Consider the following 144179-nt stretch of genomic DNA (forward strand, 5'->3'; position numbering starts at 1 on the left):
AAGTTGTCTGCAGGGCATGCCAAACAAAGTTAGCTGCAGGGTGACCTGGCCTCTCAAGCCCTCTGTCGTCTGGTTCTTTATCAACTATTTGCTTCAAGCCCAAACGCCCAAGCCCCCACTCAAGGCTGAACACTCAATCCCTTGCTCAAGGCGGAACACGCAACCCCCCTTGTGTGCCAACAGGGCAGCTTGCAGACCCAGAGACCCCATTAGATTGGGCTATAAAAACTCCCTCCTGCTGGGCCTCTCTATCTTGCTCTCTCTGTCTCTCTTGCTCTCTCTGTCTCTCTCTTTTCTCCTCTGTTGCACTGCTGCAATAAAGCTCTCTTGGTCGCTCTGAGTGTTGTGGTCACTTTCCTTTCACCTAGGATGTACAGATAACTGATAAGGGAAAAGGCCACCTCTTTCTCCTCACCCCTTGGCCTCTAACCTAGCAGCTAGGGTTCCTAACTCTCACATTTTAGGTTCAGCTCTGCCCTACTCAGTCCTTTTCTAGGCAGGGAGCCTCAGAAGGTCTTGATGTCATGAGTACTTAGGCACAGAATTCAGCCAGTCTTGTTACTACATGAACACATCAGCACTGTGACTTTTTTCACTCTAACCTACTTTGCTAGCATTTCTAGTGCTGTTTTCTACTCTCTAAGCCATCATTCCTGAAATTAATTTTTCTGACTTTTTCTCAGGATTTGGGCTTCCTGACCCTTGTAACCGACTCTCTCAGGAGCCAAATCTTACACCTACTGTTTGAAGCCGCAGCCCTTTCCATCCTTAAAATTTTCTTTGGTAAGATTCCACTAACTTTCTGTCTTACTCCTATTAACACAGTCATCTGAGATGTTGATAAGGGCGTATTTAAAAGAATTGATTTTTATTTGTCTTATGGGGTTCATCCTTATACCACAGTTGCCGGGTCTGTTCTTGCGACTAAAAGGCTCAGGGGTCACTCTAGTTAAACTGGGCTAACTGGGTTGCACGAAATAACCACACAAGAGACACAAATATCTTTTTCTTTGGGGTCGCTGTGATGGCCCCTCTGACCTTAAGGGAACGCAGAAAGAGAGAGAGCGCATGAGCACCACTGACCCCTTTTATTGAGGAGAAGCTATTCAAATGAGGCAAGGGGTCAGATTTCAGGGGGCTGAGTCTATCTTCATGATGTCCTCTGTCAGCAGGTTGACTGACATCTGGGTAGGCTACACCCAAGGGCACAGTAAGAAAAGGGGACACACTCAAGGCACTTCCATGGAAGATTCTATCCTAAACAGGGCAAGGGGTTACATTACAAAGGAACAGGTAGGTGAGCGTAGCTTCACCCATGGGGCTGTAGCAAGACACACCCATGCACAAGACACGGACCCTGGAACCCAAGAAGGGTGCCACATTTCTGTGACTGAGAGCCTCAGCACCCAGCCAGGGAGTGTAACTCAGTCACGTGTAAGTTGACCTCCCACACACAGTGAGGTCTCTGCCTCCTGGACTCATGTCTTCATGTATGTTGGTCAGTTTTTCCATTACTGTAACAAAATACTTGAGATAGTCAACTTATTAAAAAAAAAAAAGAAACTTATTGTTTGGACCCAAAATGTCCCCCAAGGATTTATGTGTTGAAGGTTTGGTCCCCAATGCAGCACTGTTCAGAGGAGGGGCTTTTGAGAAGTGATTGGATTGTGAGGGCTCTGACTTCATCAGTGAATTAATCCATGGATGTATTAGTAATTTGTTGATATTAGTGTGGGTGGTGAAGCTTTAGGAGGTGGAGCCCAGTTGGAGGAAATAGGTCACTGGGGACGTGCCCTAGAATGGCATTTCTTGTCCCTGGCCTCATTATCTGGCTCATTATCTTCTTCCTACCTGCCATGAAGTAAGCAGCTTTGATCTGCCACACTTTTCTGTCATGATGTTCTGCCTTAACTCAAACCCAAAGCCATAGAGCCAGCCAAATATGGACTGAAACCTCTGAAACCGTGAACCAAAATAAATCTTACCTCCTTTTAAGTTGTTCCAGCCAGGTATTTTGCTAATAGTGATAAGAAGTTGACTAACACAATTAATTTTGGCTCATGCTTTTGAAGATTTCAGTCTATGGTGGGTAGGCCCCATTCCTTCTGGGCCTGTGATGAGGCAGCACATGATGGTGGGAAACATGTGATGATGCAGCTGGCTCTCCTCGAGTGGGAAGTAAAAGAGAAAGAGGAAGGGGCTGGGGCCCACTATCCTCTCAAGGACACACTCCCAATGACAAAAAGACCTTCCAATAGGCCCTGCCTTCTCAAGTTTCTACCACCTTCCAATAATGCCAAGTTGGAGACCAAGCCTTTAACACATGGGTCTTTGGAGGACATTCCAGATCCAAACCATAACATCACGACTCAATTCCATTCAGCAGGATGTGTGATCCTCTTAATGCCGGGTATTGTAATGTACTAAGGATCGAACAGCGCACCACAGATCACCTCTGACATCAAGGAGCATCAATTCCATAGACAGGCAACATATAGTCAGCCTTAGTGCTTCTTTTCCCTCCAGTCCCCTATCTTACATCAGTGAGTCTTTCCAGATCTACTCAGCCTGTGTGTTCACATTCTCACCTGAATTTGAGCCACCTTGAACTTCTATGGGATTACTGGGAAATAAGCAAAATCTTTAACCACGGATAATGGCACCAACCAATTAGAACTGCATCCAGTCAACAGATGCTGGTTATAAAGAACCCAGACAACAGCTTAATACTTGCCAGGTGACCATCAGCCTTGCTCCTGGACATCAATAGTTGATTTACTTTGCAAGCCCCTTTCTAATCCGTCTTCCATACTCCAGTCAGAATAATCTTTTAAAATATAAATCAGATCAGGCTACTTCTCTGCTTCAAACATTTCAAAGGTTTTCTTCTCATCCACCGTAGATTAAAACCCCAAACCATGGCAACAAGACTTTGTGTGACTGACCCCTGGTCTTCTCTTTGATTCTCTATCCCTTTTTCATTGTGCTTCAGCTTACATAATGAGCCTCTTTCTGCCCCTGGGGCAAGCTCTGCGACACTGCATGATTAGCTTCTTCTAATTTTTTGCTACCCATCCTTTCTAGAGCAACCACAACACCCTCAAATCCTATCACAGTACTAATTACTACCTGAAAACATTGCATTTCTGAACTAATATGATTATAAACTGCACAGGGACATCTTGCCTTTCTGATTGACTCCAAGCACTTAGAACAATATTTGTTACTTACAGCAGATTAAACGGTCCTCAAAATTTTTTGTTTAACTTATATAAATAGACAATTACAATATGGTATTATAAGCACATAATAAAGAGGTGATGAGAAAACAGAGAAGTCCACCTAACTCAGTTTGGGGGAGCTCTACACACTTCAGAGAAAGGTATTTGAGTTAAGTGATGAACATTTATTGTCATGATCACCAATTTTTAAGTGGAATTGGTGCACCCAGAAGTGATATTAAGCAGTTTTTATTCATTTTTCTTATGTAATCATCACAACACTTCTATAAGAAATTACCATTTTAGATTGCAGATGAGAAAACTGAGATTTAAGAGAATAAATGTTGTCAGGACCTCCAAAGCCCAAGCACCACAGCAAAGCAGAGGTGGGGAAGGGTACTTCTAGGGAGAGGAAACCGCATGTACAGAAGTGTGAGGCCCGAAAGAGCAAAGTGCATTTGAGGAACTGTAAACAATTTCAGAATAGCATGTCCCTGATTGTACCACTATGATTAGAATTGCTCAATTCTTTGAGACTTCCTAGATTCTAATATTTTTGTTCCCAAATGTGGACCACAGTTACCCAATCTGGATTACAAAAGAATTTTTAGTCTTATCTATTTATATCATCAACATAACATGTTTGAATTGCTTTTTTAAAAATTGTCAATGGACCTTTATTTTATTTATTTATATGTGGTGCTGAGAATCAAATTCAGGGCCTCACACATGTTAGGCAAGTGCTCTACCACTGAGCTACAACCCCAGCTCCTGAACTGCTTTTTAATAGCACCCCCACCCTTGGATTCCTATTTATACTGGAGTATTTGGGAAGCTTCTAGCATGAAAGGATCAAGAGGAAAGCTCTGATCATGGAAGAGGGCCTTTCCACCCCTTCAACCTTACTCATCTTTACAGATAATTCTATAACAAAACACCTAAGGCTGTGTAACTTATGAAGTAGAGAGGTTTATTTGGTTCACAATTCTTGTGGCTGGAGGGTCCAAACACCATGGTGCTGTCATTCTGAAAAAGGATCCCTCTGGATGCATCACAATGTGGTAGAGAAGTGGAAAGGGAATCCACTTCATGCAGAAAGGGCCAATCATACGGGGTGGCCTTGTTTTATAACAACCTGCTCTCCCAAGAATCAATTTGCTCCATGAGACCAGCATTAATCCTTTCCATGGGTGATACCTCATGACCCAGTTACCTTGAATAGTCCTCACCGCTTAAAGATCCACCACCTTAACGTTACCGTGCTGGGGACCAAGCTTCTCACATATGAACCTCTGGTGGACAAACCATATATTCCAGCTATGACAATTATTTCTGCCCAAGAAAGTTTCAAGGAATGCTAGCTAGGAATTCCTCCTGCTTCTCCAGCTGAGGAAATAAACTGAGCTACATCTCTCTTTTTCATATTTAAAACTTATAAAATGTTTAAGACATGAAAAACATCATAAATGTAAATTATGAAGGATAGCAATAGAGAAATCTCTATAAATTGAATGCTTAATTCATATAAATAAAGTACCAATAGCTTTAATTGCCCTCATGTGCATCTGCCTTCCATACAACTCCATCACCTAACTCCCAACCCTCACCAAAAAAATCACTGCCATGATTTTGCTTTTCTTTATGGCTTCCCCCATATGTAAGGGTCTCTGACATATGGTTTGGAACTTTAATTTTATATAAATGGTATTGTATTGTTGCTATTCTTCGACAGCATGATTTTTCTAATCATATTTCTAAGATTCATTTATATTGATGCCTATGGCTTTAGTTTATTCCTTTTCATTGCTATGTAGCATTCCATTGAATGAATATATCACAGCATCTCTATGCCCTGTCGATGGGCATTTGTGTTTTTTCAAGTTTTTTTGCTACAACAAACAGAAGTGCTGTAAGGCGAAAGGGTATGACTCCCATTCTTGAGGCTTAGCAGTACAAATATGAGATAGGATTCCTTAGGGGGAATTTTTTTCCAATTAGAGATTTAGTATACCATGCATATTTCTCTAAACTTTCATTGTACCACAATTTAGGCTGAGCACAGATGTCTGTACTTGCCATGATCAAAGTTCAAGAAGAAAAGTAATTTCCAACTCCACCGGCTGCATACTTAGGAAAATTACACCATGATGAAACAATGGAAGCTTTGTGAACCCATCCCAAAGGAGCTTTGTTAAAAAGGGGAAGCTTCCAGAACTCATCAGCTGGAATCAGCTGACCTAATTCAGATTTGCTGAACCAGTTTTCTTCCTAGTTAACAAAAGGAGAGGAAAAGCCTTTGGGCCCATCCAGTTGTCTTCTCAGGACTATGAAGAAACTTGTACCATAGGAGAGGCTGAAGTTGCTGGGTCTACAGTATGACTCTTCAAGTTTACGAGATAATGCCAACTTGTTTTCACAAATTATGTGGAGATCTTGATTTTATTATATTACCTGGAGCTCTTTGTTTTAAATTCATATTCCTGGACCCCAAACAGAACTAGTGAATGAGAATCTCTAGGCATAGGACCCATACTCAGATTTAAGAAGCTTTGCAGGGTTTTCTTGTCATTTAGCTGAAATATGGAAAAATATCTTTTGTATAATAAGCAGAAAAAAACCCATTACACCTACATAATAATAATTAAGTGTAATTATATTAATAACTTGATTTTTAGTCATAAAATTATAGTCATATATACATACATGTCATTATTAAGTATATTTTTCAAGATTAAGTAAAATTTGTTGGGTTGGCTATAACTTTAAAATATTTAGAGTTTATTTATGTGAATTTCCACTTGTGCCCTTGTCTGAAGTCTGCAAATGCTAGGGGAGGCTGTGGCGGTGCTTGAGAGCCTGTGGCTGTTGACAAACGTGCTTTCACTATAAGGGAAAAGGCTGACAAAGAATGAAAGCCAATTCAGAGAAAAACAGAGCCAAGATATGAAAGATGATACCAAGAGCTAGTGATATCATTAGAGTCTCTGGGTCCTAAAGAGCTATTCATAAACTTTTAGTTCCTTGAATGAACAAATTCCCTCCTTTTTGCTCCGGTCAGTCTGAGTTTTTGCGTTTGCATCAATTGTTATTACTTTCTGAAATCCTCCTTTGGGGGTCCAGAACCTGTGAGCCTTTTGCAGGGAGAGTTAGCAGTGGGAGGGGACAAAGTGTCAATCAGGAGGAGAATGGCAAGGAGAAGCAACTGGTAAGTTCTAGACAAGGGAGGCATGAGTAAATTGTCAGTAAAGGAAATATTATGCCACTTGAGGAGTGGAATAATCACTTCTTGGTCTTATTCCTAAGATTAAGTGCCCTAGTGCTCTGTAGATAAACTTCAAAATTATTCATAAAATTGGCTAGAACGTGGATCTGCACTTTGAGGGGGTGGGAGAGGGAGAGGGAGGGGGAGGGAGGGAGAAGGGAGAGGGAGGGAGGGAGGGGGGAGAGAGAGAGAGAGAGAGAGAGAGAGAGAGAGAGAGAGAGAGAGATCATAAATTTTCATAGATCCTTAAAGGACAAAAAAACTCCCCAAATGGTTATGAAACACTTCCATATTAAATAGAGAACTGTTTTTGAAAAGATAGTGAAATAACAGAAATGTACTTTAGAAAAATTATAAAAACATTAATTAGAATAGTGCCTCTCAAATGATATGCCACGACCCACCTGCATCACAATCACCTGAGACTCTTGTTTTAAATTCACATTCTTGGGCCCCAAACAAGACTAATGAATAAGAATCTCTATGTATTGGACCCACATTGAGTTTTAAGAAGTTTTGCAGGGGTTTCTTATCAAAACTGCAGTTTAAAAACCTTAGAATTGTTGGATGGGTCAGAGGATGGAAAGTCTAAAGTCTAGGAAACAAAAAGACGACTACAAGAGGCTAATTGAAATAATCTGAGCTAATTACTGGCACACTCATAATCTGAATGTGATTTTTATATAACTATTGATAACTAGGTTGTTTACAGGGTCAAGGCTATTTCACGTGAAGTATTCAGGTCCCCCCAGGGACACCTGCCCTATTATATACAATAAAAGATGCTATAGAAAACACAATTTGGGGCTATGTCTGACTTTAGCTATAAACTACAGGTAATACATTTTGGGGTGAGGGATACTGGGAATGGAACCCATAGGCATTAAGCCACATACCCAGACCTTTTTAAAAATATGGACTTTGGGGGCTGGGGTTGTGGCTCAGTGGTAGAACGCTCGCCTAGCACATGCGAGGCCCTGGGTTCGATCATCAGCACCACATAAAAATAAATAAATAAAATAAAGGTATTGTGTCCAATTATAACTAAAAAAGTTTTTTAAAAATATTGATTTTTGAGACAGGGTCCTCGCTAAGTTGCTGAGGACCTTGCTAAGTTGCTGAGGCTGACCTGGAAACTTGCAGTTCTCCTGCCTCAGCCTCCCAAATCGCTGGGATTTCATGCGTGAGCCAGATATGGTATGGCCAGATAATTCTGTTTGTACCTTTGGAGGAGTTTTCATTCTAGGAAAAAGCTTGGGACAAATGAGAATATTTTGTTCTACTTACATCTAGAGGAGAAAAAGGACAAAAGGTATATTAGTTAAAGATATTTAACATACAGTTAATTAAATCTTGCTCTGATGAGCAAAAGAGTAAATAATGTCTCCTTCATCCCATTTTTCCCCAGACACCTATTTTTTTCCCCCTCTCCAGAGGCAAACACTGTTCTAATTTTCTCATGCATCCTTTTGGAAAGTCTATATACATATGAGCATATATAAATATTTATGCATACACAGATTTACAAGAATTCCTCATTTGGGTAGCTTGCTGGGAGTTATTGGAGGCCCAAGACTGCTGGATTTGGGATAATTTCTAGCGTCTTCTGAGTCTCTGATGAGCTTCCATGGTAGACAACAGTTCACAACTTTTGTCACTTTGATGCTGGAGTCGTTACGCATTTGTGTTACTCCATGGGTCTCTTGCAAACTTCATTTTATGTGACTTTCTTCTTTGCTGATTTTTCTTTGTATCCTTCTGGTATATTAAATCTTAGCTATAAATACAACTAAGTCCTGTGAGTTCATCTAGTGCATCACTAAATCTGAGGATGATCTTGGGGACTCCCAACATAGGTAGATCATGTGTTTCCTTCTGTATTACAGACGATATTCTCATGCCATGGGAACGACATGCTGGTTAAATGTCCTTGTGGGTTAAAAAGACGATCAGATTTAGAGAAATCATTTGTATGAAGAGCACTTTATTGGTTTTATCTATCAGTCTTAGCCCTTTACTAACATTATTCTGTACCTCATCAATAAAAAGATGTTTTTGTGCCTGGGTGTGTGGTGGTGCACATCTTTAATCCCAGATACTCAGGAGGCTGAGGCAGAATTGCAAGTTTGAGGCTAGCCTCAGCAATTTAAAGAGATCCTCTCAAAAGAAAATTTTTTAAAAGGGGCCAGGATATAGCTCAGTGGTAGAGTGTCTCTGGGTTCAATCTCCTGTATCAGAAAAGAAAGGAAAAAAATATTTTGTGTACTTTCATCGTGACTGTTTACCCTGAAGAGAAGGTGGCAACTGATATGTAACCTTCCAAGGCATTATAATTTCTTCTCCAACAATCTTATCTGGGCTAGAGCCATGTGATGCTCAAATTGTCATGCGATTTATCATCTTTTGGGGAGGATTTCAACTTTCCTACTTTATTTTTTTAATTAATTAATTAACTTCTTTTAATTAGGTATATATTACAGCAGAATGCATTTTGATTCATTGCACACAATGCCACACAACTTTCATTTCTCTGTGTTTCTCAAGCAGCCTTAAGAATTACTAATTTCTTCCTGTTTGTTCTACTCTTCCAATTTTCTTTTTTTCCCTGTACATTTCTCAATGTTACCAATTATTGATTTTTTTTCCACTTCTGCTATTTTCTTTCTTATTTCCTAAGCATTCTTATTTCCCCCATTGCATCCTGTTGTGGCTTCATCTTCTCCTGCCTTTCTTTGGATATTATGAATTTTTAAAATGTTCTCGCTGCAATTTTGGAGTTTTTATTTAAAAAAAATTTTTTTAAAGAGAGTGAGAGAGAGAGAGAGAGAGAGAGAGAGAGAGAGAGAGAATTTTTTTAATATTTATTTTTTTAGTTATCGGCGGATACAACATCTTTGTTTGTATGTGGTGCTGAGGATCGAACCCGGGCCGCACGAATGCCAGGCGAGCGCGCCACCTCTTGAGCCACATCCCCAGCCCCCCAAATTTTTTTAAATTCTAATTTGTTACATATGACAGCAGAATGCATTACAATTCATATTACACATACAGAGCATGATTTCTCATGTCTGTTTGTATGCAAAGTATATTCATACCATTCATGTCTTTATACATGTACTTAAGGTAATGATGTCCATCTCATTCCACCATCTTTTTTTATCCCCTTCCCCTCCCACCCTTTTGCCTATCTAGTTTGTCTAATCTTCCTATACTCCCCCTCCAACCTCATTATGAATCAGCCTCCTTATATCAGAGAAAACATTCGGTATCTGTTTTTTTGGGGGGGATTGGCTAACTTCACTTAGCATTATTTTCTTCAACGCCATCCATTTACCTGCAAATGACATGACTTTATTCTCTTTTATTGCTGAGTAATATTCCATTGTGTCTATACACCACATTTTCTTTCATCCATTCATCTACTGAAGGGCATCTAGGTTGGTTCACAGTTTTTAACTCTATTGGTAAAGTGCTTGCCTTGCATGCACAAGGTCCTGGATACAATCCCCAGTACCACCACCACCAAAAAAAAAAAAAAAAAAATCTCTCTGCAATTTCTATTTCCTCCATATTCCTTTTTCTGATTCTTAGGATTTTTCTATATTATTAGATTTTCTTGGTTGTGGACTATGATAAAGTAAAACATGAGTAAAAAGAGGAATCTTTGAATGGCCCTTGCTTTTGACTTTGAATTTCACTATAGGGTGATCTGGTGTATGATACCAACCTCATTGTTGGTATATTTGGTCAACCTCTTGGATTAGTCAGATTTTGGTCAGCATGGGGAGAGATACAGATGAGGGGTCTTTCAGTGGCACAAAGTTTTGCTTATTTACTCCCATTTTAGGTATAGCACTCAAACACTCACCAGGGAAGCTCCCCTCTCCAGAGAATTAAACCTCCCAACTTCAGTACAGGTGGGAGCAGGATAGATGACCAGGGACCTGAAACCGGAGAAAGGATCTGGCGATTTAATTCTTACCGAGAAAAAATTTAAACCCTCTAGCTTTATTTGCTCTGAATTGACTTATAAATCACTAATTTAGGAGGTCACATAGCTCGACAATACATTAGTTGTTTCCTGCTAGTCTTGTTGTAGGTAACACCTCTGACAGGTGAGTTGTGATGACAAGAGTTGCCTAGGTTACTTTTCAGGCACCTGAAGGCTTCTTTTGCTGAAAACAATAACTCTTCACTTGTGCCTATGGTTGTACCCTGCGTGACTAGAATCAGATGAAAAGGCTTGCCATCTGTTGTGGTTTGGATGTGAAGTGTTCCCCAAAAGATCATGTGTGAGGCAATACAAAATGGTCTGGAGGGAAACTGATTGGGCTGTAGCCTTAATCCAATCAGGAATCAATCCCTGATGGGATTAACTGAATGGTGGCTGGAGGCAGATGGAGTGTGGCTGGAGGAAATGGAGCATTGGGGGGTGTGGCTATAGAGTATATATGTTGTATCTGAAGAGTGGAGCCTCTTGGCTTTTTGATCATCATGTGAGTCATGCTCTTCTGCCATGATGTTCTGCCTCACTTTCAGGGCAGAGGAATGGAGTCAGCCTTTGATGAACTAAGACCGCTGAAACCAAGAACCCGCAAATAAACTTTTCCTCCTCTAAAATTGTTCTGGTAGGGTCATTTAGTTCCTGCAGGGAAATAGATGATAAAAGAGCATCTCTCTTTTCCTACGGTGTCTGTCTCCTTTATTGCCTTAACTTTTGAGTCAGATTCTACTCAGCTCTGCACATATACTTGTTTAATATTTGAGAAATGTTTTGTCCAAAACTATGAAATAGGGTTAACTTGACCTAGACTTGCCTTGTTTCCCCTGTTCCCAAGGGTAAAGACACCTACCAGCCACCATGACCGGAAACACCAGGCCATGAAAGGAGTGAAAATGGCCCTGATACCTGAAAGATCTCCACTTATTCCCAGAAAACATATATTCCTCTCCTTTGCTAGCCTATCCTTCTCATTATTCCTATCCTGTAAACTCCTCAAGCCCCTGGAGCTGAGAAGTCCATCTGCAAACCGCTGTCCCTTTTCTCCATTTGTAGCCATTGAATCTGGGTTCACTAACATAAATGCTTTTCAAGCAGCCTTCATCTATTTCTTTGCTTTCTCATACTAATGCTCTCCAGCTTCTGGCATTTTGTTGCTGTCATCTTGTGTCCTGGTGGGTCTGGGTTTTTCCTGAGTTTGAACAGGGAGGAAGTTGTAGTTCAGCCTCCACCCTAACTCAGCACTTACCCCAACCACTGCAATCTTTCTGGCCACTGCATCTATTTTGCTGCGTCATCAGCTTCAAAGACACCCTACTTCTCCATTTTGGGGTCTTTCTCTGTCCTTAGACTCCACAAGGAGTACCAAACAACCGCGACACGGATCCGCGTGCCTCTCGCTGGAAGGAGCCGCGGAGCGGGTATTTATCCGGCTCAGCCACCCGCGCGCTAGGCGTGCCTGCAGGACGCCGGCAGGCTGCGGGGACGTTCCCGGCCCCGCGCCAGCGCGCATTCATAGGGCCGCGGCAGGGCACCGTCCCAACGCCGATAGTCGAGCGCCGACCCCGCTCCGCGCCCGGCAGGCCGCGCTCCCCAGCTGGTATGTCGTGGCCCCAGCTCCGGCGCCCTCGCCTCCTCGCACGCGCGCCCCGCGGCGACCCGAGGCTTGCTCTGCTGCTTTTGTTGGCGCTGGCGCCGCTGCTTGCGGCGGGGACCCACTGCCCGTGCTCGGATCCCGAGCTCTGCAGCCCGATCCAACACCGCCCGGACTTTGAGGTCAGCGTCGCTTTTCTGCGCTTCCGGGTCTGGCCCTCAAAGCCCGGAGAGAAGTTAGAGTGGGACGGAGCCCTACCTAGAGGTGGTGGTGGTGCTGACACCTACTTTGACCACTCGCCGAAGGCTGTCCTATTTGCCGATTGCCTACAATTTATGGATGAGGAAACTTGGGCGCAGACAGGTTGAGGAACTGCTTCCAAGTCTCAAAGGCTAAGCGGCTGCCTGGGTGGGCAAGTGTTCAGATCCTCAGCTGGCCCACTCCTTTCATCATCCTGCTCTACTTCCTGGGGCAGCACCGGGGTGTATACACAAGGAGAGTAGGGTGATAGGGTGATCCATTACCCTGAGAAAGAGGATTTAGTATGAAGAATTTTAGCACTCCAACAGTACATTGGAAGGCAGGATGCTCTCCTCCTTACCTTTATTTTTTATACTTATTAGCCCTTTATAAAAGCACCCCCACACCACCAAGAAATTTATTTTATAGCACACCAGCCTATTTATTTTTTTGGTACTGGGGATTGAACCCAGGGGGGGGGGGGTTAACCATTGTGTCACATCCCCAAGCCTTTTAAATATTTTATTTAGAGACAGGGCCTAGCTGAGTTGCTTCAGGCCTCCCTAAATTGTTACCGCTGGCTTTGAGCTCATGATCCTCCTGCCTCAGCCTCCTCAGCTGCTGGGATTACAGTCCTGTGACACCCCGCCCGGCCAAATCTAACAGTTTATAAGGCTTCTGGCAAACACCCTTTCCGAAGCAATATGAAAACCATCCGGAGTTTGATGACTGGCAGGAATTGGAGGCAAGGAGATCAGAAAATTTAGTCCAAAGAATCCTTGTTTGTAGAAATAGAAACAATTCCTGTCTCTTAAATTAGTTTATTAATTTTGAGGCAGGGGCATTTAAATGCCAATTTTAAAAAGTACATATACATACTTTAGGAAAAGAAATAGAATTGGTGAAAGTATTTTGAAGAGCCTATCTAGTGTGGATACTTAACATCTTCCTGAAACAAAAATTTTAGACCAATTAAATAGCAAAGAACAATTCATGATTCTTGGTAGCACTCAAACCATAAAAAGCTCAGAGAGGTCCAAAGTGTAAGGCTGGCTATTATCTGCTGAATATGGAAACAAAGTAATTACTTGAGTGGCTCTGGGTAGGTATTTGTCTATATGGGTATGATCTGGTGGAAAGTCCCTGCTTAGAGGTTAGTAGGTTAACTGATTGGTTAAGTTTATTTCCTTTTACTGTTTACACTGGTTTGCACTTTGCTTAAGTGGGAATCCGAGGCACTGGAGCTGTTTCAGCTAAATGACGAGCCAATTAAGCGGTTTTTGTTTAACAGTCTGATTTTTTTTTTTTTTGTAGCTTAACAATATTTGGGGGCTGGGGATGTGGCTCAAGTGGTAGCGCGCTCGCCTGGCATGCGTGCGGCCCGGGTTCGATTCTCGGCACCGCGTACAAAGAAAGATGTTGTGTCCGCCGATAACTAAAAAATAAATATTAAAAAAATTCTCTCTCTCCCCCCTCTCTCACTCTCTCTTTAAAAAAAAAAAAAAAACAACAAACAAACAAAAAAACAATACTTGGGCCATGTAGTGTTTGTGGGTATTTTAAGAAATCAGTTTTATAAAGAAGCAAAATTATGTATTATTTGTATGTTCATAGTAAATGGATCCTTTATTGGCTTTTTTTTTTTTTTTTTTGTATTCAAGTAGGAAGTCTAGATTATGTGGCTTCCTCCCACAATTGATTATATATAAAAAATTATATGTAACTGGGGGGAGTTGAGGGCTGGGAATTAAATGCAAGGCCTGTGCATACTAAGCATTCACTCATAGCCTAAATCATACTCCTGTGGCTTTCCCATATTTTCCATTGGTTCATCCAATTATTAATTTTTTAAGAATTTCTATTATATCACAGGCTCTCAATAGTTTCTTTAAATATTTATTTTTTAGTTATAGGAGGACACAATATTTTTTTCTTTGTTTATGTGGTGCTGAGTATTGAACCCAGTGCCTCATGCATGCTAGGTGAGCACTTTACTTCTGAGCCACAACCCCAGCCCCTCAAGAGTTTTTCCCCCAATAGATTGAACTTACGTTAACTTATTTTTTCTCAATAGTTTTTTTAAAAAACAAATTCAGCCTTAACTATCAGAATTAAAATTGGGATGTTTTGATAGAAATGAGTCCAAAGACAATGAGCCATTCAGTTGCACACTTTGTAATTTTTATTATTTCATTGTGCTGTTGCTTAGCAGAAAAATGAGTTGTACAAAGATACTTCTGAAAAGTTAAAAAAAGGGGGGGGGGTTGAGAAAATTAAAAGATTTCTAACTTTTATAGTTGATGTTCCCCTGGGCCTCTCCCACATCCATTCTCACAATAGCTTCCATCATCAATCTCTTTTTAGAGCAAATCTTATGCCCCTCCTCTGCTTCAAACTAATGGATTCCCATCTATCCTAGGTTATAATCCAAAATTCTGTGGTATAAAAACTACATGATCTTGCCAAATATCCCAGTTGTGATTCCACATAAAGTGAAAGTTTCTGTGTTCTACATGATTATCTCACTTTCAGAGTCTCAAAATCCTTCTGAAGTGTAGGGACTTTGGATTTTTTGTTCCCTCATCTGAGAATGCTTTTTTTTTTTTTTTTTTTTTTTTTGTCCATTAGAACCTTCCTCCCTTGTCATTCCACAGATTTTAGTCCTCCCCATCTGGGAATTTCCCTGCCCCACCTGGCTAATGGGTCCCCTTTAATATAGTGTTATGACTGCGTGTATTTGTTTAAGGCCAGGAGTATTGTTGTAACTGATTAACTCCCAATGGACCTGGTATGTCTTGTTAACCACTATATCCCTAGTGCCTTGCAAAATACCACCCTCCCATTGTATTGAAATTCAGTAAATATTTTCTGAATCAGTTAGTACCTTGGGATAAAACAAACATGATTAGTAAAACTTAAGAGCTTCTACAATTAGATGGGAGGGAAATACTGGAGAAACACAGCATCAGCTCTTAGGATTGAACTGTAATAGTATTCTAAGAAGTCACCCTCATCAAAAAAATATAGTAACAAATGCAGTAACTATGGTTTCATCAGGAGCAGCCAGAAACCTGAGTATTATCAAACTCTTTTCCCTTGCCTTGCTCATTCCATTAGTCACAAAGCCCTGTTAATTAGCCACCTCTAATTCTCCCAGATCTGTTCAATTACCTCACTCATCTCAGTGCTCCATCCACATCATCTCTTGCATAGATTCATGCAAGAGCTTCTCTATTATGCCTCCAGCTTTGGCCCCTCTTTAATCCATTTCCCACTTCAGCTCAAGGGATTTTTCTAAAGTGAATACTTTCTCATTTTAAAAACTTACTATTCTCTTCCTTTTACTCACAATAAGTACCAACTTTTCCACATGACTTACAAATCTCTTCATAACTGAACCCCTACCTACCACACTCTGGTTCTTATATGTTCTCTTTCTAAACTCTAGGCATGGCCACACTAAATAGTTACCCAACCATTATGCTCTTTCTGCCTCCAGACCTTGTCACATGCACTATTTCTTCCTGGCCTGTCCTCCACTTTCCAGACCTGGCTAATTACTCTGCCACCAATTACACTGGGACTCTTTTTCATTCTTGGACCCTCAGTGCCTGATATAATGCTTGGTATACTGTGATATTTAATATTATTTTGGGTGGTTATCATTATATTCTTGATTTAAATGATGGTGCTTATTCCTGTTTTTCTGGCAGGTATTTGTATTTGATGTTGGAGGGAAAACTTGGAAATCTTATGACTGGTCACAGATTACAACTGTGGCAGTTTTTGGAAAATATGACTCAGAACTTATGTGCTATGCTCATTCAAAAGGAGCCAGAGTAGTTCTGAAAGGTATGTGTTTTGTGTGTGTTTTTTTTTAACCAGATATAAGTGTTTAGCCAGTTAGTAAATTTACCTATCATTTTTTATAGTTCTTACTAGGAAAAAAAAAAAAAAATATATATATATATATATATATATATATACATACATATATACATATATATGTATACCCGACTGAAAAAAAGGGGAGATATATTATATTTTATATATATATATATATATATATATATATATATATATATATATATATATATAATTTTTTCTTCAGTTGGGTACATACCTGTAATCCCAGCTACTTGGGAGACTGAGGCAGGAGGATCACAAGTTCAGGCCAGCCTCAGCAATTTAGTAAGACCCTACCTTAAAAAATAAAAAGGGGTAGAGATGTAGCTCTATGATAGGGTACCCCTGGGTTTAATTCATAGTATTTTAAAAAATTCCTTTTTTCTGTTTATCTATTTTTTTCAAACTTTAAAATTAATCTTACATACTACTAACTCCATTTCACAAATACAGATGTTTTTAAAGAATTAAATAAACTACTTCATGGTTTTGAGTAAAGCATGACTGCCAAATTAGCATGTTGACTTTTAGTTAGTAATATGCCAAAATTTCTGCTTCTAGTTTGGGATTTTATTTGTAATAGTTATTTTGGATATTAGCGAGCAATAGCTTTATGTCATTTTAGTACATGATTTCTCCATTTGGAAAACTTAGATTAGGGCTTAGTATTCCAAAATAATGAGATGTTTTAAAGAAACTTTGATTTCTTTGAAAATGGGTTTGTGAAATAAATAGCACTGAACTGTGAAACACACACACACACACACACACACACACACACACATATATACACAAAAGATGTCTATTTCTTTCACAGGAGATGTATCCATAAAGGATATCATTGATCCTACTTTCAGAACATCCTGGATAGCTCAAAAACTGGATTTGGCCAAAACACAATATATGGATGGAATTAATATAGATATAGAGCAAGAAGTTACTTGTTTATCACCTGAATATGATGCATTAACAGCATTAGTCAAAGAAACCACAAACTCTTTCCATCGTGAGATTGAGGGATCACAGGTAAACTTTCATTTATTTTTTGGAAACGCCATATTTTCCTCTAAAAATGAAGGTATGATTAATATAATGTTTATAGTGATGGAATGGGAAAGAATTTTGAATTTTGTCACCTATTTTCTAAAAAAATTTTTTTTTTTTTTTTTGGTACTAGGGATTGAATTTAGGGGCACTCGACCACTGAGCCACATCCCCAGCCCTATTTTGTATTTTATTTAGAGACAGGGTCTCACTGAGTTGCTTAGCACCTCACTTTTGCTGAGGCTAGCTTTGAACTTGCAATCCTCCTGTCTCCCAAGCCACTGGGATTACAGGCATATACCACCACACCCAGCATAGAAGTATTAATTTTATTATTTAAGGAATTTTACAGTACTAAGTGGTCTCTATTCAAACCAAAATACAACACTGGGATTACTCTACCTGCTTGCCTTGCAGTGGGGGTATGGATATTGGATAGGCAATGGGCAATAAGAATCAGGGAGGTTCTACCTGGCTTTAACCAGTGCAGAATAGAAACAGCTGGTGCCTAAGGGTTGAGGTAGTTCTGGGAAAATGTCTCCCTTGCTCCATAGTCTGATTTACTTGTGAAGTAGTCAAGGTACAATAAAACTCAAAGGACTTATTCCATAGAACTCATAGGAGCTATGACAATAGGCAGTATACTTCCCCATTTCCATAATGAGCATGATTAGAGCAGATCATAGCACAGGCATTTTGCCAGGCAATGTGTAGTAACAAGATAATGTGGCTCCAGATCACCGATTCTTAATCCTGGCCACATATCAACATAACCAGGGGTCTTAAAAAAGAATAAACACTTGGATGTGCATACACAATATATACTGGAGACTCACTCCCAAAACTTACTATTCAGAAGGTTTTGGGTAAGCCCAAAATCCATAATTTTAAAAAAAGTTTCATAGGTGATTATAATTAAGAACTACTAGGTTAGACAATGGAAGATTGTTTCCAGGATACCCTGTGAATACCAAAATCTGCAGATGCTCAAGTCCCATACATAAAATGGTATATTTGCATAAAACCCATGTACAAACTTCTGCATACTTTAAATCATCTCTACATTATTTATAATACCTAATACAATGTAAATGCTACATACATAGATTTTATTACTGTATTACTTAGGGAATGAGGACAAGAAAAAGTCTATACATGTATGTACAGACTTGTATATAATTAAAAAATATTTTTAATCTGTGCTTGGCAGAATCCACAGATGCAGAACTAATTCATGTATGTTTATTCCATGACAGAACATTGTAAATTCTATGTTCCTAAACTGGTCTCAAAATCAACTGTAAGTGCTTGTTTAAAATTTCCTGAGATTAGGTGTGCAGGGTGGTACACGCCTGTAATTCCAGCAACTTGGGAGACTGAGGGTAGGACGATCACAAGTATTAGGCCAGCCTCAGCAGTTAACGGAGACCTTAAACAACTTAGTGAGACTCTGTCTCAAAAAATAATAAATAGTAAATAGTAGTAAATTTCCTGAGATTGATTCAATAGTTCTTGTCTTGGGGAATTGCATTTTTACCAAGTGCCCTAGGTGATTCTGGTGTAGTTTGTCATCAAGAACTTGAGAATCACTGGAAAATAATAAATGATATGGGGACTGACAGCTCTATGATTTTATAAAAGTAGAATTTAGCTTTTCAGATGAGTACAATCAACAATATGCCCGGCATATAGGGCACTATACCTTTTGTTCCTCATAAGTTTTGGTCTCAGAAAAGTTTCCTTATTTCTCTAAATAGTTGTTACTAATAGGTTAGAATTGGTAACCACCTATTTGCCATTTCTGATTAAGCTGTAGTGAAAAGGCAAGATCAAAGAGGTTGAGCAAAGACTTTACATAGGAAAATCTATTTCCATGTTTAAGGGGTAAGTAAAACAATTTGGACTGCTATGTCAAGTTTATACTAGGTGAATTAGTTGGAGGTACAATTGAAAAGGTAGTCCATATTATGAAGATCAGAATATTAGACTGAAGAATGTGCATTTTATTCTGTATAGAAAAGGTTATATGGGTAGAAGTGTATTTGGGGAGATTATTCTATAATGGTATATAAAACTAGAAGAGAAGGAAGACTAAATAAGTACTATTACAATTATCTAGGAACTTGAAGTTTACATTTTGGATTGGGATGAGAGATCACTAACATTCTGCAAATATTCAATAAATATTTGTTGAGTTAATTAAGAACAAGGAAGGGCAGAACAACTGTGAGAGGCCACTCAAATAATATGATATTAGATTTGAGGTGTGAAGGAAGGAAAAGAGTCAGAAGATGGCTCAAAAGTTCTTAAACCAAGTGGTTGCGCATGCCTGTAATCCCAGTGGCTCAGGAGGCTGAGGCAGGAGGATCACGAGTTCAAAGTCAGCCTCAGCAAAAGTGAGGTGCTAAGCAACTCAGTTGAGACCCTGTCTCTAAATAAAATACAAAACAGGGCTGGGCATGTGGCTCAGTGCCTCTGAGTTCAATCTCCAGTATCTTCCACTGCCAAAAAAAAGGTTCTTAAACTGATGATAAGAAAAGAAAAGAAAAGAAAACAAGATCAAAATAGAATCTGGAATGGGAAATAAGTTTGGAGGAAAGATTGATGATTTAAGTTCACAATATCGTTGTCATGGAATGAAGAGCTAGAAATGCCTTTGAAGAGTTTTTATACCCTCATTTTTATAGGTGAGAAAACAAACTCAGATATCTTAAGTGACTTAGCAGTGGCAAAGACCAAGTTATAACACAGGACCAAGACTGTATAGAACCCAAGTCTTTTGATTTCTTGTCTAATATACTAATACTACTTCCTCAAAAATAGAAGGTTAATTGTAACAGGAAATTCAGGTGAATATACTTAGTATTCAGAAGATTTTTATCTGCTTAGAGGTAGTCATTTATTTTATCTGTTTTACTATCAGTTTTTATTTTGAAATAGGAGGTAGTAAAAAAGTAGGGTCCGATATGTACAAATTTCACTTCATAAGCTATTTTGTGGTAGAACTATTGGGGAAAGCTTATACTTGTAAAGCACAGCCTTCTTTAATGTGAATTAAAGCTTTGAGAAGACTTAGAGCTTTGAGAAAGTCTTGAAATGAGTTATGCCAAAGCATAAAAAATACCTAAAGTATTTCAATTTTTTAAGTTAATCAATAAGTGTTTACTGAATGTCTAATTAAGAAAAAACAACTTTTAGTGATAATATTGAACATTTATACACATTAACATAAAATTAATATTTGGTTAAAGTAATAAACAGATATTTTAAAGAGACATCCTTATTGAATGCTGGCTCACCATTCAAAATGAAAGATAATATATCACTCATTTTATTTTGAATATTTCCATAAAATAAGACCATTTAAATTCTTCATTCAACATTTTGAGTTGATTAATTTATACCTGTGTGACAAACCATTCACTAATTTCTAAATGTAATAATAATGGGTCTAACCTACCATATAAGGTAATTGTGACTCATGGGCTCAAATGCAGTTAGGCTATGCTAACAACTTTTGTATCTAAATTTTTTTAGTGTGCTTTTACTCCCTAATTGTTCAGTAGTCCTACCACACACTATTGCCATTAAACCTGCTTCTTTCAATCACTTGTATTAGCCCAGCTTCTGAAGACATTTGGATTTAAATCTCCTTATCTATACAGTGCACCAGTTCTGATCATTGTATATCCAAATACATGTCTAGACCAATCCAGTGTAGTAAAAAGGACATATTTTGTAGAACTCTTCTATTTCTATGAGTGTCAAATCCTATATTCATATATGATAAAAGCAGTTCTTTTTTCTTGGGTAGCATGAGACAGGAGAATAATTTAAAAAAACCATCTGGTGTAATGTGTATGTTTGATCATGGTACATAAAATGACATATGTGTTTTTCCACAGGTAACCTTTGATGTAGCTTGGTCTCCAAAAAGCATAGACAGAAGGTGTTATAATTACACTGGAATTGCAGATGCTTGTGACTTTCTGTTCGTGATGTCTTATGATGAACAAAGTCAGATCTGGTCAGAATGTATTGCAGCAGCCAATGCTCCCTATAATCAGACAGTAACCGGTAAGAATCCATGACATGGTCATTTATTAGTAACATTAATTCCAGAACTTTGTGCTTTATATACCTATATTTCAGAAATTCTTAGTTATTTATGTACCCTTTCTATTTGTAAAGCTTGCTTGAAACATATAAAGATCATTTAATCCAGAGAGATTAAGTCTTTATAAAACGTTTCAAAGTTTCGAAGTTTTCACTTAAGTCTTCTAAGAATTGTCCTAACCTTGTGAGATAGATATATTACCATTAACCCACCATTATAGATGAGATGAAAGGAGTTAGTTCTAATGGTCTCACAACTATTAAGAATTCTACAGTTGTGATTTAAAAGTCCAATAAGCTTGTCATGAAACCACATGAAGATTATCTAGAATATGACAGGATACTTTTGTTAAAATAATTGTTAAGTAATTTAACATCAAAGACAGTTATAATATGGGTACATACCATTTATAATTAATAGGATTGATTTATCTTATTATTATAATACATAAAAATTATATTCCTGAAAGAATTAAGAGTACTTCTGAACTGTTGTTCACATGATATTGTCTTTGAATTATCCTTTACAAAGTTGGATTGGTTTATATTCCATCAATCTGTAGAATAAAAGAAAGCTATCTTTTGTACTCAACTGAAATTGCTAGGATAGTTGGTATTGAGATTTAGTTGTTAATTTATAAGTAATTTTTTTTTTATTTTCATACAGAGGTCAAAATCTTAGAAGCCAGCCTGATTTTAATGTAATCTAATTTGAATAGAATAGTCTGATCATAAGCATATACTATTTAAATTTGAAAAATAACCACTTTTTCTGTTAAAATTACAAAGTAATCTGGAATTCTCAAACAATGTTTCATGGAAGAGATTAATTTTAATCACTATACTGCTCTTTTTCAAGTGTTTAGGAAATGAAACATATCCTACCCTTCTTTGGGATTTAAGGACAGAGTAAATAGTAAAGGCTCTGAAAAGCAATAAATTTATGTAGCTCAACATTCTAGACAGTCTGGAAGTATCTCTATAGCATCAGGCAAGAAAATGATTGATGTACTAGAATTTGTTCATTTTTTTTCTTTTTGCTTCCTACAAGTACAGATTATTTACTATAGAATAAGAAACGTTTCTTTACCCAGGCTATTGCTAGGATACTTAAAGGACATTGTAAACATGGAATGCTTGTGCTTTTTATAAGAAATTCTGAGCACATCACTGCCAGAAAGCTTAAGATTTATAGAAATTTTATGAAACTTTAGAATCTATAACATCAAACTTATCATATCTTAGCAGTGAACAGATAACATCAGCATATTTTCCTGTAGTGAATCATTCTTTCTGCAGTTAGATTTTGTGAAGTTTGCCTTCTTTGATTCAAAAAGAAATGGGTATAAAGCAAGATATGGATTTATAATTCTTAAGGGATTAATTTTATAATATTAGAGAAACACTATTAGTATTTTGCATAAATGTTTTTATGAACTTAGATTGTGGGTGGTTGCATGGCTTCTAAGAACATATTAATAGATATTTTTTCTCTCTCTCCTTGACTAGGGTATAGAGACTATATCAAGATGGGCATTAACCCTAAGAAACTTGTGATGGGTATTCCTTGGTATGGTTATGATTATACCTGCCTGAATCTTTCTGAGGTACGAACAAATCATTTGTTATTCATTTTTTCCAATTATATATTTAGAGCCTCTTTTGTTTCATTAAGAATATATTGAAAATATATTGAAAACTTAAAAATTTATTTTAAAGTATTTAATCACATGGAAGCTTCTGAATGTCATACATGTTCATCTCATAACGAAATTTCTTTAACTTTTATTCTGTATGGTCAGTTTTCTTTTTGTTGCATATGTTTTATTTATAATAAATAGCTTTGTTTGATAATCTATAACATGAATATTTTTTCATTTCTAGGATCATGTTTGTACCATTGCAAAAGTCCCTTTCCGGGGCGCTCCTTGTAGTGATGCTGCAGGACATCAGGTGCCCTATAAAAGGATCATGAAGCAAATAAATAGTTCTATTTCTGGAAGCCAATGGAATAAAGAACAGATGGCTCCTTATTATAACTACAAAGTAAGACTTTTTACAAGTTATGAACATTTGTTCTGTTAATTTTCACATAACTATATACATATTTCTAAATTCTTTAAGTTTGTAGATGGACACAATACCTTTAATTTATTTATTTATATGTGGTGCTGAGGATCAAACCCAGTGCCTCATATGTGCTAGGCAAGCTCTCTACCACTGAGTTGTAACCCCAGCCCCTCTGTATAACTATATATTTTTATAATTAGACATTTGGTGTAAGAATTTCCATCAGTTTTAGAGTACAACATACAGACTACTGTTTACATGTAAACTTGACTTTGAATCTGTGTAATCAGGAACTTTAGTTTTCTGGCAGAGCAGTACTCTGCTTTGCCACTCAATTTAGATGATGCTATAAAAGCATGCATCTTACAAATACGACTTCTTAACAGTTGACAATAATGTTACAAAATTTGCTTTTGAAAGGGCTTTGGGCCAAAATAGGTTACTAAACTCTGGAAGCCTACATTTCAATGTAACCTAAAGATTCTGATGAGACTCTTTGTTTGGATCCTTTGAACTCATCTCTTTTAGATCTCCACACATTATATAATAGGTTACTGTGATCTATAGTCGTCTTTCTATGCTGCAGAGCACCAGAATTTATTCCTTAACTCTGTGTTTTGGTACCCATTTTCCAACTAGAACACATTTTTGAAGTTATAGAATTCAGAAAACGTTTTGATGACCCTTGAAGGCCATTTAATTGTATTTAAGAAAACAATCCAGTTATAATTGTTTTGTTCCTCTTTTTTATTATAAAATTCTGTAATCAAAGTCAAGTTTCTGTTGTGTGAAAAGAATTCATTCTGTTTTCTTCTGCTGTTTCAGCCCTAGCAGCTTCATTTTGGACTCAATATTCTGGAAGGACTTTATGCTTTAACCAGGCCTAAATCAATCAATTTGCCCTTCCTTCCTTCACTATTTTGAGACATTTGAAATTTCTCATTAACTATCAAAAAAGCTCAAAGTATTAAGTAGGATGGCTGCAAGTTCAAAATTATATCTTTGAGTTTACCCCTGAATCTTCAAAGATTTTTCATATTTAGGTGCAGGTTTTGCAAGCTGTCCTTTGATGGTGAATAACAACTGTTACTACAGCATGTATGGCTTTGTTTAGAACCTAAAAATATTAAAGGATAGGTACAAGATTTAGGATGCAATATGCTTTTATGTAATGAATCTACTATACTTATTAATTTACCAAGTTATCAATAACCTTCAAATTAGTCATCTTAGGAGAACATTCTAACTCCAGAAGTACTACCATAGATAAAAATTGGTTGGCATTTATTCACAATTGCAGTTTCCCAGAGGAATATAAATATTAGTAAGTTACTCTTAGTCCCAGGTCTATTTTTACCTCGTATCTTTTTTCTCCTTTCTTTACTCTTTTGCCTGGGTCTGCTCCTTGCCTTTTTCTTTCTTTCTTTCTTTCTTTTTTTTTTTTGAGGTGGGTACCAGGGATTGAACTCAGGGGCACCTGACCACTGAGCCCTATCCCCAGTCCTATTTTGAATTTTTATTTAGAGACAGGCTCTCACTGAGTTGCTTAGCTACCTCGCTTTTTGCTAAGGCTGGCTTTGAACTCGCAACCCTCCTGCCTCAGCCTCCTGAGCCAGTGGGATTATAGGTGTGTGCCACTGCCCCTGGCATCCTCTATCTCTTATCCAATAGCTTATGTGCTTCCTGAGAGAGAACTATACAGAGTAGAACTTGAGAGTGTAAGATCAGGCTGGGCACAGTGGCGTATGCCTATAATCCTAGCAGGTTGGAAGTCTGAGGCAGGAAGATTGTGAGTTCAAAGCCAGCCTCAGCAACTTAGTGAGGCCCTAAGAAACTAGTGAAAGGGCTGGGGATGTGGCTCAGTGGTTGATTGAACCCCTAGGTTCAATCCCCAGTACCAAAGACAGAGAGGGAGAGAGTGGGAGTATAAGATCAGAATCTAATTAATGATTCTTAATTGGGCCTGTGTTAAATTACCTATTAAGTCATGCCTAACAGTCTCTTAAAATCCATTCTGTACAACCAGGAGAAGTGGGTACTTTCCTCCTCCATCGTCATTACCTTTTGATTTGGCTGATTCATCTTTTAAAAAACCCATCTGGTAAGCTCCTAGCTAGGCACACTTCCAGGAACTGTAGGGAATACAAAAATGTATGTAAGCTTGTTTTAAAGGACCAGAGCAGTAGTTTCCCCTAACTTCAGCTGCATATCATAATACCTAATGAACATACACAAAACAAACAAATATACATCTCAGCACCATTGCTGGAGGATTTTGATTCCATAGATTTCACATGGTATGGGGCCCAGAAATCTGGGGTTTTGTAGAGGTGGGGATTGAATGCAGGGCTTTGCACATGCTAGGCAAGTGCTCTATCACTGGCCCATACCCACAGCCCCAGGATCTATATTTTTAAAACCTTTACAATGATTCAGATGTACATCTTGGTTGACAATCATTGCATCAGATCAAGGAGAGAATCTTAGAACACAAGAAGGACCTTAAATAGTCTACATTAGGAGACTCATTTGTATAATCTTTGTTGTTAAAAGTGTCATAAACAATAATCTCTAGGAAATAGCAGATATAGAACCATGGAATAATAAAGCAGGAAAGTATTGTGCTGTGAAGTTTTCATGTTTCCTTTTTGAATAATTTGCTTTTTGAATAATTTAAGAAACCTTTTTCCCTTTTACTGTACTAAATACCTTAAGTTTCCATTTTAATTTATTTGTGTAGGATCCTGCTGGATATTTTCATCAAGTGTGGTATGATAACCCTCAGAGCATTTCTCTGAAGGCAGCATATATACAAAACTATGGTTTACTGGGCATCGGCATGTGGAATGCAAACTGTCTTGACTACTCAAAAGATGCTGTAGCCAAACAGCAAACTGAAGAAATGTGGAAAGTCTTAAAGCCAAAGCTGTGACAGAGAAAAACATCTTGTTAAACTCTGAAGATTTAAAAATTATCTGTATAAATAGATCTGTTTCCTGAAGAGATTAAAAAATACATGCATTTTTGTTATGTTGCTATATATTTAGTTACTAATATACTGAAAAAAAAAACAGATAAAGAATAAAGAAATGGTTTGATGGAATTTGAAAGAAATAAAAATCTTAAATACCCAGAAACCTAAAGGCATGAAACAAATCAAACTTACATGTTAAATCTTCCTCTTTAGTGTGTTTCAGCATTATAATTAGGAAAAATTGCTTTCAAAATTTTATTATGCTAATTTTACTCCAATATTAAAAATATGAGTCAATGCTAGTTTTAAAAATATGTATAACTTGAAGTAGAAATTGTTTGCTTAGAACAGAGTTTTAAAAACATAGCCTTTGAGAAGCAGTTTGTTTTGTACTTTTTTCCCAATAAATTTTAAACATGGAATTCAGTGTCTTCTGTTTAGGTTTATCAAAATGATGAAAATAATTTTTCTGTTTTCTGATTCGATATAGTACATACTCATATTCTCTGAGGTATTTGAAATAATGTCAACTTCCTGACAGTGAATAAAGAAAAAAAAGAAATACTAAGAATTAAATGTACTCACAAAATACAAAACAGAAGATAACAGTAATAATGTGAATTAGTAAATTAGAGCTACTTAATATTTTTCAAACCAATTATTTTTATGAGGCTTATGTGCAGAATGTTTTTACAGTAGGAATAATGGTATTGAACTTGACTCTAGTCACTATTATTTGCACTTCCAATTATTCAGATACCTTCATTTATGAACATGTAGAATTTATTTCTTGGCTAGTTTTCAAGGTTAAAAATTTCTTTTTCTGCATCTGCATTTTACTTTTAATTATCTAAAGATGTTGAGTTCTCAACTAGTTCCTTTTTCTAAAAGATTAATTTTATGCAGAGGACTTTCCTAAACATAAAGAAATCCGTTTTCTTTCATAAGGTAATTAAGAACTACATTGTGCTGCACTGGTTCCTGTGAATAGAGATTAGAATTTTGCATCCTGGAACTCTAGATTTATATTAATCCTGTCTTTCCAGCACATCATCCCTTCCAAATTGAAATAAATGATGACTCAACCATCTTTTACAATATTACTTTTCCTTCCTATAAGTTGTTTATTACAGAATAAAATTAACCTATTATGTATTAAATTACTTCATGTTTCTAAAAGAATCTCTACATTTATAAATTATTTTAAATTTATATTTTAAAATGAGTTAATAAAAATTCTTAGATATTAATTTCTATCACTGTTCTGATACAATTGCTTTTAGTCAAGATTTAATGAGCAAATTTAATCTTTCTATGTAAATACATAGTATTTACTAAAATGTATTTTCTTTGAAATTAGATTTTAGTTATATTAGCTCTTAAATTTTATCATTAACAACAAAAAGTAATTTTAAATTTATAAAATATAGTACTGCAAAATAATAGACTTGAAATCTTCAAAAGTAAACATCAACTGTTTAGCTTTATGCTACATCTAGTATTTCCTGAAACACTTTGTAATACCCACATGAAAAGTAAAGAGAGATAAATCTTAGGATTGTTTAAAAATTTATTTTTAAACTGATACATTAATATTTATATAATGTACTACAAGGAGAACAAGGTTTAATCTGTTCAAATAAATATTGAAAGTTTTCAACAAATAAGTTAAATTAACATACCTGATTGAGATTGTAAAGATGTATTGGTTTTCTTCTGTGCCATTTCAGCTTTCAGTGTTCTTAAGTCTGAAGCTGCTTGTTTTCTCATCTATAAAAATAATTACCTCTCAAAACTCAACTTCATTGTACCCTTCTAGGAGTAGATCAGAATTGTCAATTTTGTAACTGTTTTAACTGCCTTTTCTCATTTGCCTTCCATGCCTTTATTCCCTCTGGATTACTGCAGCAAATTCATAGGTCATAAATCCTGTTTAATAACTATGCTTATATAACTAGGTGTGCTATGAGATAATTTCATTTATTAGTATATACAGATAATACAACTGAACTGTCCTAAATAAGGTGAGAAGGAATTTTATTTTTTTCTTAAGCTTCAAAAATCTGTTGCTATTAATGGGTAAAGAAAATAGTAGAAAAACAAAAACTCAGAAATACAAAAAACCCTTAATTCCTAGTCCTTAGGAACTAAACAGATATTTAAGAAATTTAATAAAAGTTTTTACTCTGTGCTAAGCACTCTTCTAAATGTATTAATCCTTTGATTTTTTCAAATTTTTCTTGAGGCACATACTATTATTTATTATAAAATGAATGAAACTCAAGAAACTTGAGACTCAAGGAAACTAAGTATCTTGCTCAAGGTATAAAGTTAAAAAGTGGCACAGCCACCTGGGACCAGAGGCCTTGCTATTCCAGGTACTGTTGGTGGACAAACACCATTAGCATTATCTGCAAGCTTGTTAGGGATGAAGAATCTCAGGCTTCTCCCAGTCCTAGAGAGCCAGATGCTTCATTTTAAAACGACCTTTCCAGGTGATAGCACATTAAACTTCAAGAAACACTACTTATGCTATACTATCTTGAATAAATATGGTTGCAACAGACTTAGGCTAGATTTCTGCCCCTTAGTTCTGAATGTTATAGGTAGGAATGTTTTGGGTAGTTCATTCAGAAATCAGTAAATATTATAGTATCTGTTAATGTGCCAATCAGGCACTATGGTTAAATATAGGAAATATTTTATAGTCTGTAAACTGAAAACTTTGTTCTCTAGGAATTAAGGGGTTTTTGTATTTTGGAGTTTTTGTTTATTTTTCTTCTTCATTTGTCTTTATTAATTTTATATTATTTACATACAAAGCATATGTGATGTTTATAGGGTTAACATGTTCAAAGAAGGTAGGATCTAAGCATGCTTTCCAGAAGAAAAGAACATTGGGGAGTCATAACTGAAGGCTCTGGGGGCATTTTAATTATCCTTTCTACTCACCCAACTATCTTTCAGTGTACAAATTTCCATCTTGGCTTTCTCTCTCATATACTGAGTAAACACACGGTTTTCCTTCACTGTTTTTGAGTCTAGGTTGTATATGAATGTTTACTTCAGAGTTTATTAAAAATTGTCCTTTGATCTTTTTTTTCTTCTCTTTTTTAACTTTTAAGCTTCTTAGTGCTGAACCAGGACTTAAACTCAAGAGTGCCTCTAAGTAAAAAGAATCTAGAAGTACACTATCCAGTGTAGTAGATAGGTGTCATATGTAGCTATTTAAATCAACTAAAGTTTAATAAAATTTAAAATTCAGTTCCTCTGTCATACAAGCATTTCAAGGCTTAATATCCTAAGTGGCTAGTGGCTACCATATTGGATGGTGAGATACATAACATCTCTATCACCACAGAAAGTTCTGTTGGACAGTCATAAATCTAGAAGGGGTCATTATTCTGTGTTATAAAGCTTTCTGATAAAGAGTGAATGGAAGGCATTCCTATAATTATCATTCTTATTTTCCTGTTCTGTGGATTATAACTTGTTTGAAAGTGTATAATTCTCTGTTTTGTGTTCAACAAAAGAGTTTTTAAAGACATCTATATTCTGAAATTATTCCTATGATGTGATAATCACAGTTTTTATCACAACCCTTTATTAAATATCTACTATATACAATGTCCTATGGAAGAAACAAAATGAATGAAGGCACAGTCCTGAAAGAACTTATCATCTAGTTTTACTAAGATTCATAGTAAAAACAAATAAAAAATATATATGAAAATAACTGGAGAGAATGAGATAATCCCCAAGTAGAGGGGAAGAATTGAATGGGATTTCAGAGGAGAGGTCAGAAGTTTGTCAAGACTTATTTATGAATGACTCTAATATAGGAAAACTATCTTTAATATATTTTTTTGAGACTAAACTGACTATAGTAAAATTTTATTATATTTTCCTTTGGCCTTGCTATAATCTATATCTTTTAAAAAAACATAGATTTTCATTCATGCTATTTATTGTTAAATAATAAAACTTTTAAAAAGTAAATTCTGACTATTCTTTTACTATCAACACAAAGTTAAAACACCAAAATATTTTAGTGTTATTTCAAGATGAATGTTATAATATGATTAAGAGATATATAAATTACCTTAACTTCTATGATGAGTTTCATTTTATCAGTATCCAATTTTCTTTTAAGTTGGTCAATTGCATGCTGTACTTCAGTGATCTGGATTATAAGGTTATTCTGTGTGAGATATAGAAAGACACATTTATTTAGCATAGCATCTGTATATTTTAATGCAAGGCATTTTATACTGTGAACTGATAAGTAACAAAAGAAAAAAATCATCAGAATAAAGTATTTCTATAAAATAAACTTATTGTTTTAGAATAAATTACTCGTTACTTTCTATTTATTTCTTGCACTTTAGGAACTACGTTCTCTTCTATCATTGTTGTATCATTTGCTATTTAAAAAACAGATATTTACAAAAATTACCATTAAATTAGCACCATAGAAACTGATAACTATTACTAAGAAATGAATAAGCTAGGTTGAAGATACTAGCATGAATTTAGAAATTGAAAATAATGCCTTTGTTAGCTGAATCAGATTGGAATTATTTAAAAATATTTAATAAATGGGACACATGTTTTATATAAAAACATTTTAATACAAAAAACTAGTTAAAATCAGACTTTTTGGTCACTTTGTCCAAAAAGTTTGTGAGGTATAGTGATCTTCACTAATGAAATTATTTAAGAATTTAAACATGTTGAACTTGATAAAATTGTAAGATAAAGTATCAGCTGTGCTTAAAAAAAAGTCTACTAATATGGCCAAATAATTATTTAAGCCTATTTTGGATGTTATATTAAATTTATCAAAAATAGTAAACTTTTAATATTTTATCATCCCTGAAGTTAAATTCTTACTCTTAATCATAATTAACATATTTTAAAATCCTTTGGGTAAATATGATCAATCTAACAAAAATAAAATTGTTAAATGACCTGGAATTTTTTTCTGTTAGTTAATTATATGGTAGAATTACTCAATAATAAATTTCATGTCTGATCTAAGTAAGATTCAAGACTATTTCAAGAAAAATGAATTGGTAAAAATTTCATTAAAGTATTTTTAAAGTCCAAGAAAAAGCAGTATAGTAAATACTGTTTTTTTCTTTACCCTACTTTATCAGGTAATTATCTCTTTGCCATGGAATCAAGAAACATGGCCCTATTAGTCTAAGGCAATGCATAGTACTCCTTGACAATTATTATTGAACCACAGTTAGGCTTGTTTGTTTCAAGGTTTATATATTCTGTGGTTCAGGGATAGGTTTCTCTCCTGTTCTGAAGATAGATAGCCCTACTTGTCATTGGCAACACTATTACTACTATTAGAAAAAGCAGTCTAATGATGAAGCCAACACTAAAAGTAATTAATAGGGAGGAAATATCAGAAGCATGTAGACCCTTTAAAAACATTTTTAATATGCTGACTATATCTCCATAGCAGCCTTCCTCCTATTACATGAGGTCATGAATTTTTTTTTAATTTTTTAATATTTATTTATTTTTTTTTTTAGTTTTCGGCAGACACAATATCTTTGTTTGTATGTGGTGCTTAGGATCGAACCCGGCGCACACATGCCAGGCGAGTGCGCTACCACTTGAGCCACATCCCCCAGCCCATGAATTTTGTTACCGAGAAAATTTAAGTCAAAGTTTTGTTACCTGTAGCCCAAAGCATCCTAAATACACAATATGAGCAATCATAAATGTAATTGTGGAAGTGGGACACATTTAGTACCTTAGAGTCTGTGATATTTGCCAAATTCTTTGGTCTCATCTTGATCTCCCTGGCTTCAAGTTGCATGAGCAGTTTTTTATAATAGAGTTCCAAATCATCTCGAAGTTTTGTTAAAACCTCTTCCAGTGATGCTGTGACTTTTTTTGTTTCCAAGTATTTTTTCTTCCAACCATCAAAAGCTACAAAAAACAAACAAAAAACACACAAAGACTGAGTATGGTTAAAGGGTTAAACTTTTCAATGTAGAAAGAACCCTAGCCTTAATGTCAATTTAAATTATTTTCCTCCTCTTCTTCTCCATCTCTTATATGCTTAGTACGTTAGAGCTAAGGGAGAAATGTTTGTTGGATAATAGAAGAAAGTACCTGTAAGTACAATAAAATAATGACAGATCTAGAAACTACAAACATATATATAGTATTTTTAAGAAACATTGTTTCTTAAAAATACTATATTCATTTCTATACCAAAATATATAAATTTATTTTAATTATTTGTTTCCATAATCTTATTTGAAATGTTATTTATATAATTAAAACAATAAAGTAAAGGACATATTTAAAAAATTAAAAAAAAAATTTTCAGCCCCCACAATGACTTATGTTTTGTGTAAATAGCTGATTTGGATTTTTTATTTATTAAACTTATTTCAAATATTTGTCTAAAATTCTATAGGACAGAGAGAAAATCAGAAACTGAACACTACCAGCTTAGAAAATCACCTTGACACCAATGTGAGACTAACTACAAACTTAAGAAGATCACAACCAGTATACTAGTGTACCAGAATATTCATATGCTTGTTTCTTTTATATGAGCTTCAAAATTAAAATTCCAAATTAAAAAGTTCTACATTATAAGGTAATTTGATGATAGTTATATAGATGTTTGAAACTTTGCCTCTAGATTTTAGCTATTTTTCTCCATGCCCTGTTATCCAATTTGTCAGCAAGTTCTACTGGCACTACTGCCAAAATATTTCCAACATCTGGGATATTCCACATTCTTCAATGCTACATCTCTACTCAAAACTCTATCTTTTGTCAAGAAAGCTGCATTGTCTTCCTAATGGGTATTTCTTTGCTTTCTCTTTCATTCTTGCCCCTCTAAAGGCTTTGTTACATAGCAGTCATTTTATTTATTTTTTGCAGTAATAAGTCTTGAACCCATGGTCTTGCTTTCTACCATTGAGCTAGATCTTCAGCCCCTAAAATATATATTTTTAAATCATGTAAATCCCTAGCTTAAAATTCACCAATGGTTTCCCACCTTACTTGGAATAAATTCCAAACTCTGAATTGGCCTGTCTTCTCATTGCTGAACTTTCTGATTTTTCTTTCTCTCTACATTCTTCCTTATTTATCATGCTGGCCTTATTTCAGAACCTTGATAGCATGAGGTTATTCTTATCTCTGGACCTTGATATTCAGTGTTCATTCAATTCATCTTGTTTTCCTCCTATTTCTTTATATGCCTTCCTATTTATTACTCAAATACTAATGATATCTCCTCAGAGATGCCCTCCCTGAAAATGTAACTAAAACATCTTTCCCATGCCACATCACTCTTTACTATGCTCTTTTTAATTGACTTTTCAAGTCTGACCAGTAACTGATATTATCTTAATTATTTGCTTATTGTCTTTTTCCTACCATTTGGAATCAAGTTCCTTAAGAGCAGGGCCATGTCTGTTTTGTTCACTGTTATATCTTCAATGTTTAAGCCAATGTCAGGCACACAGTAAGTTCGCTGAATATTTGATGGTTTATACACCCTTTTATCTTGAAACATTACTCTTGAAGAAGAAACTAACTGATCTTCCCATTTTATAGAAAGAATGAGAGGCACAAAGAGGAGAAATAATTTGCCTAAGTGAAAGATTGATCTTATATTAGAATTCAGGTCCTGTGATTTCTAGTCCGTTGTTCAAACCTGTCTGATAAAATCACTCTTAACAACAGTACAAGACTGAGTCACTGCCATCACTTCCAGGATAACAACTTAACATTATGAGGCAGTTCGGAAATATCTCCTGATATTGTCAATAATCTTTAGCTAGTTCTGGTATTAAAACAACAATTTTGCTGTAAATTGAGAATCTTAAAACCAGTTGTTTCATATATGACTTTTATTCAATAATTCTCAAAAACAACTAAGAATGCAGGCCTCTCAAATGATTTCACATCTCTCAAACCATTATTCTAAACATTCTTCACTTGGGCACATTTTTTTCCATTTCTACTGGTCCCAAGGACACTGTTTCTAATTCTCTGCAAGAAATCTACTTATATTCCCCAACTGCTCTCATTCATTTACTCTAGCAAGGCAGAGTGGCTCACATACCCCCAAATTAAGCACCTAGATAAGTTCAAAGGACTCAATATGGCTCAGAGAGTAAGAGACATCTAAGTTGATATTGAATAATTAATAAGAAATACCCAGAAGAACTGGGAAGAAGACAGTAGGAGGAAAAGGTAGGGGGAAAAAAAAAAGAAGTGAATGGCAGAGGAAAAAGTATGCCTGAAGGCCTGGAGCTAAGAAACACTTCAGATCCTAATATCCCTAGAAGTTCTTGGGAGCCTCCATTGATTTCTTCCATCTGATTTAGGTGTTCTTTCTTTGTATTTCTATCTACAGAACTTTGTAATTCATTTATCAGGAATGTATAATCAATGTTTAACTTATCATTCCCCACTGGATCATGAGACCCAAAATGGTAGGGACAAGACAGTATGTGCCTATTAGTGTCTCCTCAGTCCCTAGAATAGTGGCTAGTCTCAGTGGGCACTTAATAAATACTTATTTAAAAAATGAATGGAAGAATGAATAAATAAATGAACTTCAGTTATAAAAAATTTACAAAGCTCTATAAATCATTTTGTATGAGTTAAATGGTTTTGTTTTCTATATTGAAAGCATCTCAGTTGTACCACTTTAAACTATATCAGCAAAACAGTAAATTTTTTTTTAAAATTTATTAGTTCATTTTAATATTATTATATATTACAGTTGATTTTGACATAATTATACAAGCATGTAATAGAAGTTGCTCTAATTCAGTCCCCAGGACTTCCCTTCCCTAAAACAGTAAATATTAACTCTACTATTTATCCTGAAAGTATTAATTCTTTAAGGCTTGTTTTCTTTATAGTGACAAAATCTAAATAATAAACTTTACCATGATATCGTTTCCCTTTGCTTTGATCAAACAGCTTTTCAACTTTTTTTATTAGTTCATCTCTAATTCTTTCCAGATATCTTCTTTCTTCCTTTACTTGTTTCATTTGCTCAATAATCTTCTCTCCTAAAGAAATGTAATTCATAGTCATCAATGCCAAAAAGCTAAGATGGTTCATGTCATAAAATATGGAGTCTAAAACAGCAAGAATAAATTTTACCCAAAACTCTTTTGTTTTTCTTGCTGCCATTTACCATTCTGGAGAGTGTAAAAAATCTTTTTGATTTCTAAGAGTGGATTTATAAAACAGTGGCTCTCTTTTGCATTTATATGCATGTATTTGTAGAAATTAGGTAAAGCTCAAATAGTTACATTTTTTGGTCTAATTCTTTTGGTAAATTTATCTTGGGCCCAAAGTTATTTTATGTGGAAAAATATATTTTAGAGTTAATTAGTGACTAAAATACAAAATTTATATAATTTCACATTTATTGTAGTAAAAATACTTAATAAAATTTACTATTTGAACCCATTTTAGGTGTTCATATCAGTGACATTAAGTACATGTATCCCCACTGTTGTGCAACCATCACCATTGTCCATCTCCAGAACTCTTAACCTTCACAAACTGAAACTCTGTACCCATGAAACAACTCTTTACTAACATATTTAACTTTACTTCACAGAATCATCTATACTTGTGATGTCACAGTACTTACTCTCGATCTTTAATAGAGGTATATCAGATATTCCTGAAGAAAAAACAGGTTGACAAGGAAATGAAGGAAAATCAGTAAGGTCTGGTAGGGTGATGCGATCCTTTTCACCTGTCTGTAAGCAAACATGAAAGTCAATAAAATCTTGTAGGGTATACATTCTTTTTCCATTTGTCTATAAGTACTATGTAATGCATACCAGCAATACTTTTTTTATTATTAGTTGTTCAAAACATTACAAAGCTCTTGACATATCATATTTCATACATTTGATTCAAGTGGGTTATGAACTCCCATTTTTACCCCGTATACAGATTGCAGAATCACATCGGTTACACATCCACGTTTTTACATACTGCCATACTAGTGTCTGTTGTATTCTGCTGCCTATCAATACCTTTTTTTTTTTATACAGTGATAAACTCCCAGATTTTCACTCAGGCTCCAATCTCTCCATTCCATTATTATACAAACATTATGTACAGACATTCAAACAAAAAATATATATTTTTAAAAAGAATCCATTATTTTTCTTTCCAAACATGACTTCTTTCCAAGATTTCTGGCCTCAGTTACTTGACATAACTTAAGTTTTGTGAGGTGGCTATTGATTTTTTTTCATCTTGAGTCAATTTTGGTATTTGCTTAGAAAAATTAGTGATTCTTCACATTTTTAAATGTTAGCATAGAATTTTACATTTTATTCTCATATACTTATCTCCTTTGTGTTTGTACTTATATTGATTTCATCTTTCCTAATTTTTGTGATTCTACTCTTTTTAATAAGCTGCCTCAAGCTATTCCATATTGACGTTTCTCCCACTACTATTTTATAGATCTTGATTTTTTTCAATTTTGCTAGATTTTTAATTTTTTAAAATTAAAAATTTTAAAAATTTGTTTCTATTTTTAACTTCAAGATCTAACTCCTTTTTGTTTTATACTTTTTCTAGATTATTTTATTTTATTAAGTTATAGAATATAGTTCCCATAGGATATAGGAAACTACCTAAATTAGAATTTCTCTATACATATTTCCAACTACCCTAAGGAAAGCAAATGAAACCACCCACAACTTATGCCTACAGCATGGAATACAGAATCCTTCAATTTACACGTACTTGGAAAATAGGACCCTAAACTAGAGTGTGAGCAGGAGCTCACAGATGAGCAGAGTCAGATGTAGATTTTCTATAGGGAGTACTACACATAGATAACATAGGAAATATCAGGAAGGAAAGACCCCACTGGAGCGGAGAAGTACTAAGAACAAGGAGATGACCTATAGATCACAGTACTTTCTATGAGGGCCCAAAAGAAAGGGCCTAAAAAATGTAGGAGACCAGAGGTAATAATCATGGGAAGACAGTTTCTGAGAGAGAGGAAAATGCTTTGGATGGGAGAGGTGTCTCTTAAGGGGTTAGTAGATGAGAAAATAAGAAAATGTCCAAGATAAACTCTCAATTGATAAGCTAGTATGAAAGAATAAAAAACAATAACAAAAATCAAAACCAGACCCCTTCCTCAAAAGGCATTATTTACAAAAAGGAAAGAATTGCATTTCACTATAACAACAGAAGAGGGTGCTCCTGATCTAAGAAACTAAATAGATCATAACTTCCTAAGAATACCTGTTAGTATTCTAACAGAAAAATCAAGTAAATCAATAAACATGAGCCATCCACAAAATAATCTAGGATCCAGAGAGTTACTTATGAAGGAAACCTAAAAATTGAGGGTTGAAATCAAAACAAAAACAACCTGGAAGAAGAGAAAAAACTGACATTACCAATGTATATTAAATATAATTAATCAAGCATTTGCAGATATCAGTAAACACCATAAATTTTTTTTAAAGAGGGGCTGTGCAATTCAGTGGTAGAGTGCTTGCCTGGTGTGTGTGAGGCACTGGGTTTGATCCTCAGCACCACATAAAAATAAATAAGATAAAGGTATTGTGTGTGTCTACGACTAAAAAAAAATGTTTTTAAATTTTAAAAAGAGAATGAAAACAACAGGAGAGGTGAGGAGATTAGACTGTAAGTATAGTACAAAATATCACATTCTTTTTTTTTTTTTTTTTTTTTTTTAAATATTTTTTTTTTATTGTTGGTTGTTCAAAACATTACATAGTTCTTGATATATCATATTTCACACTTTGATTCAAGTGGGTTATGAACTCCCATTTTTACTCCGTTTACAAATTGCAGAATCACATCAGTTACACTTCCATTGATTTATATATTGCCATACTAGGGTCTGTTGTATTCTGCTGCCTTTCCTATCCGTTACTACCCCCCTCCCCTCCCCTCCCCTCCCCTCTTCTCTCTCTACCCACTCTACTGCAGTTCATATCTCCCCCTTGTATTATTTTTCCCTTTCCCCTCGTTACCTCTTGTATGTAATTTTGTATAACCCTGAGGGTCTCCTTCCATTTCCATGCAATTTCCCTTCTCCCTCCCTTTCCCTCCCACCTCTCGTCCCTGTTTAATGTTAATCTTCTTCTCATGCTCTTCGTCCCTACTCTGTTCTTAGTTACTCTCCTTATATCAAAGAAGACATTTGGCATTTGTTTTTTAGGGATTGGCTGGCTTCACTCAGCATAATCTGCTCTAATGCCATCCATTTCCCTCCAAATTCTATGATTTTGTCATTTCTTAATGCAGAGTAATATTCCATTGTGTATAAATGCCACATTTTTTTTATCCATTCGTCTATTGAAGGGCATCTAGGTTGGTTCCACAGTCTTGCTATTGTGAACTGTGCTGCTATGAACATCGATGTAGCAGTGTCCCTGTAGCATGCTCTATTTAGGTCTTTAGGGAATAGACCGAGAAGGGGAATAGTTGGGTCAAATGGTGGTTCCATTCCCAACTTTCCAAGAAATCTCCATACTGCTTTCCAGATTGGCTGCACCAATTTGCAGTCCCACCAACAATGAACAAGTGTACCCTTTTCCCCACATCCTCGCCAGCACTTGTTGTTGTTTGACTTCCTAATGGCTGCCAATCTTACTGGAGTGAGATGGTATCTTAGGGTGGTTTTGATTTGCATTTCTCTGACTGCTAGGGATGGTGAGCATTTTTTCATGTACTTGTTGATTGATTGTATGTCCTCCTCTGAGAAGTGTCTGTTCATGTCTTTGGCCCATTTGTTGATTGGGTTATTTGTTATCTTGTTGTCTAATTTTTTGAGTTCTTTGTATACTCTGGATATTAGGGCTCTATCTGAAGTGTGAGGAGTAAAGATTTGTTCCCAGGATGTAGGCTCCCTATTTACCTCTCTTGTTGTTTCTTTTGCTGAGAAAAAACTTTTTAGTTTGAGTAAGTCCCATTTGTTGATTCTAGTTATTAACTGTTGTGCTATGGGTGTCCTATTGAGGAATTTGGAGCCCGACCCCACAGTATGTAGATCATAGCCGACTTTTTCTTCTATCAGACGCCGTGTCTCTGATTTGATATCAAGCTCCTTGATCCATTTTGAGTTAACTTTAGTGCATGGCGAGAGAAAGGGATTCAGTTTCATTTTGTTGCATATGGATTTCCAGTTTTCCCAGCACCATTTGTTGAAGATGCTATCCTTCCTCCATTGCATGCTTTTAGCCCCTTTATCAAATATAAGATAGTTGTAGTTTTGTGGGTTGGTTTCTGTGTCCTCTATTCTGTACCATTGGTCCACCCGCCTGTTTTGGTACCAGTACCATGCTGTTTTTGTTACTATTGCTCTGTAGTATAGTTTGAAGTCTGGTATCGCTATACCGCCTGATTCACCCTTCCTGCTTAGCATTGTTTTTGCTATTCTGGGTCTTTTATTTTTCCATATGAATTTCATGATTACTTTCTCTATTTCTATAAGAAATGCCATTGGGATTTTGATTGGTATTGCATTAAACCTATAGAGAACTTTTGGTAATATTGTCATTTTGATGATGTTAGTTCTGCCTATCCATGAACAGGGTATATTTTTCCATCTTCTAAGATCCTCTTCTATTTCTCTCTTTAGGGTTCTGTAGTTTTCATTGTATAAGTCTTTCACCTCTTTTGTTAGGTTGATTCCTAAGTATTTTATTTTTTGGGGGGATATTGTGAATGGAGTGGTTGTCCTCATTTCCATTTCAGAGGATTTGTCGCTGATATACAGGAATGCCTTTGATTTATGTGTGTTGATTTTATATCCTGCCACTTTACTGAATTCATTTATTAGCTCTAATAGTTTCTTTGTAGACCCTTTTGGGTCTGCTAGGTATAGAATCATGTCATCTGCAAATAGTGATAATTTAAGTTCTTCTTTTCCTATTTTTATGCCTTTAATTTCTTTCGTCTGTCTAATTGCTCTGGCCAGTGATTCGATAACTATGTTGAACAGAAGTGGTGAGAGAGGGCATCCCTGTCTTGTTCCAGATTTTAGAGGGAATGCCTTCAATTTTTCTCCATTCAGAATGATGCTAGCCTGAGGTTTAGCATAGATTGCTTTTACAATGTTGAGGTAAGTTCCTGTTATCCCTAGTTTTTCTAGCGTTTTGAACATAAAGGGATGCTGTACTTTGTCGAATGCTTTTTCTGCATCTATCGAGATGATCATATGGTTCTTATTTTTAAGTCTATTGATGTGGTGAATAACATTAATTGATTTCCGTATATTGAACCAGCCTTGCATCCCAGGGATGAATCCTACTTGATCATGGTGCACAATTTTTTTGATATGTTTTTGAATCCGATTTGCCAAAATTTTATTGAGGATTTTTGCATCTAGGTTCATTAGAGATATTGGTCTGTAGTTTTCTTTCTTTGAAGTGTCTTTGTCTGGTTTAGGAATCAGGGTGATGTTGGCCTCGTAGAAAGAATTTGGAAGTTCTCCCTCTTTTTCTATTTCCTGAAATAGCTTGAAAAGTATTGGTGTTAGTTCCTCTTTAAAGGTTTTGTAAAACTCTGCTGTATACCCATCCGGTCCTGGGCTTTTCTTAGTTGGTAGTCTTTTGATGGTTTCTTCTATTTCCTCAATTGATATTGGTCTGTTTAGGTTGTCTATATCCTCCTGCCTTAATCTGGGCAGATCATATGACTTAAGAAATTTATCGATGCCTTCACTATCTTCTATTTTATTGGAGTATAAGGATTCAAAATAGTTTCTGATTATCTTCTGTATTTCTGAAGTGTCTGTTGTGATATTGCCTTTTTCATCCCGTATGCTAGTAATTTGATTTCTCTCTCTTCTTCTCTTCGTTAGCATGGCTAAGGGTCTGTCGATTTTATTTATTTTTTCAAAGAACCAACTTTTAGTTTTGTCAATCTTTTGAATTGTTTCTTTTGTTTCGATTTCATTAATTTCAGCTCTGATTTTAATAATTTCTTGCCTTCTACTTCTTTTGCTGTTGTTTTGCTCTTCTTTTTCTAGGATTTTGAGATGGAGTATGAGATCATTTATTTGTTGGTTTTTTCTTTTTTTAAGGAATGAACTCCAAGCAATGAATTTTCCTCTTAGAACTGCTTTTAATGTGTCCCATAGATTCCGATATGTTGTGTCTGTGCTTTCATTTATCTCTAAGAATTTTTTAATTTCCTCCTTGCTGTCTTCTATAACCCATTGATCATTTAGTAACCAATTGTTCATTCTCCAAGTGATGCATGTTTTTTCCTTCCTTCTTTTATCGTTGATTTTCAGTTTCATTCCATTATGATCAGATAAGATGCATGGTATTATCTCCACTCCTTTATATTGTCTAAGAGTTGCCCTGTGACATAATATATGATCTATTTTTGAGAAGGATCCATGTGCTGCTGAGAAAAAAGTGTAACTGCTTGATGTTGGGTGGTATATTCTATATATATCAATTAAGTCTAGGTTATTAATTGTGTTATTGAGTTCTATAGTTTCCTTATTCAACTTTTGTTTGGAAGATCTGTCTAGTGGTGAGAGAGGTGTGTTGAAGTCTCCCATGATTATTGTATGTTGGTCTATTAGACTCTTAAACTTAAGAAGAGTTTGTTTGATGAACATAGCTGCACCATTGTTTGGGGCATATATATTTATGATAGTTATGTCTTGTTGGTGTATGGTTCCCTTGAGCAGTATGTAGTGTCCCTCTTTATCCCTTTTGATTAACTTTGGCTTGAAATCTATTTTATTTGATATGAGTATGGACACTCCTGCTTGTTTCCTAAGTCCATATGAGTGATATGATTTTTCCCAACCTTTCACCTTCAGTCTATGTATGTCTTTTCCTATCAAATGCGTCTCCTGTAGGCAGCATATTGTTGGGTCTTGTTTTGTGATCCATTCTACTAGTCTGTGTCTCTTGATTGGTGAGTTTAAGCCATTAACATTTAGGGTTATTATTGAGATATGGGTTGTTCTTCCAGCCATAATTGTTTATTTATGTTACTAAACATGGTTTGTTTTCCTTTTTTGATTATTTTCCCCCCCTTTACTGTCCTACCTCCCACTGTTGGTATTCATTGTTATTTTCCATTTCCTCTTCCTGTAATGTTTTGCCAAGGATGTTTTGAAGACATGGTTTTCTAGCTGCAAATTCTTTTAACTTTTGTTTATCGTGGAAGGTTTTAATTTCATCTTCCATCCTGAAGCTTAATTTCGCTGGATACATGATTCTTGGTTGGAACCCATTTTCTTTCAGTTTTTGAAATATGTGATTCCAGGATCTTCTAGCTTTCAGAGTCTGTGTTGAAAGATCAGCTGTTATCCTGATTGGTTTACCCCTAAATGTAATCTGCTTCCTTTCTCTTGTAGCTTTTAAAATTCTCTCCTTATTCTGTATGTTGGGCATCTTCATTATAATGTGTCTAGGTGTGGATCTCTTATGATTTTGCACATTCGGCGTCCTGTATGCTTCTAGGATTTGGGATTCTGTCTCATTCTTCAAGTCTGGGAAGTTTTCTCGTATTATTTCATTGAATAGGTGGTTCATTCCTTTGGTTTGGACCTCTATACCTTCCTGTATCCCAATGACTCTTAAGTTTGGTCTCTTTATATTATCCCATATTTCTTGGATGTTCTGCTCATGGTTTCTTAACAGTTTTGCTGAGCTATCTATGTTCTTTTCAAGTTGAAATACTTTGTCTTCATTGTCTGATGTTCTATCTTCTAAGTGTTCTACTCTGCTGGTAGTATTCTCAATTGAGTTTTTAAGTTGGTTTATTGCTTCCTGCATTTCTAGGATTTCTGTTTGTTTGTTTTTTATTACCTCTATCTCCCTGTATAGTTGATCTTTTGCTTCTTGGATTTGTTTATGTAATACATTGTCGAAGTGGTCGAAATGATCTTTCATTGTCTGATTTTGCTGTCTAATGTCTTCCTTGAGACTCCAGATCATTTGCAGCATGTATATCCTGAACTCTTTATCTGACATTCCATCTGCTGCAGCTATAACCTCTTCTAAAGTTGAGTTGACCTGCATTGCTTGTGGTCCTTTCTTTCCTTGTCTTTTCATATTGCTCGTGTTTCTTTCTGCTTAGTGAAACTATTGTGTTTTTGAAATTTTTCCCCCTATATATTTATATTGCTCTTGTATAGTTGAAAAGTCTCCCTTGCAGGGGCGGGCGGCAGCTCTGCTCCTCCTCCAATTGGGGTGATTTGTCTACCACGCTGGTGGGCCGCTGGGACTGTTCTGCCGGTCGGTCGCAGGTCTGCCTACCTTGGAGGCGCGGGCAGCGGCTCTGCTCTGCCCTTCCTCCTATTGGTGTGACGTGTCTACCACGTCACCACGTCCGTGAACCCCTGGGCCTGTTCCACCAGCTAGTCGCGGATCTGACTACCTTACAGGCGTGGGCGGCGGCTCTGCTCTGCCCCTTCTCCAATTGGGTTGTCGTGACTACCACCCCGGCAGGTCGCTGTGCCTGTTCTGGGCGCGGGCTGCGGCTCTGCTCTGCCCCTACTCCAAATGGAGTGATGTGACTGCCACGCTGGCGGGCCGCTGGGCCTGATCCAGGCTCGGGGAGCGGCTCTGCTCTGCCCCTCCCCCAAGTGGTGTGACGTGTCTACCACGCCGGCAGGCCGCTGGGGCTGTTCTGCCAGACTGTCACAGGCCTGCCTACCTTGCGGACGCGGGTGGAGGATCTGCTTTCCCCCTACTCCAATTGGGGATTCTTGACAACCACGCCGGCGGGTCGCTGGGCCTATTCCAGGCTCTGGCAGCGGCTCTGTTCGGCCCCTGCTCGAGCCGGAGCGATGCGACACCACGCCGGCAGGTCTCTGGACCTGCTCCGGGCGCAGGCGGCGGCTCTGTTCGGCCCCCGCTCTAGCCGGAGCGACGCGACACCACGCCGGCGGGTCGCTGGGCCTGTTCCGGGCTCTGGCGGCGGCTCTGTTCGGCCCCCGCTCTAGCCGGAGCGACGAGACACCACGCCGGCGGGTCGCTGGACCTGTTCCGGGCACAGGCGGCCGCTCTGATCGGCCCCCGCTCCAGCCGGAGCGACGTGACACCACGCCGGCGGGTCGCTGGGTCTGCTCCGGGCCCCGGCGGCGGCTCTGTTTGGCCCCTGCTCTAGCCAGAGTGACGCGACACCACGCCGGCGGGTCGCTGTGCCTGTTCCGGGCTCTGGCGGCGGCTCTGTTCGGCCCCTGCTCTAGCCGGAGCGACGAGACACCACGCCGGCGGGTCGCTGTGCCTGTTCCGGGCTCTGGCGGCGGCTCTGTTCGGCCCCTGCTCTAGCCGGAGCCACGCGACACCACGCCGGCGGGTCGCTGTGCCTGTTCCGGGCTCTGGCGGCGGCTCTGTTCGGCCCCTGCTCTAGCCAGAGGGACGCGACACCACGCCGGCGGGTCGCTGTGCCTGTTCCGGGCTCTGGCGGCGGCTCTGTTCGGCCCCTGCTCTAGCCGGGGCGACGCGACACCACGCCGGCAGGTCGCTAGGCCTGTTCCGGGCTCTGGCGGCGGCTCTGCTCCGCCCCTCTGGCCTTCACAGTATTCAGCAGGACCCGGACCGAGAGACAGTTTCCGCGGGTTCTTTATCCCTGGGCCAGAGCAGTTCCGGGAGCCAGAATTCGGCCTCTCCGGACTTGGTGCATGCTCCGACAGGAGCGGGCTCCAAGAAGCAGTTTCCGCGGGTTCTATAGCCCTGGGCCAGAGCAGCTCCGGTAGCCGGAGCTCCGCCGCTCCGGGCTCGGTGCGTGTTCTGATAGGAGCAGGCTCCAAGAAGCAGTTTCCGCGTGTTATTTAGCACTAAGTCTGAGCAATTTGTCTGCGAGACGCAGACAATTGTCAGCCTGAAATTACCTGTTCTATAGCTGAAAGAGCTGCAATCAGTCAAAAACAAGGATGGTGACGTCAGCTCTCCAAGATGGTGGCCGCTGGCTTCCTCCGTGGTCTGACCGGTGTGGAGAACCGAACTGGACCGTTTCCTTCCCCGTCTCCAACCCAGAATTCAGCTCCGAGCTCAGCAAATGCCTAGCTGGCAGGAGCCCGCAGAATCAGCATCGCTGTATCTCTGCGCCACCAGCCCGTCGTTTCCCAGTGCGCTCCGCAGACTCCAGCCGCAGGGCGATCTGCCGAACAATAAGCGCTCCGTACGGACAAATCGCTCGCTTTTGAGCCCCTGAAGCTGATCCTCGTGCGATGAAAATCCTTCCACTAGGTTTTGGAGCACCCCAATTTTGCTGGAAATTCCTAACCAGATAGCTTTTAGCCGTTCTAACTCATCATTTTCCCTCACAGTGACGCAGTACTCGGAGTTACTGCACTCCCTTCGCGGCCATCTTCCCTTTTTTCAAATATCACATTCTTAAAGTGGAAACAACACAACTAAAAATAAATACAAAGGAAGGAAAAAAGGTAAAAGTGGAGCAAGTCTTTTGATTACCCCAAATATAGTAAGCAGGAGTCAGAGCATAATTTTAGAGGTAATAAGTCAAAAGAAAAAGCATACATTTTTAAAAAGAAAAAATGAAATACCAAGAATGCCAGTATAAAGGTAAACACTACAGTAAAAATTCAAAACTTCCTAAATGCCAGAAGGAAAAATAAAAAAGCAAACATGACACAATAACTATAATCTAAAACAAAATGACATATCTAAGACCAAACACATCAGTCCTATTAATAACTTAAATGGATATAACTCATCTAAATAAAGATTTTTAGATGGTTCACAAAATAAAATCCAACTTTATATACAAGAGAGACACACAAAACAAAGTGATTCAGAAAGGCTGAAATAAAGAGGAGGGTGAGGAATGAGAATATAGCAAATAAATGCAAAAAGAAAGCAGAGTATCTCAATATTCAATAAATAATAATTCAGGCCAAAACCACATTACTGACATATTATTTCATAATGAAAAGTAATAATACATACAAATATATTTTTAGAAATCACAAGAAATGCAAGGATATTTAGTTGTGGTACTTTAAAGGAGAATCTAATATATTGTTCTCAGTCTAAGAAATAGAATGTGGAAAAAATAAGTAAGAATGTCACATATCAGCAAAGTAGAACACAGAAAAGCCACAAAGTAGGAGAGGAGATATTTACAAAATAGGTAAGTAGCAAAGGACTATCTTTTAGAGTATATTTAAAACTCCTACAGTATATTTAAAACTGCCTGTCTCCTAAATAGCAGAGAACCCAATAGAAATACTTGATAGCTCATTAAATTAAAGTTATCAAAATGGGGTAAATAAAATACAAAAAGATGATCAAATTCATAGATAACCAGAGAAATGTAAACCACAGTGAAATAGAATTAAGTGCCCACCAGATTCCCTGTAATTTTAAAGTGTGAAGACAGCATGTGTTATTGAAGATGTAGAGAAACAGAAAATCTCTTGGATTCCCAGTCAGAGTGTAAATTTGTACAATTTTGGAACAAAATTTGGCATGATTTAATTGCTATAGATAGGCTTTTCCCAAAATTCTAGACATATATACATTCCTCTTTGTGTGTACTGTTGATAATAGGTTCAAGTTGGAAACAATGCAAACATTCATCAGCAATAGAATTATTAACTGATGGCATGCCTTTGCTCCAAAATCCAAGGGATCTGAGCTGTGATTGTCCTACTGGAATTTGTACAGACATTCTTCTGTGTATCTATCTAGTATTATTGAATTGAACATTAAAACACAAGTAGCAACATTACTTGCAGGGTCTCTTGGATCACCATGCAAGTTTTTGCCTTGTTTGAGTACTACTCAGTTTGCTACTACTCAGTCCTATTCAGTCTTCAAAATTAGAGAAGGAGGAGGAGGACAAGGGGGAGAGGAAGGGGAGGGGAGGGGGAGGGGGAGAGAGGGGCAGGGGGAGGGATTAGAGCAGCATATCTGAATGCTCCAAATTTCTCTCCAAATTCTGAAAATGATTATCAAGTGTTTTGTCTCATTGTCAGTGGTACCTGGGACAAAGTACAAAAACCTGCTTTCACTTTAAAGGAGATAGCTCAACAAGTCTCTACTCATGGACATCCAGAAACTTCAAAAAATTGGTAAGATCATGAATTTTTTTCTACATTTTTTATTGGTGTATTATAGTTGTATCTAATGGTGGGATTTGTTGTTACACATTCACACATGTACACAATATAACAATGTAATCTGGCCAATACCATTCTCCAGTATTTGTCCTTTCCCTGGTCTCCTCCCTCTCCCTGGTCCCTCTATTCTCTCCTTTACTGATCTTCTTTCAATTTTCATGAGATTCTCCCCCACCACCTTTCTTTCCCTTTTTCCTCTCTAACTTCCACAGATTAAAGAAAACATAGGACCCTTGATCTTCTGATTTTGGCTTATTTAACTTAACATAATGGTCTTATGTTCTCCATTTTCCTGCAAATGATATTATTTTATTCTTCTTATGGGTGAATAAAACTCCAGTGTGATATATATACCACATTTTCTTTATTTATTCATACATTGATGGATGATACCTAGGCTGGTTCCATAGTTTGGCTATTGTGAATTATGCTGCTATAAACATGAGTATGCATGTATCCCTATAGTATGATGACTTTTAATTCTTTAGGATAAATACCATATGGTGGTTCCATGCCTAATCTTTTGAGGAAACTTCATACTGATTTCCACAGTGGTTGTACTAATTTACAGTTCCACCAACAATGTAAAGTGTTCCTCTTTCTCCATTTCCTCGCTAGCATTTATACTTTTTGTATTTTTGATGGCTGCCATTCCTACTGGAGGGAGATAAAATCATAATGTAATATTGATTTGCATTTTCCCAATTGATAATGACATTGAACATTTTTTCATATATTTGTTGGCCATTTGTATTTGTTTTTTGGAGAAATGTCTGTTTAACTCACTTGCCCATTTATTTATTGGGTTATTTGTTTTGTTGATGTTAAGTTTTTGGAGTTCTTTATATATTCTGAATATTAATCCTCAGAGTCAAAAGAGAAAGATTTTTCCCATTCTGTAGGTTCTCTATTCACATTCTTTTGCTGTGAAGAAGCTTTTTAGTTTGATGCTATCCCATTTATTAACTCTTGCCAATATTTCCTGAGTTTTAGGGATCTTATTGAAAAAGTTGTTCCTATGCCTATATGTTGGAATGTTGACCCTATATTTTCTCCTAGAAGTTGCAGAGTTTCTTTTATAATTCCTAGGTCTTTGATCTATTTTCAATTGATTTTTGTGCCAAGTGAGAGATAAGGGTCTGGTCTCATTCTTCCACATATGGATAACCAGTTCTCCCGGTACCATTTGTTTAAAAAGCTGTCTTTTCTCCAATGTATGATTTTGGCATCTTTGTCAAGGACTGTAGATGTGTGGTATGTTTGTGTCTTCTATCCTATACCATTGCTCTCTGTATCTGTTTTATGCCAGTGCCATTTAGTTTTTGTTACTATAGCTCTGTAGTATAATATGAGGTCAAGTATTGTGATGCCTTCAGCATTACCTTTTTAGGTTATGATTGCTTTGGTTATTCTGGGTCTTTTATTCTTCCAAATGAATTTTAGGACTGTTTTTTTTCCTAGTTCTGTGAGGGATGTCATTGATATCTTGATGGGGATTGTACTGAATCTGTATATTGCTTTTGGTAATATAGCCATGAATATATTCTGCCTATCCATGAACATGGGAGGTCTTTCCATCTTGTGTATTCTGTAGTCTTCAGTTTCATTTTCAATGTTCAGTAGTTTTCATTGTAGAGATCTTTACCTCCTTGGTTAGGTTAATTTCTAGGTTTCTTTTTTTTTGTGTGTGTGTGTGTGTATGTATGTGTGTTGAGGCTATTGTGAATGGGATTGTTTTCCTGATTTCTGTGTCAGCAGACTCATTATTGGTATATAGGAAAGCTACTGATTTTTGTATGTCAATTTTGTAACATGCTCCTTTGCTGAATGTGTTTACTAGCTCTAGCAGTCTTTTGGTGGCACCTTTGGGATCTTCTAAGTATAGGATCATATCATTTCCAAACAGTAATAATATGAGTTCTTCCTTTCCTATTTTTATCCCTTTTATTTCCTTCTCTTGCATAATTGTTCTGGTTAGAATTTCTGGTATTATATTAAATAGGAGTGGTGAGAATGAACTTGTTCCAGGTTTTGAAGCAAATACTTTCAGTTTTTTCCTATTCACTATGATGTTGGCTTTGTGTTTTTCATATATAGCCTTTATGATATTGAGATAGGTTCCTTCTATCCCTGGTTTCTTCAGCGTTTTTATTATGAAGTGGTGCTGAATTTTGTCAAAAGCTTTCTCTGCATCTATGAGATAACTAAATGATTTTTGTCCTTAATTCTATTTATGTGATGAATTACACTTACTGATTTGCGTATGTATGTTCAACCATCTTTGTATTTCTGGGATAAAATTAACTTAGTTCTTATGTACAATCTTCTTAATAAAGTGCTTAATTCATTTAAGGTCATAAGGGATACTGGTCAATAGTTTTCTTTCCTTTATGTGTCCTTACCTGGTTTTGTTATCAGTGTGATACTTGCTTCATCGAATGAATTTGAAAGTGTTTCATCCCTTTCTATTTCATGGAATAATATGAGAAGCACTGTCTTCTTTAAAGTTCTGGTAGACTTCAGCTGAGAATCCATCTGGTCCTGGGTTTTTCTTTTTTGGAAGATAGTGCTTCTATTTCATTGCTAGTTATTGGTATGTTTAGATTTTTTCTATTTCCTCTTGATTCAATTTTGGTAGGTCATATGTGTTTAAAAATGTATCCATTTCGTCTAGGTTTTCCAATTTACTGGAGTATAAGTTTTCAAAATAGTCCATAATGATCCTCTGGATTTCTGTGATGTCTGTGACGATTTCTCAATCATCCTGGCTATGATCTTACAGGCTTGACAACAAGCTGTAGCATGACATCCTCAAAATGGTTCCTGCCTTAGCTCTCCACTGGCTAGTTGAGAAATATAGAGCACTTTTCAAACACCAGTTTGTTGTGCAGTCTGGATCAGCTAAATTTAGGCTGCTTTTCTGATCTATAGGTTTCTGTGCCAATTTTTTCTGTTATGTTTTTCTCAGTGTGTTATCTCTTCATTCTGTGATAAACTAGCACCACCACCACTGCTGCTGCCACTGCCACTGCAGCAACTGGCTTGGCTCCAGTGTAGTCTTTCTTGTTTTTTTTTTTTTTTTTTTTTTTGTTGTTGTTGTTCAATGCACCTGAATTTACCAGTCTCTAAGAAACTCTTGACTGTTCGGTATTGAATTTTAGTGAAATCCCTCTTTCACTCACCTCTCTGAGAATTCTCCCATTGCTTGAATCCTGAGCTACAGAGCAACTGGAAATGTAACCTTCCTCTAATCTGCTATCTTTTGTCCTTCAAGCTCCTGAATTTTCTAGAGGCTTATAACCACCCTCTAATAAACATTGTCTCACCTAAGATATATAGAGTATTTTTTGTTATTTCCTGCTTACCAGGTCCAAAGGAGATCAATTCCTTATGAACTAGATTGACAGACAGCCTTAGGCAAAATAATGAAGGTCTCCTTCTGTTTTTACTTGTTGAAAAAAAATTACTTTTGGTTTTCTCTCTTAATTGGGATGGAGAAGAAAGCATCTTCCAGATCCAGAGTGGCATAACAGGAGCATGAGACTGTGATAATTTGTTATAGTAAAGAGTAGTAGCTACAACTTCACCTTCTGATGGCTAAGACCCATCAATCATCTACACATAGTAATGAGGTGAGCTGAACGTGGCTATGGTAAGAATTACCCTCTCTACTATTTTCAAGTTTTCTTTTTTTGGGGGGTGGTGGGTAATGGGGATTGAACTCAAGGGCAGTCAACCACTGAGCCACATCTCCAGCCCTATTTTGTATTTTATTTAGAGACAGGGTCTCACTGAGTTGCTTAGCACCTCACTTTTGCTGAGGTTGGCTTTGAACTTGAAATCCTCCTACCTAGCCTCCCAAACCACTGGGATTATAGGTGTGTGCCACCACACTTGGTTATTTTCAGGTTTTGATTATGGCACAAGACTCTACAGTTCCTCTGGAAGTCTGATAGCGCTTTGTTATTTTGATAGGGAAAAGGCAGTTCCATCACATTTTACTTGGCGCTGTCTTATGGGGATTCTGTCAGTTGCTAACTCCTTTTAAAGTATGCATTCGGAATCCAGTAAACAACTATAAGGATTTGCAAACCCTTTTGGCACACCATAAGGTAGATTTAGCCAAAACTTTATTATCTGACCCCTTTATGCATCCATGCTATTGGTGGAACACCAAGGTTCCAGAGATTTTAGTCAAGTTAAAACCATTGTTCACTAATCCAAAAAGTATGGGTACTTAATTTTCTCCAATGAAGTTACCCTAGTAACAGCCTCTAATCTCTTTAAGTCAGATAAAAGAGAAAATTTATAGTCCATTTTTACTTGTGGCTGGGCAATAGGGTCTTTCCTGAAGAATACCTGGCCTCTCTTTCATTCAAGGGGTTTTAGGTATGTAAACTAGTTGAAGAATGGTAAATCAATAAGGGGATATGGTTATTCCAGGTAGATCTCCATTTGCTAAAACAAAATAAGTTTTGGTTACACAGGTAAAGAACTTACTGATGCACTTGCCCATTGAATTCTGAGGAACACCATGATCAATCAGTATTAAGGATACTTTGCATCTTTATTGTTAAGGATTTCTCAAACATCCTTATAATCATTCTGGTACAGCTTTTTATTGTAAAGTAAAATGGTATAAATTAGCCACTCAAATCCTGTGATCTCTAAGGAAACCAAGGAATACATTCCTGTCTTCATTTCAGTCCACATAAAACTGTCACTATAGGGTTTTGTTAAGAATGCTGGGCTTGCCATTCCAATATATTCCTTAACATTTGATTAAATGGATGAAGGGGTCTATGAAAATCAGTTGCTATCTCCTGACATCTTTGCAGTTCTTGCTCTCATTTTTCCAAGAAATTTCTAGCATTCTAAATTTATTTAGCATAGTTATCATATAGTCCAGGTTCCTGTCAACCTATTTGTCAATTTAGCAAAATAGTTTTTACCACTCACAACTGCTTAAGCTAGCACATTAAATTCAGAATCGCTAATGAGTATACCCATACTTTTAAAATTGCATCAATCAATAGTTATAGTCCTTCATTTCTGGTCTTAATCTATTCCCAATAATATTCTAAATTTCTGCTAGCACAAATTAGCAAAATTTTGTAATTATTTTGTAATAACAAGTTTGAAATTCTCATTTTCAAAAGTTTGTTTCTCATATTTTACTTTCTATATCAAATACTGAATCAGTTCAGTACAAGTATAAGCAGGAAGGAATTTTATAAAGGAAATTAAGTGCAACAGAAAGACTAAGGAGCAGGTTCTAGGTTTGCTCCCCTTGAATGACTTTTCCATTACTGAAATTACTATCTTTGAGGCCATCACTAGAACTAGGCAGAAAGCAAGAAGCCAATTCATATGGAAGTCTTATGCTATATGATAACAAAAAACTACTATAAAGCCTCTGTAATGAAGGTGGTGTAGTACTGGTGTAAGACAGAAAAAAGATCACTGAACAGAAAAGGAGACCAGAAATTGTCTAAGACCTTATTTATGGTCAGTTGCTTTTTGAGTAACACAAAAGGAAAAATAAAATATCAACAAATCATGGAGAACTGGATATCTGAGGAAAAACTGAACCTCAACTCCAACTTCACTCTGTACATTGAGATGTCGTGGTTCTCTTCAAATTGCTCCTATTTTTGCAAGGACAAATGATCACAGATTGCAAAAGAAAGGAGGTATTGATGGTTTGAAGAGAAGTACGATATATGATTACACTGACTCTGAACCATGCACAGCCAGAGGAATGAGAAGTTGTGCTCCATTTGTGTACTACGTGTCAAAATACATTCTACTGTAAAATTAATTAATTTAAAGAAATTTTAAAAAGAGAGAAGATATGGCAGAGTTATTTAGAAGAGTAGCAATGGATCAGGAATACACAGTGTATGGCAGAATTAAAGACTCATTTGAGGTTTGTTGTTTTGTAAACTAGTGTTGGAGTTTTACTGAATGAGTAAGAAAGACTTGTAACCATGGAAAAGTTAATGTAATCTGTAATTTAGTTTGTTGATCTGAAAGGTAGATAATAGAACCTTCTTAAAAAGTTGTTCAATTAAAGGGACTAACATATGAAAAGCATTTAGAACAGTGGTTAGCTCAATAAATGTTATATAATTAGTTGTTGCTAAATTGTTATTATTATTTAGTTATTATAAAAAGATGAATTCTAGAGCCAGCCTAGACCCTGACACCTCTAATCCCCTTTCCAATATTTACTAGCTGTACTTATGATTTGAGCAAGCCACTGAATCTCTCTGTGCCTCAGTTTCCTCATCTGTAAAATGGAGATGATAATCATGACCTGGCTCATAGGGTGTTTTGGGGGATTAAATGAATCAAAATGTGTAAAATACTTAGTGACAGTTAGTTGGGACTCATTGTTAGCTATTATTAAAACTAGTATTTTTAGCAATTAAATTAATCCTACAAATATTTTCAAAATTCTCCCATTTCTCCATTTCTAGAGAATGAGCTGGTGATGTGGAACAGTGTTTGTTAACTCCTTTAAACTATTACTATTCAAATTAGATAACATATCCAAGGCCATAGAGCTAGTAACTGGTACTAACCACCTACTACTGTACTTCCTAGAAACACACTAGAGAAATCTGTTCTAAAGAGCTGAATTAATCAAAGACAGGTATCAACATATTAAATTACAATTTAGCTACTGAAGTTGCCAGTTAAGTAAAGGTCAGTGTACCTTAAAAGTAGTAATAACATTTGAGATGAAAATCCAAAAAGTCTTTGGTGGATAACCTAATTTATCCTCTCTCTCACTCAGGCATATTATTTCTTTACTTATAAAAGCAAAAGCAAAAGCTGGACTACCAGTGACAGTATTGATATTAGAAAAATAGACGTTTTCTGGTATCACAATCAGAAAACTTAAATTTTATCTTAATCTTCAGTATAATTTCAATTTCTATATGTATAAATATTATGATATAATGCTGAAGTTAAACAAAAATTTTAAAATCATACCTGACTGTCCTGTCTTCTACTGTCGGTTGTATCTTCTTCATTTTTCCAAAGAAACTGACTTAAAAGGACAGATTTAAAAGTCATATTAAAATATAATTCCATAAATATTAACTTTCATATTCACATATGAATATTTTACATATTTTATTTGGTGTATATAAACCCAAATATAACATTAAAAATTTTAAATCGGCCTGAAAACTGGGTGGGAGGTGTGCTTCTGTAGTCCCAGTTACTTGGGAGATTGAGGTAGGAGGATCACTTAAGCCCAGGAGTTTAGTACCAGCCGGGGAAACATATTGAAATTCCATCACTTTAAAATAACAAAGCCTGGGGTTATTAACATATTTTCTCTCAAACTCTTAATGATTAACATAAACTACATTTAGTATGAGTTAATAAAATCATATTTCATTATACCATAGCTAAATTCAAATCATAGTCCAGTGTCTCTGACAAAGTAAAGTAACTGGAAATTTTAGAAATATATTTTTATAGTTTGTGAATAAAACCCTCATCAAAACTTCAAAAGACTATAAGCAAAACTGTTATCTAAGTACTCTAATTTTTAATGAAATGATGGCAAAGTAAAACTCAAATAAACTGATTAGTTTATCTGTAGCCAAGAATTTAAAGGCAAAACAAAGAGAAATTTTTCTGTCGTCAATTGTCCCTGATGACAAAAAGACCACAACATCAATAAACTTAATAAATCATCCCTCATTATATTGGAGAGGAACATTCATATATAACAATAAATATGATAATCAAGGTAATTATAATTAAAGATCAATAATTTCAATCATTTCTTTGTTCCAATTAAAAGTTTTTATATCAGTAGTCTGGACATCACATTCTTTTTCTTATAGTTTAGATTATAACATGTGAAATCAGCATCTGTACTAATCACCTTTTTTTGTTGGTAAAATAATCATTTGAATTTTCCAATGATCCTGGTAACTCAGAATTTCCAATGTGATATTTTACAATCTGGCTTTCTTTAGGAGTGGCTATTTCCTCAGCTGATGTTGATATGCATGCATGATAAAAAAAAAGTTCAGAATATTCAGAAAATACTAAAATAAAATTTTCTATGTATATATTACAATCATGTCCTATATTTCATATCCCTCATGAACTTTACTATATAGATAAAAGGTAACAATTTACAAAGTGTTTTTCATGAAACATTAATTTATGTGAAAAGAAAATTCTTTGGTCAGCTCAGTTTGGGAGACAATGAATTAAACAACACTAAACAGGCACACAACTCCCTTATACAAACACACAAGCAACTGTATTGCAGAAGTTTTCTATGAGCAACATGACTCTGAGAGAGGAAGTAAAGTGGGCTCTACCCAAACTTTGTCTTCAAGATACTTTTAACCATTTGTATTTCTAGAGAAACGCAAATTAAAACTACACTAAGATTCCATCTCACTCCAGTCAGAATGGTAATTTTCACGAACACAAGTAACAATAAATGATGGTAAGGATGTGAGGGAAAAGATTCACTCATAAATTGCTGGTAGGACTGCAAATTGGTGCAACCACTGTGGAAAGCAACATGGAGATTCCTCAGAAAACTTGGAATGGAACCACCATTTATGCCACTCTTCAGCCTATACTGAAAGGACTTAAAATAAGCATACTACAGGGATGCAGCTACATCAATGTTTACAGCACCTCAATTCACAATAGCAAAGCTATGGAACCAGCCTTATTGCCCTTCAACAGATGAATGTATAAAGAAAATGTGATATACATACACAATGGGATATTATTCAGCCATAAAGAAGAATAAAATTGTGGCATTTGCCTGTAATTGGATGGAACTGGAGACCATCATGCTAAGTGAAATAAGCCAATCCCAAAAAAACCAAAGGCCAAATGTTCTCTCTAGTATGTGGATGCTAACCCACAACAAGGGAAGGTAGGGAGGGGAAGAATATAAGTTCACTGTATTAGACAAAGGGGAATGAAGGGAAGGAAGAGGGGATGGGAATAGGAATGACAGTAGAATGAACTGGTTATAAGTTTCCTTTGTTCATATGTGAATTCATGACCAGTATAACTCCACATTATGTATACCCACAAGAATGGGACCATAACTGGAATAGGTTGTACTATAATAGGTCAAAATACACTCTACTGTCATGTATTTCTTAAAAAAAAAAAAAAGCATCTTTTGAAATAGTCTTCTGAGGAACTCTTTTCCTGGAAAATGTTTGTATAAATAAAGAGCATAAAATATTACATAATTTTTCATTTATAGAATCTCCCTTCATTTCAATAGCATTTTACATTTGAGTTGTTTTTAAATCATTAACATTAATGTACCACATGATCTATACATTAACATAAGATCCATGAACTTAGCAGCATTCATGTAGATTTCCACCCCCAGAAATAAATTTTTAACTTAGAAAAAAATGTCAAATTAATATTTGAGAAGTCATTTTGCAAAGGTTGTCAAATTATTTTGCAACCTGAAGCCCACATTCGTTTAATTCAGTTTGGCCACTATCATTTATTTCCTAGCAGGCATTGCCAAATTGTTTAGTCTAATGAACAGAATTTTTTATAAAAGATTTATTCAATGCTAAATAAATAAAAAATGGATATACCTACCACTCCCTCTCCATGCCCCATCAAAATAAATAATGATACAAAACTCAATAGATATCAAGGTACATTTTGGTAAGAGTATATAGGACAAGTATCTGTTGATCTTTGTAACAGTAAAAGCATAATGCAGAGAACCCCAATCAAGATTTGAATAAAATTAAAGTACTATATATATATATATATATATATATATATATATATATATATATAAAATCGTACTGCTGAAAGTCAAAGTAAAATCTTAAAGAAAACAGAGGAAAAAAAAGAAATGAAAATAAAAATACAGTAGACCTATCATCTGAAATTATGCAAGCCAGAAGATAATATAGAAATATTTTTAAATACCTACAAAACAGTAAACAAATCTAAAGAAATTATTCAGAATGTGGAGCACAGAAACAAGGAGATATAAAATATCTGATATAATGGCAAGATCATGGTTCAATAGGAAGTTTAGGACTCGATGATGTTTCAAACTTGGCACTTTCTTTAATCTTAGGCACACTAATATTTACTGTTTATTGATGCCAGTGAGATGCTCAGTGAGAATCTTTACCTTCTTCTTTGTCTAGACATGTCATTTAAGGGCTCAAGAAAATGATATCTGGGAAACAAATATCCAAAGTAGAATCCCAGTATTCCTGAACAGAGTATAAGGTCAAGTGGCTATTGAAGTGGGCAATTACTCTCCATAAAGCTTTGAGTGGTATTTTAATTTACACTGTGGTCCTGAATTATGTACTAAGATACTGAGTACAACCACTTTGGAAAACACATGGACTTAAAATAACCTCTTGGTTGTTCCCATTTTAATTGAAATCACCTTCTTCCTGATTCGTGTTAATAAGGTCTTTCAAAGTGTTTTCTAAGAAATTGGGATCCTTTCCAAGTTCTTCCTTTGACAAAGTTGCACTAACTGGTCTATGGATAGTTCCATCAATTTCAGCAATATCACTATTAGTCTGCTGTCCATCTAAAGTAACTGATGATGATGCTGAATAAACGTTTCCTAAATGGTCCATTACAGGAAGCAAATATAATTCTGGTTGAAGAGCCTAAAACATATAGGAAAATTTAAAAATTAGTTTATAATTAAAAAAACAATTAAAATTAGCATCAATTTAAAATGTCATATTACATACGTATGGAGGAGCAAATGATTTGAGTTTCAGTTCTGGTTCTTGCTTTTCTTTCACCTAGAAACAAATAGATAAGAAAAAAATAAGAGCTTTTGTGAAATTTTCCAATTATTTTTACCTCCACTTTTTTTGTAAAAGGCATATATCTGTATGATATAAATAAAATTTAAAAACTAATAGCTATGGCTATATTTTAGAAAAATGTAGAATTTAATCCTCTTTCTACTCACTGCACACCCAACATAATAGGAATTCTATGTCACTTAATAATAATAATTATGGCTATCTTACATGGAGTCACTTTGTGCCGGGCACTGTTTTATTTTATTACATATATTAGCTCAGTTAATCTTCAACAATTTCATGTGATAGGCACTAACTTATAGTTACTTATAGTTAACAGAGGAGACTGAAGCAAAAAGAAATTAAGTAACTTGCCCAAGATTTTATAAATAAAAGTTTCCAAGTTAGGATTCAAAACCTGGTAATCACTCCAGAGTCCAATTTTGTAGACTTATTTCCCATATAGTCTACCCCTAGAGTTTGCTTTCAATTTATTTATTTTAGCACATATTGAAGATATACCATATGTCAGGTGTTCTACTTGGTGAGGATACAATGATAAATAAGACAAAGTCACTGCTCTCATAGACCTCACATTCTACTTGTGAAAGCAGATATTAAATTAAAAAAACAATTTAGGATTGTGATATGTGACTCATGAGAATAAAACAGAGTGATGTAATAAAGAGTAAGTTGGAGAAAAAAAGTTCTAAAAACTGGATTGTCAAGAAAAGTCCTTTTGAAAAGATTATGTATTGGAGCTCGAATGAATTACAAAGAGCAGCCAGCTATCCAAAACTCAGGGAAAGTGATTGCAAGGTAAGTGCAAGGACCGTAAATCAGAGATGTCTGTTATATGTGAGGACCAAAGTAAGATGTTTGGAACTGAAATATAGAGAACCCAGGAGAAGATGGTAGTAGATGAAATCTGAGTTTTTCCTTATCTCTTGCCTGAACCACTGTAAAAGCCTTCTTGCTGGAATCCCTGTCTCTAGTCTCTTGTTACTTCTCAGTGAGACCCAATTATTGTACTGAAAGCTCTCATCATGTCACTCTATTTTTTTAAAGCATTCTGTTAGTTGTAGGTAGACACAATGTCTTTATTTTTATTTATCTATTTTTATGTGATGGTGAGGATCGAACCCAGTGCCTCACCTGTGCTAGGTGAGCACTCTACCCCTGAGCCACAACCCCAGCCCTCATGTAACTCTATTGCTGAAAAACTCAAGATTTCAGAAAAAAAATTCAAACTATTAGTCTGGCATTCAAGATATTCAACAAAGTACTTCATAACTTTTCTCACTGCACACTCAACATAATAGGAATTCTATGTCAATTAATAATAATAATTATGGCTATCTTACATGGAGTCACTTTGTGCCAGGCTCTGTTCCCTTTCCCACAGTTAATGTTTAATGAAATGAATCAATTCTTTCTTAGTTGCCTGCTTTCCTACTTCCATGCTCATCTTATTTTCTCTGCTCAGAAAGCCATTCACACACTTCATTTTTACAAGACCAAATATTTCTTTCAAAATCCAAATTTACATATTGCTTCTTCCTCAAATTTCTCTACTCGGCTTTCCTCTGCTGAAAAAAATCTCTTTTTTTTTCTTTTTTGTGACTATAGATAATATTTTACCTTTACCACTTATTTTACCATTACTTTAAGGGAAGAATTCATATCCATTTTTTTTGGCTTTCTAGAAAATAAAATATCAATAAATATTTGTTTAAAATAAAATATTAGAAGGATTTTAGAAGTTGATCTAAGTTACGCTTATATTCCCAGCTTGGGATTCTGTGGTTGATATTTTATAAATTTACATATAATAAAAAAAGAACAAAAAATTATGTTCCCTTTCTTCTCTGAGGAGAACTAATTTAACAATCAGTAAATTAATATTCTGGCATACTAAATAGAACCCCAATAACAAAAACATCTTTAAATTTAGCTACTGATCTAAAAATCCTACATTGCAAATTATAATAGTACTTTGGGTGGGAGAGACTTATTATCCATTATCATTCATTACTTAATTTGTTTGATAAAGATTTAAACCTTTGTTAGGCACTGGTTATAAATACAATGGTAAATAAAGTCCCTGCTCACAAAGGACTAAAACCTAATGATAAGAGTTAAATATTAAATAATCACATCAATGAACACTTGGCAATGACATAATATGTTAACTTAAGTGGCATATGAATATACTACATTTTGAAGTTTAAATGTTGACAATCTTGATTAAAGAAATAAACCTTATATATAGACAGGATAAATCAGAAACTTTGATGTCTGATGGCTTGAGAGATTGGAAATTTTAGCTAAAAATGTCCTCCCTTAGAATATCCTGCCATCAGATTACAGAAACTACCAATAGAAGTGTTCAGTAGGTAATAGCTGACACCAAAAAATATATTGGGGCCATTATCATTTAAAAACCATAAGGCTAGTTGTGACCCAAATAAAAAAGAACCCGGTTTTCGATACAACACAAGTACTTTTTAAAAACATTTTGTTTAAAAACAATATATATTATTGATATTATTAGTTAACTTTGTCTTCCTTTTCAAGGAAATTGACACATCCCACCATTTTGGTGCCTGGTAACATGCCAAAGAGATCCATTTTTTATGATCTATGTGCTTAGTGATATTTTATGATTAAGATTACATGTCTTACAGTATGTTAAGAAGCTGAGTTCACAAGCATTTAAGATACACAGTTTGATAATGAATGCTTTTCTTTAATCAGAAGGAAAAAAATAAGAACTCTTACCACAGCTAAATTATTTCCAATGCATTTCAGGAATAAAAATTTTTCTGCAACAGCATCTTCACCAAGGAACTCACCAAGTCGCAACCTCAGGGCTTGTAAAGTAAGTTGAGGAGATACTCTGAAATGTAATAAAATTGCCTTATATGAGGTAGAAAGAAATAAAGAGTTTGGATATATTAATGGTTTAATAATGTTAGTTATCTCAAACATAAATGTTGATTTAATTATCAGACAGAGCTTACTATATATTACATTTCTACATTGCTTAGCACTTTATAATCTTAAGCAAATATTTTTCAAAGTAAACGATTAAGTCTATCTTCTAAAATTATGCAAACGAATACTATTTATAAAAGTCATTTTAATACTGAAAAGGAAAATGATTGTCTAGTTTGCTATTCCACTTCCAAATTTTATGACTAAAACAAAATTTCCGTGTAATTTATATGCTTTTACATATATATTAAAGAATGACTTAGGTATAGATATTTATTTTGGAAGTTTAACAGGAGTAGCTAGTGCTTAAAATGTGTTTAATGATCAAATGCTGTCAGATTCTACTACATTTGCCCATTAGGGATCCTTTTCTCAATGTCTAAAATTTAAAGACAATATTATGTCATTGTTCTAAGTACTTGTTTTTTTAAAAATATATTATGGGAAATATTAGAGAATTCATTCAGTGAACAATTGTTTGATCAACAAATATTTATTGTGCACCTATTATGTGTCACCTTGTTCCAAAGGATGGGAGAACAGCAATCAACAAAACATACAAAAATATATGCCCTCATAGCTTTTACAATCTAGTGGTGGGAAAGAAAAATAGCAAAATACGTAGTAAAAAACATAATTGATAAGATACTGCTAAGTAAGTAAAGCAGGGAAAAGGAAAAGAGACTGTAGCTTATTTGAAATACAATGATCAAAGAATATATTCACAAACAAGTCATATTTGGGTACAGACCTGAATGAGATAAGAGGGTAAGGGCAGAAAATGTATTCTAGACAAAAGGAACAGAAAGTACAAGAGTCTTGAGTTAGGGCCATTTCTGATGTGCTCTAGAACAGAAAGGAAACTAATAGGATTGGAAAAGTGATGAGGAAATAAAGAAGAAAGGCACTCAACTAGACGACCGACGTTAACAATAGGAGGTCAGATCACGTGTCATGTTTCTGTGAATTTGAAAATACACATATACACATATAAATATAAATATATATACATTTAATTATGTTCTTTGTTTATATTTTTATTTTTTGCCATGCTAGGGATTGAACTCAGAGTCTTGCATATGCAAGTCTTTTGCATATATTTTTAAAGAATTCTAAGAAAATAACAGTGGATATATTGCTGTAACCATAATTCACAGCTCTTCATCAGATTTTTAATTTTAGATAATTTGTTCTTAATTCTTACACAATATACACTATTCTCTGGGTGGCATATTATGGTCAAATGACATTTATTCCTACAGCTATTTTTGATTTAACTACTACATAGTACTGTTTGTCAATATTCATTAAATTAGGAATGGGTCCATGACATGGGCAAAATATTTTTCATTTACAATTTTTAAATTTCTAGGAAATATTTTTCTCTGCAGAAAAAAAAAATATTTTTTAGGTATTTTGTTACATGCACAAAATACTTGCCTTATAAATCCAGCAGAAATAAATTTGTTAATAACTTCTATTGAAATAGTATTTAACTTATAGTTCCACGATCCTTCAGGGACATAAAAAACATGAAGTTCCACCAACTGAATGAGAAGAATATCAGTTAAAATGTTTGTAAAATTGAAAAAAAAACCCCAATTGATCTCCTATAGAATTTTAAGTTTAATAAACACAACTGAAATAAACATGGAATAATGTATCCCTCTGAACATACAGACAAAACAAAATAAAACAAAACAAAAACAACCCACAAACAAAATGAAGAACCCTAAAATATTCGTTTGGAGTACATTTCTTTCCTTTTTTTAAATTTATATTTAAGTCCCATAGTAGATACCAGTCACAGTGCTAGGAGCTCAAAGCAGACAGATAATATTGTATAATTGGGTCATTATGGGTTTTTAATATTTTTTTAAGCTGTAGATGGACATGATACCTTTATTTTATCTATTTATTTTTATGTAATGCTGAGGATCAAATCTAGAGCTTCATACATGCCAGGCAAAGCACTCTACCACCGAGCCACAACCCCAGCTGGAGTACATTTCCTTTGGAAACACTGTCATAGATGTGGCTTGGCTTCTAAGAGTACCTCAATATCCTTGATGAATGGTGTTTTTGTCTGTGGCCTGTACTAAGAATACTATATGGTAAAGATCAATTTTCTGATCACCAATCTTTATCTCTCCCTGACTTCTCTCTTATCAGTTCCACTAGAGTGACCTTGTACAATCCTTTGCTTTTAGCACCTACAAAAGGGTTCATACTATGGTTTGTTAGGAACATATTTGCTTCCCAGAGTTCCAGGAAGAATCTATTCTTGATGTAGGGGATGACTGTAAGCTTGTCTGTGCTTGTATAAAACTAATTCTCTGTTAATGTTTTGTTTTGGCTCTAATTAAAAATCTTCTGTTTAGAATAGTTAGATGGCTAGAACAGAAACAATTACTGCAGTCTCAATTTTTTTAGTCTAAGGAAGGTTGATACTGCATATTAAACGTGAAAGCCTTGAAATCATTTTACTTTATCTGCAATATTAAATATCTGAGAAAACTTTAAAAGTTTTAATATGACCTATTATTATTAATATTAGTAATTTTTATTAGACATAAAAATGGTCCTTGAACTAAAGGTTTTGCTCAAGTTTTACCAAGTAAATTACTTCTATATTTTTGATATATGAAAAATAAACCAACAATTCAAATGTTTGCATAGATCAGATAATAAAATTTGCCATATTTTGCATTTTGAACTGCAGAGTATGTGAAAGATTATTCCCTAGCTATACTATTAAGTATCTGCAAAACCTTAACAAGTTTGAAGTAAATATGATTTTATTTTTATATAAATGTTTTAATATGTCACAGGAGAGAAATATTTCTTGAACTAAACATTTATATATATATATTTCTAAATAATAATTCAATGAGTTTACTATAACAATAACATTATAGCAATATTATAGTAATTATAACATTATATTATAATAACATTATAGCAATATTATAAGAGTGCTATATTTCTATAACAAGAAAGTAGTTGAAAAATACTGCAAGTTTTAAAAGTTTACATATTTTAAGGTTAAATATTTTATTTATACCAAAACCATAATTTATCATAATTTTATGTTCTGGCTTTCTGGAAGCAACTCATCAATAATATTTTTATTAAAATCATTAACTACTTAAGTAATTAGAAGACATATATATGTGTAGGGTACATTTTTTTTTTTAAATTTTAGACTTCAAAGTTGCTATGCATAGTACTGTTAGATTGTGTCTATTTAAAATATCAATATCTTGTTCACCACGAATTTTTTTGAAATAAATTTAACTTAAAAAATATTGTATTAAAATATTTATCTTGATTTACTGAATTTTTGATGCCCCCTTAAATTTTGCACTCACAGCAAGTATTTCATTTGCCTCAGACTAGTCCTGGTTCTGTGAGGGATATAGACAATAATCAATAAATACAAAGCACTAATAGGTTATATACTGTATAAGAGAGGGGTAATTACTAGGAAAAAAGAATAAGAGCAAGGTAAGGAAAATTGAGAGGATAAGGGATAGAGAAGCCTTCAGTTTTACAAAGAATATTTATAGTAGATTTCAGGGAAAAGGTGGAAACTGAGTAAAGATTTAAGGGAAAGAATGAATTAGTCAAGGGAAGAAATAGAGTTCCAGGAAGGGCTAAACCAAAGGCTTTAAGGTGACCATTATGAGTACCAGTATAAATGAAGAAGAGAGAGTGGGAAAAGAATAGTAGGAGATAAAAGAGAAAAAAGGAGGTAAGGGGAAGAAATTAAGTAGGACCTCTGAGCCATTTAAAGGTCTTTACCTTACAAGATAGGAAGCCAATGCAGGGTTTTAATAGAAGCATGGCAAGACCTGACATATTTTATAATTTTTTATGAAAAATTTGATGTATATATTTTATATACATAAGTAAAAATATTATGAATTTTCAAATAATCTAAATATGATTTAGATTCAAAAGTTAACATTTTTTCTTGTTAATTCTTTTTTTCTCTCTCAATATAATATTTAAAGTAAATTAGACATATTCATACTTTGGTATCCATCTTCTAAAAGTAAGGACTTCTTCAATACAGTCACAATACCATTTTCACATAAAGAAAATTAACTATTCCTTAATGTAGACTATTATCAAATCTATAATTTCTCCAATTGTCCACAAAATGTTTTTTCAATCTAGAATTCAATTGAGGATAACACATTGCATTTAGTTGTTATGTTTTTAAAAATCTCAATTGATTCTTCAAAATATTAAGATTTGTTTTTCTGTTTTTCTTGTTGTTGTTTTTTTTCTGTGTGTGTGTGTGTGTGGTGCTGATGGTGGAATCCAGAGCTTTGCACATGCTAGGCAAATATAAGATCCCCAGTCATATCCCCAGCCCTGTTACATTAAGTTTTTTAAAGTGAAAGAGCCAATTATCTTATAGAATGAATTTACCTCATTGTCTTTAAGGTGGCATTTATTTCTCTAACCCCTTTAACTCCTGTAAATAGTCAATGGTACAGCCTTCTAATGACACAAGTTATCCATCCGAGGCAAGAGTATTTTACAAATGGTGACTTATATTTCATATTGCATTACACCATGAGACACAAATTACTGTAAAGTATTTCTACATTTGATAACAGGTTAAAGCAATAATAGCCAAAATAGACCATAAGGGGCAAAAAAAAAAAAAAGGAACTTTTTATGAAACTATTGGAGTAACTAAAGTGTAAGATGATGGTGACACAGACTAATACGCTAGCAGTAGAGGTGAGTAGTCAAATTTTGTGTATATGTACAGTTTGGGAGAAAAGACTCAAGTAGGAGTCATGTATGCAAGAAGAATCAAGTGTGACTCCAAGGCATTTGGGCGCAAATAATGAAAGAATAGATTTGCAATCACCTGAGATGGGAATAGCCACAGGCAGTGCAAGTTTCCAGGAGAAGGGAAAGATTCCCTATCAGATATGTTATATTTGAAATGTCTATTGATCATCCAAAGAGAGATGTCAAGTAGTCAGTTGAATATATGTAGACATGAATCTGGAGTTTAGGAAAGAGGACTGGAATGATGATAAAAATGTATAAATCCTTACCATAAAGTTGGTATTTAAATCTACTAGATTGGATGAGACCACCATGTAATGAGTGCAGAGAGAACAAAGAGCTGAATCCTGAGATAATCCAATTTTAAGAGGTTAGATTTAGTAATGAAGAGGTGACTTTAGCAAGAAAAGTTTTGTGAAAGGTGAAAGATTGATTGGAATTGGTTTAAGAGAGAATGGAGAAAAGGTATTAGGGATTTGAGAAGGTATGAAACACTTGTGTTGAAGAGAAGAGTGAATGAATAAGTGACAAAGCGTATGAATGCCTAAAAGCAAAAGATTCTACTGGTCATGAATTTAAAGTGGGAATAGTCCTTATACTGGTCTATTTTTATCCATTCATGTTTAGTTACTAAAGAATAGGTGCAGAATAGGTAGAAAAATGAATTAACTAGGTTGTTATTTTGCAAAGGAGTAGAATAGAACAAGAGAGGGGCAAGGAGTCAAAGTGTGAGCCAAGAATGACCAAGACTGTGTATGAAATTCAAGCCTATGGAGGGCATCATAGTTGGGTAATAGTGGAGGAAAAAAGGTGATAGAATCACTTCATTGTAGGTCTCAACTAGAGAAAGTGAGTTAAAGATGAAATAGTAATATCAGTTAATACGATACATAAAGTTGGGACTCTGGTGCAATCAATTTCTAATACTTTATATAATTCATTTTTGCTTTATCAACTTTTCAAAAACAATGATAGGCGTTATTTTCTTACCTCTGATGAGGAAGGCTGACTTGGATTGTGAGACATACTCACCAATGTCTGAACAGCTGGATTTTTTCTTGTCTTTTTCTCTCTCTTCATTTAAGTAGTATTAAATTAATTTTATAATTCACTTTTGGCTTATTTAAAATAGCATTCCACGTATTTCTGGTCTCTGATTTGTTTAAAAAGTGAAAAGAAAATATAAAACCTTTAAAGTAGACTCCAAAAGAAAACTTGGAATATATACAATCTTATTATTCCAATTAAAAAATATCACTAATGAACAGACTGGTAATTGCAATGAAATGAGCGTATATTCTATGGATGGTCCTCCAACTTACAACAATGCAAAAGCAATTCTGTACCTCGAATTTAGAATCTTGATCTTTTCCTGGCTAGCAATACATGGTTTGATATTCTCTTGCAATGCTAGGCAGAATCAATAAGCTATAGTTCCTAGTCAGTCACAAGATTATAAAGATAAATAGCTGATACTTGACAATGAACTGTGTTGCTAAGTCACAATATTCAGTAGGTTAAGTGTATTAAGTGTATTCTATTTTCAACTTTTATCAGGATGTAACCCCATCCTAAGTTGAGGATGATTAAGTAAACTGGTAAGTTACGTTGTAATGAACTTTTGGCAAAAACATATTTTACTATTCTAAACAATTCATTTTCTCTGGAGTCAAAAGTTAAGGTCGAATGTGAAAATGCATTCTATTGTCATGTATAACTAGAACAAATTATTAAAAATTTGACTGTCTAACCTTGTATATTAAATGTATTTTACATAACATAGAAATATACTTTTGGAGTGAAAAGATTAAATACAAATGGTTGTATGTAACAATCAGTCCAGATGAAAATACCTGTCTTTTATATATTGAGCATCATTTGTGTATTATTTTCTGTTTTGTCCTCAGAGTATTTATTGCAATTTAAAATAATTAATTATAAAATTTAAACACATAAATATATAATAAAAATTGAAAAATAAAGTAGCTAAATTATCTTAAAAAGGAATTATCAAAGTGGTTCCATCCTTAAGAATGTACTAATCATACCAACATCATATCTGAAGCTTTTTTTAAGATTTCAAAGGATGGCTTCATTGGTTTATATTAAAATAGTAATGTAAATCTAACAAAACTTAAAACTCCTTTGATTTGGTACTGATTACAGCCCTTTGAAATCCTACTAGATACCATTTTTTTTTTTAATTTTGTCTTCTAGTAATGGGAATTGAACCCAGGTGTTCTAATACTGAGTGACATCCCTACCCCTTTTGTTATTATTTTTAAAATTTATTTATTTTAATCAGGTATAAATGACAGCAGAATGCATTTTGATTCATTGTACACAACTGCAGCACAACTTTTCATTTCTCTGATTGTACATGATGTAATGGGACACCATATGTGCAACTCTAAAGTTCTTTTGACTAGTTGATTGCTCAAAGAATGCCAAAAGTGAGAGGGATAGTTCTACTGCGCAAAAAGAGAAATCAGAATATAGTTAACCTCAGGTCAGATGATGGGAGTCCTTATTGACATAATTTTTGATTTTTAAATCATCAAGGGTTAGGTCTATCTGCTCAGGATAAATTCATATTATATCTATGTTCTTAGAGTTTTACATTGTCTAGGTCACAGTTAACCTGTAAACATCTAATGGTAATTTAACTTTATTTAAGTTCTAATTCATTTAAAGGGTAAATAGATTTTAGGTAAATAGATTAAAATGCCCGAGAGCCCTCTAGAGCCTATATACATTTAGGTTCCTTAGCCTTGGTAGGAACAATTGAGGAATTAGTCTATTTTCCATACAGATCCTAGTATAGATAAAATTACACACTTTTCTTGATTTGGGATTTCCCCTAAGATTTATAAGGGCATTTTAGATGAAAGAGGGTTTGATAGAAATTAACAGAATGATATTAGAATTAGAATGTTTGAAAAGGAATTATGGAATGTTTCCTCCACATAGCTCTTCAAGGCCTTTTGAGCAAGTTTAATTTTCATAATTATAAAATAGCAACAGGACATTTTCAGCAAATTTGTTTACCCAACTTAAAAAACAACTTAAGTTTTTAAAAGAATAGAGCATCTTCTTGCCCAGCATAAAACTTGATTATGCTTCTCTTTTGAATACCTAACTACAGAGTATCTCCAAGTTTACACTCTAAAAATAGAAAAAGTTTAAGACTGAAAATAATTCAGCTTCAAATATAAAGCAGGATACAGAAAAAAAAGTCTTGTCTTATTCTTCCTGAAGGTCGTAGTTAACATAGTGTTAGTGCACAAAAGAAGCATAAGCATGGATTTATGAGACGTAGAAAGAATAAATTTCCCTCTGTTTATGAAGGAATACAGTGTTTTTGAATCTTATATAAGTCCATTGATGAAAAACTGCTCTTTCGCTTCTCTATGTACCTTTTGGGAAGTCTTTCAAAAGGATCAACAGAGATAAAATAAGTCTATCATTTTTAAAATTAGAATTATAACTACTTAACTGTCATCTAATACTATCACAAAATACTTGAGATTATCAACTAATTAAAAAGAAATTTTATTTTGCCTCATAGTTTCAGCCCATGATCACTTAGCCCTGTCACTTTGGGCCTCTGGCACAGTATCTCAAGGCAGGATCACATAATGTAAGTATTTATCTCATGGTGGCTGGGAAGTCAGAGAGGAAGGGGTAGAGTCCCAAGAGTCCCCATATCCCTTTCAAGGACATATCCCCAATTATCTAACTTCCTTCCATTAGGTTCACCTCCCCAATGTTCCACTTTAAGAATAATACCACAGACCGATACCAAGCCATTAGCACATAGGCCTTTGCAGGATGCTTAAAAGCACAAGGTGAAGATAATATAGTAAGGTAAAAAAATAAAAAATAAATTTTAAAAATAAAGGGTATTTAATTGTACTTCATTTACTGAAAATGGGCTTTACTATCCATACAAGCTGAGCCAAAAATACAATGGAGTCTTATGACCACACTATTACTAGGTATCTTAAGCCTTTTTGCTGTTTCTTATAACTAAATTTCCTTATACTTCAATATAAAAAATAATTATTATTCCAATATACGAGCAACTCCATAAAAAGAAATGCATTACTTATATATACAGTGTAAACATCAGGAGACCCAAGTTCTTTTCTTTGCCATAAGCCAGCTGTATGGCCATAAGCAAGTCATTCATTCTTTCCCAAACTCAATTTCCTTAGCCACCGTGAAAACAGACTAATATAAGCTCATTCTTTGAGAAAGGAGTCAGAATTGTGAAATCTACCCTTATCTGGCTTTTAGTTAAACTACAAAGTAAGGTGCATGAACCTTAAAAGCATTTTATTTATTCAAATACTGAAGTTGGAGCTAATGAACTAAAGAACTTAGGGTACTAATTAAATAAGGTGAAGATCCCAGGTAAATTTAAATTTACAATGCTCTCCTGACAAAACAAAAGATTTCTTGCTACATGGTGTTGTAAGGAATCTCTCTGTGTCAAATTTCTTCACAACACAGATTGTTCCAAACAATCTAATATGTAAACTCCTATGTCTGATGGATGGTAAAGACCCTTGAAATATTTCAGATCATTTTGGAAGGTCAAAAAACAATTCTTTGATTTGTAGTTCATGAACTATATTTAATGCTAATCACTTCAAATGCAAATGAACTTGAAGTGGACTTTTTTCTTCTTCTTCTTTCCTATTCCAAATCAAATCCTAATAGATGGGCTGGGGTTGTGGCTCAGTGTGCCTAGCTTGCCTGTAAAAATAAACAAACAAATAAATAAATGTATTGGGTCCATCTACAACTAAAAAAACAAAACCAAATAGACTACCTGGTGTTCTGCGAAAGCAATCCACTCTGCTTTTCCAATGAAGTAAAAAAAAAAAAAAAGGAAACATTTTCTGAGACTAAACCTAAAATACAACATAGGTTTTGCTTATTCCTCACTCTCACAGAAGGGAGTGGGCCACATATTACTTGAAAACCTTTCCAGCACATTTCTTAACCAAGTTTTGAAGTATAGTGTATTATTGAAAAATAGAACTTTCTTTGAGGAAAGTTTTGTGTTTTATCTTACACATCTATTAAGTAATTTAAAATACTAGTAGGGAAAAATAATATTTATTTATTTTTCATATTCTTTACCTATGTAATTTCATTTCATTCTTAGAAGCAACTCCAGAAAACTTTTTTTATTTCATTTCAAAATGAAGAAACAGAGGCTCAGTGAAGCTTAAACGGCGTGCTCAAGGACCCCACAGTAAGTAGGACCACACTATTACTAGGTATCTTAAGCCTTCAAAAACTGGTTCCTAGCCCCAGTTATTACATCCAAGAATTAAATAAAATGCTAAACTTACGCTATACATTTTTGAGGACGGACATTCTATATTTAGTAAATAAATCCGGTTTTGTTGACCCAGAGAAAATTATACATGATATTCCCACTATACAAAAAAATGGAAATGCATTCATGTTGAAATTATTCATGCTTACAGAAAACATAAGTGTATTCGAAGATGGTTTACTGTAACAGAAATAGAAAACAACTGTCTTAAGTGTCATGACACAATACACGTTTCCACGATGACAGATGCATTGGCCGGGCCTATTTTGTTAAATCCTCTCTCTCTCCCCTAAAAACTCCTTGGGGGTTCAATTTCAAGCATTAAGTAATCAAAACTTAAATATAAAAAAGAGCAAACTTTCCCGAAGCACAAAAACGTTTTATTTTAAAAAGTACAGTAAGAATTCTTCAAACGGGATGGTTTAGCAGAGATAGCTGTAATCTTCGGCCAGCACCCTGGCTTCTTCACAGCCTTTTCTAGAAAACCGATTTGACAGTTTAAGAGGCGACAAAAATCAAAAAATCCCGAGATCTTCTTTTCTCCAACGCCTATTTCCCCGCCCACCCGGTCCCGTCGGCGGGTCACAGGGGTCTCCGCGCCCTTTTCGGTCTCCGGGTCCGCGGGTGGGAAGCGGGCGGAGGACGCCGTTGGACAAAGGGTCACTTCGGGACACGACTTACGCGGGTGGGCGGGCGACTAGCGCGGGGCAGTCTGGCTCCTGCGCCTCCGCTGGGCTATCCCCTTCTCTCCCTCAACTCCTGCCGCAAACTCCCTGAGGACAACTAGGGCCTCCCGGTTCCTCAGTCACTAGAGCTTTAGAGACTTTCAAACGTCTGACTTCCCTCACCGGTCCTCTTCAATGTCCCCTCTGGTCTAGGCGGCTAACCACAGCTCCTTCCTTACCTCTCCCAAGTCAGCCTACCCGGAGTGGGAACAAGGAGTGCGGCATCCGGCCAGACTCTCTCGGAGCCGCCACACCACGCCCAGGGACCGCTCCGCCCCTTCTTCTCGGGCTCCCTCAAGCTCGAGCTCCTCCAGGGCGAGGAGTTAGAACCAGAGACGTAGCGCGGCGCGCATGCGCACCGAAGGTTGTGTCACCCAGCTCCGAACCGGAAACTTGGAGACAAAGTTCGGAGCCCCGCCCCCGCTGCGCGCTGCCCAGTCGTCTGGCCCAGCCGACCCGCGACCTGCCGACCCTCTGACGGACGAGTCGGCCCTGCCCTCGATTTCGCCATGTCTGGTTCCTCCAGCGTCGCCGCTATGAAGAAGGTGGTTCAGCAGCTCCGGCTGGAGGCTGGGCTCAACCGCGTGAAGGTGAGCGGGGCGGCAGCCGAACCGGGTAGGGGGAGGCGGCGGCGGGCGAGCCAGCTGGGGCAGGCGGGCACGCGGTGACTCTCCTGGGAGGACGCGTGTTCGGGCAACGATCGCGGAGCAGCCAGCATTAGGTAAGTTGCCGCGCGGATCCCCGCTGTGGTTGGGAGGGTTCCCTTAGTCCGCCCTTCCGCCCCAGGACTTTCCAGGCTAAAGAGCGGCCTCCGGGCTAAAGAGCGGCCCGCATTCCGGTCTCCCTCCCTCCCTCCCTCCGCCCGCTGTGACTCCTCGGCTCGCTTTGCCAGCTGCTGCTGGTCCGCGCCCTTCCCTTCCCGCCCATCTTTACCAGCCTCCACGGATTTTCGTCTCTGGACTGGGTATTTTGACTTTTGATTCATGGCCGACTTATTAACTTTTTTTCATTTCAGATCTTTATCAGACCTACTCCAATTAATACTAGGTTCTTAACCTCCATATTCTCCAAACCACTGAACACATAGTTGAAAACGAATTTTCTTGCATAACTGTTTTCCAAACTTTTCCGGAGTCTTACTACCTTTGTCCCTTACAGTCTCGCACAAAGCGTGCATTTCAGACCTGGGCAATTTGCTTGGATCCCACCATAAGTGTATCTACTGGTCCACATGCTAAGAAAGTGATTAGGATGGGCCAGAATTGGTCTTACTTACTTTGATGTCTTGATAGCATTGGCTTTATCTTGGGATGTTTACTTTGGGGGAAAAAATCTTTTGTTGGTGTTGGTATTGACAACCTGACATGGAAGTGCTGTAGCAAATGTTTATTATTTTTAAAATCCTAAACAGATTGGCTTCTTTCTAGTGCAGTATATAGGTTACATGTAAAACACTTGTGATTGAAAAAAAGAAACATAGGAATTATAAATCACTACCCTGCTAGAAACAGCCAGGTTCCAAGATGATTTGATTTTACACTCATCAGGCAAGTCAGTATTTCTTCCTGAAATGTTTTGTGGAGTGAGGGCTCCTATTTAGAAATGTCATAGGCTTAGCTTACTTGGCGATGTAACCTCAGGAGGGAAGAGAAACTCCAATGGTCTTATTGTGGAATCTCCCTCACTGATGTGTAAACTGCATAGTTGTTCATTTCTCTAATCCCCAAATTCTCACTTCACCCCAGTGGTTTATCGTCACTGTTTTGGCTGGATTGAGATCTGAAGTTTGAAGTCATCCATTTCTTAACCATTATCATTCATGTGTGCCTCTATCACAGATTGAAGTGTACCAGGAAAGAGAACATGAAGGATCAGAGAGACAAAAGAAAAAAGAAAAAAAAAATGACACAGTAAATATCAGTGCTGCTCTGCCTTTGTCACCAAAGAAAATGAGTCCTCAGAGTAAAATATTCCAAGACCTTTACCTTGAAAATCCTAGCAGCTGCTGCCTTTCCAACTCCCAGCTTGACCCTGGCCTCATACACCCAATTCTTCTGTAGATTTTTGATAGGAATCATTAGAACCACCACAAATGATTCAGTTTTGCAATTTTCAGTTTCTGCCTGATGTTAGGGCTTTAGCAAGGAGGGGAGGGCATCCCACTTTGGGATTTTAAATGAGTCTTCTCATATATATTGCAAAATGTGTCTAGGTTCCATTTCATATTGTGTACCTATTTTATCAGTGCCTCTGTGGTAGATGATTTATTTTTCTGTTATTTTAAAACTAGCACAAACTTACTTTAAACCTTTATGTGAGTACAGCTGAAAAAAATTATTACAAGTACTTAACAAACTTTCTCACAGGTAGGTCAGCAGAGTGAAAAGGGACGCTAATAGTTATGTCAATTTAGTGTTTCAATTTTCTGGAGGGTGATTATTGTGCCTTGAAGGGTAACAGCTTGTCCAGTGTCCAGTTTTAGTTTGAGGTTTCCCCACTGCTTGGGATGCTGATTTTCACTGATCCCTTGTTTTGGGTTTGATCTGTTATTGAAATCTCAGCTTAAATGTCACAGCATTTCAGTGTAATATTTGGTATCCAGTCATTTTTTAACAGATATCTCTTTTTACTGCAGAGAACCTTGTCTTTTTCCCACAACTGTCAGCACTGAAACAGCAGGGATCTTGATGTTCTTTACTATTCTCAGTGCCTAGAAGTAGAGCTGGCACATAACCGTGCTTGAGTAGTTTATGAAAAGGAGTTAAGTTGGACCCTACCTACATTTGAAACAGAAAATAAACAGGCACTGCACTGTCTTCTTACTGGGTTAATTTGAATGAAACCAAATCCTCTAACATTGTGGAAGTTGATTAATGCTCATTCCCCTACTTTTAACACTTTTTTGGGGAAGTGGAGTGAGGCAGGGACACAGCCATTTGTGAAAGTACTTGTTACAAGGATTTTAAAAGTGCAGATACTTCTTACTCATGGGAGTTAATAAACATGGAACTCATTATTGTGAACTATTGTATAAGCCAAATACAAATAAGATTGGAGAAGAGTTTACATTCTCAGGATGATGGATTCTTTTACTAGGTCTGGGATACAGCTTGGAATGTACAGGGGTTTTGGTAGAGGGGACATTGGTAATGGTATTAACTCTTTCAAAGGGTACATAGCCACAGCAATGGAGATTTGCTATGTGTCCTTAGGAATAACTAAGACAGAATGAAACACATGATTATTTTTTTTCTGTCTTCCTAAATCTCAATTCAAGATTGAGGATATTGGGGCATAATAGTCATCCAAGTTCTATATTCGAACCATTCAACTTATTGTTTTGCTATTATCATACCATCAACTGTTAATGTTACAAAACTGTATGCAGTGACAGCTTTCTGCCCTTTGTCATGTGGCTTTAAAGGCTAATAACAAGTCTCAGTTTTAACAACCTTTCTGAGCAGGCTGCCTTTAGAAACTATATTTGTCTCAATTGTGACTTTCATGTGTATGCAGTGCTCCTCAACTAAGATATAAGGCACATTTATGGTTTTATGCTTATTTTGTTAATACATCATCTTACCAGAATATACAAATAGTAGATAACTATGTGAATGAAGGCAGGCCTCTCTTAGTACTTGAACAGCCTATTACTAATAAACAAGAAGTGCTATGCTTTGTAGATAAACTTTAGTAGTAGTTTCTAATAAATCATTTGAACTTTTAATAAGCAGGCATAAGAACATACTATAGTTTTGTTTACAAGGAATATTTAAGAGACGGTATGTGATTGTTACTTTTCATTTAGTATATTCTATCGTTTTCTAAGGCAAGAGAAGTGCTGTTCAGTACAAGTATTTTCAAAGATTTGAGAAAAATAATTAAAACTTTACCAACTGGAATCTCCCCACCCCTTCTTTTGTTGTGTATAGGTTTCCCAGGCAGCTGCAGACTTGAAACAATTCTGTCTGCAGAATGCTCAACATGATCCCCTGCTGACTGGAGTATCTTCAAGTACAAATCCCTTCAGGCCTCAGAAAGTCTGTTCCTTTTTGTAGTCAAATGAATCTTACTCTGAGGTAAGTTTCCTTAAGTAAAACAAAACAAATTCCCTTTTTATTTGCAGCACTTACAGGATTATTCCATGCATTTTGTTTGGCAGTCCCAATTTTCCAGTCGTTGTCTATTTTGTGAGAAACTGAGGATCTATGAAACTTTATTTAGTAGTCATGAACTGTCATTTCTGTTTCATCACAAAGGTTAAATACAGGACTTAATAATCATAAGAGGTTTAGGAGAGTTACTATAAAACTCCATTTGCTGTGATAGCCATATGTTACTTTTTATAGCACTGTTTTAATGACATGCATATTTTGGGGTCCTCAAATAGTAATTAATTTTATTTTCCTGAACTAAGCAAATATTTAGATAGTTTTTTAAAATCTGCAGTGTCCATGGGGAATGACTTATAAAGTACTACCAATTGATTTGGATGAATCCTCATGTTGCTGTAATAGAACCCAACTATAGGGCAGTGGAGCAAACAACTGGGAATTAGGGGATAGAAAGTCAGTGAGGTACTTGCATAAGCAGATTGTGGAGCTGGTTATTGGGAGTGAGGAATAGCAGGTTATACTTTTTCTTATTTGTTGTGAAAAAAACCTAACAGAGAAATAAGGTATTTTTTTGTGGTGGTAGACAGTGGATTCGATTTCTAAGGATTAAGAAACAGCAAGAAACCAATTCCTGTTTCTATGTGTTAGTTGGTCTCTTCCAGGTCAGATGTCATTGTGTAATAATGTATGTTTGTCTAAAAGAGATGTGACCCGCCCCCCCCCCCCCCCCGCAACCCCCACCTACCCCCCGCCCCCAAAAATGTTCTCTGGTAATTTAGAATATGAATTCAAGTATGCTATCTTTTGCCATGGTGGGGATTGAACCTAGAGTCTCACATATGCTAGCAAGCACTACCATTGAACTACATAGCTGCATTCCCAGCCCTTTTTATTTTGGGATGGTCTTGCTAAGATTGTCCTGGCTGGTCTTGAATTTGTAATCAGTACTCTGGCCTCCCACTTCAGGCTTTCAAGTTGTGTGTGCAACCATGCCTGGCTAAGGATACTATCTTCTTAAATCCTTAGTATTTAAATTAGTTCAATACTTTGACCATCAAACTTTAATAGTGCTTTTAAAAAAAGATTTTGTATATAGCACACATCCTTTACTTTCTCATTTGAAAAGATCAGGAACCTGCTTCCTAAAATACCTTGTTAAATAGATGTGCCCTCCCTAATTAAGCTTTGTAGACCTTGGGAGTATCCAGGAAATCTGTATGTAAGTACAGCATGTTTCCAGTAAATATAGTCATTGGTTAGAATGGCTAAGTTTTTTGAAACCTGGGGGTAGTGATGGTGGTGGGCACAACCACAAAACCCTTTATAAGTAACAGAGTTTTCTCATAAAGTAATTTTTTAACAGTTTAGCACCTTCATATTTAATAGTCTATTTTCTTGCTTATGGCAATGTTAATTTCATTATTCATGAGAATTTCAGGATGTTTCATATTTTTTTTGTTGGTCCTTTTTAAAACTTATGGGTTCTGTTGTATTCACTTTACAAAGTGGTTTATTTTCATTTAACGTAAAGTACTGTTAAGAAAACTGGGCAGGCTGTTAATAGTTTTATTTCATATAAAACTATTAAAATATATTAAAAAAATAGATATTTTTATATAAAATATATAAAAAATAGATAAGTGTTAAAATGACTTGCTCAAGTTGATGAAGGTGATTAGAATAAGAACCCAGATTTCAAAGTAAAATAATGTCTGTTAACCCCAGCAGACTAAGAAAAGAACACTGTGGATTATTATAAATCAAAGCTATTTTGGATAAGGAAGAAATTTGGGCATAAAAAGATTGCTTCTCAAAAACTTGAATATATGTACAGATCACCTTATTCAGATGTATATTATAATTCAGGAGTTCTTGAGGTGAGGTTCTAGAACTTGCATTTCTTATAAGCTCTCATTTTATATACTGATGGTGCTAGTATATGCTAAATGGCATGGATATAAAACTACATAGTAGTGTTTACACTTAGAAGTGTAGCTTTTAAAAACTGTATGGCTATCATTTTTTAAAAAAATATGGTAAGTTAACACAGGCATATAAGAAAGAAATCACCATATAAGAAAAAAATCAAAAAGAGTTTTTTCATAATCTTTTAACAGTTTAGCACCTTCATATTTAATAGTCTTATTTCCTTGCTTATGGCAATGTTAATTTCATAATTCATGAGAATTTCAGGATGTTTTACAACATCCTGAAATAACCATTGTTACAGGCATATTTCCTTTTAAGAGCAAAATAGTTCATTTTTTAAAAATCATAATATTGCAGTTTTATATTCTACTCTATCCAGTGTCTCATGCATGCTAGGCAAGTGCTCTGCCACTGAGCCACAGCAGCAGCACCTATATTCTCTATCTTTTAAAAATACTTAATGAATTTTCCTATTCCATTATTCTTCATAATTAAGATTTTTAGTGGTTGTATGTATGTACTTCATTTAATGTTGAAGTTTCTGAATTTGAAGCTATAGTGAAGCAGGCATCTTGGTGTCTATATGTCTACTTTGCCTCCAATTATTATAAAATTTTGGAAGTAAAATTAGGAAACAAGAAATAAAAATTTGAAGTTTTAATTATACTTGATGATAACCATTGCTATAGTATAGTACTTCACCAGTATAGTATTTCACCAGGAGCATGTTTTTCATATACTTCTCTTCCAAATACTCTTTATTGAGTTTCTAGGAGTGTTGAGGGTTTTCTTGATTTGAGAACTTATATATACTTTATTATGATAGAGTGTATTTCAGCAGTAATCTTAGCAAGTTAATCTGTAAGTCTATTTATAAACAGTCAGTACTAATACTGAGAATAGTTATGAAAATTAAGAGAAAGTTGGAAGTTTACTGCCCACAACATCAGTTTTTTCCCATCCTGTTTTTATATTCTTTCTTAAAAATCCTGCAATGTATCTGCTTTAAAAAATAATAATAAGTTTTCCAACAGGTTTCATTCAGGTGAAAGCTCTTTATAAACTGACTTTTGAATGAAACCCTTAAAGGTAATACAGACACTCCTAAACATGTGATAGTGTTATATCACAACAAATCCATCCTAAGTCAAACATGTATTTAGTATACCTAACAAAACAGGATATATTAACAACATAGTTTCACTGTAGATTATCAGTTATTTATCCTTGTGATCATATAGCAGACTGGGAGCTATGCTCACTGCTGTCTAGCATGACAGAGGATCATACTAAATATCCCAATCCCAGAAAAGCTCAAAATTCAAAACCTAAAAGTATTGTGTCTTTAATACTTATTGTTTTTACACCATCATAAAGTCAAAAAAAATTGTTAAGCTGGGGACCATCTATATAAGAAGTATTGTTAAAGAAAAAAATAGGCAAAGGACATGAACATTTTAAAAATATATACACACATATATATTAAATAAACAATGGTAACTGTTATGTATTCTTGGAAAAAATGTGAAAAACTATCCATGATACTTTACTCTAATTCACCTTTCCCCCTTTCCTTTCAGGTTTCCCAAACCACTGCTCAAGAACCAGTGAATATTCAAGAGAGCTAAATTTGAAGCCTGTACAAAAAGCTTCCCTATAACATGTGCCATAATATAATCTTCTACTTTTGTCAGTCCTTAACATCTACCTCTCTGAATTTTCATGAGTTTCTATTTCACAAGTGTAATTATTTTATATACACTGGCAGCAAAATACAATAAAATAATTAGTATAAACATTTTTTTGCTTTATTATTATATGAAAAACATTGTTTTAAGCTGTTTTGACACTTCAAGGGGTTAAGTTTTTAGTTCTAACTTTTCATTGTTTCACTAATTCTTCTCATATTATTTTGTGTCTTACCAAGTATAAATTGCAAATCTTTATTCTTTAAAGTTGGGGTAAAGTGCTGTTTCTGTCCTTGAGTTATTACATAATTTTATTTTAATAATATTTACAATATCCTCCTTTTTAGGGGTATTACCAGTTATACTTAAGTAGCCAGTTACTTAGATGGTTTTAGTTTAATCAGAATAGTAGTAGAGAGAGGAGACTGGCAAAGAAAGTTCCATTCGCAGTAGTAAGAAAAAACTTCAGGATTTGAGACAGTACCTACTATGTAATACCATAGTACCATGTAATGAGGTTAAAAAGGAGCAAGATAACTGGAACCAAAGATTAACTTCAGTAATTTGCAAATTTGGTTCAAGTTCTGATAAATCATTTTGAAATATCCTAGAAATCTGGCTTCTAAATTAAAGTTAAAACTATGTGCACCAGACATGGGGATCCAAAATTAATCTGGCAATAAATCAGGAGTTACATGGTATCCATCAACCATTCTGTTTATCTCCAGCCCACATGTTATTTGGGAATGTAGATAAGAAAGTTAATCTGAGTCTTTATTTCAGTTCGAATCATTCACAATTACCCCAACGTAAGCAAATTAATTGTTAGGAAACCTGAATTATAACTTCTAAATCCTCACCCAAATTACTTTTATTTTGATTTGCTATGTAGAGTAGCAATTCATGGCATTTGGTCAACTGTTCAGACATGAAGATTTATAAAATCAATAAATGCTATTTTGAAAAAGGTGTTCTATTCACAAATAAATTACCAAGTTCAGCAAAATCCAATACTATTTCCTTAGGACTTTATAAATGGAATTTTCTTCGACTTGTATCCATTTCCCGGGGCTGAAAATTAGAGGGGAAAAATATATTATGAAAACCATTTAGGTAAAGATAGTAAAAATTGATCTTTAGGTCTAGGAAATACTAGCAGCAGTTCTCAAGAAACATGCAGTAGAATCACATAACACAGGCCTAAAACAATGCTATCCTTCACCCCCAGCCGTAACTGATCCAGTATATCAGGGTTCCAAGAATTTTCATTGCTAAAGTGACACTGCCAGTTTTACTTTTGAGAATCATTATCTCTTACACTACTTCAAATAAGTCACAGTTAAGGTCAGACCTAGATACCATATCAGATTGGTTCTTTCTAGTCCATAGGGGACAAAATTCAGAACCACAGTTTAAGGTATAAATACCCAAAGTTGAAAGCGCAAGGTTTTCTTTTCATCACATTTAAAATGATTTAAATGGATTTCTCAAATAGTAAGCACTTACCTTATGTACCCATTCGTATTCTCCATATTTAGAATCAAAGGTTCCTTTCTGAAGTGACCTTAATTTTAAGGTAAAACGTGGTCCAAGTTCCTGGATTCCCACTTTCTTTTCACTCTTGAATATATATCTTCAAAGACAAAATAAGTTAATGCTAAAGGAATAATAGTTGGGCTCATTCAAACTAATTTCCAGTGACACAACTTAAAAGATTTGCCATAATATATTAGAAAACAGATTCATGTTAAAGGGTTTGGGATGTGGCCCAGTAGTAGAGCACTTGCCTGAAATGTGTAAGGCCTCAGGTTTGATCCCTAGTACCACACCCCCAAAATAAACAAAATAGGTTCATGTTGAAAAATTTAAGTCCAGAATACATTTCTCACCTGTGAAACCTGAAGAAGATATAATCACGCTGATTGTGGAATGTGGCAACCTGCCTTCCAATAAATTGAGGATCATGGGGAAAGAGTGAAGCAAACATACGTCCAATTGAATGACCCAGTCGTGTTGTAAAATTATTCAGAATTATTTCAGGTACATGTTCTGTGGGGTCTTTGCCTCTCCTCTAGAAAAATTGTGAAAAATCACAATAACAAATTAAGCTAAATTGTCAAAACAATACCTCTCAGTGCAATTTCATGTCCTGGAACTTAGAGGTCAAATGAGAAATTTAGAGTTATTGTTTTGTTTTTTAAATGGTAGGCTACCATGGATAGTTTATTAAGCCAATGAAGTAAGATGTAGAGTACACCAAAAAAGTCAGAAATTCAGCAATTTCTTACTAATAAGGGCTATTTCCTGTCTGCCATAAATCATCACAATAACAGAAGACAACTGTTGGAGGAAGTCATCTGTGAAATGTACGAGGACCTTTTTCATTTTTCAGCATCGCATCCAGTGAGGGGGTAGATCTGGCACTGAGAACTTCTCATGGCAGTCCCACCAGGATAGATTGCCTGACGCAAGTGAATCCCCCCTCAGTTCTGCTAGAAAGGTCCCACGAAGCACTGGAGATGGGCATAACCCACTAGAACTGAGCAGCCTACCTACCCCCACCTCTATCCTGTTTTGGTAAAGAATTTTCTATTGAAAGCCTTTGATGTTTTCCAATACAAATAAAACAAACAGAGGCTCTCTTGGCTAGAAGCTAGATCCGTCTGGTCAGCTTTGCCCATCTCTGCCCCCTCTTTGAAACTACTTTCTGTGTTCTGTGGTCACTTCATGGTTCTACTTTTCTTAGCTTTAATTTCTCAGCCAGCCCATCCCACGGAAGGGAAACCCATTCCCTCACTTGCACGGGATATGGGCAAGAAACTGTTAGATGAAATATTGCTGTAATCAGAACAAATGTCATTAAAATGAATTTGATCTGTAAGATAAAATAATCTATTATTCAAATAATATGAAATCAATACCAATCAAGGATTGCATAAAACTTACCTTAATTTCTTTACGAAGACGAACACTGCTCATTTTAAAGTGAGCAGTTGGGCCATTTGGCAAGTGACTCAATATAAGCCCATCTGTTCATAGATGTTAAGAAACACATTATTTTAAGTTGTTTAAAATAACTAATGTCATGGCTTACATGTGAGTTGTCTCCCAAAAGCTCATGTGTGAGACAATGTAAGGTTTCAAGAAGAAATGACTGGGTTATGAGTCTTAACACAATCAGTGAATTAATCCCCTGGTGGGATTAACTGAGTGGTAATTGAAGATGGGTAGGGTGTAACTGAAGGAGGTAGGCCTGTGGGGGTGTGCCTTTGGGGTATGTATTTTGTATTGGGTGAATGCTTCCCTACATCATCACACTCTTCCTTCCTCCATGTTCAGCCTCACCTTATGTCCCAAGAAATGGAGCCTGCTGGCTGTGAACTGGGCAATTTAGTAGACCTGTCTTAAAAGTTTTTTGAAAGGGATGGTATGTGGCTCAGTGGTGTAGTGCTCCTGGGTTCAATCCCCCCAAAACCTGCAAAAAAACCAAAATAAAACAAAGCAAAACTCTTCACAGTGTGGGATATGCTTCACCATCCATCCAGTATGTGGTGAGACCTCTGAAACCATGAGACACTAAATAAACTTTTCCTCCTTTACACTTGTTCTGGTCAAGTCTTTTAGTCACAGCAGCCAAAATGCTAACTAAAACAAGTAGTCTCCTACATGTCCAAACGGCCTTAAAATCTGAAGTGAAGAAACTTTTAGAACAAACTTTTAAAAAAAATCTGAAGTGAGTAGGTGAATGCATATATTCTCCTGGATTATATGTATCAGAAACTCAAAACACATCAGTCAACCTAAATCTTTTCAAGAAAACAATCTAGAGTAGATCTTTTCTTAAAAAAAAAAAAAAAAAAAAAACTTACTGTCTACCATAAACAGAATTATGCCAGACACTAACTACAAATGAAATATATTACATCTACATATAATCAGCAAGGTTAGCAGCCTAAGGATTAAAAGTCCCAACTACAACAAATTTAAGATTATTATCCATTCAACAGTCCTCAGGTCTCTAGCACAACTTGACTTGAACCTCTCTCTTTTACTTTTCCATGAATTTATTTTGGCTACTGTCCATTTGTACTTTAAGCAGGAAGAACTAACAGCTATGGCCTGGGCTTACAATTTATAGTGTGCTTTTTGAGTTTAAGAAAAATTTCAAACATGATTTCATCTGACTCAGAAATTGAATCTTAAGGGGCTAGGATTGTGGCTTGGCAGTAGAGTGCTCGCCTTGCACGTGTGAGACACTGGGTTCAATCCTCAGTCGCACAGAAAAATAAATAAAGGTATTGTGTCCATCTATAATTAAAAGTATTTTAAAAAAATTGAACCTTAAATGTAGGTCAGAATCAAGACTATTTCAATCCTTATCTGTATACAACATGAAATTTATAATACATGAAATTTATAAAATGCTATTCCCCCATCCCAAATCTTCTTTTTTTTTTTTTTTTTTTTTTTAAGAGAGAGTGAGAGAGAGGGGGAGAGAGAGAATTTTTTAAAATTTATTTTTTAGTTCTCGGCGGACACAACATCTTTTGTTTCTATGTGGTGCTGAGGATCAATCCTGGGCCGCATGCATGCCGCGCCTGAGCCACATCCCCAGCCCCCCATCCCAAATCTTAATCCTTCACCTTCACAAGTTCTCATTTCTACACCTGCCTCTTTACCCTGTTATTGTCACAGTTGAGATTCTTGAGATTTTCCATGTACATCATTGAAAACAGTATTGTGGTTAGTTCTATTCTTCCCATGTCAAGTACAATCTAATACAGTCTATAAATCAAGTCTGGATTTAGGCTTTGGTTCTCTTAAGTAATAAGCTATGTGACTCTGCAGTGTCGTTTCATTTGCACCACAGTTTCTTCTGTGCAAAGTGAAAACTAGATACCTTCACAGTCTTGATAGCTGTACCTAATTTTACATTCTGTTGTTACTGACTCAAAGACATCAATATGGCACTTGTAATGTGGCTACAAACTGCCTTTCTTATTTCCCCTTTTTCTCTCCCCAAATATTTCCTGACTGGTTGGCACCCATACAATCTTATATTCTTGTATTTCATGTTAATCTTATCAGTGCATTTTTTTGGGCTGATATTTTGAATATTTGCAGCACTTTATTCGCCCTAAGATCCACTGCAAGTCCCACCTTTTTATAGTCAGAACTCTGCTCTAAATCCTTGTTATCATTGTTATTTACCATAGCACTTGTCACTTTCTCCCAACTGTTAACTCTGGAAAATAGGTCTTTTTCTTTTGGACATTAGTGACTACCACATCACACATTACCAGCAAACATTTCTTTCTTTTTAAAATATTCACCACAGGTGCAACTTCATGAAGTATAGGAAGTGTTTCTGTATCATTTGCACATTGAGAAAATCATCAACTATTAAGGGGGCTAGGAAATGTAAAGGTCATTTCTTCTAACCCCAATCAAGGCTTCAAATCCTTCCTAGAACATTCCCACTAAGTTGTGGTTTATGTCAAAAGCAAAGTACAAAAATTCAAACTCATCAGTTCCTAAAAAACTTTCCTGGTACCTATACTATACAAAAAGCTTTATGTTATTGTTAATACCTGATACAACTCATGCAAACAACACAAAGAGTCATGGCTATTTCATTCAGTAATGAAGGAAAGAGGCTGACAGCTTACCCTACAAAGTATCCAATATGGTAATCAGAAAATAATATATTTTAGGTAAAAAAGAATACAATTTTATAAAGAAAAGGCAATGTAGTTTTTCTGAAGGTCACAGATGGTATAAATGCAATCTGTGTCTTCATGAAATACCTAAGTAAAAGAATAGAAAATTTACTGAATTATATGTCTGCTTCTTTGTTAAGAGTTATGGTAATCTTGAAATGACTTTGGTTAACTGACAGAAATACAGACGAAAACAGACCTTGGCACTTTATTTTGGGGGGCAATTAAAGTAAGCAGCATGTGCCTTAGAAATGGATCTTTTCTGGAATAGTTAAGTGTTCAAAAAGGTTTTAATGTGGTACATTAGTCTGGTTAAGCCAAATTATAATATGGCCAACAAAGCACCACATTACAATACTACTTTTGCTTCTGGAAAACTACTAGTGTAAGTGAATAAAGAAATATATTTCAGTTATATTTAAAATAATAAAAACAATAAAAATTACTTATGTTTTAAAAAACAGTCTTTTAAAACATTTATATAAAATAATATTCACTGATATAAAAAAAGAATATTGTTCCATGACTGAATTCCCTGAAGGCTGATGTCTCTTTATCACTGCATCTTTCATCTAAGTATTAAAACAATGTCTTGGGTATATATGTTCCTGATAAATGTTTGCTGAATAAAAAGGAAAAAAAAATCTGTAGAATCTTGGATAAAGATATTAATCTTGGGGGAAAAAATTATGTTCTGGAAGTTATAGGGAAATTTCCTATTATCTTAAATATATTTTTAAAACAAAATGAGAGAACAGACAGGAAAACTTCCTTTTATTTTTAAAAAGGATACTTGGTGTTTTACGATCTTCATTAATCACAATCAGATCTGTGAAATCCCTTGAGATGCACTGTGGAATAATTTTTTTCAGAGCCAGTCCTCTTCTATAATAAACATGTGAGTCTGGTATAACTGTAGAGAGCTGTTCACAAAGTCGTACTGTTCTCTATAAACAAAATAGCAAATATTCTCAAAAGGGCAAAAGAATGTTATGTGTTATATACTCACAAGAAAAGGAATAATGATTATTATAGTATCATTAATAGACAACAAGACTGGGAAAAGAATGAAATCAGAACAATGTTTCATTTTTTATCAAAGGCTAATCATCCTAAAGCATCAAGTTCTCAATAAGGAGTGATTCTGCTCCACCAAAAGACATTTGGCAATGTCTAAACATTTTTATGGCTGGCTACTGGCATGGAATGGACAAAGGCTAGGGATACTGCTCAACATCCTATGATGAAAAGGATAGTTCACTCTAACAAAGAAGTACCCAGCCCAAAATGTTAATAGTATTAAGGTTGAGAAAACGTATGAAGAATCATTCTTAGTGAACTCATATCCTATTACTAGTTATTTTTAAATAACTTATTCACAGGCATTATCTAAGACAATTAATTAATTCTTCTGAATAGAGTGCTTTAAATAGTAGTAATAAAAGTAGATTAAGAATTCAAGAATTATACTAATGGATGTGTTTACCCCATGAGGTCTATCTGATGTTGTGATGAGTATCTTGGGAGAAGTCTGTCTGTTGAAGTAAGAAGCAAATTCATCTGTAGCTTCATCATAAGCAACCTGCAAACAAGGAAGATAATTTTACATAAAACAAGTATGCTCTACTGGTAAAGCACTGTCATTAATCACCTATTTGACACAATTTAAAGAAGACATAGAAGGAACTGATGTTAATGGCAACATGAAGAGGGTGGATGATTTTGTATCTATAGAATACAAGGATAAAACTAGATAAAATTGTCAAAAATTATTTCAAGACACAGAGTGTTATGGTTTAGATAAGAGGTGTTACCCCAAAGCTCATGAGCCAATGCAAGAAAGTTTAGGGGTGAAAGGATTGGTCTATGACAGCATTAATTTTACCAGTGCATCAAACCACTTGAATGCATTAACTGGGTGAGAAATGTAGACAGATAAGGTGTGGCTTCAGGAAGTGGGTCACTGGGGGTGTGCTTTTGAGCTATGTATTGTATCTGGTAAGCAGAGCCTTAGTCCCTCTGCTTCCTCATGATCATGTCCTGAGAAGCTTTCCTCTACCACACTCTTTTACCATGATGTTCTGCCTCAACTTGCACCCAGAACAATGGAGTTGACCATTTAGGGACTGAGACCCCTGAAACTGTGAATGTCAAATAAACTTTTCCTCTTTTGAAGTTGTTCTTTTTTTTCTTCTATAAACTATTTATTATTTTATGAACAATATCAATATCCAGATACAGGTTAGAACTGATTAATTCAAACTGAGTAGCAAGCACAAACTTAAATGTTTAATAAGAGAACTCTGAAATTGTTCTTGTGTAGTCTTGGTCACAGCAGCAGAAGAGCTGACTAAAACACTGAGGTACATTTGTTCTTGAGAAATGTGCAAGAATATCAGGAATCTTGCCTAGAGCTATTCCATTTCTCTCATTAGTTTGGTTGGTGAAAACAGTAACAACTTCAAGGGTGATGGCAGGTAAGAACTAGCAGTCTTGGATTCAGAGGTGGTAGACTAGACCAAGACAGGAATAGAGCTTTGTGAGATGAAGGTGAAAACCTGCACAGCTTTGCCAATCCAGGGTAGTAGACCCAGTTCAAGGTGGGTATGAACTGGCCAGAAATTTAAAGGGGTGCTATGGAAATGAAAGAGTCATAGAGTGGTCAAGATTATTGCTCCATAATTCTTGGCTGACAGCTAACCTCACATATGTATTGGGGGAGATTTGAGAATCCACCTAATGTGAAAGACAAGGGAGACTTGAGAACTGGATTGCAACCTTGAAGGCATTCCTCAACCCACATGCAGCTCGGAGCAAAAAGTATGTATGTCTTAAGGTCCTGAGGTGTCTTAACACCCAGGTACCTAATCACTCACAGACCATTAAGCCACATAAACACAGGAGCAATTCCTCAGGAGAAAGTTTAAAAATAATTTTTAAAAACTGAGCAGAGATATTGTGCTACTATTGAGGAGACAGATTCCATGTTGTAAGGCCAGGAAAATTAATAAAACAATAACCATTCCTTATATTGGAATTCAGACATGCTACAATATTTGGTCTAAAATGCCCAGTTTTCAACCAAAAGAATTATTGAATATATAAGAAACAAGACAGTATGACCCATAATCAGGAAAGAAGTAGTCAATACTTAGTAAGTGGGTCGGATATTGAATTCAGCAGACTTCAAAGCAGTCCTATTTAATATACTATAGAATTAAAAGGAAAACACAGTCTTAATAGCAGATCTGACAATGGAGAAGAATCAATGAACGTAAAAATTGACAAATATATAGTCTGAAGAACAGAGAAAACAATCATAGAAAGTAGAGCAAAGCTGGGAGAACTTGTAGGATAATGTCAAATATTTCAGTAGTATGTTAAGGAAGTTCCCCTTAGACCAAAGAGGAAGGGCAGGAAAAAAAATTGAATAATGGCTGATAACACCACAAATTTAATGAAAAATACTAACTTACAGATCCAAGAAGCTCAAAAAATTCCAAAAGAAAAAAAAAAGAATTGATACCTAAACACATGAAAATCAAACTGCTAAAAGCCAACACCAGGAAATTTTGAGTGAAATAAAAGAAAGCACAGGGAAGTGATGATTAGTGGAAATAAGGAAGGCTAAAGTGCAGTAGATGGATATGTGGAGGAATATGTTCAAAGTATTAAAAGAAAAAAGCAAGAATTTTATATTCTTCAAAATTATCTTAAAAATGAAAGCAATATGCAAATTTCTAGGTAAAAGTTGAAAAAATTGGCTTTATTAAATCTGCTATAAAAACAGACTAACAGGGGCTGGGGATGTGGCTCAGGCGGTAGCGCGCTCGCCTGGCATGCACAGGGTGCTGGGTTCGATCCTCAGCACCACATAAAAATAAAATAAAGATGTGGTGTCCACCGAAAACTAAAAAAATAAACATTAAAAAATTCTCTCTCTCTTAAAAAACAAACAAACAAAAAAACCTAACTAACAGAAATTCTACAAGCTAAAAAGAAAATGACATTAGATGGTAACTCAGATACAGAGAATGAAAAGAAGAGTAATGTGAATAGTAAAAATGCAGCCCATTAAAGACTATATATATGTGCATACTCTTGATTTCCTTGAAAAGCACAAAATTTTTTAAAGAAGTAATTACGACTGTACTAGTACGGTACTTGTTAAATTTTACCAGAATTGTATCATCTTTATTAAAGATGCATGTTGTAATTCTTTTCTATTTTTTTGTGTTGGGGACTGAACACAGGGACTGCACATACTAAACAAGCAGTACTCTACCACTGAGGTACACTTCCAACCCCAAGTTTCACTTTAAAAGTCCTAAACAGAGAAGTCAAAATATTTGAGATGGAAACGATTTAATTTGTAACAAATTATCATAGTATACCCTATAAAATGTCAATTAAAAATTTAAAACCAAAGAAAAAACTAACGAAATTACAAGAAATCAACAAAGCTGTCATTATAGGAGATACTCAGACTTAATAATGAAAGTAGCACATTTTAAAAGTTGTGGGAAATACCAAGAGTAGTATTTGGAGATTTGTGGCGTTAACTGCTCACTTCAGAAATTATAAAAAATGTTTAAACCAATAAAACAAAACAGAATAAATGCAAAGATGAGAAGGAAATAAAAAGATAAAAGTGAATTAGAATTTAGTAGAGAAGATCAAAGAAAAAAGTTCTTTGGTTATATCTCTTGTAAATAATTGTCTAAATAAATAAAATTAGGAATGAAAAAGGTAATTTCTACAATCTTGCTTATGAACACTGACACATCTGAATTCAATCAAAGTACTAACAACACCAAGCAAGATTTTAGAAAAAGATAAAATATGATAACCAAAATGGGTTTATCCCCCAAATGCAAGTATTTAATATTAGAAAATCAATAAGATATCATTTGCTAGGAGAAAAACCGTATGATCATAACAATATTTGCAGAAAAAGAATCCAATAACAATCTATATTCATTTGGGATAAAACAAGTATAAATGGAATTTCTTTAACCTATAAGGAGAATCTACATTGATGACATAAACATTAATGATGATACACCAGCAGTATTCTCTTTCAAATCAGAAGCATGGCAAAAATACCCTTATTGCTTTGCTATTTATCTGACACTGTTAAAAATTCTAGTGAACACAAAGTGGGGAAAAAAATAAAGCATTAATGGATTTAAACAAAACTGTCATTTGAAGAAGTGATTATACATAAAAATGAAAACGGTACTTAGACTAATGATTAGAAATGAGCGCAGGTAAGCTATTTGCTTAGAGGACCACTATCCAAAATTCAACTGCATTCTAATAAATCAGTGAACAAAAAGAATTTTTTTTCAATTTTCAAAAAGAAGCAATTTACACTAAAAAAAAAAAATGTTCAGGAATATCTCTAACAAGATTTAAGACAATCTTCCACTTTGCATGTTATTTCTTTAGACAGTCTGCAAGAGTTTTATGAGTATGCAAAAAAGTACCATCAAATGTTATTCTTAGATACCAAAATGTCCAACAAACCCTACAAATATCTACAGTATAGAGAACCTTAAAATATTCAATATGTTACTCAGAGATTAAATGACAAATTTAAAATCTTACCTACTCATAAAATTCAAAGCATTTGTAAAAAAATAAATATTTATTGAAATTTTCTATAGCAGTACTGGGAAAAATCAATTATAAAATAACTTGTACCAAAAAAGACAACATGCCATCATTATAGCTGGATCAGTATATTATATAACTTAGCCAGCCAGCAAAATATTAACATATCAACATATAATTTATCAAGGATGATCATTCAAATTCATTTAAGGCTTCTAACATTACCTCTTCATCATTAGGGTCTACTACAGTTTCATCATAGACTCGTTGGTTGTCAATGGTCTTGGGTATAGGCTTTGGTGGAGCCTAAATAAAAGAGAAAGGATAGGTTTACAAATAAGCATTTTACATTATATTACAGTTGCAGAAGAAATTCATAAATACATTAAAAACATGATCTGTTCTCATTTCAACCCACTGCTACACATGCCGTATAGCTACATCAATCCTGATAACAAAACTAAAAAATACTGCTTTTTAACCATCTGAGCAGAGACATATACGTAACAGAAAAATAATTACTGTTGAATTATATGGCTTAAAAACTAGGCCAAAGTAGTAAACAGAAGTAGCATTCACAATATATCCAGACCATGTAATTCTACTTTGGGAAATTTACAGTAAGCAATAAAAGGGGAGGGGGTGGAGCTATCTATAAAGAAATATCACTACGGATAGTATCACTATTTCTAATAGAAATAAAAAAATAAATAAAACAAATATCCAATATGAGGGTAATTACTACACATATTACCCATACATTAACATGATGGGATACTGCTAAAATCATGCACACTCAGAGGAACAAATTATATAAACGACTGTCAAAGATCAGGAACAGAACTATACAAATCTATACAAAATGATTGTCTTTGGAGGGAAAAGCCATCAGGAAGAAGCAAAAATAATCAAAAGTACATATACACTAGCAGAGATATGAAGAAAATTGTGAACTAATAAACCAGTCATGATTTTATTTTTTGTTACTCTGAAACAAATGCTGTAGGAAGTTTTAAGTTATCTTTAAAGGAGCCAATTCTAGGAAGTCATCTTTCAGCACAAAAAAAATGAAAATGTTTTCAAGTGATGATTAAGACATTAATTTGCTATAATTGATTATTGAAGAGTTTCAAAGATACTAACATTGCTTGATTCATAGAATTTTGCTGGTCAAAATAGTCTAACAGTGACAATTTCATGATTTAACCTAATACTATAAAGAGAATGCATAAAAAAGTATTTAATTTATATAAAGTCTTAATATTTCTCCTCTTCCTCAGAAAGCTTTATTCTTACTTGTTACCTTATTTTACAAGAAATTACAGTGGACAGAATTGAATTTTTTAAAAGTTTGCAAGTATAAATCATAACCTAGAAATATGTATAAACAAAATGAAACTAAATGAAAATAAAACTTAGCTGTGCAACAATGTGGGAGTATTTTTAAATAGTGCTTTAAAAAAATTTCAATGAAATATTTCATTTATTATTACCACAAAGTCACCAAATCACCTTGAAATACATATTTTGCTCTTTTCTTTGCCATAATCCATCCAGGTCTCACCCTGCTCCCATTCTATACAGGTTCATAATCTTCTTTATCAGCTCTCATTCTTACATGAACTCCACTCTACTATAGAAAAGACTCCATCTGGTCTTTCCACAGTCTTGCCTGAAAAAGCTTTTTTTGCTTCAAGTCACAAAAGCTAAAGACCAAAATGTCTTGAGGAGTCTTCCCATTTCCAAACATAAAAAAAGACATCCAAAACACCATCATTATGCTTACTATTTAGGTACACATATATAGTAATGGCATAAGAAGTGCATGGAAAAAATAAACAATTCTCTTTGGAAGGAAAAGCCATCAGGAAGCAGCAGGCAGGAGCAAGGACAGAAAAGTGTTTGCTATGTTATTTTTGCATCTTTCTATAAATATAAAATATTTCATAAAAATTTAGAAGAAGTTATCAATGTAATAGCCAAGATAGAAAACAGATGACTAAAAATTTATTTACCTTATCACCAAGAGCCTCTCTCTCTTTTTTCAGTTTTTTCTTGGCTGCTAACTTTTCCTAAAGGGATAAAAACAAAAGAACAATATTAAGAAACTACCGGTTATATCACAAATACATACTGAAACTACAAATTGATAATGCTATGAATACAACACTTGTAATCCATTAAAATAACCATCCAGATATAGATTTTTATATCTAAATTACTACAAGTCAATCAATAGGATTTGTTTAACAAAGATCTTGCTTTTTCAAAAAAAGTGTAAACTGGCAAGTTTGAGCATTTAAAATTTCACCACCTTTTTTGCTACTCAAAAAATTAAATTTATGAAAATGCAAAATATGTATCTAAACAATTTAACAAGTTTTGTTTTACATAAATGATTACATCCTAAAGATCATGGTTATTATAGTTGAATTTGTTAGAAAGCACTAAAAATAGAAGTGGAAGATGAGTTTCAAGTTGCTTCCAATAAAATTATCCCTATTTATCCTCACATTTTATAATTAAAATATTCTTTTAAAATTAAAAATGTGCAAAGTCGGGTAGGATTATTTGTTATAAATCCGTATCGTTTGATTTCTAGACAGAATGCTTAACACACAACAGAACATACTTTCCCCCCTCAATGCCAATTGACCCTCAATTCGTTGTTTCTGAAGTCACTGTCCCAAGAAGACTCCTAGGATTTCCCATCCGGATACTTGCATACCAGAATAGGTTAGATGTCCTTTGAATGTACTCCAGTGGCACAATGGCACTTATGTAAGAATCAATCCCTGGCCTCAAAAATCCCTGGCCTAATAAGAGGAGACAGGCAAATAAAAAGAATACTACGTGTGAATTTCTATGATATGCAAAAACAAGCAAATGCTTTTCTCCAACAGCGATTTAATCACAGATAAGCACTAGGACCTTGGGAGAGTCATTTGTTTCAGTTTGTTTACCTCTCAGAGCACAAAGCTTTAAAGAACAAATACAATTACTAGAAACTTAAAACTTCAATAAGAGGTGCTGTAGGAATCAGAAACAATATTTTAAACTTGTTATGTATCGCCTGGATCACAAATGCTAAAAATTAACCAACGTTGGGTGGCTGGGTAAAACAGGGATTGAGACTCTTGCCTTCAAGGCAATGAGGGAATAATTCTCATTAGGAAAACAGGACTGCGGATTTTCCTTCTAAGTGGAAAACCCTCGGAATGAGCCCTCCGCCCACATGATAGGGAACTTTCCACCCACACGATCAGGCAAAAGGCTGTACACAAGTCTCCAAAGCAGAGCGCGGGAGCCACTAGCATCACCCTTTCGGATCAAACACTGCGCACCCACCGGCTTTCAAAGTACAAACTAGATTTCGTGAGCCCCCGAATCCTCCACGCGACGCGCACCACGCATGCGCCCGGCAACCTCCGCCCCTCCATACCTTCCGCTGCTGCTGCTTCCACCGCGTGAACATCAAGTGTCGCCGCTGTTTGTTCTTAATCTCCGAAATGCTGAAGCCTGGGGGAAAGGCAGCGGCTTTCGGAGGTTGGGCCCCGCTTTCCGTCGCTGCATCCTCAGCAACTGCAGCCTCTTGAAGTTCTTTGGTAGCGGCTTTCCTTTTTAGGCTTTTTTTACCGCTGCTGCCATTCTTTTCGCCGGCCTTCGCCATGTTGTTTGCTCCTTTTGCTCCCTACGGAAACGGAAGTGGCTCTGTTCTCTGACCCGTGTTGTGGGCTTTTACTTCCGGTGTCGTGTGGGTCTTTAAAAAAAAAGTAGAGGGTTTTGGGAGCTTCAGACTTTTTAAGAAGGTGCCCAGAGTGATTGCAGATAGTTTGCCCAGATGTATGAACAGTAAAAGGATGAGTTCCTGGACTCCTTCGTTTGAACGTTTGTTATCCTGCCAAACCCTTAATATAATGGGACAAATCAACCTTTGCCCTATTTTGTTACATTTTACTAGAAAGAAACAAAATGATCCTCCAAGTTGTGTGGTGAGCTATAAATACTAGGTATAGGAAAAAGTAGAACAGGATAAAAGATGAGCGGATAAAGAGGCATGTTGCAACTTTAAATGGAATTCTCAGAGTAGACTTACTTGAAAGTGTTACACTGAGCCAAAAGTTTAAGGAAGGCAATGGAGTAAACTAAGCAGTTATCTGGGAGGAAAGCTGTTATTCTGAAAAAAGCTGGTAATGTGGGAGAAAAGCTGCCCAGGAAAAGGAAACAGCCAACTCTGTGGCTCCTAGTCAGTACCAAATTTGGCCCGTTCAAGAAGCTCCTCAGAGGTTAGAAGTCATGTGAAAATAGAAGAGATGAAGGAGTGGGGAGAGGAATTGAGATTGCACAGATCATAGAGTTTCCTAAGGACTTTGAGTTTTATAAGATGCAGGTTTCTTGAAGTGTTTAGAGAAAAAAATAATGATATGATCTTTTATTTTTTATTTAATTCTACTTTTTGCAGTGCCGGGGATCAGACCCAGGGCCTTGTGCATGCTAGTCAGGTGAGGGATTATTGAACTACATTGCCTGGTTTTGTTAAAAATAACTTGAATTATAGAAGCATCACTCATATTCTTCTTTTAAAGGAAGACTTAGTATGTTATTGATCTTAAATGGACCCCCAAATCTCTTGTGTAGAAGCCTTGATCTTCAGTGCAACACATTGAGAGGTGGGACCTTTTGGAGGTGATTGGATCATGAAATCTATGACCTTATAAGTGGATTAATCCATTTATGGTTTCATAACTTAATGGGTTTGGCAGGGAGGGGCTTTGCTGTAAAAGCAAACTTTATTTTTACTTTCCTACCTTCAGGAAGTGAGCAGCTTTGTTCAGCCATGCACTTCCCTCCATGATGTTTTGCCTCACTAAAGTCCAAAAGCATGGCCTTCACTAGCACCACAGACTGAAGCTTCTGTAGCTGTGAGCCAAAATATCTTTCCTCCATGTGAATTATTTATCTCAGGAATTTTGTCAGAGTGATATAAAGCTGACTAACAGGTAGATGGAGGTGGGGATGATAGTGGGGATGTGGAGAAGTGATCAGCTTCTTCTGAAAGATACAGTTTCTGATTATTGAGTGGACATTTAAAAAAGAGAAGAGTCAAGTATAAATCCTAAGACTTCTGACCTAAGCAACCAGAAGAATGGAGATATCACTAATTTACATGGGAAAGATTTCAGGTGGAATGAATTTGAGATCAAGATTTCAATTTTTGGAAGTGTTAAAGTTCAAGACATCTCTCTTTTTTTTAAAAAAAAATATTTTTTTAATTGTAGTTGGACACAATACCTTTATTTTATTTACTTATTTTTATGTGGTGCTGAGGATCGAACCCAGCATCTCGCACATGCTAGGCGAGTGCTCTACCCCTGAGCCACAACCCAAGCCCCTCAAGACATCGCTTAGTGATTCAATTGGCATTGCTGGGCTTCATAATTTTGCAACAGGAGAGAGAGGTGGGCTAGAGATAAAAATTGGGGAGTTATTAGCATGTAGATATTATTTTAAAATATTAGAGAATGTAGAGAACTGAAAAAGAGATGAAGACCAAGGACAACCCTGGAGCTGCCCCACTTGAAGAGCTAGAGGATCCTGCAGAAGAGAATGAGAAAAGAAAATCAAGAGAGTCAAATGCTATGGAAATCAATTGAATAAAATATGTCCCCTATGGTTAAGTTTGCTGTATTCCTCATTTTAATTTTATGAAAATGTCCACACTCCCCGCTGCCACACAGTAACAAAAGACTCCTTGTCAGTTTCCTGTTAGAAGTCAACTTTCCAGAAACTGCCTTCATTTAAAATGTTACATTCCAATGTCTACATTAAATGGTTTGGTAATCAATACTTTTGTGTCTATACTTCATTTTTCACCCATCCAAATTATTTTTTTAACAAAATCAGGATATTGAAAGCCTCAAACTTGTGTCTTCTAGAATACAAGTCCTATCTTTACCTACCATTAGGCCCCAAGTCCAAAATTGTGATTAAAAAGCTAAAACCTCCATATTTACTTTCAAAATTGGTTTATATTATACAATATGATAAAAAGGAAAATATAGTGTTGACATTAAAAGTCACTGATGTGAGTTATCCCCAATTAAGTCAAACATTTTCTTGTATAGTTTCTTTAAAGAGTGATAATCAGGCAAAAAATAAAGATGAGGAAGGGTAGAAGAAAATAAAAGGAAGAGACAAACCATCATATGAAATGTATAGACTGAAAAAATATATTTTGAAAATCCCCTGTAGCCTGTTGAACGTATTGTTTCTTAACATCTAAGTAACTTAAATTAAGTTATGACTATAGTTCTGATTCACTCTTTTCACTACATCCACTCACTTTATGCACTTAATGAGTAGTGTGTTTTAGTCAGCTTTCTGACACTATAACCAATACTTGAGGTAATCAACTTATAAAGAAAAAATGTTTATTTGGGCTCAGCTCCTCTGGGTTCAGTCCCTAGTACCAAAAAACAAACAAAAAACACCCAATTTTGAAGAAGTTACAAAAACATTGATCAGTTTGCTGTAGTTTGGGTTGGTAATGATCCCCAAAGGCTCATGTGTTAAATATTTGGTCCCCAGAGCATGGTGCTAATGGAAGATAGTGGAACCATTTAAAGATAGGGCTTAGCGGGGAGGTCTTTAGGTCATGGTCTTGAAGGGGATAATAGGATTCTAGAGTCTCTTTATTATTTCCTGGCCATAAGGTCAGAGCAGTTTTACTGTCTCATGCACTCCTTCTTGTTGGTAGTTGGTAGTTGCATGAGACAGTAAAACTGAAGCCTAAGTTCAATAGATCCTAAGCACCAGAAGCCTAAGTGCAATAGATCCACCTGATCATGATTGGAGCCTCTAAAACTGTAAATTGAAATCTACCTTTTCATTTTATAGCTTGATTATCTCAAGTGTCAGTTATAGTGTTAGAAAGCTGACTAACATACTACTCAATAAGTGCATAGAGTGGGTGGATATGATGGAAATAGTGAATCACAACTCTGGTCAGATCTTGACTCAGTTACTTAGCTGCTATAAAATCTCAGATATATCACATAATCTCTTTGAGCTTCCATTTCTTCATCTATAAATGGGCCAATTGTACTACCATGTAGGTCGTATAGAGCAGAGTCGGGAAAATGTTTATTAAAGAATGAGACACACCCAATAAATACTAGCTAGCTGTTTTTGTTATTTCACAGACTATGCTAAACAGTACAGAAAAAAAGACATCATGTTTACCCTTAAATAGGGTTTAATTTAGAAGACAATGAAACACAAGTCTAATGTGCTAAATGTTGAGTACAGATTGGAATAGATATTTAATTAGGCCCAGTTCAGCATTTGAGTTTTTTCACGAATTGTTCATTGTTTATCATTTTCAAGATTTATTCCTAATAGTGTTAATTTTAAAATGAAATACTTACTTTTAATGTTTAATAAATATTTTTTGGTTATTTGGTTTCTTTTCTGACATTTTGCGAATACTGGGATGCAACTCTTAGATCTATCAGATGAGTTAGTAACATGATCCAAACTAAGATTGTGTCAGAAAATTTGATGTGTGTACACTTTTATTTATTTGCTTATTTTGTAGATGAAATGTTTTCTATTAGAAGATAATTCCAATGTTATATGAACAACCTCTGCTGAGAGGTGAGGAATGGACAGATTATTTGCCATGATGACAATCCAAAGAAAATTAAAAAAAAGTCAATTATAGGGTAATATCCCACACAAAAATAAATTCAAAACTACTAAATAAAATGTCAAATCAAATGCACTAACATATTGAATTTGTATCTTAACTAAGACAGTTTGTCTCAAATATGTACGAGTGGCTAATATTTCAAAATCTTTACACAGAATATGATATTTGAAGTTAAATGCATTATGTTAATGACATAAATATCATAAAACACTAGTCAATTATTTAAACAGTACAGTTATCTATTCATGCTAAATATACTGCCATATTCCAGGAACTTAAAAGTGAATTAAGAAACAAATATATTGTTTTAAAATATGACAAACTGTTTATATCAACAAAAAGCATCCTAAAATTACAAAATAAGAATTTATGGGCTGGGGATGTGGCTCAAGCGGTAGCGCGCCTGGCATGTGTGTGGCCCGGGTTCGATTCTCAGCACCACATACAAACAAGGATGTTGTGTCTGCCGATAACTAAAAAATAAATATTAAAATTCTCTCTCTCTCTCTCTCTCTCTCTCTCTCTCTCTCTCTCTCTCTCTCCCTTTCTCTTTAAAAAAATAATTTACTGTATGAGAATAAGAAATAGCAAGTTTGGAAGCTGGCAGATTTAAATTTAGAATGTGGCAAAGCCCTTTGTTAAACATAAGTAAATCAATGTGTCTTGAGCTTGAATTATGTCACACAGTCTGTTGGTAAAAACAATGGAACTATTATAGAATTAATCTCTCATCCATTGATGTTTCACTAGTACCCAAGAGCTGTTATTGGCATCTAAACTAATTACTCTAAGGAATTTGTGAGTTCTCTCTCTTTTTTAAATTCCATACCTTAAGATATCTTAGCTTGTGTCAACAGGATTCTCACAAGTTAGCTTTCCTTTGAAACAGAAACAGACCAATGGAACAGAGTGAAGAACCCCAAAATAGATCTACACATATAGGGTTAATTCTTCTCTACAAATAAGTATGAAGAATCCACGATGTGTAAAAGGTAGACTGTTCAATAAATGCTATTGAGGAAACTGGCTATCCACAGGTAAAAGAATGAAATCAGTCCTTACCTTGCACTATACACAAAATCAATTCAAATTTGATTAAAGCCTTAAATGTAAGATCTGAAATTTATACTTCTAAGAGGAAAATATAGGCAAAAATCTCCTTGATACTAATACTGGCAATGTTTTTTTGGCATAGGAAAATAAAAGCATAGGTAACTGTGTGACCACATCAAACTAAAAACTCTGCACAGAAAAAGGGAAAAAATCAAAATGAAAAGGCAAAATAATGATCAAAAATATTTACAAATCATCTATCTGATAAGGGGTTAATATCCAAAAACACAAGGAACTAATACTACTCAAAAGAGAGAAGCCCACTGGTTAGGATAACTATTATTTCAACAAAGGAAACCAAATATTGGAAAGGATGTAGAGAAAAGGATAATCTGGTACACAACTAATAAGAATGAAAATTAGAATAACCATTATGGAAAACAATGCAATAGAACTGCTGTACAACTCAACAATTCCACTTATGGGTATTTATCCAAAAGGACTGAAATCAAGATCTCAAAAAGATGCCTGCATTCTCATGTTCATTATAGCATTATTTACAATAGTCAAAATATTAAAAAATATATATAAATTTCCATTGATGGATGATGTATAAACAAAATGTGCTACTTGCTTATAGCATATTTTGTTTTATTTATTTATTTATTTATCCATTCATTCTAATTTGTTATATATGACAACTGAATGCATTTCAAAGTACACGTATAGAGCATGATTTATCATGTCTCTGATTGTACACAAAGTAGAGTCACACCATTCATGCCTTTATATATGTACTTAGGGTAATGATGTTCATCTCATTCCACCATCTTTCCTACCCCCATACCCCACCCACCCTGCTTTGCCCTATCTAAAGTTCTTCCATTCCTCCCATGCTCACCCCTCCCCCATCCTCATATGGATCAACAGCCACATATCAGAGAAAACATTTGGCATTTGTTTTTTTGGGCATTGGCTTGCTTAACTTAGCATAATCTTCTCCAACTTCATCCATTTACTTGAAAATGCCATGATTTTATTCTCTTCTAACGCTGAGTAATATTCCATTGTGTATATCACCACATTTTCTTTATCCATTTATCTACTGAAGGGTATTTAGGTTGGTTTCACAGTTTAAGTATTGTGAATTGTGTTGCTATAAACATTGATGTGGTTGTGTCACTGTAGTATGGTGTTTTTAAGTTCTTTGGGTCTAAACCGAGGAGTGGAATAGTTAGGTGAAATAGTAGTTCCATTCCCAGTTTTCCAAAGAATCTCCATACTGCTTTCCATATTGGTTACACCAATTTGCAGTCCCACCAGTAATGTATGAGTATGCCCTTTTCCCACATCCTGACCAACACTTATTGTTGTTTGTATTAATGAGTTCTATAGTTTCTTTGTTTAGCTTTTGTTTGGAAGATCTATCCAGTGGTGAAAGAGGTGTGTTAAAGTCATCCAGAATTATTGTCTTTTGGTGTATATAATTCTTGAACTTGAGAAGAGTTTTTTGATGAACGTAGATGTTCCATTATTTGGAATATATATTTATAATTGTTATGTCTTGTTGATGTATGATTCCCTTAAACAGTATGAAATGTCCTTCTTTATCCCTTTTGATTAACTTTGGCATGAAGCCTACTTTATTTGATACGAGGATGAAAACCCCTGCTTTTTTCTGTAGTCCACGTGAGTGATATGATTTTTTCCCAACCTTTCACCTTCAGTCTGTGGATGGCTTTTCCTATCAGATGAGTCTCTTGAAGGCAGCATATTGTTGTGTCTTTATTTTAAAATCCATTCTGCCAGTCTATGTCTTTTGATTGGTAAGTTTAGGCCATTAACATTTAGGGTTATTATTAAGACGTGATTTGTATTCCCAGTCATTTTTATTTATTTTTGGTATTTAATTTGACTTGGTTTCTCCTTTGATTAGTTTTTCCTTTAGTGTAATACCTCCCTTTGCTTATTTTCATTGTTGTTTTTCATTTCCTCCTTATGGAATATTTTGCTGAGGATATTCTGTGGTGCAGGCTTTCTAGTTGTAAATTCTTTTAACTTTTGTTTATCGTGGAAGATTTTTATTTTGTCTTCAAATATAAAGCTTAATTCTGCTGGATATAAGATTCTTGGTTGGTATCCATTTTCTTTCAGACCTTACTATATGTTGTTCCAGGATCTTCTAGCTTTCAGGGTCTGAGTTGAAAAATCTGAAGATATCATAATTGATTTCCCCCATATGTAATCTGATTCCTTTCTCTTATGGCTTTTAATATTCTCTCCTTATTATGTATGCTCACATTTTCATTATAATGTGCCTTGTTGTGGCTGTGTTGTGATTTTGTACATTTGTCATTGTGTAGGCCTCTTGTATGTGACTTTACAATTCATTCTTCATGTTTGGAAAATTTTCAGATATTATTTCATTAAATAGATTGTTCATTCCTTTGATTTGTAACTCTATGCCTTCCTCTATTCCAATCATTCTTAAATTTGGTCTTTCTTTGTTATCCCATGATTCTTAAATGTTCTGCTTATGGTTTCTTACCATCTTCACTGTGTGGTCAACATTTTTTTTCAAGATTATATATTTTGTCTTCATTGTCTGAGGTCCTGTCTTCCAAGTGATCTAATCTCTTGGTGGTGCTTTCTATTGAGTTTTTAATTTGGCTTATTGTTTCTTTCATTTAAAGGATTTCTGTTTTTTTTTTTTCCAGAACCTCTACCTTTTTATTGAAGTAATCTTTTGCTCCCTGTATTTGCTTATGTATCTCTTTAGTGAAATGATCTTTTGCTGCCTGTGTTTGCTTTCTCATATCATCCTTTAATTCACAGAACATTTTAATTATGTATATCCTGAACTCCTTCTCTATAATTTCTTCTGTTGTGCTGGCCATTGATTCTAATAATGTTGTATCTTGGTTTGTTTGGGGCACTTTCTTCCCTTGTTTTTTTACATGTTTTTTCATGTGTCTTCCCTTCTAGCACTGCGGATCTGAGGCATTACAGTTTTTACCCTATAGGCTTATAGTGTCCCTACAGGGTTATAATACTTCTTCTTGATATTGCCTCTAATTCCCAGCCAGTGTTTCATGCTGGGACTTGCTCCAACTCAAGATGGCGACAAAGGTGTCCCAAAATGGAGGCGATTGCTTTCAGCAATGGGGTGTTGGGTTGGGTGGTGCTGGGCAGTGGTGTTGGCCCGGGTGTTCAGAGATGTAGTTCTGTGGCCTGCAGTGTTGTGGCTGGTGGCTGTCTCCAGACCCTGTGTGGTGTTTCCAGGTGCAGGCTACCACATGTAGGGGACTATGGCAGTGGTTGCAGCAACCCAATATGGAGGTGACCCCAGGAGCCCTACGATGGTAGATGGGGATGCACACAGGAGTGGTGGTCAGATTCTTGCATGTGGGCAGTGGCTGGATATCTTGTGTGGGAGTGGCTGTTGGGATTACTGTGTGGGTGGGTGTCCAGGAGTCCTGTGTGGGTGCTGATGCTTTTGGTCCTGCTCAGGAACGGCAGCTAGTGGTCCTGCATGGGAAAGTAGCCAGGATTCCTGTGCTGACTCTGAGACCTGGAGACATGTGCAGGTACCATGGCTGTGATTCCTACACAGGAGCAGCTGTTGGGGGTCTTCTAATAACTCACAAAGAAATGGTATTCCCACTACTTGAATCCCAGGTCATAGAGCAACAGAGAATGCAGTCTCCCTCTAGCCCACCATATTGGATCTTTTCCAGCATAATATTATTTAGCCTTGAAAAAAGAAGGAAATTTGCCATTTATGACAATAATGGGTCTGAAGGATCTTATGCTAAGAAAGATAAGCCAGGCACAGAAAAAGAAATACTGATAATCTCACTTATACATGAAATCTAAAATAATCAAACTCATAGAAATAAATGTAAAATGGTAGTACCAGATAGGGAGAATGGAAAGATGTTGGTCAGGGGGTATGTGATAGGTTTCTGTTACAGTACCATAATACCTGAGCTAATCAAATTAAAAATAGGAAAGGCTTATTTAACTCACAGTTTCAGAGGTTCTAGTCCATGGTCAGTTGGCCCTGTTGTTTTGGTCCTGTGGTGAGGCAGCACATCATAGCAGAGATTCCATAGTGGAGCAACCTCTTTTTTACCTTAAATCTATAAGATACAGATACTGAAAAGCAAAAAAAAGAGAGGAAAGATTGGGATTCAAATATTCCCCTCAAGGACACACCTCCAGTGACTTAACTTCCTTTTATTAAGCCCTACATCTTAAAGATTCTACCACCTGCCAATAACACCAGAGGGTGATGACCAAGTCTTTAACAAATAGGTCTTTGGGGGAACTTATCCAAACCATAGCAGGGTACAAAGTTCTGGTCATACAGGTGAATAAGTTCTGGAAATCTATTGTATAGCATAGTGGCTACAGCTAACGTACTGTACTGTATATTTGAAATTTGTTCACAAAGTAAATCCTAGGATTTCTCACCCTGCGCTAGTTACCTATTGTGAAGTGATAAACATGTTAATTAGTCTGACAATGCTGATCATTTCATAATATGTAGGTATATCAAATCAACAGGAGTAAAATTAATGTAATTTAATGAAGAGACATTAGACACACACCCTGTCACATAGCAAACCAAATTAAAGTCACTCAAATATGAAACTTTTCAGACATTGAAGATTTGAGTAGTAATTACATGCTGAATGCTGTCATCTCTGTGTACTTTACACTGTGAAATAATCATAATACACATGATGAACTTTTCAAAAACCAAAATTATATTAGGAAACATTATCAATAGGTCTTCAGATTGTGTCTTTGAAATAATGTATCATCATTTCCTTTAGGTATTTTTTTTTCTCAACAGACACTAAATGTCATGGTGATTTAGGACATAATGACAGTTCTCATTGTGTTTTCCAAATAGCTGATCACTACCGATAAGATGAGCTGGTTAGATAAACAGAAATTTTTATGCGTGTCACTATTTCCAGAAAGTATACAATTCCCACATGTGTCTTCTAAGGTGATCCAAATTTCTGACCAGGGAAAGCAGCACCATAAGAAAATTGCAGTTTCATTAAAATATCATCTCTTAAAAGAACTTCTGGTTGTATTTAATTATCAAAAGAGCTTTTATTTACATCTTTAGAATGTATCTTGATCCTGTTAGTATTTCTGAAGATGGGGCAACCATCAATGTAGTTGTGCTACAGTTGCACCTTCATATGTGTGGGTTCCACATCTGCAGATTCAACCAACCACAGATGAAAAATACTTAAAAAAAAATTGCATTTTTACTGAATATGCACAGACCATTTTTCTTGTCATGATTCCATAAAAATACAGTTTAACAACTATTTGCATAACATTTGTACTGTATTAGATATATGTAATATATCTATATATATTAGCACATGTCATCTGGAGATGATTTAAAGTATATGGGAGAATGTGCATAGGCTATATGCAAATATCACATAATTTTACATAAAAAACTTAAACATTTGCATATTTTGATTCATTTGGAGAGTTCTGGAATCAATCCCTTTGTGGATACAAAGGGAGAGACAACTGTATCAGTCTGAATGATTTTTCTGTATCTAAATATTTATTCTGTTGATGCATTCATTCAACAAATATTTAAGTCATACTTCTTGTCAAGTCTGTAGATACAGCCATCAAAACAAGCCACATCCTGCCCCCAAGGAAATTCAGTGGAGACAGACCAACAAGTATAGTAGGTCAGCAAATACAAAAATTGTAAGAGGTTCTGGGACTGCTACCTTGTTTTATATTCAAGACTAAATTGGTAACTACACCCTCTAGTGTTTTCTTCAAAGAACCAGAGCTGATACACAGTCACATGCCACATTCACAGTTTCTGTCAATGATGGTCTGAATATATGGTGGTGGGCTTATAAGACTATAATGGAGCTGAAAAATTCCCATTGCCTAGGGATGTCTTATCTGCTGTTATGTCTTAGCACAACACAGCACTCGTGTGTTTGTGGTAATGCTGTTGTAAACAAACCTACTGAAATGCTATTTTATAAAAATATAACACATTCAATCACAGACAATACATATTCATTGAAAATGATAACAAACCGCTATGTTACTAGTGTATTTGTTTTCCACACTATCTTTTTTTACCATTAGAGTATACTCCATCTATTTATATTAAAATGCTTGCTATAAAACAGCAGGCCATGTTGCATCAGCAGCAGTCTTGTGCATATTGTGTTTATCTTATCTCTTGATGGCCCTGTTGAGTGATTATCTGTGCCATCTAGGTTTGTATAAGTGCACTCTAAGATAGTCCAACAGTGGGGAATTGCCAAACAACACATTTCTCAGAGTGTAGCTCCATGTTAAATGACTCATGACTCTATGTGGATGTCCCTGGTTGCAGTTCTGAATTCATTTTCTGTAGAAATTAACCCATGTGTTGTGATCAGATCACTTAGATCAGAGACACAAATATGTAAAACAAGGTAATAAAACATAAGACTGTCCATTCTTAAAAATTATTAAAAACACTTAAAAATTGTTGAGGACCCCCAAAGAGCATTTATTTATGTGGTTTGTATCTATCAATATTTACCATATAGAAATTAGATTTGAAAAAATATTTTATTTATTTAAATCTATATAATAAAACTATTATGTGATAGTTTACAAACTTCATGAATATGACTATATTTTCCAAACAAACAAATAAGAAGAGTGCATTATTTTATATCTTTAAATATCTTTTATGGAAGACAACTGGATTTATAACTGCTTCTGTTGTGATATGTCATTTTAGTTGAAGTATATGAAGAAAATCTGGCTTCAAAAACTGTATGTTTGATGTACTTAAGAGCTTTCTCAGATAGATTTGGGATCTAGCCTAATCTGAGAAGTAGAAAAACTACCTCAAAATTTGAGAAATTGTTTCTTAAAGGTACTTGCAAATGTGAAGACTGAATCCCATCAATGAACTTTTCATATTATATTACATTAAAATCTATTTATCTACATTGTATTGTGGATGGATCTTTTACACATGCATCATTCAGTAACAGTACGAATTTATTAGTCATTTGGAAAATATTGGTTCACTGAATTATATGTGCCTTTTAAAAATTGATACATTTCATTATATAATATTGAAAAATCATATTTAAAAAAATCACTGCTAATCTCATCAGCAACATTTTGGAATACTGGCACGCTGTCAAGTTCACAGTGGTGGTTAAAAGTTTTCCCAGATTTTAATTTTTGCTTGAGCAGTGGCTTCCTTGGATCTGGATCAGGAGGTTTGTACTCTCCAAGCTGTGGAGGGAAGGGGCTTAGGGGAAGAAGTAGTCCTGAGTAGTGAGGGCCTCTTGTGGATTGTAAACTTTCCAGTGCTATTGCTCAGGCTGTTTCCCTGTTGCCTTCTCTCATTGGTAGACACCTGGAGATTGGCTTGCTTTGCATTGCCTCCACTAATTAATGAACAGGAGCAATGTAATCATAAAGCCTTAATATGTTCTGGAAGTCTGCTTGTGAAGGCAATCTGAACAGAGTTCTTTGTAAGGTTACTTCCACCTTCCTCAGTCCTGTGTATGCAAGCCACTCCCTCCTACCATATGATAGATACTAAGGGAGAGCTGAAGTCTATACCATATGTTGCTTCTGAGTAAGGATTTTCTTCTCTCCTTATCCACCGTACAAAAGAATGTGTATTTACAATCTCTGATTTTATCCTTCAGACAATCAATAAACATTTAAAAAATCCCCCCCCCCACATAACAAACAAATGAAATAGAGATTTTTAAAAAATCTCTTTATCTTTTAACCTTTAACATTCTAATAGAGATGACAGGTCTCATATAATAATGTTGGTTTGGCTTCACAAAAACATTTAAAGTTAAGCTTCATTTAGGGAGAAAAATGAAATTCAGTAGCTTTTTTTGGAATTTCTACCACAAAAGCCTGCAGGGCTTCTCTGAGAGAGAGAAAGATGAAGGGACAGAAGAGCATTCTGAGGAACTGAAAATGTGTTTATGAGATAAGCATAACAGTAGTGATATGAGGAGAATGTAAAATTGGATTACACTCTTATCTTTCCCATTTTTCCTTTGTCACTACTACTTAGAGACTGAAGGAGTAGAGATTAAGGACAAAGAACCTTTCAGTAAATGATCAGGCTTCAGAAGTTTCCACCATGTTCCAGTATACTCCAGGAAGATTTTGTTGATTTAGTTTTCCTAAAAGTAATCCCTTCTGGAGGCTGGGGTTGTGGCTCAGTGATACACCTGTCTTGCACAGGTGAGGCACTGGGTTCAATCCTCAGCACCACACAAAAATAAATAAATAAAGATATTATGTCCATCTAAACTTAAAGAAATAAAGTAATCCTTTCTTTATTCTAAAGATCACTATATCCAAAATATGCCTTAGTCAGTGGTGCTAAATAGTGCACATGACTGAAACATGCTAGGAAGTTCCAGTGTCTTCCAGGGATCCTTGGATGCTGCGTTCCTCGAGACAAAAACACTCAGGGTTCCTCCAGGGGAACTGGGCTGCGCGAAATAACCACACAAGAGATAGAGATACCTTTTTCTTTGGGGGTCCTGTGATGCCTCCTCTGACCTTAAGGGTTCACAGAAAGAGAGCCAGCACGTGCTGACCCTTTTATTGAAGAGAAGCCATTCAAATGAGGCAAGAGGTCAGGTTTCAGGGGATTGAGTCTAGCTTCCTGATGTCTGCTGTCAGCAGGTTGACTGACATCTAGGAAAGCCACACCCCAAAGGCAGAGCAAGAGAAGGGGAGACACAAAGGGCATTTCCATGGAACATTCTATCCCAAACAGGGCAAAGGGCTAATATCACAAAGGGGCTGCAGGAAGGCACGCCTACACATAAAGACACATTCTGCTACTTCGAGGATTGGGGCAGCATCTAGGGCCACTACGAAAGTGACCAGATCACTACAAAAGTGACTGACAGAGCCTCTATCATGGGAAGGAAAATGCTAGTCATTCAGTGCGACGGCCTCCCACAATTGGATATTAAATATCTTGTACTGGCCAAAACTTTACAAAAGGCCTATAAAACTACTTGAAGTATACGTCAGGGAGCAACTTCTGGAAGCTTAGCAGAATACAGAATTTTGAGGCTCTCTCCCATACCATCTGAAAGACCCCAGGTGGTTTATAGACACATTTAAGTGTGAGAAGCACTGTGGAAGAAGATGTGTGTCATAAACCTTCACACTGAATTAATTTTTAATCATCAGAGAATTTATTTCATTTGAAAAATATTATGAATGATTTTAAATGATAGTTATTTTGTTGATTAAAAAACAATATTTTATCATTTAAAAAGTGATAGCATACTCTACTGACATGCATAACTAAAAAGAACAAATTAAAAAATTTAGAAAGTGATAGCATTGCCCTAAGGTAAGAGAGACTATAAAAACTATTGTGGGAACTCATAAGCGCCAACCTATGGAACCAGCCTAAGTGCCCAGAAACAGATGAATGAGTTAAAAAAAAAAATGTGGTATATATACACACAATAGGGTTTTATTCAGCCATAAAGAAGAATGAAATTATTGTATCTGCCAGTAAATGGATGGAACTGGAGGCCATCAAGCTAAGTGAAATAAACCAGACCCAGAAAATAAAAATTCAAATATTTTCTCTGATATGAAGAAGCTATTTCAAAATAAGGTGTGTGGGGGAGGAAAGGTGGAGGGATTTCATTAAAATAGAAGAAAGATCAGTGAGAAAAGGGAATTGAGAAGAAGGGAGGATGGATGGGATAAGGGATGAACAGTGGAATCTGACTTAACTTTCTTACGTACATATATGAATATACCACAGTGAAGCTTACTTTCACGTATATCCACAAGGCAATAAAAACAAAAACAAAAACCCCAATCCTATAAGTAAATAGCAGAAAGATTACTAGAATAGAGGGAAGGGAACAGGGAGAGGGAGGAAGAGAGGGAAAGAGAAAGTATTGGGAACTGAAATAGAGCAAAATATATTCCATGCTTTTATAATTATGCCAAAACGAATCCTAATGATAATGGTTATACCTGACAGAAAAAAAATAGTCTTTTCTCATTTTCTAATAAAGCATTCATGGAGGTAACTCAGGGAAGACCCAGAACAGCAATTCTCAGAGTCTAGTCCCCAGACCAGCAGAGTCCACATCACCTGGGGAACTTGATATAAGTGCAGATGCCTGGATCTCTTTCAACCAGAGGCTCTGGGGGTGGAACTCAGAAGTCTATTTTAGGTGATCCTGATGCACAACCAAATTAGAGACCTACAGCTCTTGATCTATTATTTTCTTCTGACACTAAGAAGCAGCAGATCATTAGGACTCTGTTTCTTTAGTGTCCACGATTATCTTCCTTGACTGGCAAATCAGCTTCTCCCCATGTCTAGGTGTTCATATTAGGTAACACCAAAAGAATTATTATAGCAAGATGTTATTATCTACATATAGTTTTAAAAGTTTAGTAATTATGGTAAAACATGATATAATCAGCACCTTTAGGTAAATAAAATGTTTATGAATGGCTACAAAATCTTGTGTACTTTTCCTTAAATTTAGTTAGAATCTTGACTAAATCTTACGGTGTGTCCAGGTAACTCTTGGACACCCAATTCATTATTACTGTTCACGTTAATATGTGACATTGATTAGCTGGCTGATTACGAGTTGCTGATTTTTTAATCTTAATAGTAAGACATGAAAGTCTCTTCTTGCTAAATGCAATGCAGTATCCCATATTGAATCCTAGAGCAGAAAAATGATCATCGGTGGAACATGGATGAAATCTGAATAGAGTCTAAAGTTTATTTACTACTAATGTACCAAGGTTGGTTCTGAGTTCTGAAAAATTTACTATGGCAAAGTAAGATGTTAACACTAATGAAAACTTGGGGAGAGTATACAGAGGCTGTCTGCATTATTTTTGTAATTTTTTGTAAATTTATTCCAAAATTATTCCTCCCAATTTTAAGAGAATTTAAAAGTTATTTTAAGAAACATGCCTCCCTGACCTTTTGCAAAATCCTTGAGGTACTGCCAGGTAAAAGAAATTGAAGAGCTGCTGTGTATCAACTCAGGGTGCCTGTTTGTGGGTAGACCAACAGTTCAGTTTTGTTTTGTTGAGATACCCACAAAGCTACTGTCAGCCACAAAACACCATTGCTAAATATACAGGATAGACAATTACTCTCCATTCCTTGAACTTTTATATATAGAGTTTCTACACAAGTACTTTGCACTTGGTGATATATTGTTTTAATAATAATCCTTAAATCATTCCATGGGTGACTGTTCCCATCCACCCCCGCCCTCCTCCAGAGCACTTAATGCCTTGTGCTGCAGGAAGCAGGCATTCACGGAGCTCAGATCTCTGACTAACTGACTGACTCAATGTGCTACCTGTAATTATATTTTAAATTTTAATCAGGGCAGTTCTAGGAACTCAAGGGGATAAAGTCAAAATCAACTATTCAAGTTAGGTTTGCATAAATTGTCTAGAGTGAATAGACTTCATCAAAACTTGTCAAGATGCAGAATCTGTCACTGGAAACCAGAATATCAAAAATTCAAATCATCCTATGAAATATACTCAAGACTGAAGGTGAATAGTTCATGGTGAAGTTAACAGAATAAATTTTGGGCTGAACGCAAAGTTGCCATTTTACTTTTCTCATACTGTTTGTTGTACTTTACTTTGTTTTTTTTCCCTACATTTTTTATTGGGGCATTATAGTTGTACATAATGATGGGTATTTCGTTTTTTTAATGTAATCAAGAAGCAAAAATATTATCCTGCTGTGTCTGTTGTGTCTTGAGAAATTCTGAAAAAGGCCTGAAATAGAACCATTTATCTTTCTGATTCTCTTTAGTATTATCAATGTGAACTGAAGCCAAAACTGTTTAAAGATACCAAGAACTATGATATATCTAACATTAGAGATTTTCAAAATGTTTCTAATATATCCTCAGTCCTTCTAAAATTCCTATAAATTATATATAAGGCCGGAATCATATTCATTTCCCACTGGGAAAATGAAAATGCAAAGAGATAAATACCAGCACCCAGTTTAAACTACAAATTGTAATTCTTATGCCATTGTTTATTGCTCTTTCAACTAATCATGTGGCTTGTCCTGAGGTTCATGTTACTTAGAGTAGATTATCAGATGAACACAACACCATACATCTGCGTGTAACTCATTTTCTTTTCTTGACTCTGCAGTGTATTTTCAGAAACAAAGCACTTGATGAAGTGTGATTTGGATCCTTCAAATGAGGCAGATGTATGAAGTTTGGAACAGTGAATGCAACAGCAATATTTGTTTTTCATTTAACTGTTTCAACCCATGTATTCTATTGTAGATATGGTAGAGTCTGATGCAGTTTTGGTAAAATTAATTTAAGAAAAAAATTATCTATTTTATGTATCATTTCCCATTTCTGTAATTAAGTGAGGGAGACTTATCTCAGGCATTCCCAATTATAGAAAAGTGGAAAAGAATTATCTTTAAGATTTTGAGAGGTGAAGAAATAAATTGAAAATTATTTGGTTAATATAATTACAAAATTATTGGTTAGAGCAGAAGAATTACTGATTTTTCTTTCAGATTTTCTTCTCAGAAATAAGATAATTTTCAAACTAAACTACATTTTACATTTAAATAATTCATGGAGAGTCTTAAGATATGAGCTGATAAAAGTAGGTTTACCTTTTGAACTGCTAGAAAATTGTTACTTCTCGTCTTCTATAAAGATATACCGCAACATACTTATATATCTGATAAAAGATACCATCTATTCCATATTTTACCTGATATCTCATTTGAACAGTTAGTTTTTCCTTTGTTGTGAAACTAAAATTTAATGTAGAAATTTCAAGAGATTTGGTGCTCGAGATAAGGAGATATAGTGTGTGTAATGTTTTCCTAAGACACTGTATTATCATATCCCACATTTAAATGCGGGGCATGGTATCGATTCACAGACATCTCCATTCAAAAAGTGGAAATCTCAGTAAACCTGGAATGGTGTTCAATGAAGACAATTCATTTTATCCATATAAACTATCAAGTAAGATTATCCCAGTACTCATTTAATCAAGCATTCTAAAAATATTTCTGAGCACTCAACCAGACATGGACCTTGTGAAGAAGCCAAGGAATCAGAAGACAAAACAAACCTTCTCTCTGCCAAGAATTTCAAATCTAATTTAGAACCAAAACATATGAACATGAAATCTTGGTTATATCTTAATCCAGGTATTAAATAACTGGAAAAGAACAGCACTGTGGGAGTCAGGGAATTGTATTTACCAATAAGCATAATGCATCATAAAGGTTAAGAGCATAGGTTTTCAAGTCACCAGATTTGGGTTCCATTTTCAATTAATCTCATTTAGCTGTGCAATCTTGAACGGGTCTCTTAACTTCTCTAGGAACCTGTCTTTTTCTTTTATAAGAAAGTAGCATCTAGCCCATGATGATGTTGTGGTGATTAGGTGAGATCAACAATGCATAGAACAACTCTCAGCGCCATCTGTCTAGCACTCAGTATGCTCTTAATAAATAACTGCTAATAGTAGTAGTTAATTATTATAACCAGAAGGTTTTCCAGAGAAGATTAAGAACCAAGGCAGTCCTGCCCAGTATTCAAGCTAAGCCTTACTTCATTTGTTACCTACTGAGGAAAAGAGATCAGCACTGCCTTACTTGGAAATTTACTCAATGACTTTGGGTAAAAACATGTAAATACATTCATTTATTCATTCACTTATTCATTAAATATTTCTTGGGTGCCTTCTCATTTCTGGCAGTACCGGGAATTCAAAGTACCAGGAATTCCTAAGTACCAGGTATGCAAAGGTAAGTAAAAACACTCAGGATCTTCTTTAAGACCAATAGAGAAGACAGAAATTTAACAAATGATCACATAAATGTATATAATTATTATAATGGGTTTTATGAAGGCATGTGTTGTGCCCTGACAGTGTATAACAAGGGGATACCTGCCTAGTTTGGGGAAGACTTTCCTGAAGAAGTGAATTATGAGCTAGAATCTAACAGACTTGGAAGTGGGGAAAGGGTGTGTAGGAGATGAGAAAGAATAGGTGAAAACTGAACTTGGTGTCCTGAGGCCTGAGAAACCAGTGTAGGTGGAGGGCAAAGAAGGGAGCAGAGTGTATGAGGGCTTTGGAGGCAGTGGTAAGACTCGAGATCTTTATCCTAGGTATAATAATGCTAAAGTCACTAAGGAGAGTGAGTAGGGGCATTATGTAATCAGATACGTGTTTAAAGAGGCCACTCTGGCTGCTGTATGGCAAGAGCTAAAAGTTTTAGAATTAGAGCAGTATTTTTATAATTGATTAGGATTATAGAAAAGATTAAAAGGATTAAATTCAGTGGGGTTATAAACATGAAAAGATTCTACTTATTTTTTTGACCAGTGCCTTCAAGTGTGCTGATAAAATTTCCTTTCAAATTCCTTAATATTTCCAGCAGATTTAGGGTTTCCATTATTAAAAAATCCAGTCTGATCTTTTCCAGGAAATTTTATACCCAGTTTGAACTTCTCCCCTCTGGATCCCCGCAAGCCCTCTTAGTCCCATCATTTTTCAAGGACTGAGATATCCCTGGAAGCGGGTTTAGCAGATGGTCTATTTTCTCTCTTTTGTAGCTTTCCTTTGTCCCATGGCTTGTGGGGCCTGAGAACTGGGAAGAAGTCACCAATATCTCCTACTCAATTGTAATTGCTGTGCTCTGATAGGCATCCCAATGCTGCCTCTATCTGATGAGGCACTCTTCAGGAAGCCATGCAAGTGCCTCTGCACAGTTCTGCCATGAAGGAGAGGCCATGTCCTCTCAGGTCTTCTTTGCTCCTAGTGTAGGGGTCTTCTTACTTGATGAGCAGCACTTTTGACCAGGGACCAGCAATTCACCCCGAGCTTGGCTTTATTCTCTGATTGCTTCTGAAATCTAAGCATCTTGCCACTGCTATAACTTCTTTTTGTTCTGTTATTTTTTTTCTCCTGCTTAGATTAGTGCAGAGAGCAGATCAGTAGTTCACCACCTACATAGAAATCTGACCCAGCCATGAGACACTCACATAGAGGGCATTTCTTGTCTTTACAAGTAATTTGATCAGATTCCTTAACTTGACTTGAGGGAGAAGAGCCAAATTATCTGCTCCCAGGAACTCCTTCATGACCCCCTAGTCTATAAATAATGTAAACATGATACAAACAATGCAGAGGAGAGAAGGAGAGGATGGGAGACTGATTCAGCTTTTCTCAACCAGACAATGGGTGGATGGTGCCACAGGGAAAAGCCAAGAGTACCAGGTTGTTTGGATGAAGGGGAAGCCCAGGGTTTGATTTGGGGCATTTCAGATATGAGATGTCTCTGAACTTCTAACTGGAGTTACAAGCTTCTGATATGTGACTGACTACTAAACTTGGTAACTCTGATCCCATAGAATAAGTTTGACTGAAAATATAAAATATTGATTCATGAATTAACTGGATTCATCAATGAGTTCTAATTTTTTTTCCCCACAAAGTTTAAGATTTTTTTCCACTGTTGGCTTCCTCCAGAATTAAACAGCAAGCAGTTCCTTTTTTGGTCTAAACCACTTTCAATTAGGTAACTTTTCCTTAAGCATCATTCTCTGTTGAAGTGGTGTTGAATTGTTTCTCATGTCCTGAAAATTACTTTACCAAAGATTGTGGATCCTACTATGATGGAAGCAAACTCTTGTTTACATGCGTTCTGTTATTATACTTCTCATTTATTGTATTATTGTAATGACCAAAAATATTGTAGCAATATAGTATGGGATATATTTTATTGCAATAATAATAGCAGCTAACATTTAGCACTTTTTACATGCCAAACAATGTTCTATGTGCTTTACATCTATGACTCATTTAATCCTCTCCACAATCCCATGCTTGGGTACCATTATGAACCTCGTTTTTATAGAGTAGGTATCTGAGACAGGGAGAGGTTAAATACCTTGCCCAGAGTCACCTCACCAGAACCAGGGTCCACACCCAAGCAATCTGGCTCCTGAGATTACTTCTTAGGGGCTATGCTATAAAATGATTCACCATGCAAAACTAAGCATCTCAGTAATTAAACACGATAATATTTTGGAGTATAAATTTCATCATTCCAGAACTGAAAAGAAGATAAATAAAAATTTGCAAAAGAAAAATTAGCAAATAAAGTAGAAAAAATGGCACATTATACTTGCAAATGGACATGGAGATTAAGGAGAGTGAATATTTGGTGATTCTAATGTACACCTGTGTCCTACCTAGACCCTTTGTCCCTCCCCACTGATGGTCTGCATGTCCCTACTAATACTGCATATGCCAAGCACATCAGGCCTTTGGAGAATGTTGGTCTCTGATTGTAAAATTTATTTACTCATTTAATAACTAATTTTCAGAGCTTTCCTCTAAAAGCTCACAGATCTATAGGGGAGATAAACATATATGTAAAAAATTATGACTCAGTAAAATAAATTTAAAAATAGAGGCATGTGCCAGATATACAGTGGGGATACTGAGATGAAGGAAAGTGATAGAGAATGGCTATTAGGGAAAAGAAGACACCTGAGAAGCATCTTTAAAGAGGAGATGCTTGAATTGGGTAAATTCTTCAGGCAGACAATGAATAGGACAGGTCATTCCAAGCAGAGGTAGTGGCATTTGTATAGACTCATGAATATGGAAGAGGATAATGTGTTCAAGTTACTGCAAGTCCTGTAATATGAGGACATAGGTGGAAGGAAAGAATGAAGGAACAAAGGAAGGGAGGGAGGGGATAGAACTGACAGTAAAACTGGATGAGTAGGCAGAAACTCGAAGAATATGAAGGAATTTGGAGCTTTATTGGAGGGAATGGTGAACCAATGAATAGTTGTAAGCAAGGAAATTACACAATGAATTTAGGGTTTGGGCAATTTGAACTTTAACTTCTTTAGATTAATTATCACATATGAGCAATGTATTAAAAAGTAACGAAGCATCATGCATATCTAAAAAGAATAACAACATAACAAAGTGATGAAGCATATGAGTTTTTTTTTTAATATCAAGTGGCTAGACGTAGTGACCATTGATTTTTTATGCTTGCCTAGTACCCACTCCCCTGGCTCACTGCCCCATTTGTAATGACATCTGATTTTTACCTTTGGAGGATTACCCTATACCCAATGCTGGCAGTCTACTACAACTATCCAACAAGTCTTACTCCCCTTGCCTGAAGGAATATTGGGAAAGAGATCTGAGCAAGACTCCTCCCCCCCTTCCTGAAGTTTAATTTTGTGAGGAGTGACTCAAGAATAGGAAAAGATTGGACTTGACCCAACTGGTATTAGCACCCTGAAGGGACAGTTTTGTGCTTCCTGTTACCAGGAACTTCCTGTTATCAAAGTTACCTCTGCCCTCCCACTTCTAAAGGTAGGTGTTCCCAGATTGCCTTTGATTCCCTGGATGTCCCCATAACCTAGCAGTAAATTCCACTGTTGCTTGAGGTAACAAATTCTGCTCAAACCAGGTGCAGTTTGCTTTCAAGAACCTTAAATTATATGTCACCTGGAGGGGATGATTTGCTTACTTTTACCTACTGAAATTAACTGGGGATTTTGTGCAAAGTTCATTATACTTCTGCTTACCTAGACACAGCATGCAGCCCTTTCCTCCCTGGATCTTGTGCTGGCAAGAAATGAGTTTAGGTTTGCTTTGCTTTCCTCATTCTCTTCTTCTCTCAGCCACCAGCCCAGAACAGGAAGAACCTCTATTTGTGAAAGTTTTTTTTTTTTTTTTTTTTTTTTACTTTACATCAGGCCAAGACAATTTTTCTGTTTGGCACAGAAACTCACACCCTTCATCAAAACACCTATGTCCTCCTAAGACCTTGGTGGGATTAAAAAAAAAAAGACTTGTAGCCCTCTTCTGCTTTCCATCTTGCCCCAAAGCAACTCAGAGGCCATATACACATAATTATGTGCTTAAATTGGGAGGCAGGGTGCAGATAGAAAAATGTTTAGGTACGAAGAAGTAAAAGCAAACAAGTTAATGGTTCAAAAAGTTCCAGTATTTTAATAATAATATAATTGTGCCTGAATTATCATTTATTATTTTTATAACTGTTTTCTATTTGTATGCCTTTTTGTTTTTTTTCTACTAACAGATGGAGAGTTTAAATTTTTATTAGATGTAAAGTCAGGCACCGGTGATCAAAAGGAGGTAGATTAACCAAACAAGGCTTTATTGAGATTCACTCCCCAGCGAGACTCTCCAGTCCAATAGAGTTTGTGAGCTTTGGTGGGGGGGGGGGGGGCTTGCACCCAGGCTCAGCCAGTTGGGGATTGTAATTTTATCGGGTTTAGGGTAGGAAGAGAGGGCTTGGGACAGAAATGGGAGGTTTTTAGAGTCCCTTGTCCTCCTGGGTATGATAGGGGATTTTACTGAGCTCCAGGTCCTTCCAGGATCAGTCAGGAGACCCTGCTGATTGACAGATGGTTATCACTGCGTGTCTATTGGCACCTGATGGGTTCTTGCCTGGAGCTTTGTTCCCTTAGCCAGCTCAACCCACCTAACACTAGATGTGTTGGGTTCTTTTCCTAGGTATATAGCACTCTTTAGTCACTGTAATGCTATCAATGGTTACACTTGTGTCTGAAGATGTCCAGTTTTCATGCATTTCCCGAATTATCTGAAAGAGCTATCAGAAGCTGTACTTCCTGTCAGAATGTTTGGGATGCAGCCTGTCCGTGTGCAACACTTGGGTTTGGATTGCTGGTCAGATATTACCATTTAGTTGCATTTTTCACCCCCACCTTGACTTCTGGCATGCAAAGCTACCTGTATACTTTTATGTAATATCAAATCCAGATGGTAGAATGTATGGGGTGTGTGTGAGTGTGCAATAAATGACTGTGAGTCCTTCAACATGTATCTTGGCTAGAATTTATGGTGAGGTTTCCTCCCTAAGTCTCCAGCCTTGCCATTTTCTACAGTGATTTTCACCAGGTTAAGAAGATTCTGATAGAACCAAGGCTTAAAGGAGATGAAATGGTGATTCTTGTAATCAACAAGGTGGTTCCTTCTCATTCTCCCGTCTTACATCATTTCTCTCTTTTCTACAGAAACAATACACAGAAGAATGAGACGAAAAGAAAGGAAAAAAAGGGACTAAAAGAGGGGGGGGGAGCCAGTTAAGGAAGCTAAAGTCTGAAAACTCAAATATGAAGGAGGAATTGATGCCCTTAAAATATTTTCAAAGTATTCAAAATTGAAGGATTAGATTTAGTTTACAAAAAGTATTAAAAATGGGCTGGAGATGTGGCTCAGGTGGTAGCATGCTCTCCTGGCATGCCTGCGGCCCGGGTTCGATCCTTAGCACCACATACAAACAAAGATGTTGTGTCCGCCAAAATATCACATATGCCTGCTGCCCTCCTACTGCCCTCCCTGCTCCACTCCTTCCCCAAGTTTTTCTGGTCCAGGATGTTTTAGCTGCCTATGTTGTCTTAGAGGTCATGTCACAAAAGCCACAATGTTTTTGATTATATCCTTTTGATATATGTCTTAGAGCGATTGCTCCTTGTTACTAGGGTTCCTCTAATTAAACAGAGAGCTACTTCTTGCTGCTCTATTATGGCTATGTGGTGAAGTTATCCCTCCTCCAAGGACTGCCCGACAGGATGACAGGAGATGGGAATCAAGGTTTGAGTTCGCTTCTTCCTACAATCCTCAGAATGGAGGTCACTTGCATTCTGAACACACCCTAGAACTGCTTTTTAATCTTGTTCATATTTATATTTTATTTTCTATTAGTTCTTTTTACCTGTATATCCTAGCTAATAAATGAAAACGTATTTGTCTAAGAATGTAGCTCATAGTACTAGAAATGGTAGTTTGTCAAGGGTGATGGCCAAGAAAGCCTCGGCAGTTCCTCTTATTACAGGTTATCCTCCTAAGAGGAGTTTACAATGAGATGAGGGCAGCATCCTTTATGCTAGCAAATGCTGTGCTTCCTGGTCTGTCTGTCCATCCATCACTCCCTTCCTTATTTTCGTCCTTCCTTCTTTTCCTCCTTTCGGATACAATAATAAATCCCTTTCTTAGGGATAATAAATCTGGCTTAGAAGGGAAGCATGAAAGGTGGCTTCATCCAATGATGGCCTTTCCTTCTTTGGAGACTTGCTTTCATAATTACCTAGGCTTTGATGTTTATGTTTCCATATTTGCTGCCATTCCTTGATGCTGTCGTTGATTTTCCTCATAAGCTCTTCCCCTCGTAACTTTACTTCCCAGAGGCAAAGAACATGCTCTGTACCTGACTGGATTACGAAACACCTGGGTTTGCCTGACCCACCCCTCTACAGGCTGCAACACCCAGGACACTATGAAGATGAAGTTGCCATGACTGGAGGTCAGCAGTATTCTTCTGGGGCCCATTGAACTTAAACCAACATGGCACCCCCAAGGCCAGGCTCTAGAGGGTCATCCTTATACCTCCTTAAAGTAAGTTTTCAGCCAGGTTGTTAATTATTTTGGCATTGGTTTTTGAGATGCCACTTCATTGGGCCTTTAAATATTTTGATGCTTGGCATAGAAAAACGATGGAATGAGGGTGATTGTTAGCAGACTATTCTTTCTTTTCTCTTTGGAAGGGTCTCTTTCTCTTTTGTTATTTTACACTTTGTGTCTTGGGAGAAATACTTGAAGAGGGGACTTGGAAGAGAAAGGAGGTGAAATTCAAGATTTAATGAATAACTTATATACATTTTGATTTTGTTTTATATGACTTACATTCATTTTTATAATATAATTTCTCTGAGTCCCACAGGTTATATTGAATATTATTTACTATTTATTCACACATTTATTAAAGTCAGCACTTTGAAAATAAAGAGGGAGAGACTTTGATCAAAATGTAAACTGAATTAATAGATTATTTTTGTCTATTCTATTCACTGCTATAACCCTAGCACTCAAAACTGAGCCTGCAACAAGAGGTGACACCCAATAAATATTTGTTGATGACTGACTGACTGAATGAATGAATAAATGTTACTGTGGTTTAATAAAAAATTCATTTTAAAATAAGAGGTATGTATATTGGATATGGAATTGTAAATATAATAAAGCCCATTGTTTAGAAAAGTCCCCTAGGAAGACTTACAGCACCCAAGCATTGGAAGAAATATGTTCATTTGTATTCAAAAGTAAGAAGTTCTTTTATGTTCCAGATTGTTTTTGCCTCAAAGGAGGTTTGTGGTTCATTTAATCTTTTTCAGTTTTACTTTTTTTTAAAGAAAGTGAAAAGACTGATCTATAAAAGCAATGGATTAGATCTATTTATTATTTTCTTCTGTGCTCACTAGTGCCCATCTCTAATGAACCCCTAGGAACTAGTAGTCATATTCAACCCCACAGGTTAATTTGGAGGTTGTACTTCTGCCCAGACTGTGGGCAGTGCCAAGCAGACTCTTATTGGAACTTCCATTTTTGATTTCGTATTTGCTGTTCATCTATTTTTGCATCCTTCTCAGGCCAGCAGTACAAAGATGGGCAGTAAAAGATGGGGATCTGAGATGTTGGTGGGAGTCTTAGCTGGTACTTTTTATCACCCACCTTCTGTCTACCTAGCTCAGAACATCTTTTCTTCTTCAGAGTGGACCCCAAATTCAGTCTTGGCTGAGAGCTCTCCCTAGGTGAGGAGGGCACCATTACCATCTTGGTGTAGTCTCAGGAGTCTCAACTTCATAATGACTTTTTGGAGGCTACGAGGTGTCCGTGACAGTGAGACCAGAAGCTGTGTCTGAGGCTTTAGCCATTAAGTAATGGGCTATAAAAAGCACATAACTCAGTCTAATACTTTCATGTTCAGTTGAAGTGTGACATGATTTCATATTATAAAAACTTAAATTCAACACATAAATCTCCCTCTCAGGTCAGCTAGGCTTTGTGTTTTTTCTCTTATAACTCCCTCTGAGTTCATCCAAGGCAAACATTTCCAAACTAGCCATTAAGAAAAGACACTTTTGTGTAGTGGGAAAATCGTAAGATTGAGAATCAGGACTCAGGTCTATATTAGACTTTGTTGGTAACCATTTTTTTTTATCCAGAATGAGTCAAGACTCTGTGTCTCGTTTTCTTGGTTTATAAACAAAGGAAATTTCATAAAATAAACACTGCTTTCAGCTCTAGTGTTCCATTTAGGTACAAGATTTTGGTACTTCCTTCTTCCTTTTTGAATAATGGAAAATAAAGTATTGGAAAGAACCCTAGCATCAGTTCAATAAATGGTAGTTAAGACTGAGTTAAATAGAATCTGGAAAACCCACTTGATTTATAGAAGAGGGAATTAAGTGAGCAAAAAAAAATTCAAGGGACTTATCTAAGTCATATCACTAATAAATGGAAGAAACCTGATATTTTACCATCAATCATGTGTTCTTTTTTTTCTATCAGAAAAACAAATCCTTTTATTACCTTTTGATGGTGGTGATGGGTGCCGAGGAAGCAGAAGTTTCCACAAAAATGTGGAACTCTTTTTTTCTGCTAAGGTGGCTTTAGTTATTAAGATAGTCCCAATATACATCTTGTGGCCAAATATCGGTGGCTGTCATGTAGAGGCGTGTTGGTTTCTTTAGCCTTAGACATAGACCAGAAAAGCCTGGAGAAAACAGCTACTCACTTCTTTAGGAAACGAACAACTTTCTTTAATTTTTTTTCCCTCTGACTACACTTCTAAAATCATGCTGCCTTGTTCAAATAGTAAAGGAGGTCAAAAATATCTGTCTAAGCAAGCAAGAACCAGGAATTCCAGTAGAATTCCATGTGGGTTTTGGGGAACCTGATGGACAAGTGACATACACTAATGTAGCTCTGGGCTCCTTTGCACAGCTTCCCTGTTTAGGACTGAGTGTTGTCTAGATATGAACTCATCTTCCTCCTGGAGGCTTCGTGAGTTCCCTGTTTCTTTGAACAGTGTCACTACTCCCCAAGATACTTAAACTCAAACTTCAGTCATCAGTCATCTTTGAGTTCTCCCTCATCTTTGATACATTGAAATATGGATTCCTCCTTTACCATAAGTCTGAGATTTTCACATGTGTCACATAAAGTCGTATTTTGTAAGTAGTTTTGGGCTTAGGCAGAGCTGGGTTTGAGTCAAAGCTCTGCCACTTACTACTGGTGCATTACTGCTTAATCTCTCTGATTCTGAGTTACTTCATGTGTAACATGAAAATAATAATTGTATTGGCCCCAAAGAATTGTGAGAATTAAATGAAACAACATATGCAAAATACTCAGTAGAGTTCCTAGCATATATGAGTCCAACACAAAATCATAATTATTTCTTCTACAGTTCATCCTACTTCCTGCTAACAGGTGAATCCCCCTATAGCTTGGTTTTGACACTTCTTCAACTCCAACGAGAACAATCAGTCAGCATTGTCAAGAGTCTGTCTCTACAGCTCGATTGCTAGGGGTTGGCATTTGCTAGCTGTGTGATCTTGAGAAGTTGCTTAACTTCTCTTTGCCTTAGTTTTCTTATCTGTAGGATAGACATGATATTATCTACCTCAAAGGGTTATTATGAGGTTCATATAATTAAATATTAATAGCTAGTATTTTGAAGCATTTAGAGTAGTGTCTGGCATATACAATAAATCAATATTAGTGTTTGATAAATGAATAAAAACCTACACTAGATTCTTTTTTTTTTTTGCTGTTTTATAGATATGCTTTGTCAAAATATGCTTGTTATTTTTCTGCAATTATTTCTTTGGACTTGCTGTTTCTTCCACCTGGAATGCAGGTGGAAGAGTCCTTTTTGTCCAGGGAGAGTAATGGGTTTTACTTATATGTCAGCTTTGATTTATTAGTGGTAGCAACCTAGAGAGTTCTATTGCCAAAAATTCTGAGTCTTCATTTGGTTTCAGTGAGAAGAATTGGCTAGTTGTACTTCCCATGGGCCCTGGAAGGAGAAGCAGAGACACATCCTTATATTTCACCACAATTAAGAAGTAGTCACTCCAATATAACACAATATCGTTATATTGTGTGCATGTACAAATATGTAACAACAAATTCCACCATCGTGTACAACTATAACATACCAACAAAATAATGTGGAAAAAAAGTAGTAGTCACAATGTTTTCATAATAAAACTAATACAGTTTTCAAGGACAAGATAAATTTTCTTGATACTGAGGGCTAAAGAAAAGAATTCTTCATGGGTCTTTGTAAATCATAAATAACATTCTTCCAATTGCTTTATATAGTTGGAATTAATTTATTCCTCATAGTGGTCTCTGATGTAGATACTTGTCCTCATTTACAAATGAGGAAGCAAAGCACAAAGAGGTTAAGTAACTTGTATAATAAATGGCAAAGCTTGAATTTGAAGCCTGGGTGAGCTACCTCCAAAATCCACATTTTTGGCAAATACACTAATATGATTCTAGGTAGTACATGTCCTTGGGTTACTTCTTCAGCAAGTTTAATTTCATTTTAAAATAAGGGAACTTAATTCAATTTAAGTAAATTTGATTTAGTTCTGTCAGAGAATTAATTCTACAAGGGCAAAAATCACTCTTCAAACGTGTATCTCTGATTGTTTGGCTTAACACAGCAATAGAATTAAGAATGTCTTGAGCAATGGATTTAAACCACTTCCTGCAGAGTTCAGGGTTGGACAGAGATGTCTCTGGGGTACCAGGGCTAATGTGGTGAATGCAAAAGGGGCTCTGAACCTCCAGTTCCACTTGAACCAGGATAGTCTTGCTTTATCTAATTAAATAGTAGAATTCTAAATAGGATTTATCTTGAAGATAAATCTGTCTTTGCAAAGTGTTTTACAAAAATCACTGACCTAGAGAAGTAAATGGACAGCATATGTTGGGGGAAACTCTTATTAAATATTATTTCTGGTCAGTGATCTGTTAACATGAGTTTGGCAGCACAGTATGAAAAATTACACTTCTGGCAAATATCTGGCATGCAACAGGACCATAATGTTGCTGTTATGGTTAGGTATACAATCACTGACAATGAACAGAGAGCAATAATATTCTCTAACAAAAGCTGTGGTACCCAACCTGGACTCACATAATAGTTACTAGGTAGTTCAATGGCTCATTCCTTTGACTTATAGAAACTTACATGTTGAAACAAAAATAGCAGGTCTAATTGTAAGCCCTTGTTTGCTGGTCTGTTATTAGTCAAGAGCACATGGTTAAGGCATCTTATTCATAGATAATAGAGAAAAGTATTATAATTGGTTTCCATGGCTTTTGAGTATCTTGAGTTTTCAATTTTTTAAAAAAGATACTGTTTTTTAATAGGAGAGCATGTTCCAGTAATCCTGATATCTGTAAAGTTTCCTAGAATCTATTTCTCATTAAATTGAATCACATGTCAGTACTAATTTGGCATAGAATAGCCATCTTTGCATGGCTAAATTTTAGCCAGACTTCTGAATATTCTGCTTAGGTCCATCTGTGTAATTATAAAATCCAGTAGGAGCAAAGAACCTTGCTAAGTCAGGTTAGCAAGAACTCCCCATCTTCAATATCTGACCATAGTTGGTGTTTTGTCAAGTTTCTCATTTTCCACCATCCCCCTCCTATCTGATCACCTTAATAGTGAGAATTATATTAGAGCTGGGTGAATGCTAAGAGCCACAGCCAAGTAATATGATACATGGCATTTTTGGTTGAAAGGTGAGGCCAACAAGCCATTGAGATGATATGATTATGTTAAGATTTGCATTCATATGGATATTGGACTCCTGCTGTCCACCTCCGCCTGCTATGGGAGTCCTAGAGAGTTCCCATTGGTTGGGGAAGTGCGGTAGGAGGGAATTGCGGAGGAGGAACCGTCTCTTAGGTTCCCGGGAGAACGCAGTGTGGGCGATGGGGAATCTTCCCGGAGGCGTGTGGAGCATTGGCGGCAGTTTCAAAAAATAAAGTTTGTTCTTGCTTGAGTGGCTCGTGATTTTGTGCCCAGCCAGACTGCGACAGGTGAAGTGGTGCATGCCTGTAATTTTAGCTACCCTTAGTGCTGAGGCAGGAGAAATTGCAAGTTTGAGGCCAGCCTTTGCTGAGACCCTATATCAAAATAAAAATAAAATTGAAAAGAAAAAGGGCTGGGAGTATATCTCAGTGATAATAACACCATTGAGTTCATTCAGTACTGGAAAAAAAAAAAAATCCTATTAGGTTAGTTTAGCCAGCATTCACCTAAACACCTGATGTCTTTTCCATCCACTGATCCCCACCTTACTCTGTGGCATTATATTCCACTTGCCCATGCTATATTTGGAGTTGGATTCTGTCTCCCCCTCTGCAAGATCCTCTTGTGCGGTCCATATTCTGTCCTGAGGATCCTAAGAAGCATCATTGAATGATTTTTTTCTTTAACAAGGCACAGCTGAAAAGAAAGTGACATATAACAACAAGAAGAATGCTCCTTCGATTTACTTCTAGGAATCCAGGCAGGGCTCTATCCATCCCAAGTTTTTCTGAATTAACTTGAGAAAATGCAGGGCATTGATTCACTTGGTCTCCTTAGTTAGGCTTTAGGAGTATGTCTTAAAAAATCATCTGTCTTCAAAAACAGAGTACAATTCTATTTATAATCAGTTTTTGGTATCACAGGAAGTAGGACTGTGGTGTTAATTATTCAAAACTCTGAGCTTTGAACCAGTAGATTGTTTGGCCTCGTGTGCCATGCATGATTGGCTTAGAGCAGACTCTCCCTTCTAATTATGATTTGTTTTATGCATGTGGCATTTAAAATGTCTTTACATTCAGGAGCACCCGCCCCCTGGGAGTAGAGTGGGTTTGAGGGAATGTTGATAGCAAGACAAAGCCAGCCTAGTATTAACATTTCACGTGGGAAATCTATCCAGTAGTAATCCACATGGGCAATAATTGAAAGTTGGTTTTGTAAGCAAAACTCATTACTCCAGTTGATTTGTGACTTTGTGGAGCTGAGACTCTAATCTCCACGGCATACCTCTTCAGTGCCCTTATCTGTGAGAGTTAATAAGATATTGATAGAGTAGGAGAAAGGAAATCCTCTGTCCTCACCATGGGCACTGCTGTGAAGTTCTGGGCATCTGCAGACTCCATTTAAATGAAATGAAGACTTGAATCCCTGCTGAAATAAGTTTAACATTTCAAAAGTAGTAGAATTTAAATGGTGATAGGAAACCAGCTGCTTTTTGTATGCTTACACTTACCTTTACTTAAGCTTTCTTGAAAGAAAATCTTAAGGAAATTCCCAAGGAAGAATAAATCCTGACCTGAAATATTCTCAGTGAATATTCAAACTTCCCGTGGGTTTATAAATGCATGGGGACTGGAGATTGTATTTCTCCAATTGCCATCTTTTGCCCCAGGAATAATAAAATTGGGGAAGATGGACCAGTAGTCATATATGAAAATTATGCTGTTTCTTTATGTAGTGATTTTGGGTGTATAAAGTGACTCATATCTGACTTAGCTAAGAAAGTAGAATCTTTAGTTTTTCTGCTCTATACTGCCTCCTTGTGTAATGAAAATTATATTCTAGTTAATGGATCTGTATATACATATTATGGTTTCAACAACCCAAACCAGTTAGGTTACCTTGTTGAAGAAAATCCCTTTTTTTGATAATTTGATAATTTCCATTCATCTATGTATCATTTCTCACTGTCTTCCCCAGCCCTGCCCCCGCCCGGGACTATTTCCCCAACTAGACATTATCTATGTTTTCTTTTCTTTCTTTCTTTTTTTTGCTTATACTCCTTATCTCTCTCATATGCCTTTAAATTGGTGGAAAGGAATAAGAAAATGGATGAAAATCAAAGCACTGCTTTTGTTACTTAATATATCGTCCTTGAAAGTTTCCGTGGGATGGAAGATAGAGAGCTCTGGATAGGTGAAAAAATTCCACTAATCAAAAGATTCTATTTATACAGCTGTTCTAATTTTATCAAAAGCAGTCGGTTCAAAGTAGTAAAGCTCAATGAATTTTTTTTTTTTTTTTGCCTTCTTCCTGTTTATTCTTGATTTAGCAAACTGGTACTATTTGTCTTCATTTAATTCATTCAACCAATAGTTATGTGCATGTGTTAGGTGCCACAAACTCTTTTAAGGATTGAAGATAAGCACCACAGGAAACAAAACAGAGACATTTCTGCCCTCATGGATCTTATTCTCTTAGTGGGGGAGATAGAAAAGAAAGAGACTAAAATAACATATAGATAAGGTTAGATGGTAAGAAATGCTAAGGAGAAAAATTGAAACAGGGAAAGGGGATAGGGAATGTTCCGAGTGGAAACAAACAGCACAATGCCAGACAAGACAGAAGGAACTTATGGAGGAAGTAAAATATTTCACTGAAGTGGTGAAGGGGCAGAGAAAGCAAAGCTCCAGGGTAAAGGAGGAAGAATGTTCCAGGCACAGGTAATAGCAAGTGCAAAGATCCTGGCCAAAAGAAGTTGGCCAGGAAATGGGTGCCTGGTTTATTAGAGCAACAGCAAGGTCATCATGGAGTAGAATCACAGAGGATGAGGCCAGACAGAATCTTAGTGATTTTGTAGGGATTTGGTATTTTAGGACTATGTAGATTTGAGCAGAGGAATGAAACATTCTTTTTTTTTTTAAATAGTTTTAGTGATAAGAATAGAATGGAAGAGGTAAGCTAGAAGGCTAAAATTCAATGTCATAGTCACTCCATCATTTACTCTGTAATATACATGCCCTCATGAGCTGAGAATTTGTCACTAATATGCAGGGGTATTTGTCATGCTCAAGACTTGTAACTGATAATGAGTTCCCATGGAGCAAAAACGTTGAACACAAGCAGGGAATAATTTTTAGAACATTAAACAGTTGGCTCTACAGTAGTCAGAAAGATTTTTCTATGTAAAAAACAAATGATCAAGGGCTGGGGATAGAGCTCAGTTGGTAGAGTGCTTACCTCACATGTACAAGGCCCTGGGTTCAATCCCCAGGATCTCTCTCTCTCTCTCTCTCTCTCTCTCTCTCTCTCTCTCTCACACACACACACACACACACACACACACACACATACACACACACACACACACACAGATCAGATTTGGAAATAAAAATGCAGATAAAATTTTAATTAATATTTTGTGTTGGAAGAGATATCCCATCTTACAAAATTGGAACCTACACAGAAAGAAATTTGGGGTATTTAGGAATGGCTTGTGCTGTAAGAGAACAGCCCTCCCTCACTGTGTTAATATAGGTTCATGAGATTTCAACTAGGAAGAGCTCTTTGTACATTATAAAAACTTGCTTTCTTTTATGTAGAGAAACACAGCTTTCACACTCAGCCCTACTTCCCAGCAAAGTCTTTTATATTGCTCTGTTTGTATTTTACTAAAATGACATTAAATGCACTGAATTACTATCGTATTGAATTTATTTTATTTTTGCAATTAATGCTTGAAAAACATTATTATTTCAGAAGCTAGTTGTGAGAGCACACTGTGATTGCTATGTACACTGTTAGTAAGGGTCTTAGCATGGTTTTGGATGTGCAGAGATCCCTTACAGAACCCTCCCACAAAGAAATCATTGATGTGATTATTAAAGGCTATAGTAATGTTGAGAATGTTCCATTAACACTGATGGGAGCTCTGGAGAATCCATCCCATACTTTTCTGAAGAACAGCCTTCAGTGAGTCCATGGCATAATACTCAAAAAAGTACTTCATTATTTATTTATTAAACATAAATTTGTTGAAAACTTATTATAAGCAAGCTGTTATGGGAGGGTAGAGATATTCAAGAATCAAAAGAAAGAGGTTAGTGAATGCATGAATTGTCTTCAGTATGTCTTTCTATTAATTACAACTTTATCCCAGTCCTTAGGAATTATTATTTATAAACATAAAATGAGTCCTAGCTATAGAAAACATTATAAATATAGAATGCCACCTTTCCATTTGGACCATCAATTTGAATATTACTGTCTTCTTTTCATCTTAAGTATAGAAGAAACAAGGATCTATTTTCACTTATCCTTCCCATTTGTTCTTTAACATTTATTTTATACTGTTTGATTAGAGATGCTGATTCCCTGCGATTAGCCAAGGCTTGTTTGACACAAATCCAGTTTTCAAGACCTTGAGGAATATTTCCATCAGTTCTAGGAAGGATTATCACCAGTGTCCCCTTAATTATGTTTCCCTGGATACCAGAAATAATTCAAGCTTTTTCCCTAAGCTGGCTTTTGGGCCAGTTTTAGCTACTGTGGAATTTTCCTAAGTGCTCCACACCCTTGTTCAAGATGCTTTTCTTTTGCAGGCCCCCAGCGACACTACACTGCTTCCTGAACTCCTTGTGGTCCCTTCAGAATTATTTCATGGGCACTTTCCTTCCCAGAGCACTCTGGGCTTTCCCCCAGCCACTTTTCTTCCTTTCATCCTCCATCTAGAATCATATAGGATAGAATTTTTGAACAGATCTTTATGGGTCTCCTTGAACCAAAGCAAATTTAGCAACCACCTTTAGGGAAGCTACTTCATAGAATTATACTCATAGCATATTTTTAGAATCGGAAAGAAACTTGGAGCTTACCCATTTTAATCAGTATGAATTTTGCTTAAAAGAAATCTTATCTGGAAACACTGTTTATAAAACAAGTAAGAATAGAACTATGTAAGTTGGAGGGCCAAGGGGTCCCCAAGGCTCTCCAACTTGTCACCCCTGTGTTCCCAGATGGTCCAGAGACACCATAGAAGTCTTACTCCATAAAAGTCCTCTAAAAACTGCCTGACTTGCTAGATAAAGATTGTCAAAAGAGTTTCACTTTGTACTTCCTCCTTTCCCTTAGAGGTCTGAACTCTGTTCTCATGAACTTGAGACTATTAACTACCAGATCTACTTGCCAGGGAGCCAGTCCCCTTGTACTCATAGGTTTAGCAACACTTTGCAGCAGTGAGTGTCATGAGGCTAGGTTTGGTTGACAATGGTCCTGGAAAAATATTCCAGGGGCCTAGACACAAGTGTTAAGTTTTCTCTTATTGCAACATGACACTCTTAAAAATATTTAGCAAAAGTAGACCCTTGTGAAAATGTTCTCCTTTCCAATGACTGTGGTGAGAAAGCACTTCCCTGTGAGTTTGCAAAGACACAACACAGTTCTCATTCTCACTTCAGCTTTCGACCAACAAAATCCAGCTGAATTTCCTTTCATAGCAATTATCTCTGTCCTCAGAGGAACCTAAACTCATTTTACTTACTTTAATGCCAGTGGAAGGAGGATTGGCATGAAGATGGTAGTTATGATAGTTTTTGGAAAGGAGCTTGTTATAAAAGAACAGATTCTTTTATTTACCTGTCCCACGTGTCAATTTAGGGCAGATAGAAGATAACTGGGAAGGCTTGATGTAGGACACAATTTAGCTTAGGCTCTGATTTAAAAATAAAACAGTGTGGAATAGAGGGGGAGAAGAAGGGAGAAGTTGGAGGGCTCCTTTATGTTTTACAGCTGGAAATTACATTTTGTCATCTAATTAGACCACACCCGCTGGGGAGATAGTGGGGTACAGAGGAAAGCATGTTGGCTTTCCAGGTCTTTCCTTCTCCTCTTTCTCTCTCTCCTTCCTTCCTTCCTTCCTTCCTTCCTTCCTTCCTTCCTTCCTTCCTTCCTTCCTTCCTTCTTCTTTGTTTCTTGGTCAATAGCTTATACTTTCTTTTCCTTCTTTTTCTCCTTTCATCCTTGGCAATTTTTCTGAGCTCCTAAAATGTGCTTGGAGCTTCAGCTAGGGGTGTGCTTACATGCCATCGTTATCAGTAGTTGAGGGACCTTTAGGGTAGCTACTTTATAGAATTATAGTCATATAATTATGACTATAAATCTCTTATATGACTTATATGACTATAAATTAATCTCTCTGAGCTTTAATTTCATATTCTGTAAAATGGGAGTAATACTAATTTCTCACAGGGTGGCACCAAGTAAATGAGAATCAGGTGAGATACCACATGTAAATCACTCCCATGGCCACCACAATCTATAACTCCCACAGAGTGCCAGGTACCTAGTAGAGCCTACTGCCTTTGACATGGGCCCTGAATCCCTGAATCCACCTTCTCCTCACCACCTCCTCTATTCCTACCCTGGGCCATGCACCTGTTCTCTGGTTCTATTCAGCTGGTTTTCCAACAGCTTCCAATTTCCATTCTTGTCTCCCTAGCAGGAGATTGCCTACATTGCAGCAGAGTGATCCTTCAAAAGTGTACTAAGATCATGTCTCTATTGGGAGGTGGGGAGGGAAGGGGGAAAGTGCTGGGGAGTGATATTAACCAAATTATATTGCTATATTGTGTGCATACTGTACAAACATGTAACCACAAATCTCATAATTAGGTACAACTATAATGCACTAATAAAAGTGTGGAAAAAATAAAAATAAGAATGGGAGCCTAGTACAGATTCCCATCCTTATAAGAATTCTAATCTAATCATTAGGTTCATCCTCACAAATTCTGGGAGGGGTTTGGATCAGGCTCTTAGTTTTACCCTGCTTCAGAAAAAGCATCCTGAACATTCAGCAAACTGTAGACCAAGAGTTGTTCCATTCCAGAGACACTGAATTCCTCCAATCCTGTCTAGACTCCAGCTTCTGACCTTGAACCCTCCACCCCTCCTTTTTCTGTGTCAACTCGTTTCCTGTCAGGAGCCTCCTGCACACCACCACCATTCACTGTTATAATCCCACTAGAACATTTCTTTATCACCCATTTCCATGGCCACCACAATCTATAACTCTGAATTCACCTATCTGTTTTTTTTTTCCTTCTTCTCATGCCTTCTGTTTACCTGTTGCTGCAGGAGAAAACCACCCTCCAGGGCCACTGCTTATCTTCTGCATTGTATTTCCAGTCGTACTATCTCCTCAATACTCCCTTGAGAGGCTTTCAAAACTTTTTAGTTGGCTTGATTTTTCTTTCTTCTTATAGCATGAAACCTCCACCAATCTCCTTGACCTGTCCTCAGTGCTGACCTTCGAAAATCACTGCCACATCTTATACTCATTTGTGCATGCTTTTCCAGCTGTCCTAAGATTTTACCTGTGCTCTTGGTCGTTTCCTCCCTTCCAATTTCTTCTGATCTTGGCTGAACTAGTTACATCTCCTCTCATAGTTCCTATTCATTGGCTCTTCCTCATTAGCCTTCAAAGATGTTTAAGGCAGTTGATCTTAGGAAAATTTCTTCTGCCCTAATCTCCCCTCTGGGTGCCACCCAGTTTCTCTTTTTTGTGTCACTGTGAAATTTCTTGATAGTGTTATTTATCCTTATTAATTTTACTTTCTCATTTACCATTTGAAATACCACTAAAGTTGGACTTTTACCCTCAATACTAGACCAAAATTCTCTTGGGGTCACTAGGAACCCCCTATATAACAAAAATCAAATGCTTTATGTTTTTATGCTTCTTGACTTCTCTTTGGTTTTTGACACTGTTGACTTCTTCCTTTGTGAAATTCTCTTCTTCTTTGTCTTCTGATGATTCTCTTCATTTTCTTCCAAAATCTCTGAGCATTCTGTCTCAGTTTCCAAGAGCGGTTCCTTTTATGCCTATTTAAAAATATTGGCATTGTTCCCAAGTTTCCATGTTTAGCCTTTTCATTTTTTATATTCTTTTTAGATGATCTTCACATAGCCATGACTCCAGCCCTAACATTTAAGTTGATGGTTTTTACATCTCTAACACTGTTCTGAGGCCTTTCTCCTGAACTCTCCTTCCTCTGGCAATAGCTACCTGGATAGGTTGCAGCACCTCACAGTCAGGGACACTCACTTGTGCCTCCTCAATCTAACCAGGCCACCTCTACCACCTCTCAGCTTTAATACTATATGCATATATTAATTCCCTTGGGAAAAGAAGCCAAGACCTCCGTGAGGTTTTCTCTCTTTTATCATGAGTAACTAGTGATTAGCCCAATTCATCACTTAATATTATAAGCACTTTCCAGCCCTTGGTCTTTTAAAAAATTAAAATGGTACCCAAAGCAGTAAAATTTGTGAGGTGATAAAAGGTCTTAATCGCTAAGTTCACTCTGAGCTGAAAGAGAGTGAATAAATGAATAGTTCCAGGCAGTGAGAGAACTGGCACAGGTGAAAATCTGCTTATGTCTTAACACAAGGAGCAGGAAAGGAAATTTCTGGTGTCATCTATATAAATTTCTAGTGTTCTTTGAATATATTTTTGCAGGTAAAGTCCAAAGTTATTTACTAAAGACATCTGATTGCCTATTTGTTTTGTTTTTTTGATACAAAGCAAAACAAAAGGGGAAAAAAAGGGAGCTTTTCAGTCAGCAGGGGGAGCACTATTACTTTTCTCTGGAAAGATTTTCACCAAGGCAACACTGTCTTTTAATATAGACCACATCCTAGCAACCAGGAGGAAAAAATAATGATACAATCGATACACTTGCTCCCTGGTGGTTGCGATTTTTAAAAATAGCTTTTTTCGCCTTTGTAATTGAAAAGTGTTTGCTTAGGAAGGGGTCTTTGACTGTCATTCATCTTTTCTGCCTTTCCTTTCAGTCACTCTCTAATTAGAGAGAGAGGTGCTTAATCCAGGATGTAGGGTTTGAAATAGGTCACAGAGCTAGTGTTCCCACGCCTGGTCAGTATTTAGTATCTACCGGACATTTGCTCATTTAACTTAGACTGGTCAATATAGTGAGAGAAATCAGTCAACCTGAATTTGTCTGAAATGACCTTTTGTTTGAGTGAATTGATTCAAGGAGATCTAAATGAGGACATGGTGTCCTTCTCAGACTCAGCTGGAATGAAGCCTATCAAATCCTGGTGGTAGCACTGTGTAAAGGAAGAATAAGGAGACCAAGGTCTCATCTGGATTCTACTCTGATCTTGAACAAACATTTAACTTAACTCTTTGCACCATCATTTATTTTCTTATAAGTATCACATGTTTTTATGAAGAGGAGATGATAAAAATGAATTTTAAAACACCTTGAGATTAGAAAATATCTATATAGTAAGACATGTATAGTGCATACATACCCTGTATGTGTATATGTACATACATATGTGTGCATAGCTAAGTAGATATATTTGTATCTATTTAAGAAATGTGTATATATAAATAAAATAAATCAATACACATACAGGAGGTATACAAATGATGACAATTCTCTCCAAAGTATCATCCTGTTTATAATGATTATTCTGTTCACTCACTGAGAATAATAATAGCTCATAGTCAGAAATAATAAAGAATCCAAATAAACAAATTATGGAACCAGTCTAGGTGTCCATGAGTGGGTGAATGGAGAAAAAAATGTGATGTGTATACACAATGGAGTTTTATTAAGCCATAAAGGAGAATGAAATTATCTTATTTGCAGGAAAATGGAGGGAACTGAAGAACATCATATTAAGCAAAATAAGCCAAACTCAGAAGACCAAGGGTCCTATGTTTTCTCTCATATGTGAAAGCTACAGAGTAAAAAAGGGAAAGAAAGTTGGGCGGATCTCATGTAAATTGAAGGGAGATCAGTAGAGGAAAGGGAAAAGGGGAGGGAGGATGGTAAGGAAAGAGGAAATAGTGGGGAATGGTAATGGCTGAATTATATCGCTATATATTGCATGAATTAACATGTAACAATAGATTCCACAATTATGTATAATTATAATGTACTAATAAAAATGTGGGAAAAAATAATGAAGAATCCAATACTTTTTAGAAATTTTTTAATTTCCTCAAATACTTATTTGGTGAGGAGAAGCCTATATTACTTATTTCCCAAACACATTTTTATAAGGAAAGAATCAGAGATGATGCTATAACTGTATCTTATAGTACACACCCATCCTTATCTAATAATATGCTTGTTTAAATGCTCTGCCAGTTTGCTTTTCCCTTATTTCATTTGTACTCTAAATGGAAGCATAGCATAAAAATATTTAATAAGCATTTTAAGAGAAAGAAATGAATAAAGGGAAATCTAGTTTGGCACCAAAAAATAATTCATTCCCTTAATTTCTAAAATGGCTGATTTTTTTCAGTTAATCTCTCTCTCTCTCTTTCCAAATGATAACAAATTAATTAACACATGATATTAGTGTTTATATTTTCTTAAAGTAATGAATTTTAGAGAAGACAAATAGAATAGCTTTTGCTTTTACCAATAGAGTCTTCCATTATAAAGTCCAATTTGATCTATTTGATCTGTGGCTAGTTAGCTTAGACGTACAGAGGGAGGTGCTGATGAAGTCAAAGTAATAAGTTTAATTCCTATGAGCTTGAGGTTTATTTTCTCTGTGGCCATAGACACATTCCTAATTCTGAGTAATCATTTATCATTTTTATTATGATTCATATCCGAGACCAGGAAATGAAATGTCATCCAAATAAGACGAGGCAGTCTCCCATTTAAAAGAGGCAACCAAGTCCCTTACCCTCCTGTTTTTTGTATCATTTTGGGATGGCTCATTCGTAATTATAAGTTTATATTTATGTAGTACTTAGGAAAGGATATAAGTTGGAGAATTCCAGGTATTTTAATTAAATCTAACAAGAAACCAATACCATACCAGACAAAACTGAAATCTATTGAAAAATATTCTGGACTGGGAACTATACACACTTCCGTATGAAACCCAACACTTCCATTTACCAGATTTGAGCATTTAAAACCCTCCCCAGGGCTGGACGCCGTGGTGCACGCCTGCAATCCCAGCAGCTGGGGAGGCTGAGACAGGAGGATCACGAGTTCAAAGACAGCCTCAGCAATGGTGAGGAGCTAAGTAACTCAAAATACAAAATAAGGCTAGGGATGTGGCTCAGTGGTTAAGTGCCCCTGAGTTCAATTCCTGGTACCAAAAAATAAAATGAAATAAAATAATAAAATAAAATAAACTTTCCCAGCCTTGATTTTTTTCATGGGAGTATGGAGAGAAATATTTATCTCTCTGCTTCATCATAGATATTAAAATAGTTAATATATATAAAGTACTTAGCACATAGTAAGTACTCAGTACATAGTAAAACTGTCTTTATCATTCTCATTATTATTATAACTCCTGTGTAAGGGTATTGTAAGAATTACAGTATGGCCCACAATCTTTCTTCAAGGTATTTTATATATCATTAAGCATTAAATTTATTAAAGAAAAATGGTCTTTGGACAGTACATCAGGATCAGGGCCTCATGGCCTGGGTTGTGAGTGATGGTAAATCCTCTAAAGTTCCAGGACAGTGGTGGTGAGGAAAATTAGAAGAGCTGGGTCACCAAATTCAAAACACCAAAAAGGAACCAAGGAACAGAGGCTAAAAGTTCAGGAATCCAGGAGAACTAATGTGTAAAGGTAGAGATTAAAGGCATTTCCGGACCCAAAGCAGAAGGTAGACTGGAGAAGGACGATTTGAGAGGTATTAAGGAGGCAGAATCAAGAGTGTTTGTTTGGATGAGTGAATGAAGAAAAGGGAAGCATCTTTGTATCTATAGAGCTAGGTTATTGGATGAGTGGCTCCCAGTGGTTCCTCCTAAAGATGGGCAGGTCTGATGGTCAGAAAACAGGCATGACTATGACTCAGTTCCACCCAGGTGGAGATGTTCACAGTACAGTTTGACAAACTCACATGTATGTGTGTGCATACTCACCTAAGTGAGAACTTCTCAGAAATACAGAGAATATTTCAAGGACAGAACCTTGAGAATGATTAATATTTAGGGTTAAGATAGAAGAAAGGAAAACAAGGGACTTAGTCAAATGTGCAAAACATACAATTAAAGATTTTAAAAAATGTTGAAAATTAGCAAGAGATTTTCTGGGAAGTGGCCACAAGATTGAGAACTTTTCCTAAATATCTGATTCTTAATGGAGGGAGAAGCATAAGTCAATATTGGGACATGGGGAAGGAGATGTAGGAACCAGGCAGGTTTGTTGTTATTGTGGTTGTTGTTGTTTATTTTAACATGTTTACATGCCTAAAAGAAAGATCTAGCAGAGACCAAGTGAATGAAGATGTGGGCAGAGAAAAAATAGTGATATCAGGTCCTAGAAGGGGTAAGAAGTTATGGCATCTATGATAACCAGTGGTGGCATTTGATTACAAAATACATATGCTGTGTGCATATAAGTGTGTATGTGAACATATAATATGAATGTGTGTGTGTGTATATATATATATATATATACATATATATATATATATATCAGAAAGATTATGTAAATAAAAGCTATTCTTGCTGAATGGGATTTTTAATATTGCAATATGGACTATGTCTAATATTTTAAGTGAGAGTACCATGAATAGCCAACATAATGTAACTTAAATTTAATGCCAATTTAAAATTTTTACTTTGGAAAATGATTTTTCCAAAATGTTTTACATAGTACTTTGCCTTCTTAAACAAAATGTTCTGAACACAGTCTGACCTTTTCTTGATGACTCACTTTGGACATCAATCATTTTCAATGGTATAATCTAGCCATGGCCTTAGGGGCGTCTGAGGTCCACAGGGCTGTAGGCTAATGTTAAATGGCTCCAGACAGCTACGCTTTTAGAATTCTTCTGTTTTTTCACCCTGTCATTTGTTATTGCTCTTCTGTTGTCAGTGTGCCTTGACTTCCTGCTTCTTATGTCTCACCTTCACTTTGTACACACATGCCGGGTGAGAGGCCCAGAGTGTCTCCAGATGTCCCCAAGGTGCAGACCCAGACACAGGGGCAGCTTGCTCAGCCACTCAGGTCCTTTTTTGCAGAACCCTAACTCAGGGGACCTCAGGTCTTCCTGGTTCCTGGACCCCAGCTTGTCCTACAAGCTGCATGTCTGACTTCTTGAATATAGGGACGAAACTGGCAATTTCTGAAGCTCGGACCATCCTGTCCTTGGTCAGCAGGCACACCTCCTCCTCACAGAGGTGGAGGCGTGTAGACCTGAGTCATCCGGGGCTCTGATTAAAACTTTGTCTTCAGATGGTCCTGAGCTACTGGGCACTGCAATAAATGAGTCATAAAATACAGTGTTTTGCTTTTATTTTTCTGTCGTTGGGGCCCCAATTTATTCTATCCCTAGCAAAACTGGCTGGCTTTTTATAGCTTCTTTTCCTGCTCTCTAAGAACAAGCTGCCATAGTTAGAATCTTTGTCTAATTCCCTCAGGAGGACATACTACCTTTCTGGGCTGAATAGTCACCGGCACGCACATACATACCTACCCACAGGAGTAGATTTAAGGGTCAGATGTCACGATGCTGCTTCCCTTGCATGCAGCCTTTAGGCTGCCATCCATTGTAAACGCCAGGGCTGATCTTGACTTTATGTCTTCTGGCTCCTTCCTTATGAGTGAGTCTTGAATAGGTAAGAGGAAGCTGGATCTTAGAAATCTAAAATGATAAATCCCCCAAAATGAGGATGGAAGAAGTGGTCAGAGTGTTATGCTGCCCCTCTCCTTCAAAGTGTCGGGCGAAGGTCCAGGTGCAGAGGATTGTGTATCAGGTACAAAAATGCAGATGGAATCACAGTTTCAGAGGCAGATGTGACGTAGCCAAGGGTATCAGTAGGAGCTGCCAACGAGTCTCTCAGCAATCAGTTGCCATTAAATTACCCATGGCAAAGACTGCAATATGATGTTTATATAGCAAGACCTGCCTATTAAGTATGTAATGGTTGTTAAATTGTCAATAATGAGATCTCAGAGGCTGTAAAAGTCAAAGTAGCTTCCTGTTTATCTCCAAAAGCAATTTTCCCACTTGGGTTTTATGAAATAAGCTTTCTGGAGGCAGTTGGTTCGGTAGTAAAATCGACTTTTAGGTAAGAGGAAAAAAGCTGAAATAGACAAAAATCAGTTGCATTTAGTACAAAATGATACCAAGGCTGGGGTTGTGGCTTAGTGTTAGAGCTCTTTCCTAGCACGTGTGAGACACTGGGTTTGATCCCCAGCACCACATTAAAAAAAACAAACAAACAACAGACAAACAAAAAATACAACTAAACAAAAATGATACCATTTTCTGTACAAATGCACAAATATATGTATATAAAGATGTATATGGAAATATTTGAAAAAATACATGCAAACACATTAATAGTAATTTTGTTTGGATGACAATGGAAGTATTTTTAAAAGTAATTAGTTGACTTCATAGAGGTATAATTTCCATACAATAAAATAAACCCATTTAAAAATAAATTTCAATGAATTTCAACAATGTGTTCATATTTGTAGCCACCATCAAAATCAACACATTAAACATTTGTGTGTTTCTCAAAACCTTTTTTTAAAAAATGCCTTTAAAAATCAATTTCACCTGCCCTAACTTTCAGTCCCAACCACTGATTTTCTTTTATGAATCACTTTGAATTGTCTTTCTTTGGCTTAGCTGCATATCATAATATTACCCAATGAACATATATTTATTTTTAATAAATAAATAAAAATATTTAACAATTTCAAAATACTTATAAGAGTATTAAAATAGGAAAAATGTAAAATTAATTTGAGAGAGTTTTACAAAATTAATTTATCTATTTCTCCCCATATTCCACCAATGGGGTGGAATTTCCATTTGTCTGCATTTCTCTCTGTAATGACCAACACATACTAGTCATTTGGCAGAACACCACTGCCTCCAAAGTCAGCATCTTCCCTACATCCCTCAGGAATCAGTTGCCTCCAAAAATGATTACAATTTTCTCACCCAAACAAGAAAAAAAAAAAAAAAGGAAACAGATCCTCTTTTCAGAAGGTTGTAGATATACAATATAGATATCAATTTATTAAGACAGTCATTTGTATAACTCCTCTTCCTTTAATTCTGTTTTAAATATCTTATACTGTGACAATTGAACCTAGTAGAAGCTTAACATAGTCCAAATTATCCAACAGATTGGATAATTGTGCCTTCTGCACAGACCTCTCCTGCCAAACCATGAAAACCTCCTGGTTCTACAGGAAATGAAGAAAAACAGTGGTGAATGAAAGAGATAGGATCTTGGGATTAGATTAGGATGCTGCAGAACAAGCAAACCGGGGGCTTTCCTATCTACAAAAGTTATGAAGAAGATCCTAGACTAGGTTCTGGGTACACAAAGAACTTCTATTAAAGCCAAAACAAATGATCCAGATATTTGTTGAACATCTGCCTGCCTGCCTAATATCCAGATACAAAGTCCTCCTTTGTACGCAAATACCACGTACGCTTCGGACAGGTGTAGTCTGGAAACCCTGCTCAAAACACGCAATTTCATTCAGTTTACACTGCCTATGAAGATACGGATTCGATATACGTTGCCTGCTTATCTTGCATCCAAACCTTGCATGTATTATTTTTCTTAAATTTTCTTCATTTTACACATAAAGAGATCAAGACTTTGAGGGTTTAAGTAAATCATCTGAGGTTGTGTAGCTGGAAAGTGGCAGAACTGGAATTTAAGCCTTCAGAAACCTGCTCTCGTGGCCTCATGCCTGTTTGCTCTGCAAATAATTGCCACAGTGCCCTTTAGTCTGCTTGTTATTGCTGTATCAGGAACGTTTATACTGAAGGCATTTGAATCACGGATGCAATTGTTAGGTTTGTATGTGGCTTAATCTTCTCTGGGAAATACGTTTTCCATTCATTTTCTCTTGATTCCTCAAGTGTGAGATAAAGTAAAAAGTGATTTGTTTTTATTTATTTATCTGTTATTGAGAAAACACTATCACCATGGAGAAAAGGAACAATTTAAACAGCCTTGGCAACTCCTTTACTCTATTTACTGTTAGAATGATTTCTTCAAGGAATTGAGTAGTTAGAATGTGGAACAGATAGAGCATTTGCTTTCCCTCAACCTCTGAATTAATATGATTAATTAATAGAGTTAATATTGATTGTCGTTCTGGCAGTTTAAAATGGAAAATAAAGGAAAGTTGTTAATTGCTAGGCACAGAACTGCTTTACATAATTATCTTATTCCTATTATTAACATTCTTGTTTTCCAGTTTAGAAGCTAACTTGGAGAGGTTAAGTAATTTGTTCAAGGTCACGCAGCTGGTAATTGCTCAAGGTTGACAGAGCCAGGTTTTGTACCAAGGCTGTGTGATTCCAGAGCTTTTACTATACTAGGTTCTCTCCCAAGTCAAACTGGCTCTTATAGGGTGGTATAATTAATTAGTTCAAATAATACTAATATTTTCCTTCCAAAAGCTTTGAAAAAAATAAGGAGAAACAACAAAAATATCAAGCAGTATTAGAAGTAAACGGGCAGGGGCAAAGAGAAGCCAACAGAGGCCACTTAACAAGGAGGAATGAAGTGGGCTCAGCGATAACCCAGACCTTGGTCTCTAACCCTCTGCCTACAGCAAGGAGTTGTGTTAATGTTTTAAACAGAATTTGGCAGAATTACATGTCATGGGCTACCGCCTACTGGGTGATGAGACATTTTTATTGTTTGGCTGGTGTGTGACTGCTGAAAGCCTTTTCTAAAAGAAATGCCAGAAAGAGTGGCAAGAATAAGACTAAGATATGGTCTTTTAAAGTGATTAATTGGAAAGAACTCCACTTGACTACATTTGTTTTTAAAGTGATTAATTGGAAAGACTATGTTCATATAAACGCTGGCAAGATGGATAAGAAATCATTCAAATCTCTTTATGGTGCTACCTCACACAGGCCTGATCTGCTTATGTCAGGTTAGAACAACTAGTTTATGTGGATCTTGATTCTAATAAGGTCTAGTCAAGAGATCACAGAGGCTGTCTGTTTACAACAGAGGACATCTTTTCCACCTGACCGGGATCAGCCATCCATCCGTGGGGCTCTGAAGACAAAGGAATCTTTGTGAGACAGCATGTGCAAATCCACTGCCACTCTTCTACAAAGGCTTGCAGATATTTTGCCAATGTTAACCAACATGAGCTAATATTTATTGAGTACCTAGTACATCTTGGGTTCCTATTATGGAAATAACTATAGAATTATTAATTTAGACATGAAATCTGGGCAGGTTTTGTTTTGTTGGAAAAATGTCTCAGATCGATCTTTTTTTTTTGTTTCACTTGTTACTATTTCAGGCCAGGACCTCATCATCTCACATCACAATTATTGTAAGAGCTTCCTAAAGTGGAATAAAATAGGGAAGAATGAACTATTTTAGAACTGAAGGAACATGATTTAATTCAAATCAATTACAGGGCTCAGAGAGAGATGAATTTCCTTAAATCATTGCCTTTATCACATGTTCATTTATCACCTTGAAAATACTCAGGATTTGCCCACTGAGTTGAATTCTTGTTTGGCTTGAAGTTCTCATCTTGCATTATGGCCCCACGCTACCTGGCCAGTGTCATTCTTTTCAATTTTCCAAAGCACATTCTCACCTTTGTCTCCTCCTCCACACTGCATAGGTCTGCTTTTGAGATTCTGCTCATGCTATTGTTTTCTCCTAGAACATCCTCCCTTCTATTACAGATTTTTAAATTCCATCTACCCTTGAGGAGCCCTAAATCTCTACATCCTCATTGGAAGTTTCTTGACTGTTCCAGTCTTCATTAATTAGCCCTTTCCAAATTACTGGTGCCACAATTTAGTATTTAGTTACAGAATTTGGGGATTGAAAGGGACTTTCTGATCAACTTCACTCTATGCATGAATTTCCTATACCATACTCACCCAAAGAGATTTGGCTCTGCACCTATACATTTATCTAGGCATTTATCTTTGCCATGTTTTATATTCCTTTATTCAAACAATAACAGCTGAATTCCTAATTATTGGAGGCAGTACACAGGAACTGAGTTCAACTATGAATAAGACTTAACAATCCATGTTTTCCTCATGAAGATAATATTGAACTTCTGGAAAGATGACCAACTAGAGGTTCTGGATATTCTTCTTCTCCACAAGGAAAGATCAAAAACACAATAAACAGCTACTACTTAGCTAGAATATTAAGGGAGAGTCTTAGGATGCAGTGCAGATTAAATAGAGAA

General features: G+C 36.0%; 4 protein-coding genes across 4 annotated transcripts; 2 read left to right on the forward strand and 2 right to left on the reverse strand.

The window, feature by feature from the left end:
* Positions 1–11829: 11829 nt before the first annotated feature.
* Ctbs (chitobiase) lies at positions 11830–27547 on the forward strand. The gene is made up of 7 exons (XM_076863641.1): positions 11830–12259; positions 16031–16169; positions 17041–17249; positions 21173–21344; positions 22893–22990; positions 23268–23429; positions 26194–27547. The coding sequence occupies exons 1-7, from the start codon at positions 12086–12088 to the stop codon at positions 26383–26385; spliced, it is 1146 nt and encodes a 381-aa protein (XP_076719756.1). The 5' UTR covers positions 11830–12085; the 3' UTR covers positions 26386–27547.
* Spata1 (spermatogenesis associated 1) lies at positions 20603–73114 on the reverse strand. The gene is given in 16 exon segments (XM_076863645.1): positions 20603–21324; positions 25515–25585; positions 28110–28134; positions 28136–28197; positions 30530–30628; positions 32201–32379; positions 35379–35504; positions 36098–36209; positions 54581–54638; positions 55491–55602; positions 58032–58263; positions 58351–58404; positions 61192–61309; positions 62848–62954; positions 67213–67375; positions 72480–73114. Coding segments are annotated over 14 exon segments (1428 nt in total). The 5' UTR covers positions 67303–67375; positions 72480–73114; the 3' UTR covers positions 20603–21324; positions 25515–25531.
* Gng5 (G protein subunit gamma 5) lies at positions 72655–80142 on the forward strand. Its single transcript, XM_076863643.2, has 3 exons — positions 72655–72890; positions 76233–76379; positions 79925–80142. Exons 1-2 carry the CDS (start codon positions 72810–72812, stop codon positions 76356–76358), a joined length of 207 nt encoding a protein of 68 aa, XP_076719758.1. The 5' UTR covers positions 72655–72809; the 3' UTR covers positions 76359–76379; positions 79925–80142.
* Rpf1 (ribosome production factor 1 homolog) lies at positions 80128–95056 on the reverse strand. The gene is made up of 9 exons (XM_076863642.1): positions 94811–95056; positions 93384–93440; positions 91594–91674; positions 87239–87334; positions 86546–86699; positions 82979–83061; positions 81922–82103; positions 81539–81665; positions 80128–81103 (listed from the first exon to the last, which is right to left on the reverse strand). Exons 1-9 carry the CDS (start codon positions 95036–95038, stop codon positions 81062–81064), a joined length of 1050 nt encoding a protein of 349 aa, XP_076719757.1. The 5' UTR covers positions 95039–95056; the 3' UTR covers positions 80128–81061.
* Positions 95057–144179: the final 49123 nt, after the last annotated feature.

Source organism: Callospermophilus lateralis, chromosome 7 (assembly GCF_048772815.1).
Source record: "Callospermophilus lateralis isolate mCalLat2 chromosome 7, mCalLat2.hap1, whole genome shotgun sequence".
Taxonomy (NCBI): domain Eukaryota; kingdom Metazoa; phylum Chordata; class Mammalia; order Rodentia; family Sciuridae; genus Callospermophilus; species Callospermophilus lateralis.

Bases quoted from the DNA above. Each gene is read 5' to 3' on its own strand.
- Ctbs (XM_076863641.1), top strand. From the start codon at position 12,086: ATGTCGTGGCCCCAGCTCCGGCGCCCTCGCCTCCTCGCACGCGCGCCC. The intron at 17,250-21,172 runs GTAAACTTTCAT...GTTTTTCCACAG, and splicing joins GTGAGATTGAGGGATCACAG to GTAACCTTTGATGTAGCTTG. The intron at 21,345-22,892 runs GTAAGAATCCAT...CTCCTTGACTAG, and splicing joins CTATAATCAGACAGTAACCG to GGTATAGAGACTATATCAAG.
- Gng5 (XM_076863643.2), top strand. From the start codon at position 72,810: ATGTCTGGTTCCTCCAGCGTCGCCGCTATGAAGAAGGTGGTTCAGCAG. The intron at 72,891-76,232 runs GTGAGCGGGGCG...TGTTGTGTATAG, and splicing joins CTGGGCTCAACCGCGTGAAG to GTTTCCCAGGCAGCTGCAGA.
- Rpf1 (XM_076863642.1), bottom strand. From the start codon at position 95,038: ATGGCGAAGGCCGGCGAAAAGAATGGCAGCAGCGGTAAAAAAAGCCTA. The intron at 86,700-87,238 runs GTAAACACATCC...TTTTGTTTATAG, and splicing joins CATCAGATAGACCTCATGGG to AGAACAGTACGACTTTGTGA. The intron at 81,104-81,538 runs GTAAGTGCTTAC...TCTAATTTTCAG, and splicing joins AATACGAATGGGTACATAAG to CCCCGGGAAATGGATACAAG.